Source organism: Zingiber officinale, chromosome 8B (assembly GCF_018446385.1).
Source record: "Zingiber officinale cultivar Zhangliang chromosome 8B, Zo_v1.1, whole genome shotgun sequence".
In the NCBI taxonomy this organism is placed as follows: domain Eukaryota; kingdom Viridiplantae; phylum Streptophyta; class Magnoliopsida; order Zingiberales; family Zingiberaceae; genus Zingiber; species Zingiber officinale.
This window is the reverse complement of record NC_056001.1, coordinates 39,901,193-40,043,245: the sequence shown is the minus strand read 5'-3', so window position 1 is coordinate 40,043,245 and position 142,053 is coordinate 39,901,193. Positions and strand designations below refer to the sequence as shown.

The window sequence follows — 142,053 nt, the reverse complement described above, 5'->3', positions numbered from 1 at the left end:
GAAATCAGCAGAATCAGCACCTACGCATCAATAAAAGAACTTTGGGAAAATTTCTTGGAGCCACACGAAGGAATATATGAAGCAAAGCTCTTCTCCGGAACCAACTTACGAACCTCTGGATAAAAGAAGGAGAATCAGTAGCACAACTACACGCTAAACTGAAGGAGTTGATCACCAGACTCACGAATCTCGGAGAAAAGATAACAAACCGAGATTCACTAAGATACACATTAAATACTTTTCCAATGACACCCGAATGGTCCTCAATTATCGACTTATATTATATTTCTAAAGATTTAGAGGTAACCACATTAGAAAGTTTATTTTTCACTCTAGAACTTCACGAATCTAGATGTGAAAATCAAAAGGAGCTCAGACAAAACATCGCCCTGAAGACAAGAATGGACAATATAAACTCTGAAGCATTAATCAATGAAGATGAAGCAACGTTATTAGTAAGAAAATTTAGTAAGTTTATTAAATCTAATAAATTTAATAAGTCGCAGGTGAAAAAGAACTTTCGGAGTAAAAAAAAGGTTCGATGCTACAACTGACAAGGAGAAGGGCACAACAAAGATGACTGTCCCAAACTGAAAAAGAAGGAGAAGGGCAAGGGCAAAAGATCAACAAGATCGAAGCATAAGATCTTGAAAGCTACATGGGATGAATCATTGTTCTCCGAGTCCGAGATGGAAGTTTACACCGGACTAGCTCTAATGATAGACCACCAAGGAGAAGATGAAAGCGACTTAGAGATGAACATCGATAAAGGGGGAGGATCATCAGAGGGAGAGCATCAGAACATGAAGTAAGTGAGGTATGTGCACTTTCGCCCAAACAGTCTTTCTATTTTTTTTTAAAATGTTTTCAAGGAACTTAATACAATTAAAGAAAAGATAATGCTAGGTTAAAATTAAACTTAGCAAAGTCATGTCCCTAAATTTGTTTGATAATTTAAAATTAGAAAATAAAAAATTAAAAAAACAAATAGAAAAATTTATAGATAACCAACCATGCATGTTATAACTACTTTCAAAAATTAAAGTTTAGAAAGATGGTAGAATTAATTGGTAAATTAGAAATCACCAAGGATAAATTAAAAAAATTTCTAAAAATTATGTACCTCTCAAATTTTTAGTAAATCCAGTAGGCAAAACCTATATTAAGTTCCAAAATCTTTTTTAGATTAAACTCTATTTTTTTTAATTATTAGGATAGAAATTGTCTAAATTAAAAAAAATATTAAAAAATTTTCTGTTGGTATTTCAAGTTGAAAATTTTTTCTATGCTATCTGATGATTTAATTTACAAATATTTTTTTTTCAAATTTTGTTTACTATTGAGTTATTTTTTATAAAATTAACAAAAATTGTATTTTAAAATTTAAATTTATTTTGCATACTTAAATTTTTCTATCGTTTATCAATGTGTCTTATATATCTAGGAAAAATAATAGAATTTTTAGAGTTAAAAAAATATTTTTAAAAATTAGCTTTTGTACTGAAATAATTTATTTCTTTTAAAATACAAAGTATTCCTTTGTGAAAAATTTTCTACTGCTCTAACTTATTCTGTTTAGATTTGACAAATATTTTCAAGATTTTTCAAAATAGAAAAGTAATGTTTATATTATTTGTGTTAAAATAGAACCTTAATTATTAAAAATAGAATATGTTTGAAAATCATTTCTGCAAAATATTAGTCTACTAGTAATGTTTGTATTGTACCCCTAAAAATATTTGTTTAAACACTTTATTGTATTTTTCTCTATTTTTTATGTGATCAAATGGGAAGAATAGGTACAAGTTCAGGGGGAGTTAGAAATTTTTTTTTTTTGGACTTAGAATTTTTACTTATTTTGCAAGTAATTTGTTATCTTCTTTCATGTTATTACATTTTTAACCCTAACTTGAACTTGAGTTGATGCACATCAAAAAGAGGGATATTGTAAGCACACCGGGGTAATTTTGATGTGGTCAACCAAGTTCAATTATGTCCTGTTGTGTTTGATCCTTATGTCTTAAGTGTGCAGGAGCTTAGGAACAAAGAAGTCGAGCGGAAGACACAACTAGTGAGAAGGATGACACGGGAAGGGAGTCGACGGGCTCGGTGCATCCAAAGGATGAGAAGCTGCGGAAGAGTAAACCGGCAGACAAGAAGGACGTGCACGGCGGTCCGAGGGACGAGAAGCCGGGGAGGAAGGCTGCTCGATGAAAAAGACGGAGTTGGGTTCCGGTGAACTCAATTCCCTCGGAAACGCTACGCACCTCCTTCTCGTCCGCCCGCGTACTCTTCCACAACACCTCATATCTCAGACGCACCGAGCCCGTTGATTCTCTCCCGTGTCGTCCTTCTCGCTAGCTACGTCTTTTGCTTGACTCCCTGTGCTCCTAAGCAACTGCACACTTAGACACAAGGTTAAAATACCACAGGACCTAACTTAACTTGTTGATCACATCAAAACAACCTTAGGATTCCAACAATCTCCCTCTTTTTGATGTGAGCAACCCAAGTTAAGCTAGGGTAAATAGACATAAAAGTAAAACAGATATTATTGCAATAAAGTATAAAAAAATAGAAAAATGTAGTCTACCTCCCCCTAGACTTATATTTTTCCTTCTCCCCCTTTGATCACATAAAAAAAAATTGGGGTGCTAAGAAAACTCCAAGGGAATAATTTGTAAAACTTTGAAAAATTATTTCGATATTATTAAAAAAATTCTAAGTAAGAATTCTTTTAAGTAAAAGATAATTCCAAGTTAGAGAATTTTGCAAGTAATTTATTTTTGAAAACAAGTGAAAAATTTAAGAAATACAAATTTCTAAAAAAAAATTCTAACCTTAGTCAATTTTAAAAAATATTTTTGAAAAATTTTCACAATGTTTAAAAACTTTTTAAAGCATTATCTAATTTTAATTTTAATGCTTTATCAGAAAGTTAATTAAATATTTTATTTCAATATTTTGATTTTCAGGCAGTGGCGAAGCACTAGACCTTTTTGGTTATTGGAGCAATAACCACTTTCTTAAACAAAGTCTCATAGAGAAATTAGCTGTTTAATCTTCTTGTTGAAAGCGCTAAGTCTAATTAAAATTTAGATTAAACAAGACTTTGGAACCCAATATAGGTTCCAGCCAACTGGATTAACTAAGAATTTTTTAGGGACATACTTCTTTGAAATATTCCTAATTTGTCCATTGTGAAATCTATAATACCAATTTAGATTGTTGTATTTTCTAGAATTTGTATTTGATGAACAAGTATGATTTTTCAGGTTATTTACTTGTATTTTTAAATTTTCATTTCTAATTTTATTTTGTCTAATTCTTCTAATGAGCAAGATTTAACTAGAATTACTTTTAAAATTTTAATTTCTTTTTTTAATTTACAACAATCCTTAGTTAATAATTTAACAAACTTAAATAATTTATCAGGTGGGAGAGATCGTACCTGACTTACCTTGTCGATCTCGTTATCCGTAGCTCCCCCGGAACTGCTGCTTTCTTCTGACGTAGCTCCCCCTTCATCGATGCTCTCGATGCTCATTTCGGACGAGCTTGAATCGTAGTCCTCGTTTTGATGGCTTGCCATTAATGCAAGTTCGGAGAAGGCCTCGGCGTTCAATTCGGATGATGAATCGTCCCACGTCCTTCAGAGTCTTGTGTTTTTGGACAGACTTCTTTCCTTTGTCTCTGTCCTTGTTCCTTAGCTTGGGGCAGTTGTCCTTGACGTGCCCTTCTTCGTTGCAGTGGTAGCATCGAATCGTCCTTTTCTTTTTACCTTGCGGATGGTTAGTTTTCCTAGATTTACAAAGTTTCTTAAAACGTCTTACCATCATAACCATTTCCTCGTCGTCGAGAGAAGACTCTGACTCAGGTTCGTCTCTCGATGCTTTGAGGACGATGTTGTGCTTGGGCTCCTTCATACCTACACATCTTAATTCATGCACTTCAAATATGGAAAAGAATTCTTCTAAGGAAATAGTTTCTAAGTCCTTAGATATATAAAAAATATCTACTAGTGTTGCCCATTTAGTATTTCTAGGAAAAGAATTGAGTGTGTACCTTAACGAATCTTGGTTACTTACATTTCCTCCGAGATTCGATAGCCCGGCGATAAGCTCCTTAATTCTCAAGTGCAGATGCACAACTATTTCATCTTCATCAAGTCTCAGGTTGGTGAGCTGGTTGCGAAGCAAATCCCGTCTTGCGAGCTTGGCTTCAGACGTTCCCTCGTGTAGCTCCAAGAACTTTTCCCACAGTTCCTTTGCTGAGTCGTAGTTGCCGATCCGGTTGACTTCTTGTGGCGGAAGGATGCTCAACAGATGGAATTCTGTTTGTCGTTTGCCACGTAGTCGACTTGCTCCTTTTTCGTCCACTGATATTTTTCTTTGCCCTCCGGTACTACAAAACCAAATTCCATAATTAAGAGTAACTCAAAATCCGTTTTGAAAAATACTTGCATTCACTTTTTCTAGCTTGCAAACTCCCCCTCGAACTTCGGTGGGTATATGCTTAGTCCGACCATTTGTTAGATGCTTTGATCGGCGGTTAGTCCTCCTGAAGCGTCTTGGCTCTGATACCACTTGTTGGGGACTGTTGGCCAACTAGAAGGGGGGTTGAATAGCCTGCACAAATAAAAACAAATTGCCCTTCACGGACTTTCAAAGTAACACTTGCATAAATTAAATAAACAGAAAATAACAATAGAAGAGGCACTAAATTTGACTTGGTTACAACCGGAGAGGTTGTTAATCCAAGGAAGATGATCGCACTAAATTCTCCTTCAGGCGGAGAAGCAATGTTTACAGCAATGTAAGCACAGAAAGACGAAAGCTAAACAAAACAATAGAACCGCACAAGTGTTGTTACAATTTCTGAATGAATTGAAAAGCTTCTAGACCAAGGCTATATTTATAGCCTTAGTCGGGACGCTTGGAAGGGTTCCAGACGCCTGAGAGGGGATAAAATTTTATTCCCTTCGCAATGGATCACGTTTGACCGCGATCCGATCAAGATTCAATTCCGGGCGCCCAGACCACTAAAGTCAACAAAGTTGACTTTTGGTCCAGACCCTCTGTGTTGGAACCCCAAGGTTATTTTGATGTGATCAACAAGTTAAGTTAAGTCCTGTCATGTTTTTAACCTTGTGTCTAAGTGTGCAGGAGCTTAGGAGCACAGGGAGTCAGGCAAAAGACGCAGCTAGCGAGAAGGACGGCACGGGAGGAAGCTGACGGGCTCGGTGTGTCTGTGGTACGAGGCGCTGCGAAGGAGTACGCGGGCGGACGAGAAGGAGGCGCGCGACATTTCCGAGGAACGAGAAGCCGGAGCGAAAGGTTGCTTGAGAAGATCGAAATTGGGTTCGGGTGAGCCTTATTTCGGTTGGTCGAAATCACCCAAGCGAGTGGAGCTGGAGCGGAAGACCCGGACCGAGGTGAGTAGCATCGGAGCAGAGGGACCGGACCAAAAGTCAACCCTATTGACTTTAGTGTTGGGCGCCCGGAACCATTCCGGGAGCTCGAACCGTTCGGAACCATTCCGGGCGCCCAGACCGTCCGGGTGCTCGGAACCATTCCGAGCGCCCGGACCGTCCGGGTGCTCGGAACCATAGTTTGTAGAATCGCGATCCTACGTAGAATCGATTTAGGGTCAGGATCGGATCGGTCAGGATCGGATCGTAGAATCGTACGATCCTACCAAAAACCCTTAAAATCTTATCATACATGATTAATAATTAGAAAAAATACTTAAAAAATTCATTTACATATAAATAGATAACTAATTTTGCATATATATGCAATCATTTACACTCAACACCTTAGATTACATTACTACATGTACAAATTTAAATTAACTAGTAATTTAACTACTATTCTCACATAGTAATAATATTTATATTTTCATATCATAAAATGAAAGAATATAAAATTTCTATTAACACAATAATAATAACACATTCAACGTCAAAAATATTTCCTTGGTTTATAAGATGATCCAATTTAAAGGCCAATAAAGCACCTAACGTACATAACAAAAGTTATTGGATCCTTTGATTCAAATATGAACGTCGAAAATAATCTTCTAAAGATTGGTTGATGTCACACAATACTGGACAATAGACATCCAAAAATTCATCATTTTGGGGGGAAAATGACAGAATATTATTGATAAAAAACTAACTCAAAAATAATTAAATATATGTTTAAATAATTTAAAACCCTAACAAGATGAAAAAATATAATAATAAAAAATAAAATCTTCTAGGCATCCGAAAAGGATTTAAATAATATTTTTTGGGTTTGAAATAGGGTGGTTAAGGATAAACTTTGAAATTTATTAAAGATCTCTGAATGAGCTTTGATTTGATATATTATAGGCCCCGTGGTTCAATCCGAGTCAAAAGTTATGACCTCTCAAAGCTTCCACCGATCCTGCTCCGATTCTGCTCCGATCCTGTTACGATCCTACCGATCCTGTTCCGATCCTACCGATCCTACCGATCCTGCTGCGATCCTGCTGCAAAACTCGATTCTGCACGATCCTGGATCGATTTTGGGTCTTAGGATCGTAGGATCGTACGATCCTACGATCTGGATCGCGATTTTGCAAACTATGCTCGGAACCATTCTGGACGCTCGGAGTTGAGATTTGACCAGGATTGCATCAAACGTGATCCGTTGCGAAGGGGATAAAAATTTATTCCCACTTAGGCGCCTGAACCCCTTCCAGGTGCCCCGACCAAGGCTATAAATACAGCCTTGGTCCAGAAGCTTCAAATCAACTAAAGTAATTCATTCATTCAACACTTGTGTGCTTCATCTGTAGTTTAGCTTCTTTATTTGTGCGCTTCATTGCTGTAAGAGGCTTCTCTGCCTGAAGGAGATATTCTAGTGTGACACTTTCCTCCCTAGTTGTAACGAAGTAAACATCTTGTGCCTCTTCTTTTCTGTTTATTTTTATGCAAGTGTTAGTTTAAGAATTCGAGAAGGGTTTGCGTTTTATTTTCAGGCTATTCAACCCCTCTTCTAGCTGGCCGCCGTAATCCAACAAGTGGTATCAGGGCCTGGGCACTTCAGGAGGACTAACCTCCGATCGAAGCAAAGACGATGGTCGGACCGAGCATACCTGTCGAAGTTCGAAGGAGAATTCGCTAGCTGGAAAAAGTGAATGCAGGTATTTTTTTAAAACTGACTTTGATTTATTATTAATAATGGAGTTCAGTTTTACAGTACTATAAGGAAAAGAAAAGTACCGATAGACGAAAAAGGAGCAGGCCGACTACGTGGCAAACGACAAGGCAAAATTCCATCTGTTGAACGTTCTCCCGCCACAAGAAGTCAACCGGATCGGCAACTACGACTCAGCAAAGAACAATAGGAAAAGTTCCTTGAGCTGCACGAAGGAACGACCGAAGCTAAACTCGCAAAACAAGATTTACTCTGCAACTAGCTTACCAGCCTGTGACTTGGGGAAGACGAGACAGTTGCGTATCTGCACTGAGAATTAAGGAAATCATCACCGGACTCTCGAATCTCGAAGAAAATGTAAGTAACCAAGATTCATTAAGGTACACACTCAATTCATTTCCTAGAAATACAAAATGGGCATCACTAGCAGATGCATTTTATATTTCGAAAGACTTAGAAAAAAATCTCATTAGAAGAATTATTTTCCAGATTTGAAGTGCATGAATCAAGATGTGCAGGTACGAAGGAGCCTAAGCACAACATTGCCCTCAAAGCATCGAGAGACGAACCTGAGTCAGAATCTTCTCTCGACGACGAGGAAATGGTAATGATGGTAAGACACTTTAAGAAGTTATGTAATTCTAGAAAAACTAACCATCCGTAGGGTAGAAAGAAAAGGGTGATCCGCTGGTACCACTGCAACGAAGAAGGGCACGTCAAGGACAACTGCCCCAAGCTAAAGAATAAGGACAAGGACAAAGGTAAGAAGCATATCCAAAAAGCGCAAGGTCTTAAAGGCAACGTGGGACGATACGTCGTCCGAATCGAAAGTCGAGGTCTTCTCCAGACTTGCACTAATTACGAGTCATCAAGACGACGACTGCGAGTCAAGCTCTTCCGAAATGAGTATCGAGAGCATCAATGAAGGGGGAGCTATGTCGGAAGATAGCAGCAGTTCTGGGGGAGACACGGACAACGAGATCGACAAGGTAAGTCAGGTACAATCTCTTCCTCCCGATAAACTATTTAAGTTTATTAAATTATTAACTAAGGATTGATGTAAATTAGAAAAAGAAATTAAAATTTTAAAAATAATATTAGCTAAATCTTGCCCAATAGAAGAATTCGACAGAATTAAATTAGAAAATGAAAAATAGAAATTAGAAAATGATAATTTAAAAGAACAAGTAAATAACTTGAAAAATTGTGCATGCTCATCTATTACAAATGTTAGAAAATTTAATAACTTAAATTGGTATCTTAGATATCATAAGGGACAGATTAGAAATATTTCAAAGAAATACGTCTCTAAGAAATTTTTAATTAATCCAGTAGGCTGGAACGTATATTGGATTCCAAAGTTCTGTTTAACTTGAACTATAAATTAGATTTAGAGCTTTCAGCGAGAAAATTAGACATTAAATTTCTTTATGAGGCTTTCTCTAAGAAAGTGGTTGTTGCTCCAATAACCAAGAAGACCTAGTGTCTCGCCACTGTCTGGAAGCCAAAATATTGAAATAAAATATTTAATTAACTTTCTGATAAAACATTAAGATTGAAATTTAATAATCCTTTAAAAAGTTTGTCAAACATTTTTTTTTGGAAATCTTTCAAAAATATTTTTATACTTAGAAAAATTTTCTTGCGTAAATTTTTTACTTAGAAAAATTCTCAAAAGTATGTTTGCTTAAGTTAAAATTTCTTCTGAAAATTAGAAATTTTTACTTAAATTTCTTTTTACACAGATTTTTTTTACCTAAAGTTTTTTTTAGAAAATTCTCAAAAAATTTAAGTTGGAAATTCTTTTTTCAAAATTATTTCTTTTGCAAATTATCTAACTTAGATTTTTTTTTTAACTTAGAACCTTTTTAAGAAACTTAGAAACTTTGTTGAAAATTCTAGCAAATGGTTAAGTAAAATCAAAACTATTTTTAAAATTTTCTAAGTTTTTCCCTTAGATTTTTTTCCGAACCCCATTTTTTATATGATCAAAGAGGGAGAAGGAAAAGTATAAGTCTAGGGGGAGGTAGACCAAATTTCTCTATCTTTTTACACTTTATTGCAATATTAGTCATTTCTATTTATGTCTATTTACCCTAGCTTAACTTGGGTTGCTCACATTAAAAAGGAGGAGATTGTTGGAACCCCAAGGTTGTTTTGATGTGATTAACAAGTTAAGTTAGGTCCTGTAGTATTTTTAACCTTGTGTCTAAGTGTGCAGGAGCTTAGGAGCACAGAGAGTCGAGCAAAAGACGCAGCTAGCGAGAAGGACGGCACGGGAGGGAGCCGACGAGCTCTGTGCATCTGAGGTACGAGCCGCTGCGAAAGAGTACGCGGGTGGACGAGAAGGAGGCGCGCGACGTTTCCGAGGGATGAGAAGCAGGAGCGGAAGGTTACTCGAGAAGGTCGAAATTGGGTTCGGGTGAGCCTTATTTCGGTTGGTCGAAATCACCTAAGCGAGCGGAGCCGAAGCGGAAGACCCGGACCGAGGCGAGCAGCACTGGAGCAGAGGGACCGGACCAAAAGTCAACCCTATTGACTTTAGTGGTCTGGGTGCTCGGAACCATTCCGGGCGCCCGAAGTTGAGATTTGACCAGGATCGCATCAAACGCGATCCGTTGCAAAGGGGATAAAAGTTTATCCCCTCCCAGGCGCCTGGACCCCTTCTAGGCGCCTCGACCAAGACTATAAATACAGCCTTGGTCCAGAAGCTTCAAATCAACTAAAGCAATTCATTCATTCAACACTTGTGCACTTCGTCTGTAGTTTAGCTTCTTTATTTGTGCGCTTCATTGCTGTAAGAGGCTTCTCCACCTGAAGGAGATATTCTAGTGCGATTCTTTCCTTGGATTAACAACCTCTCCGGTTGTAACCAAGTAAACATCTTGTGCCTCTTCTTTTCTGTTTATTACTTTCTGTTTATTTTTATGCAAGTGTTAGTTTAAGAAGTCGAGAAGGGTTTGCTTTTTATTTTCAGGCTATTCAACCCCCCCTTCTAGTTGACCACCACGATCCAACACTCTGCTTAGGCGTTGCTCGCCTCGGTCCGGATCTTCCACTCCGACTCCGCTCACTTGGGTGATTTTAGCCAACCGAAATAAGGCTCACCCGAACCCAATTTCGGCCTTCTCGAGCAACCTTCCGCTCCGGCTTCTCTTCCCTCGGAAACGTCGCGTGCTTCCTTCTCGTCCGCTCGCGTACTCTTCCGCAACACCTCGTACCTCAGACGCACCGAACCCGTCGGCTCTCTCCCATGCCGTCCTTCTTGCTAGTTGCGTCTTTTGCTCGACTCTCTGTGCTCCTATGCTCCTGCACACTTAGACACAATGTTAAAATACCACAGAACCTAACTTACTTGTCAATTACATCAAAACAAACTTGGGGTTCCAACAAGCGCCTTCCATGAACAGTCCGAAGACGCCTTTAAAGGCTTGAAGGTGCCTTCAGTGAACAATATCATCCTAAAGTAACCATTTGTAAAATTTTATCCACTTGAAGGCGCCTTGAACCCTTTTGAAGGCGCCTTCCATCTACAGATAGAATTTTTTAGGGGTTATAAAAAGTCTTCTGAAGCTAGAAATATTCAACAACTCTTGTAATCATTTCCTAGCTTATTTCTAAGCATTGAAAGAGTGTAAGAGGCTTCTCTGCCTTCAATGAAGGAGACTTTTTGAGTACTTTCTGTTGGGACCTTGACGTCCGGGGGGGGAGGAGGGTGAATAGCGTCTCACTCAAAACATTGCTTCCTATAATTGTTAGTATGCAGCGGAATACAAAACAACCTAACAAATAGATAGACAAAGTCAATGACATATTGATTTAACGTGGTTCGTAGATAAAGCCCCTACTCCATGGCTATCAGTAAAGTGGACGATCCCGATCTGTCGGTGGATGACTCCTCGGAAAACCTCCGACTAGCTCACGTAGCTCCTTGTGAGTGGAGAAAGCTCACCACAACTCGCACAAGCACGCTTGGAATGCTAGGGCACTTGGAAGACTACTAATAGGGGTTAACCATCTCTATTTCATCAATTTTGCCCAAGCACCCCGAGCTCTATTAAATAGAGCTTGAGAGGAAAACACCAAGCTATTTTTCCTCCACCAGTCGACTGGTCCTAAGTGGAATTCGACCGTTATAGGTCAACGGCTCGATACAAGTCGACTGATGGAAGTATCGATCAACTGCTCCACATAGGTTGAGCGAACAGAGGCATTCTGTTCGCTACCAGTCGACAAATGAAAATATCAGTTGACTGTTACAATAACTGCTACAGTATTGCTGTAGTAATTGCTACAGTAAAACCCTAAATGTAGGATTTTAACCTCCGAATGCATTCACTTAGCACTCGTCCTTGCTCGACCAACCTAGATCTAGCCTCCTCCATCTGCTTTGCATCTTTCGGATGCTTCCTCATCTTTTACGCCTTGCCTTTAAGAGCTTCCTTTGGCTTTGTCATTGTTGTCAGGTCTTCCTTTGTCAAGAGGTCGCACCTTCGGAACTTCAACATTTGTCAAGTCACACTTGGACTTACGTTGCTAAGACTACATACTTGGACTTACACCGCCAAGACTCCTCTTGGACTTTTCTCCTTTGCCAAGATCTCACTTGAACTTTCCTTATTGTACTTATATCCTACACAGTAACAATGCATATCAAAATATAACAATAAATCTAACTTAAACTTTATTCAAATATTAAAACTTATGGTACCTAGATTGCTCAAACACTTTCATTTACCTTGTATTAACAACCAAATAGGTTATCACTAAATAAATTTTTATTCTCTTTTATTTTTAATTGTTTAATTTTTTTTATAATTATGCTATTAATCCAAGTTGAAAGACTAGAAAAGATTAATTTTTATTATGTAAACAATTTACCGTCTTATATCGGTCCCGCTACGTCAATTGTTTCCATATAATTTTATAACATAAATGTATAGACAATTGTTTAATTTAGTAATAAGCGAATTGCATTTAATAAACTTTTTAGAGTGTGAATTTGGATGATAGTAGTAGTATTTTTTTTTTGAAAAAAAACTTCGTTAATTTAGTATTTTTTTTACTAAGATTTAACCTATTAGCATCCCCTTTTCCACGTGATATGTGAAGACGTTTGAAGCCCCAACGGTCGAATTGTTCCATCCATATTCCCACGACCAACGGTCACTACCCCCTCTTAACTCATTCCCTCATCTCCTTGCTCTACTTCGTCGCGGTGCCACCGCCACCTCCAGCGCTATAGCTGCTTCCGTGCCCCAACTTCTCTGCTTCTTCTGAGAGACATGGTGAAGGAGCGGGTGATCACGGTGGAGTACTTGGAGCCGTCCATGTCGCTCGAGCTCCTCGGCAAGTTCCCAGACAACGCTGCCTTGGGCTTCGACTACTCCCAGAGTGGCATTTGGTCTCCCCTGCTCCCCCGCGGACGCCATGCCCCTGCTTCCCTCCTCCGCAGCCAGGTCCGCAAGAAACTCTTATACGGATCTCCGATGACCATCCGGAAAGTGAAGGCAAAGTTTTCTAACAAGAAGAAGAAGCAGAGTGCTAACGGGAAGAACCTGGACTTCACTCAGATTCCTTCCCCTAAACTTGTATGCCCATTCTGGAATTCAGTTTGCTGGAAGAGAGTGCTGAGAGCAGCAGCCAAACGTTTCAAAATTCCTGGGAAATCGCCATTGCAGATGGTGCCGCCTACCTCATGAAGGATTTGAGAAGTATCTTCTTCTTTAATCTAATTTTTACGTCTTATTTGTGTTTTTGTCGATCCAATTCTGCTGGAACATCCATTTGTCTTCACTGTAAGAGCAATATCACCTACCATCTCTGAACAAATTGACAGATTTTCAGTACGATCATACACGTCACACATGAAGAACAATGATGATGTGCCCAAACTGCAATTTGTCTAATTTAGGTGTGAAGGAGAGAAAAGGTTGATCGATGATGATGCTTTTAGGTTCAATATAAAGGAATCAAATGCTTTGTGTTTTAGAAAATGGAAGGAAGAATAAAGTGTGGTGCTACCTGTCGCAAAAGCCGCTTTAGTTTGGATGAATTCTAATCACATTTAACTGGATTTTAGCGTGCTGATGGATGATTATTTAAAACTGTCCCAAGTCAACGACGTCAACCATAAGAAAGATTGTCCATTTTAGTGGATTATGTTCTTGCTTTTCTACTTTTTCTTTATTGGGTGCCATTAGCACTGTTAGCCAACTGTTCGTCTGCAGTGGAAGGATTATTATTTCAACTCAAACTGTAGATTATTATTTGTTTGCTGATTATTTCAAAGTTTCATCAGCAATCTCTATTTATTCTCTAAATATGCATTTGATATATTTGTAGGTTCGGAAAAAATTTATACTACCAAAATTCAAAATGACAATAATGATATTGGGACCGGCTCACCTTTTTCCTATTGTTGATTATACCTTACCTTTTCCTCTTCATGTTAAAGATGTTGAATGTATAGAATTGATCATTCACACTTGAAAGAGTCTCTCCACCAAACCTTTTTTTTACTGAATGACGCATCTACACTTGGTCTTACGAGGGCAAAGTGGATGGTCCTATGTATTTTTAGATGGATGCATATGTTTAAGAGGTATAAATAACATAAATTAATATACACATATTACTGCCATAGTTAGGTTGGAATCGTGAAAACAGACTTTTATAAAAAAGCAATAATATGAACAAAGAAAAATACAAGACAAAATTTACTTACGCATAAATGTTTAAGGATAGACATATAAATTCATCGTCCATCATTTTATTTTTTATAAGCTCCGTCATTTTATACGAGTATTTTTTTGAGATTCTTTACTTACACATATCATTTTTCTTTATAAAATACAAGACAAAATTACATACAATTGATCTGATTTTGAACTTTAGTGTATAAGACTGTCCTTCCCCAGAATCCCAAACTCTCTTATACCCGAGTACTAACTACCGAACAACATACATCCTATATATGGTCTGATACATGTATCCTAACTGATCCTGTCCGGAAACGAGAAGGTGGTTGATGCGCTTACTAATTGTAGACCGCGCTTCGCTCTACAAAACAAGAAACGTCAATGCGGAGGTAGGAAAGGGGTCCTCGACGTTGACCCTCCGAGCTCAAGTCAGTCATCGGAACTGTAGAAGAAAGTAGAGTAACAGTAGCACTAGTGCAAACAGTAAATAACGCGTATCTCCGTTGGTGCTTGGACCCCCTTTATATAAAGTCCTGGTGGGGGATGTGCACGTTTCTCGAGACATGGACACATTCTCCATTGTGTCCTATGAAAAGACCTGTCAGGAAAGTGTCTCTGACACTACCTTAACAGGGGCATGCATATCTCTGACAAGACAGTAGAAGATTCTGTCGTACAATCTGCCTGTTGACCATGCTTCGTGTCAATGACATTATCTCTCAAAAGGATATCGAGAGATATATATAACAATGGTACCCCGCTCGGCCGGGATAGGATAATGATTGTCCTGACCAGTCATTGTAGTCGACCTTCGCTCAGACAATGTAGGCGAGCCTTTTGACACCCTGGCATTGACCGACTTGACTTTGACCTCTACCTCGGCATTTAGCCCGCGTCGGACCCCCTTTATCGCCACATCACAAACTCCCCCTCAAGTCTAGTCGAATGAGGCTGCATGTCCGACTGACTAGACAAGTAGCGTCCTCGATGGCTTCTATGCTCGATCTGATCATCTATGCTCCTGAGTTTCTGATCAGATCACATGTCTTCTTCGTTCGGCTTCCTTTCGCTTGTTTGAGTTTGTAGCTACCGTTCAGATCATACCTTCCAAAGCAGATGGTGAATCGGTCGCTCGGCTGTGTGATAACCCACTCTCTATGTCGATCATGGGTGACAACACTTAGCGAAATTTCTCCTTTCCCTATGCTCTCTCGAATGAGCACCCTTTCATTAATGTCATCCAAATTTTTTGAAAATTGTGCAAATCTCTGATCATTATGGCCGAGCAGATGACCATACCTTTGAAATAAGCCTCATTAATGTCTTTCGATACCTGAATGTCACATGCCCCACTTTTGCCTCCGCACGTTTAACTTGATAAGCGGATATCCGCTAGTGATGTGACAGACGTCTTTTCAAATTCTACAGTCGGATCTTCTCCTAATTCTTCAAACCCTGGATCGGACGACTCAGGGCGATCGACCGCGAGGTTTAAACCTTACTTCGTGTTGTCGTCGTCTTCATTCCTTACGCTTTCGCCTTCGGCTCTTCTCTGCAACACTTCATCTCTTCTTCTTCTCCAGCGATCATTTTCTATAAGTGTTTTCGCTCTTTCCTCATCTGAATCTGTTTGTTGCTCCTTCTTGAATCCTTATATTTCGATGACAAGTTCTTCGCAACCCCCCGTCCCCGTCCACCGAGTCCAGGTTCGATGCGGAGAACATTGAAAATATGAAATCCGTCAACCATTTTCCCTCTAATTACCAAGTTGTCATTTTATCTACTTACGACCGGTCACACGAACCACCAGCGAGTTTTTTGTGTTTTTTTTTAAAGATCAATTCACCACCGTTCATCCCTTTTTTTTTTGCTGTTTGTAAATACTTTCATATTTCCCTTAATCAGCTATTGCCGAACTCCTTTAGACTGCTGTGTCTGGGCCTGCCCGAGTGGGTTCGATCTTTTTTGATAAAATGTCGTCCTCTAATGAGCATTGGAGGGAACACTACTTCTTTCTTCGTTTTCCTGAGCGGCCAGAATTCCCGACCAGTTGACAGATGGAAGTGATGAATCCTCCATCGCTCGAGAAGTACAAAAGTCGATCGAACTTTCTCCAAGCAGTTTCCTGTTTAGCCGGTTAGAAGTATCGTATTCACCAATTGCTGTTGGAGGGCATCCTTTACGTGTTCAGCTTGAGCCTGATCGTGGCTTCCATCCAGCCTAGGTATGCCCTTTCTTTATCTTTGAATCTAACTAATTTTGCCTTCTTTTTTGCAGCCCATATCATGTTGAGGGCACGTCTGGCCAGCAAGAGCAGGCTTGCAGACGCCGAGATCAACGCCGAAGTAGTGGTCGAACCGGAGAGTCGAGGCCTATAGACGGTCGGCTCCCACCAGGATCTACTCGGCAACACCGAAGGAATGCAAGTGCCGGCTAGCGAGGGTGGAAGAAGTCAAACTGCGGCTAGTGATGTAATGACCTCTCAAACAACCCTCGATGCTGTCGATCGTGATGGCTTCTGAGTCGACCACTTCCAGCGAACCCTAGCAATGACACAAGAGGCGCCGCGCGCAAGTGTCCTCCTGCTCTGCCACTTCCGCTCTACAGACTCCAACCCAAGCCGGTTCATGACCATCCTCCGAGTGGGGCAAGACATCCACGCCTGTTCTTCTCGAGCAAGGAGCCGCAACACTCCACATCTCACTGTCATCTGACTGGATACCGTCATTGTCCAGGCTACTGCTAGGGACAATTTATGCACCACCGGTCGCCTTCATGCAACCCCAATTCTTGTCGGCGGCCCAAGTGTCCCACATCCAACCGACCTCAATGCCCCAGTCTACTAGCAGAGCTACCTCGAAATCCTCTGGTCTGAGCGTCAAGAGACAAATAACGACAATTATGCATTTGCTGACCGAGGAGTGGCGCAGTCCGGACAACATTGAATCCCACACCCCCAAGCACCAAATACGGATCCAAGGGCCGCTCGTACAAATATGAGCCGATGTCCGAGCCCGTGCGACGGTCATCTCTCCCGGGGAGCTCGCGAACAACCATACCTAGATGTCCACTGGGGTATGTATGTTGCCTTTGTACTTACTTCTTTTTATCTGCTCGACCCTTTCTATTTTCCAATTGCTGCAGTACTGGGTTGAGAGTCTGGTCATGTGCTAGAGGCTTGCCTTTTTGGAACATGAAGTCCAGTAGCTGTATGCTCCAAGTGGCTAGTCAGCGGCTTCTAAGGCACGCTTGGAGTAGCTGACTAGCGAGGCAGCCCAACTAAAGGCCGATTTGCAAAAGAGTGCCGAGCTACTAGAGGCAGAGAGGGGCAGGAGCACCAAGCAGGCTTCAGAACTGGCAAGACTCAATAATCAGGCTAGCTATTTTGAGGTGAAGATCCTTTTAACCAATATCAAGAAGCTTTGAGCCATTGAGGGCATAGATATCAAGAACAAAGAGGCTCAGATCCTGACTCAAAATTTGAAGGAAGCAGAGACAACTCTGAAGCCGAGCGGGAGAGGCGATCAGCTGAGCAAGCAGCGACACAAGCACAAATCGCCACCAAGGATGCCAAGCTGGCTACTTTGAAGGCAGAGCTGGAGGCTTCCCGAATGGCATTGGAAGTTCATCAAGGCGCCGAGTCAAGCCGGTTCGAGATTCTGAAGCGAGACTACCTCCTCTCTGACCCTTTCAACAACCGTCTCACTAATCGGGTGCTCCGCCTCTTTAACCTCGCCATTGATGGGATGCTCGACCAATTAAAGGGCGGTGGCTATATCCCGACCGCATTGACCAACAAGGTCATCAGTTGGGACAAGCTGACCGAGTCGCTGCCCGATGATGTGTTGGACTACCTTTAGTGAACCGCCCCCTGCGAAGCTCGCCTCCTTTTGTACTGCCCTTTGCTAACTTGTAAAAATTTTCTAAGTTTTAATGCTTGATCACTCGTTCTACGTATCTTTGTTTATTTGATTATGTATTTCATCATGCATTGTCGTTCGACGTCTCTTTGCTTTGTTGGTTGTCACACTTATTCATGCATTCTTCGTCGCTCGGCTCGAGTAGGACTACGAACCACTTACCATGTTACAAAAACTTTCTAAGTGTGGTTCCATGTCGTCCCGATCGTTGATGTAACCAGTTGCTGGGATGTCCGAGCGATCACTTCAATGTTATCGAATATTTTAGTGAAAATTGTTGCTTCTTGGAGCAGCACGTTTTCTGGACAACCTTATTCTTGGCTTATATATTCGTTGATCCTCTTCATTTGTCGTAGACTTGGTTTTAGAGCCATCGATCGACTATTATTCGTTATAGACTTGGGTTTATTGCCACCGCTCGGCTGTTGAAGATGCAGACTTGGGTTTAAAGTTGTCACTCGACTGTTGACGAAGATCGGGGTTTAAAGTCGTAGCTCGACTATTAACGAAGACTGGGATTTAAAGTCGTCGCTCGACTGTTGACGAAGACTGAGGTTTAAAGTCTCCGCTCGACTGTTGACGAAGACTGAGGTTTAAAGTCGCCACTCGACTGTTGACGAAGATCGGGGTTTAAAGTCGCCGCTCGACTGTTAATGAAGATCGGGATTTAAAGTCGCTGCTCGACTGTTGACGAAGATAGGAGTTTAAAGTCGTCGCTCGACTGTTGACGAAGATAGGGGTTTAAAATTGTCGCTCGACTATTGACGAAGATCGGGATTTAAAGTCGCCACTCGATTGTAGACGAAGACAGGGGTTTAAAGTCGTCACTTGATTGTTGACGAAGATCGGGATTTAAAGTCATAGCTTGACTGTTGACGAAGATAAGGGTTTAAAGTCGGCACTCGACCGTTGACGAAGACGGGGGGGGTTTAAAGTCGTCACTCGACTATTGATTGGCGTAGACAAGGGTTTATAGTCGTCGCTCGACTGTTGATTTGCGTAGACAAGGGCTTATAGTCGTCGCTCGACTTTTAATTTGGTCGATTGGCACAAGAGTCTGGAACACTTGAGATTTTTATTCATTCTCTTCCTGCTTCCATAAGACATACACTTATACAAGTACGTCTAGATTTATTTGTTGGTTCAATATCCCTAGGTCAAAGTTCACCTAGTTGAGTAAGATTGAGTTGGCTCAAGCTTGAGTCTTGATGTTTGGGTTTCAATGTTTGACAATACATGAAGATTGCAGATGCAATCGTTTGATTGGGAAGATTATTGATACAATTCTCCTCTGGTCAGGACTGACCAGTTAGATGTGAAGAAGAGTCAAGTAGGTCAAAGGGTTGACCGAATACTTAACTGGGAAGACCCTAACTGGAGGTTAGGCAAAGACAAGTCCTGGTGAGTAAAGCCAGATAGTTGGAAAAATCCTGGTGAGTGAAGCCAGGTGAAAGACCTAGTGAGTGAATCTAGGTAGTTGGGAAATTATGGTGAGTGAAACCAGGTGAAAGACCTAGTGAGTGAAGCTAGGTAGGTGAAAGTCCCGATGAGTGAAGCCGGACAGTGAAAAAATCCTGGTGAGTGAAGCCGGGTGAAAATTCTAGTGAGTGAAGCTAGATGAAAAGTCCAGGTGAGTGAATCCAGGCAAATGGAAAGTCCTGGTGAATGAAGCTAGGTAGATAAAAAGACCTGGTGAGTAAAGTCAGACACCTGGAAATCCAGGTGGTCAAGGTTGACTAGACACCTAGTGTTGGGAAGCCCAAGTAGGTCAAAAGATTGACCGGATACTTGGCACGAGGAAATCTAGATGGGTCAAGGGTGACCAGATATCTGGTGGATGTCTAAGTGGGTCATGGAGGATTAGACACTTGGCATGAGGCGATAAGTCTAAATGGGTCAAGGTTGACCAGACACTTGGCATGAGAAGAAAAGTCCAAGTGGGTCAAAGGGTTGATCGGACACTTGGCGAAGAAGTCCCAGCAGGTCAAGGTTGAGAAGCGAAATCGCGACCATAGAAGCTCTCCCAATCGATCGGTCGATCGATTGGGGGCAAGAAATCACGCGAGTTACGATAAACGTTGAATCGATCGATCAATCGATTCAGGTCTTATTCCAGAGAGCACAGAGGCGCTCTGAATCGATCATTCGATTGATTCAAGCTTCCCCAATCGACTGGTCAATTGATTGAGTTGTGACCGTTGCAAAGGAAGCGTCGGGTTTAAAGTCGTCTTCCTTGCAATGATTATATATCTCTTCCTCTCTACTTCTTGCAATCACTCTCACAGGTTCACGCTAGTTTCTTAAAGCTTCTTGAAGCAAAGTATTGCTGCACTTCCAAGATCAAGAGGCATTCCACACAAGAAGAAGAAGCTAGGGTTTCAGTTGTATGTTGTAAATCTTGTAAGATTTTACTTGTATTTGTTTCCCTTTTTCTTCTTGCTGTATTGTGAGCATTGTACAAGGCTTCTCCACCTCCGTAAGTTACCGTAACATAGTGGATGAGTGAGTGAGGGCCAGATCCTTGGATTAGCCACCTCTTCTTGAGGTGGATACCAAGTAAATCCTAGCGTTAACGTTGCTTGAGTGTTTTCCACTGCATATCATCATCACGAAGCAAGCAAACGACACACGACGAGCTATTCACCTCCCCCCTGTAGCTATAAATCGACCCTAACATTATTCACGCACCTTGCCTCCGACCGGCTGAGGTGGATCTAGATCTCCTCCTTCTCCTTTAGACTAGTGCGGGAGGTTCCTCCTTGATAGCATTCACCTCCAAGTGCGGGTTCTTCCGAGTGGCCCTTACTTCGGACTTGACCATTTCGATGTAGCATTGTCGAGTAGCCAACTAGTCGCCTTTGACTTTGCTCACCTTGTTGTCCATCGAAAACTTAATCTTCTAGTAGAAGGTGGACACCACCTCTCGGAACTCGTTGAGGGTTAGTCGGCCCAGTATGACATTGTAGGCGGATGGTGCGTCCACCACAATGAAGTTCATGGTCCTGGTCCTCCTGAGCGGCTCCTCTATGAGAGAAATGGTCAGCCGTCCCTAGTCGATCGACAACACTTCAGTGCCTGTGAAGTCGTAGAGTGGAGTCGTCATTGACTGTAACTCACTCCAGTCGATTTACAGTTGGTTGAACGCTTTCTTGAATATAATATTCACCGAACTTCCTATATCAACACAGGTTCGGTGAATAGTATAATTAGCGATCATTACTTGGATAATCAGGGCATCATCGTGAGGGATCTCTACTCCCTCTAAGTCTCGGGGGTCGTGTTAGAGTGTATACTAAAAGGCTAGCTTTTGGTATAAACATTTATCTAGAAATAAGAATCACATTGGTCAAATGTCTACATTTATGATAAATGTAGTTGTTCAATTAATTTATATTGTAGATAACATGGTGTGTGGTGTCACACACAGAGGATCATGTTATCAGTACCTTATAAATTATAAACAGTAACTCACGACCATAATGGAAAGGAACAAACCATTGAAAGGTCGTAGTGTAATTAGGTATTAGTTTATCTTAACTATATAATTACACTAGTACACTTAGAGTGTATTGAGTAGGACCATTTGAGGTCGTTCCTTTTATACTGACTTTATGAAGGAACAAAGACCTCAGTTATTATGGAAGTGTGTGCTCTTAATCCTAATATAATAACAAGCACATATATTTGATATTTATTTCTTTAATTTATCAATGGGTGAGATTTAGTTCGATAAATCAATAAACCCGATAAGTTGGGAAATGATATCACTTATAGTGTGTGTTGTTGATTATAGAAGGAAACTGTGTCCTAGTAATCTAGGTTGAGAATGCCCCCAAGAGGAACTCATAAGGATTATCATGTTAAACCCTGCAGGTGGACTTAGTCCGACATGATGATGAAGTTGAGTGGTACTACTCTTGGAGCTAGATATTAATTAAGTGAGTTGTCAGTGACTTACTTAATTAGTGGGCATTTGATATCTTAAACACAGGGAGACTAACATACTCATAATAAGAAGGAGCCCAAAATGTAATTTGGGATTGGTGCGATAGTTCAATAATAGTTCTCTAGTGGAATGAATTATTATTGATAAAATTAAGTTGTGTGTTCGGGGCGAACACGGGATGCTTAATTTTATCGGGAGACCAAAACCAATTCCTCCTCTCGGTCCCTATCGTAGCCTCTTATTTATAGAGTACTATACCCACCTATACCCACCTTCATACCCATGTTATAGGGGTCGGCCAAGCTAGCTTGTGGATCAAGCTAGGGCCGGCCAAACCATTGGTTCATGGGTGGCCGGCCCTAGCTTGAACCCAAGCTTAGGTGGCCGGCCCTATTTAATTTAAAAAGAATTTTAATTTTAAAATTTTCTTATGTGAAAGATATAATTTATTGAAGAGATTAAAAATTAAATTATCTCTTTTATAAGTCTCTACAAAAGATTAAAGAAAGAGATTAAATCTCTTTCCTTATTTGTAGATTGGAAAGGATATTTTATTTCTCTTCTTTATAAATTATTCACATGTTGAAAAATTAAAATTATAGAAATTTCTTTTTATAAACCAATCATAAAAGGGATAAAAATTATTGGAGAAGCCCTTGTTTTATTTTTTAAAACTCTCCTTGTTTTATTTTTTAAAGTGGCCGGCCATTGTTTTTAAAAGAAGAAAAATTATTTTAATTAAAATAATTTTTCTTTACATGGCAAAAGAATTAAGGAAATTTTTTAATTAAATTTCCTTATTTGCCGAGACTAAGGATTATAAAAGAGGGGGTAGAGGTGCCTTTAAGGGAACAACTCTATTCTATTTTTCCTCTCTTTTCTCCTTGGGTGTGGCCGGCCCTTTCTTTCCTCTCCTCTCCTTTGTGTGGCGGAAACCTTCTCATGGTGGAGATAGCTTTGGTGGCCGGATCTAAGAAGGAGAAGAAGGAGAGAAAAGAAGTCTCTTTTCTAGCATCCCTTGGAGCATGGTGGTGGTGGCCGAACCTCTTCATCCTAGGAGAAGTTTTGATGGCCGAAACTTGTAAGGAAGAAGAAGGTGCTTGGTGGTTCTCATCTCGGAAGATCGTTGCCCACACAACGTCCGAGGTTAGAAGAGGAATACGGTAGAAGATCAAGAGGTTTTTCTAAAAGATATAACTAGTAATTTTTCTTTCCGCATCATACTAGTTATTTTTGGAAATAATACCAAATACAAGAGACATATGATTCTAGAGTTTCGAATTTGTTTTCGATATAGTGTTCTTTTATTTTTCTTTTCCTTGTGATTTGATTGTTCTTTTCAGTTAACCTAAAGTTATTTTAGGAAATTAAATATTAGCTTTCTATAAAAGGTTTTGTCTAGTCGGTGGTGGTTGCTCTCATATCCAAGAAGGCCATGTGCCTCGCCACGTCAGTACTGGGAACCAATTATGGAAATTAATATTTAATGGAATTAATAACTTAAGGTGACTTGGGTCGAACATGTTAAGTTCCGCAGGAGATCCAAGTCAAAACCTAAAAGAACAAATAGATTAAGTTTTGGATCAAACGTGTTAAGTTCCGCAGGCGATCCAAAATTTAATTTAAAAGAACACATGGAAGCTAGGAAAAGGTTCAGACCTTTGTACAAAATTTTTGTACAGTGGAACCTCTAGGTTTTCCGAGTAGCAACCAACAATTGGTATCAGAGCTAGGGTTTTGCCTCTGTGTATTTGGTATTAGTTTAATTATGCACATGTCATACATAATTTAGGCAGGTTAATAGTAGGATGTGCTAACTTTGTGGATGCAGGATCCAACTATTATGTGTGTGATTGGACCCTTGGACATGTCAAGGGCATTTTATTGTGTGTGCATGATTGTATTATAAAATACAGCAGGAGCTGTATTTAGTTTTATTAGGATTTTATTTTTGATCTAGTTACATATACATTCCTTTTATGGAATATAGGATCGATGGATGTAAATTTTATTTTATGTTCAATCTAGTTTACATGTACATTCCTTCGAGGAATATAGGATCAAAATGTAAAATTCTATTTATGTCGCGGATCAAATCTTGCAAAGCGTGGAACCTTCTAAGGACCAGAGGCGCAGCGGAACTAGGAGCAAGATGGATGCGACAACTAGACCCGGTGGCGGTGGCCAAATATGGTAGCAGCTTGGGATGACAACACATGGAGGACAACTAGAGATAAAAGCCATAATAGTTGAAAATTAGATTTTCTATTTATTGCTTTTATATTGTGCTGTGTGTGCATGTTAGTATACATGACTAGTAGGCTAGCATAGTTAAAATTCCTCGTTTATAAATAACTAAGTGGGAGAGAGATTTTTAAATAAATCCCATGGTCTCCATTACTGGTTTGTAAGTGATGCAAACAAGTTTTGCTCTCCCTCTTGTGATTGTTTGTGGATCACATCAGCATCTTCTTACACTTTGGATGACGAAGTTAAAGGCGTGTGATCTTCCCCAACGGAAGGGGCATAATCTTATTAATGGACTTAGTGTCAAGTAATGGTATACACTTATACACATCTAATAGTATCCTCCCCATCGGAGTCACTGCTATTATTTGTGTGACCAAATGAAACCAACTATTAATTTGTCATAAAACTAGGTTGACAAGATAATAAAATTAAAGGGTTAAAACCCCTCTTACAAATGATTGATTCTGTATACGTCCACACTAACGTGGCATACAAAATTAACGGTGTTTGAGATAATTTTATTTGTCATAAAGATACGTTGACAAGATAGTTAATGGGTAAAACCCTCCTTTTACAAATGTTGAATTTGTATACGTCCACACTAACGTGGCATGCAAAATTCACGGTGTTTGAGGTGTTGGTGAATTTAAATAATATTGTTTTAGGAATCAATATTTTATTTTAAATTCAAAAAGTTTTGACCAAATATTTAATCAAAGACAGATCAACTATTAATTTTATTCGTCATAAAGTAAAGTTGACGAGATAATAAAATTAATGGATAAAATCTCCTCTTTGATTTTGTATACGTCCACACTATCGTGGCATACAAAATTCATGGGGATTTTAAAGAATTGATCTTGACCAAATATTTTTGTGATTCTTAGGATTTAAAATGTTTGTCAATCCCCTAGTTGTTATACTATAGAAAAGACTTAGTAGTCTCAATTGTAATGATTGGAAATAGGACTTGGACATTAAGGTAGACTGTTTTCTTAGAACTAAGAACAATATAGGTGTATTTAATTCATTAGTTGAAACATGTTTAGTGGTGTTATCTACCAGAACCTGGAGTGTAGATACAGATGCCATCAATCATATCCGCAATTCATTGCAGGGTTCCAGGAAATCCGGCAACTAAATGAAAATTAAAACACCGTCCACATGGGCACTACTGTAAAAATGGTAGCTGTTGCAGTGGGAGATGTTTATCTTTTGATAAGAATAAAACATGGATTTTTTAGTAATTGTCTTTACGCACCAAGTTTAGAAAGAACTAGTTTTCAGTTTCTAAACTATTCAAAGAACTTGATATTCTGCCTCTTTTAATAACAAAATTGTTATTAAGAAAAAGAGGGAAGTTATCTGTTCTGGTACGTTGGTTGACAATTTATAAATCCCTTGGAGCATGGTGGTGGTGGCCGAACCTCTTCATCCTAGGAGAAGTTTTGATGGCCGAAACTTGTAAGGAAGAAGAAGGTGCTTGGTGGTTCTCATCTCGGAAGATCGTTGCCTACACAACGTCCGAGGTTAGAAGAGGAATACGGTAGAAGATCAAGAGGTTTTTCTAAAAGGTATAACTAGTAATTTTTCTTTCCGCATCATACTAGTTATTTTTGGAAATAATACCAAATACAAGAGGCATATGATTCTAGAGTTTCGAATTTGTTTTCGATATAGTGTTCTTTTATTTTTCTTTTCCTTGTGATTTGATTGTTCTTTTCAGTTAACCTAAAGTTATTTTAGGAAATTAAATATTAGCTTTCTATAAAAGGTTTTGTCTAGTCGGTGGTGGTTGCTCCCATATCCAAGAAGGTCATGTGCCTCGCCACGTCAGTACTGGGAACCAATTATGGAAATTAATATTTAATGGAATTAATAACTTAAGGTGACTTGGGTCGAACGTGTTAAGTTCCGCAGGAGATCCAAGTCAAAACCTAAAAGAACAAATAGATTAAGTTTTGGATCAAACGTATTAAGTTCCGCAGGCGATCCAAAATTTAATTTAAAAGAACACATGGAAGCTAGGAAAAGGTTCAGACCTTTGTACAAAATTTTTGTACAGTGGAACCTCTAGGTTTTCCGAGTAGCAACCAACAGGTCGAAGCTTATTTTAGGTCCTTCGGCCTTCTCCTTATTGCCCCCTACAGCGTGGATCTCTAGTCGCCGAGCGTGCAATTTCCTTCTCGGGAATCACCGCCAATCAACCCACCATCAATCATTTGAATTTTTCCCCGAGCGGTGTTACTCCTATTTTCTTCCTCCCGAGCCGAGGGTCTACTCCGCTCAGCAGAAGCTCGGGCGGGACTCGTGTTGTTACTCTACTGGGGCTGATGATGGTGGCGCTCGGACGCCCCTCTTGTTTCCTCCCTCCGACTGGTTAATCGACGTCTATGATGTCGATCGGGTGTGGTGACCGATGACAATATCCTCGAGCAGCTGGTCGGCTTGCAATTGGAGTCAGATCATAGCAGTCGCGTGTGTTGTGCATCGCCGACTGATAGAAGGAGCAGAATAGTGGCGTCCATGCCTTGCCTTTTGTAGCCTTTGGGCGATCGACTGCCACATGTTGCACGGCATGCATCCTGGGTTCGTGGTGTGGCTATGCTCTCCCCGATCGAGGTCCCTTGGGTGGTTGATGACTACTCGATGGTTGCCGCTCGGGCGCTGCAGTGGGCTCGACAGGCGCCTCATTTCTTCTGGCTACTTGGGCTTCTTTCACGTTTATATATTCCGTTGCCCTCCTGAGCAGATGGTCGAAGTCCCTCAAAAGCTTCCGGATGAGTGACCGGAAGAACTCCCCTTCGATGAGACCTTGGGCAAAGGCGTTCACCAATACCTCTGAGGAGACCAATGGAATATCCATGGCCACCTGGTTAAAGTGTTGGATGTAGGCCTTCAGTGCTTCCCTGGGCCCTTACTTTAAGGAGAACAGTTTGACGCTTGTCTTATGGCAGCGGCGACTACTGGCAAAGTGGTGTAAAAACGCCGCTTGGAAATCCTTGAAGCTGTGGATTGATCCGTTCAGTAATCTCTTGAACCAACGTTGTGTTGATCCGGAGAGGGTGGTGAGGAAGACCCGACACTTCACCTCGTCGGTGTACTGATGAAGTGTGACCTCGTTGTCAAACTTGGTTAAGTGGTTATCCGGATCGGTAGTTCCGTTGTATTCTCCGATCGCTAGCGGGGTGCAGTGTCTGGGTAGAGGGTCATCCAGAATCCCCTGTGAGAATTGTTGATTGATTCGCTCAAGCGAAACATCGTCCCTTGGTGCCTTCCCCTTTCGTGCGCCCCGAACGGGTATGCCATCCGAGGAAGATCCCTGGTTCTTGTCTACTTGGCCCTGTTCCTCTGATGTAGTCCGAAATAGTGCTCGATGAAAGGGGATCGACGCATTGGTTGCCTCACCATACTTGTCGATCGACTTCTTGTTCTGTCCCCGAGCGGATGCATGCTCCACTCGGTCTCCATATCCTGCTTGATGCCTTGTCGCTGATGCCGTGGGCTCATGCGCTCGGCTAGCGCTTGTTGTTGTTGTTACTCCACTATCCTTACCACTCGGACTTGTATAAGCATATCGAGCTCCTCCTTTGCCAACGTCACCGTGGTGAGTCGTCTAGCGTTCTCCATCTTCTCGTCTCGGATGTAGGCTACGTTCCTATAGACGACGCCAAAATAATTCTATCCGAAAACGGGAAGGTAGAAAGCTGGAGATGTGGCTGCTGCGCTGATTGGCTATAGACTGCGCTCCGTTCGCTCCGCTCTGCAAAACAAGTAATGTCAGTGCCGAGCTAGGAAAGGGGTTCTCGACGTTGGCCCTCCGACGCTCAAGTCAGTCACTGGAACTGTAGAAGAAAGTGAAGCAACAATAACACTAGCACAAATAGTGAATAACGCGTACCTCCGCCGGTGCTTGGACCTTGTTTATATAGAACCCTGGTAGGCGACATACATGCTCCTTGAGGTGTGGACACATTCTCCAATGTGTCCTATGAAAGGACCTATCAAGAAAGTGTCTTTGACACCATATCTTAACATGATATGCATATCTCTGACAAGAGAGTATAAGCTTTCGCCGTACGATCCATCTATTAACTATGCCTAGTGTTAGTAGCACTATCTCCTAAAAGAATATCGAGAGATATAACAATGGTCATACTGCTTGATCGAGCGAGGTAGCCGTTCGCCAGGACTCCTCCGCACTGTCGGTCTCAGCTGCTCTTCATTGCAGTGACTGGACGTAGTAGCTTGTCCCTCTCGATCGGATAAGCTCTTCGGTCTGCTCAACGTCCTGTCGTTCCGCACTGAGCGTCTAGCTGTCTTACCATCTTATTCCAAGCTAGACGGTTAACCTGCTTGGACAAGTCTCTTGCCGATTGGTCACTGATTGTCTAGACCGACTGTTGTAGCGATCTCCGCTCGGGCACTGTATGTGAGTCTTTTGACACCCTACTGTTGACCATCTTAATTTTGACCTTCACCTTAATATTTAACCCACGTCGAACGGATCTCTTTTTATCACCGCATCACTAACCACGCGAGCCTTTCAATTTCTTAATCATGAATTATTACAAGATATTAGTCTGTTTCTATTTGAATCATCAACCGATTCATGCGACTGCATGGAAAGGACTCATGGCGGGAACGATTTCGATGCTAAATTAAATAATTAGTTAGAACGTGCGGCTGTCAAGGCGCATCGACGCGCTTTCACTCACTTCGCCTCTTTTGTTTTCCCTTTTGGATGCTGACAAAGAATAATCTTTAGAGCAACAATGAAAAAGAAAGCCACTATGAAGCATCGCCAAAAGAGGGGCATCAATGAGTGTGAACTAGTCATGGAAGAATCTTACAGCATAATAGCGTTAAGATTTCCTAGATCTTTAATCGTGCCTTTATAGCTGCTGCTTCTCTTTTCTTAGCTCTATCTAATCTTGTTCGAGCGCACCAGAAATCGCTTGTTTTTGGCTTGGGACCATCGATTATGAGTGGAAATTACTTTGTTCTCTGGTTTTTGACTCTGATCTCGGCGGCGACGTCGCTCTCCTTCGACTTCTCCGGCTTCAGCAAGAACAGCTTGTCGAGCTTGGAGTTCCAGGGCGACGCGTCGCTGCAGGGCGCCGAGATCAACCTCACCAGCTACCCGATGCTTTACAGCGTGGGACGAGCGGTGCACCTGGAGCCGCTCCGGCTGTGGGACGCCAAGACGCGGGCACTGGCCGACTTCACCACCCGATTCTCCTTCGTCATCAACGCCTTCGACCGCTCGCCGGCGGCGCAGCACGGCGACGGCCTCGCGTTCTTCCTCGCGACGCACCCCTCCACCATCCCGGTCTACTCCCGCGGCGCCTTCCTCGGCGTCTTCGGCAACAGCTCGCTCGGCGGGGGCGGGGTGAAGGCGGTCGCCGTGGAGTTCGACACCTTCCGGAACGCGTGGGATCCCTCCGGCGACCACATCGGCATCGACGTCAACTCCATCGTCTCGAAAGCCGTGCTAGAGTGTAACGGCAGCCTCAAGGACGGGCGGAAGGCGCATGCGTGGGTGAGCTACAACTCCACCACCCACAACTTGAGCGTCTTCTTCACTTACGAATCGAACAGAGCCTTCCGCGCCGGCGACTCCAGTCTTAACTTCATCGTCGATCTCAGAAACGAGCTGCCGGAGCTGGTGGAGGTCGGCTTCTCGGCGTCGACGGGCAACTTGACGGAGGCGCACAGCTTGCTGTCGTGGTCCTTCGACTCGAGCTTACGCGTTAAGTCAAACAGATCATGCCAAGTCGCACTCGAGGTCGGGCTGGTGACCGGGGCGGTGGTCTTGACGGCCGCGTCGGGTCTGATTTGGTTCATCTTCTTCCGGAAGAAGGCCATGAGCTCCAAGGGGAAGGAAGTGGACGAGATAGAGAACGACGAGATCATCGACGACGAATTCGAGAGAGCTGAAAGGGGGCCGAAAAGGTACCCGTACGAGGAGCTCGCCGGCGCGACGAGGAACTTCTCCAAGGAAGGCAAACTGGGAGAGGGAGGATTCGGGTCGGTGTACAAAGGCTACCTCAAGGATTTAAAGCTGGACGTCGCCATTAAGAAGATCTCGCGGGGATCGAAGCAGGGGAGAAAGGAGTACGTCTCCGAGGTCAAGATCATCAGCCAGTTGAGGCATCGGAACCTGGTGCAGCTGGTGGGCTGGTGCCACGATCGTCGAGAATTCCTGCTGGTTTACGAGTTCATGCCCAACGGAAGCCTCGATTCTTATCTCTACTCTGAGAGGAAGACGATGGAGTGGCCGGTAAGGCACAAGGTGGCGCTGGGCCTGGCCTCCGCTCTGCTTTATCTCCACGAGGAGTGGGAGCGGTGCGTGGTGCACCGCGACATCAAGCCCAGCAATGTCATGCTGGATTCGGCCTTCAACGCCAAGCTCGGGGACTTCGGTCTCGCCAGGCTCGTCGACCACGACAGCCACTCGCAGACCACGGTGTTGGCCGGCACCATGGGCTACCTGGCGCCGGAGTGCGTCACCACCGGCAAGGCCAGCAAAGAGACCGACGTGTACAGCTTCGGCGTGGTGGCGCTGGAGATCGCGTGCGGAAGGAGGCCGATGGAGCCGGCGGAGGAGAAGGGGAAGGTGAGGCTGGTGGAGTGGGTCTGGGAGCTGTACGGAAGGGCGGCGGTTCTGGAGGCGGCCGACCCGAAACTGCAGGGGAAGTTCGACGCGAGGCAGATGGAGTGCCTGATGGTGGTGGGACTCTGGTGCGCTCATCCGGACTGCAACATCCGGCCGTCGATCAGGCAAGCCATCAACACGCTCAACTTCGAGACTCCGTTGCCGGAGCTTCCGCCGAAGATGCCAGTGCCGATCTACTTCGCGCCGCCGGTGGAGCTGGTGGCGGCGAGCTTCACCCACACCTCGTCGCTCACGGACTCATCGATGTTGAACTCTTACATGACGGATTCTTCCAACTCCATTTTGATGAACGCGGATGCAGTGAAGCCGCAGAAGACTGAAGCGACTCAATAATCGGATTAAAACTACAGCATTGGGCGCGTGTTCTTCCCTGATTAGCTAAGAACAATGTGGTGTGTCTGTATCTGATCATAGTTGAACTTTTATTATAATGCATTTTTTGTACTTCAAATCATATGTTTCTTTGAGACTTACTTCGTTGTATCTTTGAGACCAAGGTTGAAGGCTTTAACATTTTAAGCTCTTGGTAATTTACCTAGTCTTTTTATTTTCGGTGATCCAAGTATCCTGCTTTTCAGATTCGACTAATCCTCAGTTTGTTTATTGAGAAAATAGCTATTAGGGTTAAGCTAGATTAGTGTCAAGGCATTATCCTATTGCAAACCTCAACGTATATAGGCTTATTCGATTGCCTCATTTTAAGGGATGGATTTGCAACAATTACACATTTAACGCGTCGTAGACCCTTGAGTAAGAGCAAAATTCCAAACCTATCTTTCATGTCGGTTAACATTTTAAGTATGTCGGTGACAGAATTTAAGACCGTATATTGACCCGCTCTAGTCAATCATACACAATCCTACACTGTATAGTGGATTACCAAAGTCAGTACAGTTCGCAAAGAACTTTGGATTGACAAGAGAGAATAAGAATGAGAATCCATATTGCTGGGCGTCAGCATTCAATTAAAATCCAACCAATCAAACTGAATAAACTGAAATGGAATAAATAAAAAAAAAATTAACTAAATGAGCTGATCAAATTTAAAAAAAAAATGAAGAAACCAAACTGAAAAAAAACATCAATGAACCGAACTTCTAAATAAAAAAAAATCGATATCTCCTGCTTGCAAAAGGCCATCATTCACACTGTACTCCTTCAGCTGCATTCCTTGGTAATCCATTCTAAAACCCTACAAATCGAGCCGGCATTCCTTCTGTCATGCTATAAATTATAATGACTTGGAGTTTCGGATTGGTAAGGCCATTCAAGAACAAATAGAACGGAGATGTATTCTCATCTTCAAAACTTTCGAGTCCGTAAGAATCCTGTTGTCAATGGTGCATCACATGAAGAATGAAAGATAGAAGAGGCATAAAGAGAATGTCATAACTGCACAAGCTCGTCTTCCAAGGTTCAGATAGCAATCTTTCACATAGACAATGGTGACGGAGAAATTGTGGTGTTATCGGTCGATCATTGGCTGTAGCTTGCGTCAGGACGAGGGGACTCAAAAGACTACTAGCGATAATCTAAATGAGGACAAGGGGACTCAAAGGGTTGCTAGCAACAGGCTCATTGGCTGTAGCTTGCGTGAGGACGAGGGGACTCAAAGGACTACTAGCGATAATCTAAATGAGGACAAGGGGACTCAAAGGGTTGCTAGCAACAGTCTCATCAGCGGCAAGAGCGAGAAGAGGAGAGGAGGCGAGAGCATCGGGCAGCAACAGTCTCACCAGCGGCAATAGCAAGAAGAGGAGAGGAGGCGAGAGCATCGGGAGGAGAGGCAAGAGCAAAAGTCACAAGAGGAGGCCGACGACGCCGAGACGAATGAGATTGAGAATTAGGAATTTTAATTTTTAAACTCACATTCTGATTCAGTTTAATCAGTTTAATTTATTTCGGATTTTTAAAACTAAAACAGAACCGACTAAACCAAACTAATTGATATTTAAAAAAAAATTATGAATTAACCAAACTGAATTTTAAATTTTGATCGGTTAATTCGTTTAACTTACCAGAGAAGCTCCATACCCCGTAAGGATCTAAAAAATCTAACAAATTCTTCTCAATTATGACTTATATAGATTAATAAAAAAAAGGTTAGAGAACCCACCACTCTGTTCTCTGATTATCCTAAACTTGATTTGTTTAAGCAAATGGATAAATCATCAGCCTTTTTCACAGCTGACCAGCTTCTAATTCGACTATGGAAGTGGCCAGTTCGTAAATAGCATTAATATAACCAATTCCTAATCAACTCACAGAAGGAAAACCTCCATACAGTAGATTTTTGTATCTCTATTTTCTTAGGCCTAGATGACCTTAAACATGGGCAATGTGAATCCAAATTGTTCATGCTCACAGTTTACTCAATGAGATGCACATCACCACAAAATAATCTTAGAAAACCATAGTTTTAAATCCCTAACTATTATCAGAGACTTCTAACTCACATCATTCCTAACTTGGTTTCTCGGTCTTGAGCAAAGAAGGGCATGAGAAAGGAAAGTTTCTGATGCACTCTTCCCTGTTGTTTTATGAGAGAGGCAAACTACCTTAACCAGGGAAACCACTAAAAATTTCATTTTGATAATAAAAAAAACTTCATTTGAGCATTAGCACATATTCAGGCTTGCCCAAGATCAAATACAGGAGATGCCTGTCTAAATCATTAGGCATATTCAGATAAAAAGAAAAACTAAAATCTATTTGTAGTCCTAAGTGGAAAGATCAGAAGCAAGTTTCAAGGAACATAGAATCGACATGTATATAACTATATGCATTTTTCTCATCATGTGCATCCTTTAATAGTTCAATCCTTTTTGCATGATTATCTGAGATGCCAAAGTCCAATCAAAACCTACTACACTCCAAGACCACATGCCAACACTGAATTGCAAATGCCATCATGTTTTACACATTGTTTGAACTTTGAACTAAAATTCTATGTTTCAATTGTTATATCCTAGCAAAATTTCATTTCCTGGTTCCATGTAGCGCAATAGAAAGACATGAAGAGTGATAAGGTTGCAGCAGCAATTCCATGAGATCAGCCATATCATGTAGTGACTATGGATGAATGGCTTAGGAGATTGAAGAGAACTCTCACACAAGTTTGCAATTTTAGTTCATGCACACGGCACACCAATAGATTGGAACCATTAATGATAAATGAAAAAAAAGGTATATATCTGCACAACTATACTTCATGCTCAGAATCAATAATGTCTATATTTGCTAAGATGCTCATAGGAAGAAGAAAAGGAAGATACTTGAGGAAAACCTTGGAGGAGGAGAAATCAGCAGATGATAATCAAGATCCAGCATTGGGGAGGGCAGCCATGAAGGCGCTATAAGAGGACTCAAGGTCAAAGTTGAGTTGGCGGGCCTGTTGCTCGGTGAGCTCTTCGGCGGCACCCATCTTCGCGAGTTGCGCGAGCCAGTCGCGGACCTTAGTACGGCCCTCGAAGTCCGGGGGGAGTAGGCCGTTGCCAAGCTTGGCAAGGGAGGTGGACAGATCGGAGAGAAGGGGGTGAACCTGGTCAACGGCGACCATGTTGAGTTTGACGGAGTCCATGGCGGTGATGAAGTGCTGGACGCATTCCGCGACGGCAGCAGTGGAGGCGGAGAGGTTTCCCGAGGAGGCGGCGGCGGCACGGTGCTCGACGGTGGCGGGAACGCCGGAGACGAAGAGGCGGTTGATGGCGGCCGGGGCATCGAGGCGGTAGGCGTCCGCAAAGCGGTCGAGGGAAGGCACGGCGCCGCGGAGGGCGGAGTGGAGGGTGCGGAACTGGGCGATGAGCTTGAGGCACTCAGCCTCGTACTCGGCGGAGGGGACGAGGTCGCGGACGTAGGCCTTCTCCAGCTTCTCGGTGGTCTTGATGATGGCGTACAGGTCCGCGAAGCTGTCGTACATGTCGCGTTCCCGCTTGTCGCGCCATAGCTTCACCTCCTCCATCTCCGGCCGGTGGCTCTCCCCCCTTTCTCCGATCAATTGCCTCTCCGCCCTCTTCAATTCGCTGCAATCGAATCCGATCGAGCGGAAGCCGAACGAGAAAGGGGAAATTTGGGGGACGGGGGTGGACGGGGACCGCGTTAGGCAACGAAGACTTGGGATTCGATCCACGATTAATTTTAACTCGAATCATGCTTGCACTGGATCGCAAATCGTACGGTATCAGATTTTTTGACCGATTCTTTTGTTCTTTTTTTTATTCTCGTCCAAGTGTTTTTATTGTTATTATTTTTGGCCCGCTTAAATTCTCTCTTTTGTAAAATGCTCTCGGGGTCTATTTCTCTCCTCCCCTTCTTTCTTACGGGCTATATAAAATAAAATTTTAATTGAATACATTTAGAATATATTTTTTAATACCTAAATTTAAATTTAAATTTAATTTTTAATCCATTTAATAATTTAATAAATAAATACTGTGTTGAATAGAAATAGATGAGCACTATCATTTGATTGAATATGTATAATGCAAATAATTGAGATAAATGATGTGGTAAATGTGGTATTATTCCAGCCCAGCCTGAGCTTGCTATAAATACGGCCCGTTTAAGAAATGGTCACCAGAGACCCCTCCGCCTGGTTACCGCTTGCGCTGTCCATGAACGCCACGCCGGCCGGTTACTACCACCCACCAACCTCCACCGGATACTACCACTCTCCTCCGACCTCCTCCCGCCACCCGTACTACTCTCTGCCTCCGGTTCAGGCTTCTCCGCCGTCTCACAGAGCTCCTCCACTCCCGTACAGCCGCACGCCGCTACCTCCGCTGCGCCAGTCCCATCACTCCCCACCGTACGCACTTCACCGAACTCCCCCATATGGAGCCGCCTACGCAGCGTCTGGAGAGCTGCCTTCGTTCGACGAGGTCCGGACCCTCTTCGTAGCAGGGCTCCCTGGCGACGTGAAGGTTCGTGAAGTATATAACCTCTTCCGGGAGTTCCCTGGGTACTAGTCGGCACAACTCAAGAGCTCTGGACAGTCCTCTCAGGTGCGCCTATTCGTCATTGCTCTTCTCTTGGTCTTCCCTATTCATATTGTTAGGTTTTGGACCTTGACCTCTGAGTTTAAGGTTTCAAGTTGGAGTTAGATTTTCGCACTGAAAATTTTCACAATTCCATGGTAAAAATTTGATTTTATTCCTTTTCCGAGAATCTGGGAACAGAGTTCTTTGCCTGGGATCTAAATTACAATGTTTCTCTGATGTAAACCTTCTTGTTTCAGCATATTCAATTCGATCGGAAACGCTGACGTCGCTTTTTTTAGTGTTAGCGCAAGAAGCAGAAAGAATGAACTTAGGCTTTAATTTGTGTAATGAACTCAAAACTATGTAATCTTTTCCAGTGGATTCATGTTGATTGTGAAATTAATTTCTTGAAACATAAGATTTTTATGTTATGTTGTTTGACTTTGTAATTCAACCTGAGGCATTTCTGACTACATGTATCCATACTGGAGTGTCAGTACCGTGGAAACTTAGCTTCCTAATGTAATGCATTTATCCCAAGTTGGCCTAGGATGGATTTGAAACTTTTATGGGAACCATGGTAAATCATACATCAGAATGATAAGTTATCAATATTATTTCATTGCCTGTAGATTGTAAATATTCAAAGAGGAAATTATTAAGATCCTTGCATGGAATATTTGGTTCGGTAGCTTACACTAGTGTTTATTAGGGTTATAAAAGGATTAGCAATAGAAGCAAAGCAAGTGTGGTTCTTAGATAGAATGGTTACAGTCGAAGCACCCTTTTGTTAATTTTTTATATTGCAGCTTCAATCCCTTTGCTGGTGATTGTTTATCCTGACTAATTTGTTTTCTCCTTTTTTATGTCACAGGCTTATGTATTTTCTGTCTTTACTGATCAACAATCAGCACTTGCTGCAATGCACTCCCTAAATGTACAAAACGATATGCTTTCCTTCCAATGGATTTCTCAATGATTTTTTTATAGCCCTATTGAGTCGGTATCACAAGAATTGTGTTTCTTCTCAAAACTCAACAATTAAGTATAATTTGTTTATTAATACTTGTTTGAGAAAATGGGCCTATTATATATCAACTCATATATACATTATAAGATTTATGTTCTATATGCTAATTGAGTTAAGTTTACTACTCTTGGAATGCTTTCAGCCACTTTGTTTCAATTGATTTTCTTGACAGTGTTAATCAATTTTGCCATTGGAATATTGTGTAAAATGTGTTTAATGATCCTTAATTTTAATGGTTTAGACTTCATACGATTCTTATATATTATTACTTAACTTTTAAATGGCTGAATGTTCTAGATTTTGCTCCAGTATAATCTACTTATTTGTCAATATTATTAGGTTTCGTCATTGAGTATAATTGTTGAATATAAGCATATGTATTTCCTTTTGCATATATGTATTACTATTGCCTGTCATGCTGCTGTTTCTGGAACATTTATATGTGACTATGCATATCATTTACATTAGGGATGCCCCTTTGATTATTCAAGAAAAATGGGGCAGTGCTTTGATTTCTGCCTATTTTAATCATTCTTTGTGACGGGGAGCCTTGGTGCAACAGTAAAGTTATTGTTTTATGACCTAAAAGGTCACAAGTTCGAATCCTAGAAATAGCCTCTTGCAAAAAGCAAGGTAAGACTGCGTACAATGAATCCTTCCCCGAGACCCCGCATGGCGGGAGCTTCGTGCACTAAGCTGCCCTTTTTAATCATTCTTTGTTTATTGCAATCTCAAAAGATAATTAGCACCATTTCTCTTCTAGTATTGTCTCCTTTTTTCTTTATAGATATCAAAACAATACATATTCTCCTCTCCAATATCTTCTCCACACCTCTAGGCTAATATTATATGTCACTTGATCCCTCTCCCAACATTAACTTTTCATCACAAGGATAGATATTAGAATCATAATCTATCTTGTTTCACTAACAATTTTTTTCTTGGCATTCTCATACTTCCTAAATTGTGAGGACAGAGTGCTAAATTAAGCTCATTATCAACTCTTTTTAAGAAAGGCTAAGTTGTTTCATCGTTACTCTTCTCAATCGTTTCACCAGTATTGGATCTGCATCATCTTTGTCAAGTGCCTTATCAATTTATTTTCTATTTGTCTGACATATTTTCATGTAGAAAGTTAAACATCAAGAGAGTGTGTTAGAAGTAAGAGGTATATGTGGTTGATATAGTTAATTGGTGTATTTTATTTATTGATTGCTGTGACCTTGTTAAAATGCAATAGTATTTTACCTCTCTTAATTGATTTTCTCTATTTTGGTAACCCCGCATGATATACACATTCACCCGGTGCACTAATTTCTTATTCACATCATTTCAAAACTCGAAAGTGTAAACTCAATTTGCTTTCCATGTTTAATACTTTCGTTATTTATCATAATGTTAAAAGATGATTTACAGGGATTGGTGTTTGACATTGAGAGAGAATTGAGTATTCACATGATCTTGCGAAATCAAATTCTAGGTCCAAATGCCCAAGAACAGGTGCATTTCTTCATTCATTTTCTTTTTGTCTAACATATATGCCACCTAATATATCTAATAGTTTCCAGAACCTTAACTTGTGTTTTTGTTGAGTAGATGAAAACATATATTCTTCTGATAGAGGAGTTAGAGGGTCTGCATTCTGCTGCATAGTCAAGAGATATTCGAGATTCCAGTAATAGAAGCCATTCTTTGCTAGCAGTTAAAGATAGTTATTTGGTTCACCATCGCGGTTTGTCTGCATTTTGTAGTATGCATAATGCTACTTGATAATGTAACTGAGACATACCCTACTTGAAGTTGTGGCTTTTGTAACTGACTTGCTTATGGATATTCTTTTTGCAGGCACTAATGTCTGTGATATTGGTTTAAATATTTTAGTGTAATTCTAGATATAGCTGCAATAATTCCTCACATGGGTACACATTCCTCAAAAGCTCACATTTACACGTCACAATCTTCACACTAGCAGGTGCTGGAAGCAACGCTCACATGCTTTGAATGATTTATTCTTCTTACAGTGGTTATCCCTCCACACAAAGGTTTTGCACACAGTTTTTATGCTTAATTTTGCTTATTGAAACTTGCGAAGCACATTGGTAATAATACATAGCTGCACCTAGGCTATGGAAATGATGAGCAAGTATTGAGCATCTTAAAATGATTGTAGTTCAATTGATATTTTCAGGCATGACTGACAACTATCTTGTTCCTTTAACTGCAGCAACAAACAATTGGCTTATGATTCAGAGCACAATAATTTGGTGAGTTTTGGTTCTTTACTTTCATCTCAATTGTCATATTATATACTCTAGTTTCTCTTTACTTGTTAGACAAAACTTAAGCCTTGCACCTTTCTTGGCATAAATAGGGGTTTAAATCAATTTAATTTTGGAAAGCCTGAAGGCAATTAGGATGAATTTTTACTGTTGATGGCATCACAAAAATGCCTTTTCTCCTTTTAATTGTGTTGTAATCTGGTTTATATGATCACTGAAGGAGGTTATGGTTTTTTTTGTTTGTTTTTGTAGATTAAGGTTAGAAGCTTAAACAAAGACCTTGTAGTCCTAGTTTTTTCAAATTAATGTAAATTGTATATCATCAGTTTGCTTCAGAGTTTCCGGTTATCCTTGTGGTGGCATTTGGCTGCGAGATGAACCAATCAAATGACTCTCCTTTAAACAAGAATGTTTCGTCTTAAGGAAAGTTGGTATTTTGTGTTAATCTGTTGTAAACTTCCATGAATTTCTTTGTTACTTATCATATTTACAATGTAATTTCAGAACATGAAGAAGTTTGGTTTAAACAAAATTCTGACATCATCCATGGGCCAAATATCATTTTAGATGCTTGCACACTTGAATTCTATTACTAGTGATTTCTAACTGATATTTATCTTTGTACTGTCCTTTTAGTACTCATGCAGACTTAACATGCTGAAGGATTCCTCCATCTTTCCATTGGTGCACCTGGAATGCCATTATTCAACACTTATGATGCATGATTTCACTGCAGAAGTTAGTTGTCTCAAGTTTTTCAAGGTTTTACAACTCAATGCTAAATTTGTCTACTCTTTAACTCATGATTCTATTTGCTAATTCCAAAAACAATCTTTCTGCAAAAGGTCATATGCTGACTTCGGGCGCCTCCACACGGCCGGCCCCATAGTCATCTGTAGATAGGTAAATCAGAAACCGAGCAAGTCACCACATGGGAGAGTATTTTATCTCTGTTTCGCCGAGAATTGACCCTTGCTCATTTCTATAAATCTACCATGTGATGACCAACTCGGCTTTGCCTAGGGGCAATTCCAAAAGCAATCTTGCTACTATGTGTAGATGCCCAGGTTTCTTAACATTGAAGATGCAGAACAAGAGTATTCCTGTTGCATTTGTTGATTTCGAGGTACTAAGATAAACCCATACACTTTCATTATGGAGTCAATAAATGACTACCTGTATAAGTGTACTTGTTTTGATCCTTATTCTTTTAGTTTCCTTATTTTTTGTGCAAATCCGAGTGAAAGATAGTATATTAGGCAGTTAAAAGCTATAGACACTTCTCATCATTGACTCCAAATATATTGCTTTCAGTAATCAACTGTCAACACATTCTAGTAGTTGTCTTGATAAACCTAGCGTGAAATTGTTTTTGCCACGTTGTATAAGCTATGCTAGTCAGATTCAAGTACAAGTATTCAAAATAGTTATCAATCCGATTGTTTGACATGACTATTTCTAACTTTTTTTTAACATTATTAAAAAAAAGTGTCCACTGGGAGTGTCAAATGTCCTGAGCGTCGGGTGTCCAACACAGGCATAGAAAGGGTAGACGAAGAGCCCAAGTATCATAGGGGTATAGGAGGATTGAAAGGGAGTTTAGCTTCAACAATAACTCTTCCTTTTATATTCTGAAATCAGCATCCTTGAGTCAATTCATCATAAGGCTACAATCTCACTGGAAATTTCATTGGACTGTAATTCCTTGTTGAATGTGGTTTTCTGCAATGAAACCGGTAAGTGTAGCCGAGAAAGTCCTTGCTGGTTTATCAATTATAAGTTTATGCTTCTTGTGGTCGTGAAGCAAAGGTGCTTATTCTCGAGCTTAAAATGCAAACTAAAAGTGTTTCTTCATGTAGTCAATAACCAAGTAGATTTATGCCGAGGTTTATTTTCACTGAGCAAGGTTGTGGTTTTTATCATACCAAGCATATCTGAAGCTTCAACCAATGAAAATATGTTTCTTGCCATTCGTAACATTTCAAACTAGAGTAGCTAGTTAACACATGCTGTAATGCTCATATCAGATCCCATATAGAAGAATCTGCTCTCGTTATCTTCATCAAATCTTTGAGTTGGAATATAACTTTTGCAGGATGTCGGTAGTTCTACCGCTGCTTTAAATCATCTGCAAGGAACCTTTCTTCTCTCATCAGTAAGGAACGGCATGTGGTTGGAGTATCCTTTTCAGTATGATCTTCCTAATTTCTTGCTAGTAGATAAGTGGCACAACAGCTTCTCGTGCATGGCAATTAAATCATGTACTTCAGAAAGCAAGCAAAGTCCTGCTGATGGCCAAGTTGGACTGTGGCAGATCAGGAGCAGCTTGTGAGAGAAGCGTGTGAGGTGGACAGTGACACGGCACCAAACACTGTTCTTCATTGATCCTTCCTTCATCGTGATCGATGGTATAAAAACTTAATAAATGAATTAAATAAAGTTCATCCATCAAATTCCTTTTGGCAGGAGAAATAATGACAGAGACTTCACCTCCTGCCTAAAGCAAACTCAGGAATATTAATTACTTAACTCCTCCACCTCCTCGAGAAGCTAGCAGCCATGGAGCATCATTGGATACATCAGTAGAATCCAGTACTCCTCATGGCCTGGTTTGGCTCCCTCTTCTCTCCTCTCAGGAAGCTTTGGCTCACCTTGCGTTCTGCTCGCAGCAGGAAGAGTAAGGATTGATTATTTTTGGTTAATTTTTAATCGCAGTACTGTGTCTTCATGTTCTCATCGCTTTGTTAATTTCTGGTGCTAAACTAGCAGAGACGAAGGGGATTTCTATCCTGTACGAGGACGTGAAGTCCTGTCAGTGCGAGGATGTGCAGATCTTGTGGTCTATCCTTGTGGAATCATCTCATTCTCCTTCTTCCAGATTGAAGCAGTGATGATCTGCGAATAGAATAACTTATGTATCAGAGGATGATGAGCTTTGTCTGCAATAGTTTCTCTGTAAAAAAGTAGTTTTTAATAATATTTTCTTTAAAAAAATGTTGAATATAATGTCTTCTGTTCTTGTGCTTGCAGAAAAAATGCTTTAATTCATGACAGTTAATAACTCTGTCGGTCGTCATATTATTATTATTATTGTTAATTCGGCTCGTGATTCATCAGGCAGTTTAATTTTAATATATATGTATATATTTTCCTTTTATTTGTTGGTTTTTTTTTTAAATGTTTAGTGGATGGTAGCAAAGATTTAAGATATAGTTAGAAAAGGAAAACAAATCTAACAGATTGTTACCGTTTAGTTTTGTTCTTTCTTGTTTTTTTGGAAACGAGGTGCTTACATCCAAATCTTTTATAGGCAAAAATTAAATCTAAGGTTAAACTGTATTTAGCATTTTGTCTCCATTAAAATCGTTTAGTCTCTTGGTGACTTATTATTTATTTATGTATATTTATTATCTATCATTCATATTAGTAATCAAATTTCACAAATAAGTACTCTTTAAAATCTTTTAAATCACTAATTTATGTTAATATAGGAGTCATTTTTACTCTCAAATGTTAATTCCAAAAAGGTCCGATAATAATTTCGATTAAAATTTATAAACAAACTAAATTTTGAAAAGCGACCTCTTTATTACGGATTATGATGCAATGGTAAACATATCTTAAAAGGTAGATTCGCTACTTTAGCAGTCCCTCTAGTGTCGGTCCCATGGATATGGAGGGAGGTTCATGCAGGTACACAGGTCATAGACACATGGCGGGGAAAATCTCAGGTCGTCAGTTCCTGAAAATCGACCCCTGACCATTACACTAAAGATACCATGCACCCACCATCTACGTTATGCCCTGGGGGCATAAACATATCTTAAAACTCCCATTGAGAATTGTCATTAGAGACACCTGTGATCCCATTAAGTGGTAAAGTTGGATCTTAGAGGAATGCATCTAGGTATTCATAGTAATATTAACACAAGAAAATAAAGTTATAAACAAGTCAATTCGAGCTAAATTTTATATTGTTCAAGCTAATTAAATAAGATAATTGAACTAACTCAAGTCGGACCTTAAGTTTGACTTGGTTTATTTGTTAAGAGTTTAAGTTTAATTCATACTTTGTTTTAGTTTGGTACATTTAGATATTATTTAGTTTTGAATTCAAATTTGTTTGGTTGTTTAAATTTTTTATATTTTTTTAAGTTTGCTTAGTTGGTTAATGAACTTGTTTATTTATTTACCATATTAATAAAAGTTTTATCAATAAACATAATTCATAAATTCTATTCATAAATATTGTTCACAAATAATTCATAATCTATATTCATTTAGTTTAATGGATTATTTAAATTTATTTATTTATTTAATTAATTATATATATTACATAAATATAAATAAATTTTGATCAAGTTGAACATCAACTAAGTTATTTGCATCCAAAATGGTTTAACTACACATAATAATGAGTAAATTTGTGAAATGTAATGGTTTTGAAGAGCAAGATGAAAGTTTTTTTTTCATTCATTTAAGGTTTCTATACATTTGCATTGAAAGAGAAGACTCATATAAATTATTATTATTATTATTTTGATTTTATTTATTTCAAAAGTGAATTTACAATGAAAAATAATTTTGTTAGAGGAAATTGGTGATAAACTAATAATTTATTACGTCACCTTGTGATGCCAATTGGGATTATCCGAATCCGCACCGCTTGTTCCTGCTTCCGCTGCACGATGACGACGGCGGCGACGCCTGCTCGGCGGATTCTCACCGAGGGATGCTCGGCGCTGGGGCCAGCTCCGGCAGGTCGCCCAGTCTCCCTTACGCAGTGGAGCACAGTCAGTGAAGCCCGTCGACGGCGATCCTTGCAGGTCGCAGCAACCTCGCCTCTCCGCCCCGGTTCATCTCTCCCTCCTTACTACATCTAGAGACAGTTCTAGGTCTCAATAAATAGTTGGATCGGGCGAGGTCTTGGCGAAAAATCGACACATTTTGACAAAATATACCGGCGCTTTTAAATTATGACTCGACTCCGATGAATTCCGGGGAGATTTCAGCCACTCAAGTCGATTCTTCAGTAATCGACACATGCTCGAGATCTTGAGCAGTATCGTAGGAATACACTCTTTTGTTTGTATCTGCGTGCGTTTTTGGATGATTTTTTTTTTGGGGGGGCATAGTTCTATAACTATAGCTTAATTAGATGAAAACAAATACACTATGCATAACAAACAAGAAGACAAAAGTTCTGGAAGGGAAAAGAAAAATCATGTCTTTGGTGAGAATACAAGGTAAACCTGTCACTAGGTGCAGAGTAACTGCGAACAAGTTAAGATACATTAGCATCTTTTTGATCTCAGTGGGTCAAAGACAATTTGGAAGCAGATTTTTTTTTCTTGACACGAAATAAAAACACACACGGAGAACTCAAGAGAAAGAATGAGAAAGAAGCACTTCATAAGTGTGGAAGTTCAGTTGGTTAGAGGAAGAGGGGAAACACTATCAATTGCTAGAGCAAGCTCAAACAGTAAAAGTGATCAGGATATTTGTTCTATAGGAATTGAAGCCATCAATAATTGCTCTATGGGTGGGTGAACCATTCGGTGCTGTTATTTTCCCTTTTTTAAATCTCATATCCTTGATAACCTGCTAAGATGAAAAGTATTATTAGCATCTCTGTTTGTGCACTTGAACTACTGATACCATTAATTCTCCTATGTATTTTGCAGCAAAAAGAAGTGGGAAGGTTCTACCTTTGAGGGCTAGCTTTTGGGATTCCATTAAATCTGGGTAACTGAAAATGTACTTTAGCTTTACAATCATAAATTAGCATGTATCTCTCACTTAGTTCTATGCCTTTACTATTTATTTGACGCCTGCACTTGATAATTCTCAAAAGTTGCTGGTCTCTGATGCTTCCTAAATTTTACCATTGTACTAAATTTATTATTTTTACTCATCTTCTTGTTGGTTTTATTTTTCCTTAAGCTAGATATCTGGGAAAAAATAAGTGTGTGATATCTCACGTTAGGAAGTACTTCCTGATAAGGAATTTTGTTTTGAACTATTAAGTTTCTGACTTTCCGGTTGTTTTGCTGGTATTCAAAAGTAATGAGGTTGAATGAATTGATTTTCAATATTTTCAAACCACATCATAATTTTAAGTTATAGAATTTTAAATTAATATTAATATAAAAGTTTAGTTGAATGAGGGATTTTGAATTCAAACTGCCTAGTTGATTGCTTACTGAAACTTATATATATATATCTGCAACTGGAAGGATTTTTAAGGTACCCCAACATGCATACAACAAGACATTCAAGAGGGACAAACAAACTTGAATGAGTTAATCTGACATGAAAATTAGCCCTCTGAATCAACACACACTCACAAAACAAGTTCATTGAATTTTTAAAATTAAATGACCAAAACTTGAACAAAATTATCTGAAAGAAAGTTGTTTAATACCCAACCTAACCAATTTACACCATTAGGCATTGCTAGGGTATGCAAAAAAAAACACTAATTAATTGGCTCAACTTGAATTTGATGTATATTTATTTCAAGTCAAGTAACCTATTTTAATTCTTAAATTTGTGATCTTTGTTTTTATGATTTAAAAAAAAAAAAAAAGATTGACACAAGATCCTGACTTGATCATGCATTAGAGAGAAAACTCTATTGAGTCTATAAGATTTGTGGTCATGTGAAAGAAAATCTTACTTGAAACCAATTATATCTCTGGATTTGGATGATTTCTCCCAATAACTGTCATATTTCACCCAGGTAAGATATTTAATCGTAGGTAATTAAAATGGGTGTATTGTTTTTGCCAATTCAAATGAAAATTGTCCAAATCAATTTGGAAATGTCAATCTCAAAATGCTTCATTTTATAGTTCCTTTTTTATGTCTTCTTATCCTAAGCGCCTTTAAACTGTATGATGGACCATACCTGTCCAGGATACATTGATCAGTAGCTTAGTGTTTAAGTTTTTTCTCCCAGTTTGACTTGTTTCTGGTAGGATCGACTATTTGTTAAGTTTTATCTTGGAAGTTTGCATGCCAAGACGGATTTATAAGTCTACTAGGAAAGATGAAATAAAAAAAATATTCGGTAGCAATCAAGGATAACTATATAGAATATGTCCTGTTATTATTACTTGAGATTTGGAAATAGTCTCTTGCAAAGCAAGGTAAGGCTGCGTACAATAGACCCTTTCCCGGGACCCCGAATTGGCGGGAGTTTTGTACAGTCGGCTGCTCTTTTTTATTATTATTACTTAAGATGGTATGTACATGTTTTTAATTAACTAATATATTATGTAGATAGACAAGTTGAATGAATTAGAAAGGAAAATGTAATAGGTGTTTGACAGATCAAAGAAAATCTAGTCTAGTAATAACAAATAGTTTATTGACATGAATATAACTAGTAGCCTTATGTAAAGCTCGATTGAGGTTACAGACATCCATGTACTCAACCCCAAATAGTTGAGACTTGAGACAAACTGACATTACCAAAATGCAACCAAGATTGACGCTAAGAAAATCTAATGCAGAGAATTTCAAGTGGAAAATTCTTATTAATTGAAAACTAAAGACTAATGGGAACCATGACTTCTACGTTAACCTTAATGAAGATTCTTATTGATGATACCTAGTGTAGACCTGAACTTGGTTTTGACTCCGATACTAATTTATGTAGCACTGGAATCAAACTATGTGTTACATAGAAGAGATCTTACACAAAGGATGAAAGTGGATAATTCTTATTGATTGAAAACCAAGATTACATTAGCGACTATGACATTTATAGATTCAACTCTAATGGGAAATAAGCAACTTGGAAAATGTAATTAGCCATATTAATTGCTCTAAATAAAAAAATGAGAAATTAAAATAGACTAATTACCAAACAATTTGAATTATTGTGAAACAACTCATATTGGAATTTAAAACTCAGCATTTAATTGTTTTTCAATTTGATTATTTTTCTGCATAATAGACACAGTTTGTTGATATGAAGATGAAAAGTTTGGAGGATACATCAATTTTTTTGTGTTTGTTGTTAAATTTACATTACCCTTGCATGCTAATTTATGCTTTCTCCACATTCATTGTAGCTCCGACTAACTATTCTTTGATACTATAGCTTCTTGAACAATAACACCACGCAAGTTGTTGAGCCAGCATCAAACTTTATAGAAGAGGAAGATACCTTGGCACAAGAGATAATTCTTCTAGAAAGCACTCAATCGGATGGAACACTTGAACAGATCATGTTTTCTTCAGCAGGAGATGTGGATGCATACGATGTACAAGCTTTGTGTGATAAGGTACCTTTTGCATGGGAAGAATCTTTACTTTATTTCCCTTTTAATGTACTGTGTTCTTCTATGATATCTGATGTTTTGATTTCGTACATATCTTCTCAACTTTGCCTTTTAACTTTTTGATTTAACTACATTTTTTTATGCTGCAAATATACTTTTCTCAAATAGTTGGGACAAACATGTCTTCATGAAGATGCTGTTAAGAATTGGAAAGCACTTTATATCTTATTAACAGAGACAAATATAACTGTCTTTTCTCTTTAAACTTTGTAGTTGAAATTTTAAAACGAGAGGTAACAGGACCCTTTGGTGGGATGACACAAATTGTACCAAGCCATTAAAATTAGCTAGTTTGGTTGTACTATCTTGTAGCAGATAGCAAACTTGATGTGAATTGAATAGGCTGCTAAATAATTTGAAGCATATTTGTTTCATTCAGGTAGGATGGCCTCGCAGACCACTAACAAAAATAGCAGCATCTTTGAAAAATAGTTATCTGGTGGCTACACTTCATTCAATATGTCGGGCTCCAGGTTTAGGTACTTAAATATTTCTGGCTCCTTGTACATGTTTCTTTATAACTAGCTGACATGTTTCTCTTCTCCTTTTAAATATGAGTTTGTTGTGATTTATTAAACCAAATTTCAATTTTCTTACCATACTCGTCAAAGTTATTTGACAGAGGAAAATGATGAGAAGAAACTTATTGGCATGGCCCGTGCCACCTCTGATCATGCATTCAATGCCACAATATGGGATGTCCTTGTTGATCCATCCTACCAGGTGAGATTCATTTGTATATATCTCATTAATTCTTGTAATAAAAAACTGATTTTTTATGCGAATGTAAATAGAACTTTTGATTTTCACAACTCAAATGATACTTGATGCTTCCAAGAAAACGTGGCAATCTCAATTCGAAAGAACAGTGTGTAACATACACAAGTGTCGAATCCGAGGGATATTTAAAGTCTTTCCTCGACTATAGAGGGAGGATTCTGTCCCTGCTCCGGCAGGTGCTGATGTCATGTCTATCATGGGGAAAAGGTCTAAATCTATCTGATGAGGAACTTGTATCCCCACTCCTGACGGGACCAGGATATGATTTCCTCGGGGACATGGTATTGAACCTTGATTGGGCTTGGTTTGCACAGAAATGAAACTGGCCTCCAAGATATGTCTAGGACGAGCAACGGGCCATCTACCCATTGACCCATTCAAGGTAGCCAAGACCTTTGTAGCCGAGATCCTCATGGCCGAGATCTTTACGACCGAGATCTCTGTGGCCGAGATCTTTACAACTGAGATATCTGTGGTCAAGACCTCTAATAACACTCAGCCCCTACAGGCCAAGTCCCTAAGTGATCACCAGCTTCTAGTTACTGCTCGTTGTCTTCCTTGGGAGCGCATGGATGAATACCTTACGTGTTCCGGATGTTGATCTATGTGACATGACATTATAAAGTGTACTCACATGACTCAACTTGATGCTAACACTAATATGAGCATTAACCAAAATAAAATAATCAAACATCCAAACAATTATATTTCGATTAAAATTAATTTAAAGCATATTGACAATTAAAAAAGAAGTTAAATAGACAATTTGACTACTATGGAAAAAAAGTATAGAGAAAGTGAAAAATAAAAAAGTCAATTAAAAACAATAAACTCCATTTGTCTGTTTGTCTCAAAGCAATGCTAATATCCCAATTTGACTCTCTAAGCACTCACCTTTGGTAACCAGAGTTAGTCATAAGATGTCATTTAAGGAAATAGCTAGCAGGAAGATGTAGTAGTATATAACAATATGATTAGCAAAATAAATGTAAGTAGCAAATCATGAATGTATATAGAAAGCATGAGGTACCATTATCACATTTCATTAACTCTTATTTAACTTTGTATCTTTTATAGCTTGCTCATAGTGGACCTGTGGCTTATTCCCCTTGCACTCTAAAGAGCCAGAGTGGTAAACTGTGCATGCTCAACATAGATACAATCGCTCTAATACAACCACACACATCAATAATCGATGAAATGTGATTAATAGCAATATAATGCTCACGGTTGCAAGCCGTCTCGCTAGCCGAAGTCCTTATAAGCATATTGTGCACAAGCACAATAATTATTAAGCTAATAATGATATGTGATGTAATTAAGCAACTTCTAAAGACATGGAACTTAAGCACATGCATGCATAGTATAGCATGTGGCATAAAAATTTAAGCATAACATAACATATGACATGAAAATTTAAACATAACATATGAACATTTCAGCATACCATAGCTATGAGATGAAAATTTAAGCATAAGATGGGTTAAGTATGACATATACAAAAGATAGCATAAAAATCAAAGCCCAAGAAACAACACAATCAATTTAAGAGTAAAAATGTCAAAGATCTTTGTCCAATTACTTAGGATTTCTTCCAAAGTCCACCCTTGACTATAGCTTTGGGTATAAGCTAAGCTGGCCATCCCTTAGTTATATTAAGGATCCAGTTTCTCATTTTATAGTGTACAGTTGCTAGAATATATAGCTGGTCATTATGGTGCCTGAATGAAAACCATAAGGATGATTTAACACTTTAACTATTACCTTGATATGCTGTTGTCTCAATTGGTACAACAACAATAAGTAGTCATAAAGACTTATTACAAGCTTTAAAATTTAGTCGTAAACTTTTCAACTCATTACCCTAGTCTCTCCCCCTACCACAACACAGACAAGTTTGAAGGTTCCTTGGGGCCCCCTACTGGGAAATTAGGAGCAAAGTTAAGACCTTGATACCTTGCTGTCTGAATTTGGACAGCAGTGATACGTGCTGAACGGCTGAACCTTGCCCTAATAGGTCACTAAAGGTTCCAAATCTCATTGGACAAAGTCGACACACTTACAAGCCATTACCGAGCCCTCTCAGAGGCCAAATGGAAGAATTTAGTTAGACTCTCATTCTAAAATAGCACAACTAAGCAATTTAAATGAAGTTAATTGTTTCCCTACTACCATGGTGTAAACCCTATTATTATTGGAGGAAGGCCCTAACACGAAGGGAAAGGATCCGACCTCACTTGAAATCGACCTTGATGAAATTCAAGAAAGGAGATTAACTAAAGCCTTACTGTCACATACACACCAAGGGAAATTTCACAAATCTGATTATGCGAAGAGCTTGTTGTTCACGCGAATGCTGCAACAAACCATTGTCAAACAAGTTTAAGCTATCTCAATGTCATAAGAAAGAAGGAAATGCAATGCTTGAGGAATGAGGATTACCAACGATCTTGAGAGTGAATGGGTGTGCTGCACACCAGAATGGAGTAGCCGCCAATCTGACCACATCAAACGGGGACGCAGCTGCTTGAGTGCAAGGAATCAAACTGATCGAATGCTACCAGCATTGATTGGTTGCAGTTGTCGCACAAGAAAGATGGGAAAATAGTATGGTTTCTGCCGATTGGGAAGATATGGAAAGGGAAAGAAGAGTCGACTACTGACTGAATCTTCAGCAGCTGGTTGATTCCATGCTGTTGCATGCAATAGAGATTCTGTGAGATCTGGTCGTGGATGAGTTTGGTTGATTCCTCCTCTGTGATACTTGGGCAAAGGCTAGTGTGAGAATGTCAATGAGGATTGAATCAATCTGATTGCTCAAGAGGTGACACAGTGTGCGTCTGAGAGAGCTCAGGCAGGGAAAGAAGAACGTGAGGGGAAGGGGAGAGAATTTAATGAACAACATTGTAAAAAAGCCTCTCCACTAGAGAAATATACAAACTGTTCCAATGTTTTTTTAGGTATTACATGGATGCTTACAGAAAAAAAATGTGTGATCTTTACAGAAGCTTCTGTTCATGATACATTCATAATATTTTCTATGGATGTCTTTATCTGGGATTCGTGAAGCTTGTATGCTTTGATACTTTTCAGGGTCGTGGGCTAGGCAAAGCACTTGTTGAGCAACTAATCCGCACCTTGTTGCAAAGAGATATCGGCAATATAACGTTATTTGCAGATAATAAAGGTATTATTTCTATAGCCACTATCTTTTTTTCCCCTGTACATCTATAAATTGTGAGTAAAGCAACATTTTGGATTTTCAAAATTACAGTAGCACCAAAAATAATTTGTTCCATTCACTATCTCTATAGGAAAAAGAAAAAAAAAACCCAGTTATTAGAAATTTGGTTTAAACAAAATTGGATAAGCATGTTTCCTGTTTTCCAAGGATAGATATAAAATTATTAGTAATCTCAAAACACAGGATTCATATTTGGTTATCATCAATTTGGATGACACATGAGTTTAAGATCTTGTATAGTTTAGGAGAATAGACCAATAAATTTGCTATGGTCGAATGACAAAGCAACACAATCTTGAAAACTAAGATAAGGCAGTGTAACAATTGTCTCAAACTATTACAATGTTGGCAATTAAATAATTTCATTTCTATTTATATTTTTCCTGGAATTTTGAGGGAAGGAAACAACTAGGAAAATAAAGAGAGCAGGGAAGAAAACTAAAGGAAAAAGATTAGACAATATTTTCCTACTTTGAGTTTTCTAGAAGGAAATGAAAGTAAAGAAGTAGATGTTTTCATTTGACCTTTTTCTCGGAGTTGGTGGTAAGGAAAGATGGAGGAAATCTTAAATTTTTAAATTTTATTTGCTAAGAATATGAAAAATATATCTGAAAAGAAAAAAATAATTTTAAAATTTTAAAGTATGAATTTGAGCTCTGCTAGATGGAAAAGTGTAGTTTAGGTTGAAATTAACCGGAACTAATGTAGAGGACATGGGTAAATTTTTTTTAAAGTATTTTCCTTTTTTTTTTTTTGGTTAAAGCAAATGGTAAGAAGTATTGTTTTGTACACTACCACATATTTAGTCAAGGAGAAATAAACAAATATTCCAACATTTGAAACTTGTCAAATCTGCCACCACTTTTATTTGTTCGTTGTTAAGTCGCTAATGTGGCAAAAGCTAACTTACCAAAGTCATCTACATCAATTACCAACTCAATTTGGTATTCGTTTAGACTTTTTTTTTTACAAATACTTGCATTTCATTATTAACACAAAGTGACTAAAAGTTTTCACTTATCATCGTATAATTTGCCATTAATTTGCAAAGATCTTCAAAAGCTTTGTTGTCTTGTATATGACTAATTTTGTGACTACACAGATGAATCATTATGATTCATTTAAAAATCCATGCAAAGTATCTGATATATTTAGAGAGCAACACTAGAAAAAATTGCTATTTGATGTTTAACTATAGATTACATGTATGACCACTTTTTAGCATCTCTTCTCTTGATAGCCCTACTATGCACTTTCTCGGTTTTTATTAACATGTATAAGTGTTAATTGCAGTGGTAGATTTCTACAAAAATTTAGGATTTGAAGCTGATCCCGAAGGCATCAAGGGCATGTTCTGGTACCCAAGATATTAGTGTCCCGAGTTGAGGAATTGTTTTTCTTTACACGTCCCATAGTGTATCTATGCTGTGTACGAGTATGCGATAATGTGAATAGGGATAATTTGATACTTCAAAACTCACTCTTGCTTAAGCTAATTGTCTTCTGATTGTGTAGATCAAATACGACACCTGCTCTCTGCGGCTCATTTATCGTTTGGCATCTTTGCTCACTTCAGAAGTCACTCTCTTGTTTTTTTTTTTTTTGTAATGAAAAAAAATGTCGAACAAGGTAACACCGATCCTTGGATAATTAGTTCTGTTCCTATGTAGAAGTTTTTCATCGGCTATCAAGATAAATGAAATTTTCGCGACGGACGATCTAAAAGTCCAGCATTTTATGATTATACATTCTATTTGAAGGAAAATTTTTTATAAATATATCGTAGCTCAGATCAAACCGTGAGTGTGTTGGTGATAATTTAATGTCTTTTTGTTACACCATAGTCCCGGGGTAGTGAGTGCAGCGTTGGGGGAGATAAGTTCTTCATTTTTTTTTTCCTTGGTCAACTCTAGGGGTATAAATAATTTGTGAAGAAAAATCTAAGGCTCGAATTAATTATATTCGAGTCCGAGCTCGATTCGAATCTTAAAAAATTTAAAATTTTTGCTCAGAGTCGAACATGTTCGTGAGCTATTCAAATTATTACTAAAAATAAGTACTCAAAATATTTAAAATTTATTTATTTAATATATAATTATATTATATCAATAAAATATTAAAGTTAGCAAGTAATTCTCGAATTATCAAATTAAATAATTTAGACTCGAGTTCGACTGAAAAAAAAAATTAAATATATTTGAGTTCGATTCGAATTCGATAATTTCAAATACGAATTAAATATTTATTAAACCGGCTCAAAAAATTGATGAACTGACTCGATTCATTTATACCCTCCGCCAACAAAGTAAACTGGCATCCCTCTCCTCTCCCTTCCATTCTCCCCGCTCCCCTGGTAAACAGAACCTAACCGTGCAAACGTCCCTTAGGAACGCACGACTTTTGCGATACGAGGAGGATATCAGAATGCGCCACATGTCAAACTTGGTCTATAAGGCTGCATGTAATATAGCCTTCGGCCCACACACAAAGATCACGTGCCCTGCACGCGCGCTGAGCGCAGGGTCCAAGGTCAAGGATTCTCCGTGGACAGGGAGTCATAAATAAATAAATAAATAAATAAAGCGAAATCCGACTGTCGGAGCGTCGGATTTGTTTTCTCGCTCTTAGCTCTCCCTCTTTCGCTCGCAGCTGTTCGTTTGCTGTGTTGCACCCTCGAATCGATCTCGATTGCTTTTCCAGGGCGTTGTCGCAATCTCTGCTCCAGGTTTTGTGATCCCTGATCGCTGCAAGTTTTTCCTTTTCCGTCGGCTTCGGGACGTTGGCGCTTGGTATTCTTGGGAAAAATTTTCCCCTTTGTAGTTGTAAATTTTCTTCTTCTGATTTTTAAGTTCATCTCAACCTATCTCGGGGTCATTTTAGTTCAATGTCTGTAATCGGGAAGTCGACGAACATCTTCTGGCAAGAATGCCAGGTCGGGAAGGTCGATCGGGAGAAGCTGCTTAAGCAGAAGGGTTGCGTCGTTTGGATCACTGGGCTTAGCGGCTCAGGTTTGGCTTTATCCCTATATTTTTATTCGTACATCCAGTGGGTGTTTTAATTTTTATCTGCAACTATCTCTTTTGCTTCGTGGAAATTTAAAAACAAAAAAACAGAAGTTCTTGATTGAGTAACGATCTAATCTTAAAGTCGTTTTTTGTAATTTTGATTTAGGGATTCAATATTTTTTTTTCTTGTTCGATTTAGTTCTTAGTTATGTTTGATATTGTAGTATTAGGGCAGGATGTGTATTTTTACAACCTTCAGGTCTAAATGTGAATGCTCGTTTTTTGTATTTTAAATTGACAATGAAAAAAAAATGATCTTGCTCAAGAAATTCATTAAAAATTTGTTCCTTGAGTGACGCTATGGCTACACTGGTTGTCATTTTGAAATATCAATTTACTTCTACTTACGGAGTAAGAACTAAGTCCGCCTATTGCATATTATGCACCATTTTTCCAACTGAAGAGGCTGATCTTCTTACTTCTTAAACAGCTATCCATCATGATTTTCTTGATTCTAATGATGGACCGATATCATGCATAGATAAGTTTTAGTAGACTTTTGATATGTCAACTGAACTTTTGTTTGAAAAGGAAAATATCAACATAAATTTTAACTTAGTGATCTACAATTTGCTTCTTTTTAAAGAGTTCCATGTTCAAATCACAAACATGTAATAATATTATGAATAACTGGAAAACCCATTCGGTTTCACTTAGGGATGGATGTGTGCTGGAATGCCTTATCCGTCTGGTTTCCTTTTCTCTTAGTCTGCTGATATACTTCTCTTTCTCTTGCAGTTAACAAAGTCAGTAATGTGTTAAAAGCAGTTAAGAACTTAGTGATGTGATAAAAACATGAAAAACCTCAGCATCTAATATTGGTCTATGCATGCTAAGTCTCTTCTTTTGGGGGAGAAAGAAAAAGATAAGGCCATCCAATTAACTGATAAAGGTGGGATTTATTTCAGACCTTATAGGAACCTTTTTTTTCTAACTTCTTTTATTTGATTTTTAACATTTCAAAAATAGTGTGGTTGCTATTTTTCTACTTTTGCATGTGTCTGAAACTAGTTAATTTTGACAATGGCATCCATTATTTTGATTTTGAAATGGAATTGCAAAAGTTTACTAAAAGATCTCATCTATTGGGCTGTTGTTTTGCCACTAGATAAAGAAAAAATTGTATTTTGTTCATATTAAAAAAAAGTCAGACGAGCTGTTAGAGCTTTTCAATGTGGAACATAACTTTGATGTTAGAGTAATGCGATTATTTGAATATTTGTCTCTGTTGCTGTTGCCTCATCTAAAATGTAGAACTGCTATAAAATGTTCATGTAAGCATTGCATTTTATTCATATTAAAAATGTTACTTGAGCAATTAGAGATTTTCAACTGTGGAACATAACATTGGCATTTGAGTACTGTGAGTACTTGAACGTTTGTCTCTTGTTGCTGTTGCCTCATCTAAAATGTAGATTCCAAAAGGTTCTTTAAGTTAAGAAGAAATAAGGATGCCAGTTTTGTTCTTGTGATTGTAATCTTATCTAATAATGGTTTTACCTTGAAGTTGTATATTTGTGATCTCCAACAGCTTGGTGCAATCTATTGCTTAATGCATCAGAAATTGTTCCTTTTCCCTATCAAAAATAATGAAAATTTGACTCTAACTTGTTTGTGAAAATATTTACAATGTTAATGATTATGTTCCATGACCATCCATATATCTAGGCCAATTTGTCTGCCTCTACAGGACAACCTCATTTCATCCAACTTTAGTTCTACACTATACCTTGCTTATGACATTACAAAGTGGCAACAGTCAGATGGTTTTTTGTGACAACATTGGTTTCATTTAATTGGTTTCTTGGCCATGGGAAACCTTGAATGAGGTTCCATCTTCTTTGAAAAAGCATAGTGTTTCCTGTTTAAGTTTAATACTTCCAATTTATCCAGGAAAAAGTACTCTAGCATGCACGTTGAGTCGAGAACTGCATTCCAAAGGAAACCTTACATATGTACTTGATGGTGACAACCTTAGGCATGGGTTGAACAAAGATCTTGGCTTTTCAGCAAAAGATCGCACTGAGAATATACGTAGGGTTGGTAAGTTGCCCTTTAGTAATGGCTATTTTTGAGGGAAATTTGTATTAGTTGGAGCCTATTAAAGGCAGAGAGCCGAAATTTTGTTTATGATAATTGGAATGCCTATATATGCAGGTGAAGTGGCAAAGCTCTTTGCTGATTCAGGTTTAGTCTGTATTGCCAGCTTGATATCTCCATATAGGAAAGACAGAGATTTCTGCCGTGCAATTGTTCCTGACTCTAGATTCATTGAAGTCAGCACTTCTCTGTATAATTTTTTTTCCACTAGACACTGAACTTATTTTCAGTTATTTTATGATTTATAGCGAATATCTTATAGGTATTTATGAATATGCCTTTGGAGTTGTGCGAAGCAAGGGACACAAAAGGCCTTTACAAACTTGCTCGAGCAGGAAAGATAAAGGGTATGCTTTTATTTCTGCAGGTTATAGAGTGATTCAAGATTATCCGAGATAACATCTAAATGATGCTTGTTTAATTGATTATTATATACTGCATAAAAGGATATTCTACTTGACAATTCTTAGCATAAATTAAGTTAGCCCTGTGCTTTTCAAAAGTTCTTTTTTTCACTTACCCAGCATATTTGCAAGTGTCTTAGTTATTCAGCATGCAATTCCCACAGTAAATAGCTGTAGTTAATGAATAATTAATGTCCATGTTGGAACTTAGTTTTTTTTTTTTTTTTTTTACCTTAATGTAAAATCTATGAATGGAAAAATAAATCCATGCAAGTAGCTTATGATAACTACTATCTAACAGTTGTCGTCATTCTTAGGGATGAGAACATGCAAGACTGATTGTCTATAAACACTTAAGTATCACTTATAAATATATACATCATGAAGAAATCCCTTAATGAATTAATGATTCTTCTGGACTATTAATGAGAATCTGTTGAAAACCTTGACCATTTAATAATGGCATCCTTATTTTGTGAAAATTTTGTGTAGCCAGATGGTAACAATTTTTGTTATCCTTTATCCTAAAGGTTAATCTCCATTGAATTATGTTGTACTGGAGAATTCCAATATCAGAGCTTAACTTATTACATAAATCGCGGAATACATTGTCTATATATTTTAACTAGATTCCATGATTGAAAATGATCAAAATTGTTAAATATTTCACACCATATATTTGCATTTCAGATAGGGATAGGAAATTGGACAGTGTGTGCGACTATGAGTTTATTTTTCTGCATAATAGTTACTTACAAAAGTTGGATTTTCATGCAGGTTTTACTGGGATAGATGATCCATATGAGCCACCTCTGAATTGTGAGGTACACATGCAATCATTTATAAATATTACCCACTTGGCATTGCCCACTATATTTTGCTTAGACAGTTCATGCAGCTTTAAAATGGAGATTCAACATTGACATGCTAGTTATTTAGTTGCATATATTAACATATACAATCTATTTGTATTTTTAAAGGATTATAATGTATTTTTATGGTTAAGATAAAAAAACCCCTAATATTACTTGAGATTTTGTTGATTCTGATGAATTCTGCATTATCCAAGAAGTTCTTGGTTGTTCATCCAGCTTCCATGTTAAGGGTCCCTTCGTGAAGAAAGCAAGCTTGATTCTGTACTGAAATCAGATACATTTTTTATTTTTGAATACTATATTCATTGTGCTATTTGAGAACCAATCATCAAACCAAATGGTTTGAATTATGCCATAGATATAGTAATTGTGGATCCATTTCAGTCTTGAATTGTGTGATATTATTAAGGTCTGTAATATCTTAAAGTCGTCAAATATGATCTAAAAATATATTGAGAAGAATTCTAGATGTTTCTTTTGGATTATTATCAATTTCATATTTATTAGAGTACCCTAGTTATGCCCAGAATTTACTCATGGTAAGGAAATTGTTAATTGGAAATCATAAATGTCTAAATTGTATGTTCAATTATTCTTGTAGGATATAATGTCACAATGCCTACTTTTCTTAAAGTTAACATATTCTGTGTTACAATGGGAGCAAATTTGAAATGAAACTTGTCAATTTGATTTAGATTATTGGTAGCGGGGTTTTCAAGAGCGGCGAATAGCATGCTACGATTAACGAACGCTGCAGAGCGCTCGCTGATTAGCGATTGTCCCGAATAGCCCACGCTATTCAGGACAAAAGCGTCGATAGCGCACATAGCGGGTGCTATAATTGCTTACAAAATAGCTAGGGCAAAGGTGAGGAGGCAAAGGCGAGTGGAATCGTGATTGTCGAGAAGGTAGGGCAGAGACGACAGGCGACTAGCGACGGGCGAGCGGCGAGCAGTGACTTGTGAGCGGCGAACGGTGACTTGTGAGCGGCGAGCGGTAGCCTGTGAGCGGCGGCGAGGGACAGCGATAGAGGTCAGCTTTCTCCTTCCTTTCATTTTCTTCGTTTAGTTTTTCCTTTTCGTTTTTTGTTTCTTGAAGGAACAAAAGCGATTTCGCGATTTCCAAAAGTCGGGCATGAGGATCTAGATCGATCACTCGATCGATCCAAGGCATCTGGATTGATCATTGGATCGAATCGATCGATCCAGACCCTGGATCGATCACTCTGGATCGATCCAATGATCGATCCAGATGCCCTGGATTGATTCTCATTTTTTTACTTATTTGTTTCTAATTAATTAATTATTTGTTCTGATTTTTTCTTTTGTTTTTCTAGCATTTTGATTGTCTAGTTAGAATTTGCAATGTCTACAAATTTGTCAAAAAAAGATAAAAAAGATATTGGTTGGAAGTATTGTTATCAAAATGAGGGGGGAGGGGGGGGGGGGGGGAATCTGTTCGGTGCAAAATTTTGTCATCATATATCAAATGGAGGGATTACTCACTTGAAGAAACATTTAGCTCAAACTCATAAAGGGGTTGCACATTGTGTTAGTGTTCCGGATGATATTAAGAAAGAAATTAGAGAATCACTTGACAAAATTGGAGCATCTAAAAGCAAACAAACCGAATTGTTACGAGAGATTGGTGAGGGTCCCCAGAGTATAAGTACACAATCATCAAAAGTTGGAAGTATAGGGGGAAATTCAATTGGATGTTCTGGTAGTGGTGAATCAAAAGGTAAAGGTACTCTTCATGGGTTTGTTAGTTCCGAACCTAGACAAACAACCCTAAATTTGGCATACAAAAAAGATTTGCTGGTTGATGTGAAGCGTAGAGTTGGTCATTTTATTTACTACGACTTCCGTTTAATGTTGTGAATGTTCCTTATTAGTTGCCTATGGTTGAGGGTATTGCGGAATATGGAAGAGGGTTCAAACATCCTTCAATGCATGAGTTAAGAACTTGGATACTTAAAGCTGAGGTTGATGACATCAACCTAATATATGAGGAGCATAAAAAGGCATGGAAAAAATATGGATGCACTATTATGTCCGATAGTTGGACGGATGGAAAGAATAGAAGTTTGATCAATTTTTTGGTAAATAGTTGCGCTGACACTTTCTTTTTGAAATCTATTGATGCATTAGCTTCTATTAAAAATGGGGAATTGATCTTTAAATATCTTGATGATGTTGTTGATGAGGTGGGAGAGGAAAATGTGACTCAAATTGTCACGGATAATGCTTCGAATTGCATTAAGGCAGGGAAAAAAATTATGGAGACTAGACACAGAATTTGGTGGGCACCTTGTGCGGCACATTGCATTGATCTAATGTTGGAGGATATTGCAAAGTTGAAGATTTTTTCTGACACAATTGAGCATGCTAAGATAGTTGTGAAGTTTCTTTATGGTCATGGGACTATACTTTCTTTGATGAGAAAGTATACAAACGGTAAAGAAATTCTCCGTCCGGCTGTTACTCGCTTTGCTACTTCATTTCTCACTCTTCAGAGTATGTATAAGGTTAAAAGAGAACAAATGTTTGCTTCCGAAGATTGGGTTAGTTCACCACTATCTCAATCAACTCAGGGGAAGGTCGTGAAGAGAATTGTTGTTAATGATCCCAACTTTTGGCCACATGTTGCATTTTGTGTTAAGAGTGTTGTTCCTCTTGTAAGTGTGTTAAGGGAAGTTGATTTGGAGGAGTGATCGGCCATGAGATATATTTATGAACTTATGGATAAGGCAAAAGAGACAATAAAGTTTAATTGTGGGAGAGTTGATAGAAAATACAAACCCATTTGGAAAAAAAATTGATTCACAATGGACTCGACAACTTCATCATCCTCTGCACGCGATCGAGTACTATTTGAACCCGCAATTGCGTTTTGAAGAAATATTTTCTGATTATGATGAAGTTAGAGATGGATTGTATACATGCATGGATAGGATGTTGTCTTCTGATGATCGTCTTAAAGCGGACATCTAATTGAACTTATATAACAAAGCTGAAGGAGAATTTGGAACTCCAATAGCAAAACGAACAAGAATGTTGCGAACTTTGGGTAAAATTTTCTTCTTGTAAAATTATACTAGCATTCGTATTTTAAAATTATATACATTCTTGTAATTTTTTTTATGTTATTACTTATTAGTCTCGTGGTGGGAACGTTTTGGAAGTAAAACACCCGAGCTTACTACATTTGCAATTCGAGTGTTTGGTTTCACTTGTAGTGCTTCGGGATGTGAAAGAAATTGGAACACTTTTAAATCGATTGAGTATTCTAAGTTTCTAACTCTACTTGAATTTTAATTGTTTTATAATTTTCATATCATTGTTTAATTTTTTATATATGTTTTCTTCTTTGTAATATTAAAATTCATACAAAAAAGAGAAATAGGCTTGAACATGCAAAGTTGAATGCGTTGGTGTTTGTGAAATATAACTTCAAGCTTAGGGAGAGAAGCATTATGAGGAGAGACAAGATTGATCCCATTGTAGTTGATGAAATTAATTCGGATAATGAATGGATAATTGAGAAAGAAGGTCCAGTCCTCCCCGTAACTACTAAATTGCTTAAAGATGATGAATTATTTGAAAGTGATCCTATTGTGAGTGTGTCGTCGGCTACCTTTGAAAATCTTTTCGACTCAAATAAGCGAGTCGAAAATTTTGAGGATATAGTTGAAGTTCCTCCTACAAATTCAAAAAAGAAGAGTTGTTGAAAATTCAAGTAAGCACTAAGCATATGCAAATTATTTACTTATATCTACTTCACCTATAATTGATTCTTAAATGTCATATCTCTTATATAATAGGTGGAAGCAAAGATAAATAAGCAAGGTTGAGTCTTGTTGATGTGGAAGATAATCATCTTGATGCTGAAAATTATGGTGGAATAATTCTAACAACTTTTGATAGTGGAAAATTTCCAACCATAGACACTGATCCGGTGGTAAGGACGGGGGACCCTCGTTGGTGGGAGTTCAACGACACGTGAAGGTCAATGGTCAAGATGGTCAACCCCAAGGTCGTGTCGAGCGGACAGAGGTCGTGCTGAGCGGAGTGGCGGGTCGACCGAGCATCCGGCCGACCGGACATCCGGCCAGGGGTCTCCCGGACCGGACGAAAGACAGCCCGACCAGGGGTCGGGTTTCCGATGCTCAAGGTAAAAGAGTTTATGGGCCGGGCGGATAAGCCGCTCGGCTGAGCCATTAGACAATAAGGCGCAATTTCATCCGAGCACATGAGCAGGGCTTACCTGCCGGGGCCGAGGTATGCGCATTCCCGGAGGCCGAGCGTGGTCCGCTTCGGCCGGGAACAGTAAGAACGCAGGAGACAAAAGGACGGTGGTAACCGTCCTCGAGACACTGCTGCAAATAATAGCGTGGTGGGAGCGAATGTATCGTCGATGGAAGTTTCCACCGTCGCATCCGGATATGCTCGGACGATTGCGGAATGGCGTCAGACATGCTTCTACGCACATCGAGGTATGTTTGGGGAAGCGTGCGCGCATCGAGAAGCGTAGAGAAGCGTGCCCGCGCCTCCCGGGGTCCTATATAAGGACCCCCGACGGAGGTATGCGATTCTCATCACTATAGCCGAGAGCGTTGCCTTGCTCTTCTTCTTCTTCACCGCCGACTTGGCGTCGGAGGGTCGTCGGGAAATCCCTCCGGCTCGGCTTCTGCGAGTTCGGGAGATCCACATCACCGATCGAAGGCAGTGAGTGCCACGTCCCGGTGTCCATCGACTCGGCTCGGGCGGGATCAGGTGGTGTCAAATGCGTGGGCGTTCACGAATCCGGCGTAGGCGATGGAAGAAGCGACGTCAACTCATGGTGACACTCTCTCCGAAGAACTAGGCGCTCGTCAGCGCGCGCCAAGATAGTCGAGCGGCAAAAGGCTCGAGCCGATCGGATAGCGCAACAGCGTCGGTATCAATGATCGGGCGGCACAGACGGCCGGGAGTAGCTCGATATGGGGCGGAACAAAGGCGGCCGGCACTCGGTGGGAGCCCGCCCGATCTGGTTCCGGGGCTTTATTCAAACGCCCTCGGTCGCCCAACCTCGACCGGGGCTCTTCGTCTGATGAGGCGCCCCTTCGCGACGCAAGGAAGGGCAAGGCGCCACGGACAGACTCGTCCCCCGAGCGGATCAATAGACAATTCTCCCGAGGCCATCCTACGCGACCCACTACCAAGGCATTACGCGCCCCCGGCGATCGGGGAATACAACGGGACCACCGACCCAGACGACCATCTGGGTAAGTTTGACAACACAGCCACATTGCATCAATATACAGATGGTGTGAAGTGTCGGGTGTTCCTCACCACCCTTTCTGGATCGGCACAACAATGGTTCCGGAGGTTACCGGACGGATCCATCACGAGCTTCAAAAAGTTCCGCCATCCTCATGACTTTGAGGGGTTTCGACGAGTATATCGTATCCTCACTCCACGGGTATTCGGGAGTCGAGAAATTGAATCAGATCCTCTGCTGGTCGGCAGGTTAGTTTTTTAGCTGTATTTTCTTTCGATCATAGAATTTATCATAGTTTCTCGAGCAAGGACTCCCGTGCCGATCGGCCGGGTTTCCATCATATCCGAGCCACCGGCTCGATGCCAAAGGCCCCCGTGTCGATCGGTCGGGTGTATATTAGCCGAGCCACCGGCTCGATGCCGAAGACCCCGAGCCGATCGGCCAGGTGTATATTAGCCGAGCCACCGGCTCGATGCCGAAGACCCCGTGCTGATCTGCCTGACGTATATTATCCGAGCCACCGGCTCGATGCCGAAGACCCCGTGCTGATCTGCCTGACGTATATTATCCGAGCCACCGACTCGATGTCGAAGACCCCGTGCCGATCGGCCGGGCGTATATTATCCGAGCCATCGGCTCGATGTCGAAGACCCCGTGCCGATCAGCCAGGCGTATATTATCTGAGTTGACGGTGGAATTGTTGAAGACCCGAACCGGTCGGCGAACGATTATCCGAGTCGGATCGATGACTAAAACCCCGTGCCGGTCGGCCGGGCGTATATTATCCGAGTCATCGGCTCGATGATGAAGACCCCGAGCCGATCAGCCGGGAGTATATTATCCGAGCCATCGGCTCGATGACGAAGACCCCAAGCCGATCGGTCGGGCGTATATTATCCGAGTCATGGCTCGATAACGAAGACTCTAGAGTCGGACCGGCGACTATAAACCCCCCGGCCAGAAGACCGTCGAGCGGCGACGTTAAACTCTAGAGTCGGACCAGCGACTATAAACCCCCCGGCCTGAAGACCGTCGAGTAGCGACGTTAAACTCTAGAGTCGAATCGGCGACTATAAACCCGCCGGCCTGAAGATTGTCGAGCGGCGACGTTAAACTCTAGAGTCGGACCAGCGACTATAAACCCCCTAACCAGAAGACCGTCGAACGGCGACATTAAACTCTAGAGTCGAACCGGCGACTATAAACCCCCCGGCTCGAAGACCGTCGAGCGGCGATGTTAAACTCTAAAGTCGAACCAGCGACTATAAACCCCCCGGCTCGAAGACCGTCGAGCGGCGACGTTAAACTCTAAAGTCGAACCCGCGACTATAAACCCCCCGGCTCGTAGACCGTCGAGCGGCGACGTTAAACTTTAGAGTCGAACCAGCGACTATAAACCCCCCAATCGGAAGACCGTCGAGCGGCGACGTTAAACTCTAGAGTCGAACCGGCGACTATAAACCCCCCGGACGGGACAGTGTCGTGCAGATAGACTGAGGCCCAGCATCTAGGGCCGATGATCAACCAGCCTTGATCCTAAGGACAGGGAGAAAACAATGGCGTGCGCTTACCAGCGCCGACTAACGAAAAGCTAACAGAAGTTCCATGCAAAATGAAGGTCGTTTTGACCGAGCGGCGCAATTGAGAAAAGCTCTTCTAACGAAAAACTAACAGGAGTTCCGTGCAGAATGAAGGTCGAGCGGTGTAGTTACAAGAAACACTTCACGGAAGAGCAAAAATTGGCATTCCAAAATTACATTCATAAGTTCGCCGATCTGAAGGATTACAGAAAACACTTCATTCTAGATAATTGAAAACATGCTTCGGAATGGTGGTGAGAAGCGCCGCATGCTCCGTAGCAGGGATGACCACGGACTCGGGGAGCTGACCCTTGGACTTCAGATAGTCCGCCGTGGCGGTGATGGCCAACTCGAAGGTAATAACCATCCGGTCGCAGACCTTCTCAACAAATTCCGCCGAGCGAATGTACGTCTGCCTCAAGGTGGCGACACGGCCTGGCTCCGTCTCCTGGTACTCCTTGAAGGCGGCGCGGGAAGCGTCGAGAGCTTCCTGCAGAGCCTTCAAATCGTCCCTGAGAGTCGCCGCCTCGACCGAACGACCCTTCTTCTCGCGGTCCAGCAGATCCGCAAGCTCCTTCACCCGCTACTCCAGAGCCCTCGCTTCAACATTCTTTTTGTCTAGGTCGGCGATGGCCTGGTTCTTCCGATCGGTGGCCAAGCTCATCTTCCAATCAAAGGTCTTGACCTGCTTCTCGTATTGGGCCAGCATGTAGGCTTGGTCGGCCGTCTTCTTCCGCTCGACCTCCAGCAAGTTCTTGGTCTTTACGAGCTCCTTCTGCAGCTCAGCGTATGAAGGGCCTTGAGAAGAAGACGGGCCGCCCGGACTCTTTAGTCTCTTCAGTTCCTCCTCCACCATGGCCAAGCGGTTGGAGACATCGATCTCTTCCACCCATCTCTGATGTACGTAGAAGTGTTAAAATGCCGACTGGGAAGACTATATAAAGGAGCATAACTGAGGCTTACCCCTGTGGACTGCTGCATGTGACTGTTGGCCAGTTTGTCGAGCGGTATCATGGTGACACGGGCTCGGGCGTCAGCCCACATCTCAGCAAGGGGCCCCTTGATGGTGATCATGTGTTCAGGAGCCGTCGGCTGATCGGACTCGGCCTTAAACGCCTCAGTGGGGAGGTGCAGGGTGGCCTTAATAGTGCGGCGCCGGCCCGGAGTCGTGTGAGCGAACGCCGAGGGATCGGAAGCCGGGCTGGACATCGAGGACAGAATGCCCGAGCGGCGGACTCGGCGGGGTACAGGGGGAAGAGAGCTGACCGACACCGCTTCGATGGGATCCGCAGGAGGATCCAGTTGGGAGGGGGTCCGGTCGGAGGAGAGCGCCTCGACCGATGGCGCTTTGCCCGGGGAGATGAGGTGCCCATCCGCTCGGACGCTTGCACTGCGGAGGTCGCCGAACAAAGCGACATCTCAACTCGCCGTCTCTTCTGGTTGAGGGGGAGTTCGTCGTCCGGCTCAGAGTCATCCTCCCAAACAGAAGGGCCCTTGCTGGAAGTTGCACTACCAGTCGCTTCCTCAGGTGAAGCTCGAGCGGCCGACTCCCCTGCGTTCGCCTCGCTCTCACCCTCGTGAGAGCCGACCGGAGCAATGCCCAACTGCTTCATTTCCTTGGCCGCTGCCGCCTCGAGCGCGGCCGCTTTTCTCTTCAAGATCCCGAGCAGCACAGACTCCATTACGATGTTCGCTGTAAGGAAAAGAGAAGAAAATCAGTTAGAACTCAAGGCAAATGCACAAGTAAATTTCTTACCGAAGCTGCTCAGGAGGGGGGTCCGGCTCGGACTCAAACCGAATATATACATCACTCCTTCAGGTAGGAGCTTGTTGATGTCGAGCTTCAGACCGGCTAGCATATTCGCTGCTTGAAGGTAGTCCGGTCGGGTTTTATACTTCTTCAGCTCAGGGGAGGTGGGCGGTCCGACCTGTCATTTAGTGCGGAAAGGGAGCCGCCCGGGAATACGAAGAAAGAAGAAGTTCTCTTTCCAATGTTTGTTGGAAGAAGACAGTTTATCAAAAAAGACCAAACCAGGCCGAGCCTGAAACAAATAAGTGTCCGGCTCGGACTGCTTGGGATACTAGAAATAATAGAAGACTTCCGGGCGGAGGGGAATGTTGTGTATCTTAAATAATACCACAACTCCGCACAGAAGGCGAAAAGTGTTGGGAACTAACTGGGCGAGCGGAATGCCAAAGAAGTCGTAAACTTCAACGATGAAGGGGTGGAGAGGAAACCGTAGACCGGTTGTGAATTGGTCACGGAAAAGACAAAAAGCGTCGCGCGGTGGTTTGTGCGGCCGAGCGGAAGGCGAAGGTAAAATCAATTCGAAATCGGAAGGGATGTCAAAAGCGTTAATCAGGCTCTCGGCATCACGCCGATTGAACCGCGACTCCATGGTAGTATACCATGGGCCGAGAGCAAGGTCCGCGGGCTAGAAAGAGCTAGCCATCGCCGGAACAGTGGAGGAGGCAGAAATCGGGAGAAAACACAAGGGCTTGAGGGAGATGAACGGAACAGTAACCAAAAGACGAGAACGCGTTAAAGAACGCAAAGAAAACATAGAACCGAAGAGAGAAAGGCAAACAACCTTACAAAAAAGATGAGGATCGAAAGAACAGGGCAAAGGGTCGCTGGAGTGCCGAAGGACGAGGTCACCGGAGCAAGGAGCGCAGGGAAAGCTGCTGAGCACGCGAAGGCGAAAATGCGGCGGAAGAAGGCGACGAGAGCTTTATAAGGATGGGCTCGACCCGCCCCAGCCGTCGGATGCAGGTCACATAACCCGAGGCTCGCATCCAACCGTCCATTTCAAACCGGTGAACGTCGCATCGGGCATAAGGCGGCGGTCGTACGATGACGTCAACAGCGCCACGTGGCACTCAGTCAGAGGAGGGCATTTAATGAGCCCCATCACGAGGCAGAACCCGCGTGCTCAACCATAATGGCGTAGATTTGCACGCGTTCCGAGAAGATCCCGCGGACATCATCACAAGCCAGTTGGACAGCCCTCGGCAGTTAGCCGACCGGCGCTATTCGACTCCATAGTGGTCGAGCGGAGGTACACTTTCGGGAGTGGCAGGATGGCTGTCGCTCGGCCAAACTCATAGTTCAGTCAGTCGGACTCAACGCCTCCTTCGACTAGACTTGAGGGGGAGGCATGTAATCCGGTGGTAAGGACGGGGGATCCTCGTTGGCAGGAGGTCAACGACACGTGGAGGTCAATGGTCAAGAGGGTCAACCCCAAGGTCGTGGCGAGCGGACAGAGGCCGTGCCGAGCGGAGTGGCGGGCCGACCGAGCATCCGGCCGACCGGACATCCGGCAAGGGGTCTCCCGGACCGGACGAAAGACAGCCCGACCAGGGGTCGGATTTCCGATGCTCAAGGTAAAAGAGTCTATGGGTCGGGCGGATAAGCCGCTCGGCCAAGCCACAGGACAATAAGGCGCAATTCCATCCGAGCACATGAGCAGGGCTTCCCCGCCGGGGCCGAGGTATGCGCATTCCCGGAGGCCATAAGCGCCGAGCGACTGTCCGCTCGGCCCGGGAACAGGTAAGAGCGCAAGGAGACAAAAAGGACAGCTGGTAACTTCATCCTCGAGACACCTGCCGCCGACAAACAGCATGGTCGGCGGTCGGAGCGGACAGAGTATCGTACGGTGGAAGTTTCCACCGTCACATCCGGGATATGCTCGGGCGATTGCGGAATGACGTCAGACATGCTTTTCTGACACAACCCTACTGAAGTATGTTTGGGGAAGCGTGCACGCATCGAGAAGCGTGCCCGCGCCTTCCCGGAATTCTATATAAGGACCCCCAGACTTCGACGGAGGTATGCGAGTCTCATCACTGTAGCCATAGTAGCGTTGCCTTGTTCTTCGTCTTCTTCACTGCCTGACTTGAGCGTCGGAGGGTCGTCGCCGGGAAACCCCTCCCGGCTCGGCTTCTTTGCAGGTTCGCCGGAAATCCATATCACCAGTCGAAGACAGCGGAGAGTGCCACGTCCCCAGTATCCATCGACTCAGCGCTCAGACAGGATCAGACACTATTGATGATGATAGTGATATAGAGTTACATGATACTGATTATTTCTAGGTCATGTTGTTTTAATTATAAGACTTTTTAAATTGTTGTTATGAGATATTTTGACATGTAATAAATTATTATGATTAATTTTAGGTTATGCTATTTTTATTTTACTTATATAAGTATATTTTGTTTTTTTTTAAATTTAAACATTGACGTGCACGAAAAGCTTGCGCTATGTGCTTCGTTATTTACGCTACGCGATGACAAGACAAAAACGCTATGAACCAACGCTACGCGATTTAAAACACTGATTGGTAGTAGGACCGATGGCCAATATTCTAGGTACCTGCTCACCTTCTTAGAGAGAAACCATTTAAACTTTTACTGCAAACATAACTCACGACCTAGGAAAGATCACTTCAGCTACCAAAGGGACATTATGATGCATGTGTTTGTAGGTTTCAGGAACTATAATCTTGGCACATTTGGAACCCTGTGGGCTCAATTACATTGGATGGTCTAAGTCATTTGAGAAATTGTGATGGATCTGCTTGTAGGATTTAGAATTAATGAGTGATCTCTTATGTGGTGTATTTGCATGCCCCATCTTTGCATACAGAACCATTGGGTTAAATTAATTTGAATGGCTTAGAAGATAGAGGCACATCAAATATTCTTTTTTCAGACTTAAATATGTGGCTCACGATTTGCTTGACTAGATATTCATAGCTTATATGTTAAATATTCGTCTGCAGATACAAATGTATATACACAAATTGTTGTATAGATTTATATATGATTGTTCTTCTTTGTTATAAACTCAAGAACAGTCAATTGCTATTTGTCATACCTAGATTGTACTCTTAACAGAAATGCAATCTAGCCATAAGATGCTTATTGTTTCTGTTACTTGATATAAACATATTCAATTTCCATAGACATAAATATACTGTCCATCAAGCTCACACCATTGCTCAAGAACCATACATTAATTACTTGCATACTGTTTGGTATCTGATAGCTGTATTCCTTGCTCATGAATATATGCAACAATATGCATTGCTTAATTGACCTCCAAATAATTGGATAAACACGGCTTGATGACTGAATACAATTCATGTATATATTAAGTCTCTAAAAATAACTAGTAGTGGATAGCAATATGCTTATTGTAGCAGCTTGATACAAATTGCAATTCATTGTCGATTATTCCACCTCATCGTGGCCTGGAATTGTAAATGGGTGCCCGTAGATTTATGTATCCTTGTTTCAGGCCTCTTGTTGAAGTATTCCACACCATTTTTTCTATTTCCAGATAGAGATCAAACAAGAAAATGGAATCTGCCCTTCTCCTCTTTCCATGGCCGGACACATTGTCGACTACTTGGAAGAGAAAGGCCTTTTGCAATAATAATAAAGCTTCACGAAGTCTCTTTGTACTCCAATAATATCTCCTTTTTTGCTGCAAGTTGACATCGAGGTCGGCTTCCCATTCTACTTATTTATGACTCAAGTAAACAAAACTTTGTGGGTTCTTCCTTGGTTGATAAACGAATTACGAATGTGGTGGAATGGAATTTCCATTCCGGTTGAAAAATCTCAATTTTCTTGTAGTGTATTATTTACTACACCATTTTGTTTCAACAAGGTTTTCATGGTCACTGCAGAATGTTCATTAGAGATTTGTCTTTTGCAAGAAGCAAGGTGTTGACATACAGCTTATTACATAATAAGTCAGGTATAGATAAAAGTTCAAATTTGATGATATGTCGCGGAAACCCCGAAACCCCCTAGCCATTGGATCCGTGCGAAGAAAACTTTTGAAACTCGTACTTGTATTTTCGAAAGTTTTCTTCGCACGGATCCAATGGCTAGGGGGTTTCGGGGTTTCCGTGACGCGAAAAAGCGATTTTCGCGGCCCGAAAAACCTAACAGAATTTTGGGGCGAAACTTTGCCGTTTTGGAAAATTCTTCTCGGTAGTCGAAGTCTACAAGTGCCGAAACACTTGTGCTTCGCTTCTACGAGAAAAATACCCATAAAAACTCTAAAAATCATAAAATTACAGAATATCACAGAACTGAATTTTTGTCATAAAAACAAAAACTAAATCCGTACAAGCTTCGCACGTGGCTCTGATACCACTGTTAGGGGGTTTCGGGGTTTCCGCGACGTGAAAAAGCGGTTTTCGCGGCCCGAAAAATCTACAATTGGTATCAGAGCCCGGACTGCCAGAAGGTTTAACCGCCGACTGTGCACAAGAGCTATGGTCTGATTGAACCATGTGAGTACAATATTGACCTCGAACAAAGAAAGTGGGGGCTCCTATGTTCGGATCAAGAGGACCAGACATCAGGCAGGAAGTCCTAGTTGCGGCTAGGCAAGGAAGTCCTAGTAGGTCAGGTAGACCGAGGGGCAGGAAGTCCTAGTAGGTCGGGTAGACCGAGGGGCAGGAAGACCTGGTGGATCGAGGATCGAACGTGGGAAGCCCATGGTCCTTTGTTTGAGGGGGGGATTGTTGGGGTTGTAAGGTTGCAAACATAGTCCCATATTGAAAACACATGGAAAAGATCATGGGTTTATAAGAGAAAGATATCTCTATTGACATGAGGCCTTTTGGGTAGAGCCCAAGAGCAAAACCATGAGGGCTTAGGCCCAAAGTGGACAATATCATGTCATTGTGGAGATATCTAAATTCTTTTCGATCCTACAATCGACTTCCACTTCAGGTATATATGTTATAGAAGTCAATCTATCTATTTCTACATCATGGGTATTAGATACTGGATGTGCTTCTCACATTTGTACTGATGTGCAGGCGCTGAGAAATAGCAGGGCATTGACAAAGGGCGAGGTGGACCTACGAGTAGGCAATGGAGCACGGGTTGCTGCTGTTGCTGTAGGGACTTACTGTTTATCTCTGCCCTCTGGGCTTGTACTAGAGTTAGTCGATTGTTGTTATGTGCCTGCATTAACTAAGAACATTATATCAGTTTCTTGTTTGGACAAGAAAGGTTTCTCGTTTATTATAAAGAACAAATGTTGTTCCGTCTACTTAAACGATATCTTCTATTGTAGTGCACCTCTGATAAACGGACTCTATATTCTAGACCTTGAAAGCCCTATCTATAACGTAAATACCAAGAGGTTCAAGTCTAATGACATGAACCAAACCTAACTTTGGCACTGTCGCTTAGGTCATATAAATGACAAGCGCTTATCCCAACTCCATAAGGATGGTTTGTTGGACTCATTTGATTTTGAATCATATGAGATATGCGAGTCATGCCTACGAGGCAAGATGGCCAAGACTCCCTTTAGTGGGCACAGCGAGAGAGCAACTGATTTGTTAGGACTCATACATAGTGATGTATGTGACCCTTTCAATGTTGCTGCTAGAGGCGGTTATAGGTACTTCATCACATTTACTGATGACTTCAGTAGATATTTGATGACACATAAATCTGAATCCTTTGAAAAGTTCAAAGAATTTAAGAATGAAGTACAGAACCAGCTTGGCAAGAGTATTAAGGTACTTTGATCAGATCGAGGTGGTGAATACTTAAGCCATGAGTTTCGTGACTACTTAGCTGAGTGTGAGATTTTATCTCAACTCACTCCTCCTGGAACACCACAGTGGAATGGTGTATCCGAAAGGAGGAATCATACCTTATTAGATATAGTACGATCTATGATAAGTCACAGAGATCTTCCGACATATCTATGGGGATATGCTCTAGACACGGTAGCTTTCATTCTCAACCGAGTTCCATCCAAGGCCGTGATAAAGACATCATATAGGATATGGACTGGGAGAGATGCCCAGGTGTCTTTCATGAGGATTTGGGGTTGTGAGGCTTACGTACGACGTCAAGTCTCAGACAAATTAGGACACAAATCCGACAAGTGCTATTTCATCGGATATCCCAAGGAAACTAAGGGATATTACTTCTACATTCCCAGTCAACACAAGGTAGTTGTGGCAAAGACTGGCGTCTTTCTAGAAAGGGACTTTGTTTCTAGAAAGACTAGTGGGAGCGCGTTCGATCTTGAAGAAGTTCAAGATGCGAACAATAGCACTGATGCCTCGATGGAACTTGAACTGGAACCACAAAGTGTTGTGGATGATGTTGTTCCACAAGGAGTTGAGGAACAACAACCGGTTCAAGTAGACATACCTCTTCGCAGGTCTGATAGGGTACGTCGTCAGCCTGAGAGATATTCATTTCTCTTGTCTGACCATGATGACGTTATGCTCATAGAGGATGAGCCTACCACCTATCAGGAAGCTGTGATGAGACCAGATTTCAAGAAATGGCTAGAGGCCATGAGATCTGAAATGGAATCCATGTACACCAATCAAGTTTGGACTTTGGTTGATCCACCTGAAGGGGTAAAACCCATAGGGTGCAAGTGGGTCTTTAAGAGAAAGACTGACATGGATGGACTTATTTATAAGGGTCGCTTGATAGCTAAAGGTTTCAAGCAGATTCATGGTATTGACTATGATGAGACCTTTTCTCTAGTAGCGATGTTTAAATCCATTCGGATCATGCTTGCTATTGCAGCCTACCATGACTATGAGATATGGCAGATAGATGTCAAAACCGCGTTTCTGAATAGAAACTTGCTCGAGGATGTGTACATGACACAACCTGAGGGTTTTGTAGATCCACAACATACTAGTAGAGTATGCAAGTTGCATAGGTCCATTTATGGACTAAAGCAAGCTTCTCGGAGCTGGAATCTTCGATTCGATGATGCAATCAAACAGTTTGATTTCATCAAAAACGAAGATGAACCTTGTGTCTACAAGAAGGTTGTAGGCGATATAGTTATCTTCCTCATATTGTATGTAGATGACATACTACTCATTGGGAAGGACATCTCTCATTTCAAACTTATTTTTGGTCCTGGAATGCTTATAACATGTATTTATGTTAGTTTAAGTTATTTTTTAATGACAAATATAATGGAAATGAGTTATTGGACGATTTAAACGCATGATGCATTGAACATTTCAGCATCTTTAAAACTTCATATTAAATCCATTGAAACAAAAAAGCATTTGGACCTTAAGCATACACACAAAACCTCAAGCTACTGTACATGATCATCTAATTATGGACTGGTGGAATTAGATAACTTGGTATATGACAATGACAAAAAAGTATCAACACAAAGTAGTAAATATGACTATTCATATTTGGAAAATAAACCCTGCGTTCGTCGCCCACGATAATGCCAATTCTTTGGAAGATGCTAAGCTGATAGCAAATCAACGAAGAAAATAACATATAGAAAAGTATTGCTCGTGATAGGAATCTGAAACCACAATCGACAGGTGTTTCTGCAGCACTAAGCTATACAAAGAGACCAAGTAGTATCACCATGTTTGACAACAACTTATACGAGGGAAGAAATTGTTGCGGCACTCCGTATCAATCCTCATAAGCACTTGAAGCCACGACAAATGGACAAAAATATGATAAGAATCAGTGCGATGACAATGCCCAGAACCATCAGTTTAATCTTCATGTTTTGTAGCCACATCTTCCTCCTCATTGTCGTACCTTGCTGTCGAAAATCCTGCGCCTGCAGTATCAAGCAGCAGAAAATCCAGCAGAGGATGTTAACACTTCAACAAAGATAAAGTGCAACTACATAAATTCATAAAAGACATGGAAGGATAGATGTCTTGCAGACTATAGTTTGCTCACCTGGGACCGAAGGCTTTCGGTTTTATCAACAAGCAACTCAATTTTCTCACCACGGTCAAGAACCTGAATCATGAAAAACGAACAAAAACAGCACCAAAAATATCAGCGTATGTGAAAGATAATCCTGAGCATGAATTGAAGAAGACAAAGCAAGTAAGCACCTTCTCGATATTTTCCATCATTACTCCTTTGACTTCTGAAACCTGAGCTTTCACCTTCGAGAGCTTGTTGATCTCTTCGGGGTGGTCCACACAGTATTGCATGTGCTCTTTAAGCTTGGCCCTGATATGTTAGCAGATGTTTGAGTATGACTTGCCTTCTCCTTAGATATCATGAGAATGACAATCAGTTAGCCAGTTAAGTACCCAAACTCACGGCTGAGGCTATTTGCTGGAGCAGTTGTAGCTTTTCCTCCCCCATATCTTTTGCTGAAGTCGTCCTTCACCCTCTCCAGAAAAGCAATGGGAACTTGCCTACCTAGAGATTCAACAGCGACTACACAATATGCTGCAGTATTCACATTTTCTAGTTAGACACTGAACTAAACAAGAAAATATCAACTCAAAATTCAAAAAATAGTCCACAAGGATATACAAGGGCATCTCTAGGAAAACTGCTAGTCAGTGATAGTAAATTGTAGCAGGCAAAAATTTACTTCAGAATGAAGTAGAAGAATCAATCAGATAATGGTGTATCATAAGAATCGACAAAAAATTGTAAAGGTCACCACAACTTTCAAAATAAATGCCAGAAAATGCACACTATCATTCATATTTGTAAAAATTCAATTATCCAAGCCCACAAATTGCCCTCCAAAATACCATGTGCAGAAGAACCCTACTAAAACATTTGGTATTGCTAAGGTGAATGTCATTTCTCATGCAAAACAGTGTGCATGTTTCAAACATTAAAATGAAAATTGGGGATCCTTTCACTATGCCTAAAGTATCCATGCTGTTTAAGGAGCATCATACCATTTCTTTATAAGAGCTAAAATAACTTGTGCCCTTCAAATCCAAAATTTTTTCTTTCAAAAACCAAAGCTGTGTGCAATGCATTTCAAACATTCCAAGATTGTACTGTTTTTAACCTAGTACAAGATGGAACTGTATCTATTTACCAATAAAAGAAACACATTGATATTTCAAATATCAGTTTTAGAGAAAAAAAATTGAAGTTTATTTCAATTAAAACATTTTTTAGATATTTTGATCTATAAAACACCATAATACTGTAACCTAAAAAGGATGAGCAGATACTCTAATCCTAAAAATTGATTAAAACCACAGCTAAAAACATGTCATTGTTTCCAAAGTGATGTAGGATGGCATTCCCCATAACATATACCATGACTTCATAACTAGGACAGAAGTCTGAAGTCTTGAATGCACAAGATCAAAGAGCCACAACATACAAATAGAACTTAACAACAATTCCAAACTTCTTAAAGGAAGTCATATTTAATTTAAATTGACTAGTAACAAGGCTTTCCATGTTAGGCATGCTAAGAACAAAGTTGTAAATCTCAATCCATGTCAATCAACATAAGCAAACCACACCTTTGCATGTTATGATCATGGATGAACTCGAAAATATCATTCAGTGTAAGTGGCACACGTTAAGAGTCTCACTCCATTTGTGGACCAAAATAAAGATCAGGTCTGCATGAGCAAGCATTACTTGTTTTTGCCTTAGTCTAGATTGCAAATCTTATCACTGTCAGTCAACACAAACAAAAAGAATTGTTCCATTCGAAAGCAAAATCAAAAACAAGATTGGCAAATGCCAATTTTACATGCACATAATGGATAATATAAGCCTTTGTTTTGGCCCATATCGAGAAAGATAAATTTTGATGGCAGCGAAAAAGGATGAATGGGGTAACCATGCATTCACCTTCCTTTTCCCCTATGTGTTGCTCTTCCACTCATATTCCTTTGGTTCGTTCAACCCATTGTTCCTCAATAGTCTCCCTCTAGTTGATTGCTCAACCTCACATAGATCTGAAGGAAGAAAAGGAGAACAGTACCTCACCGTCATTTAACCTTGATCAACAGCATTCTTCCCGTCCAAATTATAGAAAAATAATTTGTTCACAGTTAAACCTAATTCAATTAAAAGATGATTCAAACAAAACTAGGATCCAATATTGAGCCCAATTGAAGCCCAAAAGCAAAGCCAAAGAGGATGAGTGAGCTATCAAGCATTCTTTGTCCTCCGCTTCTCTCTTAATCTTTTTCTCATAATCTTTTACTTGTTCCAGATGTCATCGTGCCTCATTAGTCTCTCTCTCTCTCTCTCTCTCTCACACACACACACACACACAAGTATACCAATACCCTCTCCCTCCCCCGATTTTACCTAGATCAAATTATAAAAAATTAATTTATACATGATTTAACCCAGTTCAATTAAAATGATTCAACCCAAACTAGGTTCCTAGATTAAACCCAAAATTCAAGCACAAAAGCAACCATAATCAATAAAATCGTGATTCCACCAATGAAGCTCAACTTAAATCGATTTGAACCCACTTCAAGCCATTAAACCCAACCCAATCAAATTTAGGCTGAATCCCAAACATTGATTAATTAAAAATGCATTGCGACTAGGCTTAGATATAAGAATAATTATTTATAAATATATAATAGAAGCATGAAGCTATATATATGTATCAGATTAAGTAATAATATACCTTTTCAAATTGTGTTTGTAGATAAATAGGCCAAGTGAGATGAGATTAAAAAAACTTGAAGCTGAGCTAAAACAAGATTGACATAGTTTAACCGATGCCAACCTTCAGTAAGGTAGAAACAGAAATTAGTATAGAAACCTAAATTTCAAACTTGGTAGTTATCAAGAAATTCAAATATTAATATTACTAGGTATTATAGAATTTTGGAAATAAGGTGTCTAGTAGAGGCATCATATCAAAAATATTAATGTTTAAACCAATGTATGTTTTCACAAACATGAAACACTAAAGGTGAACACAAAACAAAAAAAAATTACCACTGAGACTTGGTTACCAACAGGATGAAAAACCATACTTCACCTAAAGCATATCTGAACTTTCTTTAGTTTTAAATTAGACTATCACCTAAAGTATCAAAGATAAAATGGCAGGACCAAAGCCAAGATGACAAAGCATCTCTCAGATCCTATCAACATCATAGAAGGTTCATAATTACAGGCAAGGCAACAGCAAGATATAAAACCTACATGAAGTATAATAGTCTAACTAACTTAAATTTGGAGAAAGGAAAAGCAAGGAATCTCTACTTTCATATGATAAGATTCCTTGATCAAAAAGCTCTGGTATTAGTTCCAAACGTGAGCAAAGATCCAAGCATCAAAAATACCTTTATATCATGAATTTTCAAGGTTAATATAAGGACATTTCATAAAAGAAAATTAGAACTTAAAAGCTAAAGCAATAACAGAATTAAGAAAGGTTTCTGAAAGACAATTATTAAACATACATTTTTAATTCATTAATGAGAGCATAACATAGATGAGGTCTTTCCCAGATCTTTCAATGCTCTGTTGCCCTGGTCTCAAAAAGAATTGTAATGTTTTACAATGAATAAAACAAAATACTGGTCTGTCCTAACTGGCAGTCAAGTTATCAGATCTTGGGATGAAGAATCAGCTTACGGACCAAACACTAGTTTCACTAAAATTAGTTCATCCTTGATAAAATAGCATTTTTCACTCAAAAGTTAATCGAAATTGATCAGAAGCATCAGTTCACTAAAATTCTTCATTTTAAAAATACGCAAATACCTAACCGCGACAAGTTTCAACTTATTACCTTCGAACTATACTATGATCCACCAACGCAACACAACGACGGAAACCTCGACATCTAGAAACCCTAAATTCACCGCACCGAATACTACAAACAACAAAGCTCAGTCAAACTCCCTCATCACCAAAAATATCGAAAATGCATCGAGATTCCATCGAATCAGAGAAAACCCTTACGTCAACAATCAGGAAAGGATTCGAGGGCACTCACTGTATCCATCCTCGACGAGGTAGTTGAAGGTGTGACCGTCGCAGTTGTAGGTGAATTTATTGCTGGTGGCGGGGAGCTTCTGAAGGCACTGGGCAGCGATGCTGTTAAAGTTTCCCGTAAACTCCGTGTACTCGGCCACGATCACCGTCCCCCGCGAAACGAAGCTGTAGATGAGCGACTGCTGGCCCATCTCCTGATCGCACGAAGCCTCCCTAACACTGGACCGTGGCCGCGGCGAGATCAGAGAAACAGAGGCCGATCTAAACGGCTAACGAGCGAGACGAAGCCAAACGAACGCGATAGATACCCTGAGTGGTAAAATTCTGGAACGTTGATGGGTAAATTAAAAAAAAAAATGCTTGCGTCGGTTTCGGAACTTTATACTCAGGACCCTTTTGTTTTAAAAATTCCACGACACCCATTGACTATTGAGGTCGCAATACTTAATGAAGCAAGAATCATGCAAGTTCAAATTCTCATAGCTGAGTAACCACATCAAACGATGAGTGCAGAAGTTGTGATTGGAACAAGGAAACAATTCATACTCAGCGTGCGAACATCGAATGAGAGAAAATAAAAATCATAGTTCGAGTTAAGGTGATCTAGCTCATGCAGCAGTGTCGGTCGGTGGCAGAAGTATGATCTCCACATTGTCATGAACACCCTGAAGCAGAAGCTCGCCGTCGTATTTGACGACCTTTCTCTTCTTTGCAGCACGAAGAGTTCCGACCAGCGCTTCGAATAGGTTAGCACATCTATCATCATTGAACAGGACCCCAAACTTTACCTGCAACATTCAAGAGGAGGTCAATCTTTTGATTGAAGGGAAAGAAGGATTGAAACAAAAACAAAAACAAAAACTTCATACGAAATATCATTGGGAGTTCGATGTAGCCACAACTATTTCAGGCATAACCGTCGACATAATTATAAACATAAATGAGACTTTGACGCACTTTATATTTCATCTAACTCCATAGAATGATTGCAGAGAAGCTCTTTATGACAATTCTGAATGTTCTACATAGAACTGTTTATGGCAAGGTTACTCTATTTCCTTCGCTATCTCATTCTTAAAGAGATCAGGGACCTTCTGAAAAACAAAATCAAGTTTCTATATATATATATATATATATAAAAGCAATGCTCAATAGCCATATATAAGTGCCAATTAAGAATCTAACTGTGGCAAATGATGAATTAAATATTGCGTTGTCATCCTAAGTATTGATGAAATTCACTTTAAAATATGTAAAAACTTATAACTTAAATCATTGACATAAAAATCGATTCTTGCTATGATGACTATTTTATTTGTAGCGTTTATATTGGTCTAAATGTCCTTAATTGATTAAAACAATATACACTTCATAGATAGAGGGAATTTTGAATATTTTAAAATAATTTTAATTGAATTCTATAATGCTTAAATTAAAAAAAAAATCAATAAATTACCCTACAATCCCTAATAGCAAACTCAACTTCCTCCTTAGCCACTCCTTAGTCTCTACATCAGAAAATTTTTATTCACACTCTACATGCAAATTTTTCTTTATTTCAACTCCTTAATGCACACAGATTTACCTAATTGTCCTCATTTTTTAGTTAAAAAAATCTCAAATGAGGTATAATTTCTCCTAAATTCAGCATCATTTAACTAGAATATAATATATTTTCTATTAATTGGGTAGCTCCGATAGATTAGGAATCAATCGGCAATCTATCGATTTGTCGTGAGAAAACAGAAGTCCTCATTATTTTTTATAGGTACAAAAAGTCCAAAATTAAGTGTAGTCCTCCTAAATTCAGTATCATTTAACTAGAATCAAACATATTTTCTATCCAATTGGGCACGATTTTTTTTTCCCACCTGACCAATTGATTGGGAGTTCGTACCAATCGATTAACTTAGGTTGAATCGATTGGCCTAACCCAATCGATTCGGACTCCTAATCAATTGGTCAGGTGGAAAAAGAGTCGTACTCAATTTAATAAAAAATATACTAAATTATAGTTTAAATGTGTTGAATTTAAGAGGAATTATACCTCATTTTAGACTTACCATAAAACAGAGAGGGTAATTAGATAAATCAGTGTGCATTAGGGAATTGAAAGGGAGTTGAAGTGAAAAAAAATTTACATGCGGGGAGTGAGAGGAGGAAGTTGAGTTTGCATGCAGGAATTTAGGGCAATTTGGCCTTAAAAAACACTAATTAAATCAGAATCAATAACTTTAGATGCAGGTCAATTCTGCATCATTAATATTGTATTAATTAGAAAATGAAAATGACAATTATTATTAGGAATCACCAAATCTAATTACCATCAAATTAATGTACTCAACCAATTTCACATATTTTGAGGATAAAAATTTAAAATGGTAATTATACATTTAAGTAATGAAAAAAATTATAAATTTAGTTAATCTCATTGATTAGTCCAGGGTGATCGATCTGACCCTATGGAATTTTTCCATTAACCACTAGGGTAAATCAGGAAACACGCACGATGCGTAGTCTAGAAGTCCAACATCTTTTGATTGTGCGCCCCATTTGGAGAAAAAAATCCTGCAAATATGCTATAACTAGGGATCGAACCACGAATATCTGGATGACAACCTGAATATCCTACCACGACATTATAGCTCCGGGGATGTTTAAATCATGAAACAAGACTTAGATGGAGGACAGAATAATAAAGAATTTCAATGACAGCCCTCTTTCAAGCCATCGGATCAAGATAATTAAATGCAAATTCATATGAAGCATTGATCGATTAGCGGTCCAGATTGATCTATGCTTTGTTTTGAATTCGATGACTTGAAAGGAGACCCGTAGACCCCTTTGTGTAAGCGTTATTCCTTTCTTTTTATCCCTCTATTGTTGCATACTTGCATGGCCTCTTTCCTTCACAGATAATCACTCTTCCTCTGCAAGAAATTTTTTTTTTTGTTTCTCTCTTCCTACCGTTCTATCTTGGCGGAAAACACTAGAAGTGAAAAAGTTTTAAATTTAATAGAGTAAAGACAATATATGAAATTTAAGTTTAGAATATTAGACGTAATAAGACAATTGTTAAGATAGGAGATCACGAATTATGAAAATTTTAAATATGTAAGATCATTTTTACAAAAGGATAGAGAGATTGAGAGAGATGTATATAGAATACAAACGGGATGGTTAAAATGAATGAGAGTGTCATGTATTCTTTGTGATTATAAAGTACCTCTAAGGACTTGAAGAAAAATTTTACAAAACAACGGTTAGACCTATTATATTATATTGAGCTGAATATTGAGCTATGACGCGAGCACGTGAACAAAAGATGAGATTTGTAGAGATGAAATGTTAAGATGAATGTGCAGATACACAAAAATAGATAGGATAAGAAATGAAAATATTAGAGAGAGTCGGGGTTGCATCTATTGAGGGAAAACTTCAGGAGACGTTTAAGATAATACAGACATGTACTTAAACGAACAATAAATGTTCAAGTTAGGTGATGTGAAATTATGACAAATGTCCATATTAAACGAGGAAAACCAAAAAAAATGATTAATAATACTAAAATAAGATAAAATTTATTTAAATAAAAATGATAATATAGTAAGGGATAAAGCCCAATGGCGTAGAAGGATCCATATAGCTGACTCCAACCTAGTGGGATAAGATTTGGCTCTTGTTGTTGTTGCTCTCTTCCTACCGTCCTCTATCCACTGTTTTCAATTATCAAAAATGCATACCCTCTCCCATCATTCTTTTCCAAAAATATATAGGCAAATTTCCTTACTAGCAAACCTAAGGTTAGGGAATTCCCAACAGAAGCACCTAGTTTCATTTATCTAAAATCACACACTTACTTTTACCTTTTCTATTTTACATGCCTATATTACCATTAATTGTCACAATTTTTATTTTTTCCTTTTAATTTGTTTAAAAGTTGAAACTAGATCATTTTAGATGAATAAGGGTACTATATTGAATCTGTAAATAAAGGCCAATCTGATTTGTTTAACAAATTTCTTTTTGAGTTGAAATGAATTACTTGGATCGTCATTTTGATCAACACTTTGCTAGAGCATAAGAACACATTGATCTTACCGCTCTATGTCCATCAAAGTTTGTGGGTGCACCCAGCATATTGCTTGTCTTACCTCAGCCATTTGGCATTCCTAGCTTTATCAAAGCAATTTGACCTACATTACCTTGACGAAATTCTAACCCCAATCAAATTAGAAACAAAAAACTGCTTGCTCACAAACATTTGATTTATTTGTAACCCTAAATAGCCCAAACCCTTTTGAAAAAGACCAAAAATCATTTGCATCTTGTCCCTGTCCAGGCCTTTCGCCAATATCCAAAAACAATCTTATCATCACACTTGTTTCTCCCAAAAAACGTTCCAATCCAGTTTTCCCCTCAAAAAGACTCATTCTTCCATTCAACATACAAAAAAAAAACTTTTTCTGCAATTCACAAACAGAAGATTTGAACAATGACACAGCATACCAGATCGGTGATGATAACAATGACCCTGATATTCCAGGCTTCTCTTAAGTTTTACTTCTCTTCCCTACTAGACAGACCGAGTATTCCTCTTGGCCAGCACCAATGACAAACGTGTTTATTCCGTATCATCAATCCCAACTATTCAACTTCCATATCACCGAGTGTAGCCCAGAAAGGCAGAAACCCCCCAAAATTTATCTAGCATTGAATGCAAAAAAAAAAAAAAAAAAAAACTTGATATCAAAAATCATATCTTCATAATAGCTACGGTGCAGAAAAGTCCAATGAATCTACATGGAAATTGCTCGTCTTTTCGCCCAATTAACAAGCACGGAAGCAAATCCCAGATCCATGAGATTTTAGAGACACAGACAATCGGCAAGGAAGACGCCCAACGACAAATTAATTCCAACTAATCAGAATCGAAATTCGACGAGAGGAAAAAAAAAAAAAAAAAAAATTACCTTGTAGGAGCCATCGTCCTGTGGCTGACCAAGTCGTTGTATCTCTTCCTTGAGCCGCACCACTTCTTCCTCCACATTCAACGCCATTCCCTCCCCTTCTTCTGAAACCTCGGCTAGGGACTCACCCTTCTACTCTTATCATCGACCGCCAGGGATCTGGCTTTCGGATCTACAATCTTGGTCAGACACCGAGTAGGAAATTCTCTCTTTCTATTGATCAGATACAATGCCAAAAATGCTGCATTTCTATTGGTCAATTGGAAATGTTATTTTCATTTTACCCCCTGCATTATTAGCAGAAAAGCCTCTAACAATTCTAATAAGTGCAGCGTAGTAAACTAATAGGGGTCATTAGTTAATATATGGGGTAAAATATAACTTTCCCAAATTTCGGTTCACTCGATTGGCTGCATTCCGAACGAACACTTGTTCCGTTCCCTTTTCCTTCCCTACCTCGACGATGGATCGTCCGATCGAACGCTTGTACCATCCCTTCTCCATCGAGAATGGATCGTCCGATCGATCGCCATGGTCGGAGTTGAGCTGTTTGCGATCGGCATTGCCTCCTCACATTCTTCCGCTTGGATGCGATTCCCCATGGACTCGTTCGCCCGGGCGAAGACGGTGCGGCTTCGGAGCTACCAGGAGAAGTACCTTGCGGCAGAGGATGATGGGGAGCACGTCTCCCAGAAACGCGATAGCTCTGGCCTCTCCTCCCTGTGGGCGGTCGAGCTTGTCGACGACGCCCCTCACGGCATCCGCCTACGAAGCTCCCTGTGCGGCCGCTACCTCACCGCCACCGACGAGTCCCATCTCTTTGGCGTCAACGGAAAGAAGGTCCGCCTAACACTTCCACCCCACCTGGACTCCTCCCTCGAGTGGGAACCCTCCCGCGACGGCGCCCAGATCAAGCTCAAGAACCGCTACGGTAGCTACCTCCGAGGCAATCGCGGCCCCCGGCCCTGGCGCAACTCTGTCACTCACGACGTCCCCCATCTTCACCATGACTGGATTCTGTGGAGCCTAGAGATCGCTGAGCCCCTTCCGACGGAAACCGCGTCCCCGACATCGTCCGACGCCGAGGTAGGTTTGTGAAGCACTACTTTTTATTGCGATTGTCATGATATTTCCGAATCCGTTGTTCGAAATGAGATAAATTTCGATTTCGATTTTGAATATCGATCGATGTGGAGCGCCCTCTTTTTTCTTTTACTTTTCCTTCTATCAAATTGTTGGATTCTTCCGCAATCAGCACGATTTGTGATCTAGCTTCGCTAAAATGATCTCCGCTATGTCATTTGAATAATGGTGTTATTTCCATGACCAAAAGCATTTTCCTTTTCAATTTCTCTTTCCCATTTATGTGAATTATCATAATCTTTCACTTCGGCTAAATGAACATACAGATTAAGCAAAAGACTGGAAAAAGATGGCATTTATTTGGATGCCGATTTGAATACAGAGTATTCATGTTATGTTCTTATCTTTTTTACTGATCAAAAATGAGATTTCTACTTACTTCAGAATTATGTTTAATTGATGAGCTTAATCTTTGAAATCATAGACTTTGCATGTTCTGATATGTGGGATAAATGCTTTATTTTAATGTTAAATTGAAAGTATATGCTAAATTTGTTATAAAATTAAAAAAAACAAAAAACAAAAATATGCACAGATTTATTAAAATTTAAAATTTATGCTAGATTTCTTGAACTATTAAAAGGCTATGCTTGATCTAACAATTAACTATCCGGCATTTAGTTTTATATATTTAGAATCCAAGTATTTTGTTCATGTTTTTTTCAGTTTTGGTTCCAACAAATTTGCTCAACTGTTCTTTCATATTAACTGTTCTAGTTTGTGCGGGGCTGGGAGCTTTGTACAGTGGCATTGCACCATAGTTGAAAATCATTTGTTCGCATTTGAATCTCTCAACGCATGAAATGATTTTTCTTCGCTCGTACAGTCATCTCCTTCACCTTCTGGCTATCTGCACAAGGTTGAAGACCGGAGCATCTTTTATGCCGTCGCGGATGACGAGGGAAATGTGGACGACAGTGTGGAATGGCCTGCCTTCACTTTTAATGGGACGAGCGTACCAGAGTTGACTGAGAAACTGAAAGAGAAAACTCACCTTGCTGATATAGTTGTTTGCGCCAGGAATCCACTGAACCATCAACTGATCCCTCTTCTTCTGCAGTTGCCACCAAACAATGCGACAATGCGTCTTGTGATTGTTGAAGCCCATTCAAGAGGTGAGTTTTTCAATGGTGCTCTTAACTTTTTCACCCGGATAATGATGTAGATCCAGTTGGAGTTTCTGAATTTTTTAGGGGTTTCACTGAATTATCTTTCAGTTCTAGATTGCATTTTGAATCTCTTTCACCTAAATCATTTTGGTCAGAGATTTACTGCATATTGATACTGATTCAACGTTCCCTTTTAACTGTTTCAGCAACAAAAATTCTTTTTGATAGAAATATATTCTGCTATACCTTTTCAGCGGCAAAGAAGTTCGACCTTGAAAAGGAAGGATTTGGATACAGCTGATAATGAGCATCGTTTTCCTGGATCTGCCATTTTAAGTCATCTGCAAAACACAATGAACACAGTTTTCACCTCTTCTTGAGTTGTTATGGATCTTTTTGTACATCTGTTTTCCTAATGGTTCTCAAGTAATGACTGCGCTCAAGCAGTAAGGACTGCACAGGTACTGGATGAGCCATTGACAATGATAACTTCAATTTTGTAGGTTTCATTCTATTATTAATTCTCTTGTTTGTAGTAAATAGAGATTTTTTTTCCTCTAGTTTTTTGTTTTTTTACTAGACTATTTCCTTTGTTTCTTAGGTGCGTTATTTATGGTCCATTCCTGTTGCGTGTTTGAAATGATTTCGTTTCATTGTCAGAGCTGAAATGCAGCATTTAACCACTGTAGAGCACTTAAGTAGTAACAAATTGGATGCCCAAATAAAAAGTTGTGGTAGATTCAATAACAAACATCTTAATTTTTTATAAAAAAAAAAAAGAAAAGAAACCAAAACTAACCCTAAGCAAAATCAAACAATGTAGTCTCTGAAATGTAGCCTAGAAATCAAACAATTCAAACATAACAAGGACAAACATTTCCTAAGAAAATTTCAGTGGGATTAGAAATCATGTTCTGGAGCTTCTTGTTACGAATGGTTGTCTATTGGAACTCTACAAGGCTGTACATGCCTGTGGTTTAACTTGTTTTTCAGATTCAAGACCAGGAAACTGACCGATATCATGTCCCGCAATTGCCTGAAATGTACTGTTCAATCCGATAGCAAATTCATCCGACCGTGTTCCTCCAGTTTTGAAATAATCAGCCATCTGCGAGATTATATAGTTCGTTAATGTGACATTATATGCCAACAATAGCATACTGTCATTTCTATAGTTGACGTACAGCTGAAATTTATATATCTTTGCAAGTCTAGATTATTTAACTATTCAACAAAGTTGTACTGGGCTCATGAACATTATATAAGAACGACCTACCACTCCAACCAAAATTATCATAAGCAATATTGAATTAACAAACAATGAATAGAGATCATACTGACATGATGAGCAAGAGCCATTCCACTTAAGGCTGCAGCTTCCACACTTGAACCGAGTAGCCAGTCACCACAAATTCCTGCACGCCCTCTAGGGTCGAAGATACAAGCAACTGCAGGAGTATTTGTTGGAAGGGCTGCACCCCTATTAGATTGAAAGCAAATATATAGTCACCATCCATTTATTTCGTAAAATTGGAGCAACACTGGTAAAGATAATGCAAACCATAATTGAACTCTAGTGTAAAAGGGCTTCTCGAGTGATCCTTTAGATAATCCAAGGGCTGATTCTACACCTTCAAGCATCTCATTTGCCACTCTCTCTGCTGTTGCATTAGGTATGTTTTCCTGCATGTATATTCAGATAAGCTTACATTGAGTAAACTAGCAACACGATGAACTGTGAAAAAATAAAGAGTATGCCATATTGATTACATAAAGCAATAGGCCTATCAGGAATTTTGCAAGATACAATAGCATGAAAGACTGATTACATAAAGGGAAAAAGAAGGATCATTATCCATAACTAAACAACCTGTGGAACTTTATTTTGCTTCCCATAGGCAGCAGTGCTGAAAAAGGTCCAACAATGAGGCTTGCCACTTTCTAGTGGGAAGAGCTTGCTGGTGTTGTTGCCCATCCATGAAAGGGAATTAACACCTTTTACAAAAGCTCCATCAAAAGATCCAAAAGCCCCAATTGTTGGGATTGGAAGAGGATCATCAAATGCAGCAAGAAGAGCCCAAATGGAACTTAGTTCTAGAGTCTGCAAACATCAAAATAGGCACAAGGGAACAGCAATTTCAAAAATAAATTATCATTGTGACAACTTCAGAACACATGTTCTAAGAAGTTCAGCAGAAACCTTCATCTGTTTAGTAAGCAAAGGTAAGCCTGATGATGAAAGCAAACGATTTGCACATTTTCCTGTTGCAGAAGGACATTGAAGATAATTTTAAAAAAAAGATCAAAGACAGAAAACTTACAGGGAGAGAGAGAGAAAGAGAGAGATCAGCTTCTTTTTCCAGAGAATCACGAGTAGTGTTGGTTGTTAGAGCATGGAAGCTTACAAAAAACATATAAGTCTTGGAACAATCAGGGATACAGAAGAAATAGATAGGACGCTAATCATTAAGAAAGTATATAAATGATCATTTGCTAATTGAATTAATGTTTGAACAAGACTAAACTTATGGCACAAACGTCTGTGTATTCTTGGAGCATTCTTTCCAAGCCTCTAGTTGATCTCAGCTTTTGGAAGGAAGATAGTGAACATGCAAATGGATGTGTACCATGACAATTCAGTTCTTTTAGGAAGTAATCAAATTCTTCATCAAGGAAGAAATAGGTAGGAGAAACTGCTATAAGAATCATCAAATTGTCTGAACAAGGGTGCCCATACATAAAACATGTTCATCAAGATAAGGAATATAATTACCATTATGTGCAATTACAATTGCATCAAACTGGCCATGGTATTCATCTCTCTCAGTCAATCGCCACGTTCCATTAAATGGCTCTAGCTTGCTTACCCAACAAGGCCTCACAATATTGACCAATTTACTCTGCAGTTGGAGTTGAAATGCTACTTAGCAAGAGCAAAGAGCTCGAAGGTATACCAACCTAGCCAAAGAAAAATAAATGATAAACTTATGTTGGCTACACATAGTAGTACTGTATTGCTGTGTATAAAATTATATAGCATATGCTCCTTAAACACTTAATACAAGGTTCCCTAAGAAGACTACTGGTATTGAACTAACAGCACTGGCACTGCAGATTCTTCATATGAGGAAAACAAAAACATACGACTTTTAATTTCCTTTTTCTAAAAAAAATCAGTGTAAAAAAAAAGAGCAATATTTCTAACCCAAACCAATAAATAATGATGTTTCTACAAACAAGTAGTAATTCAAAGTAAATGGAAAGAATCTAACTCTAACCTGACATATGATTGAATCCATCAGTGGACGCATTCCATTAGTTCCTACATATCTTTTAGTTGTATAGGGTACAGGAACACAATGTCCACCAGCTTCAAGTTCTACTAACAGTCCTTTCCATTCCTGAATCAAACCTTTCTCCAACCAACCATCAACTAGTTTCCGGAATCTAGAATCACTTACAGTAAAGAATTGAGCTGCATGATCAAAAACCAATGGCTTGGGACTGATAATCCTTGTTGCCATCCTTCCACCTAACCCATGCACCCCCTACAAAGAACATAGACATAAACATAGGATAGTCATTTCAAGGTATGTGGATTGCCACTGGGAACAAAGACGATCCTAGGAGATTATTGTTTAAATGCATATCCTTTGTTTATGTCAACAAATAATTTAAAATGCATTATTTTTTAGAACAAGTTTGAGTCAAATAGCAATTATCTAAAGCAAGGTTTAAAATTTCGACCCGTGTCAAGGTTTCGATCTTAGACCGAAACGATACAGTTTCGGTATCGTACCGTGCTGTGTCGATACGGTTTCGGTATTTTTTTTATTTATATATAATAATTATAAGACAAATATGTTTATAGTGTATATAAAAATAAATTGTATATTGATTTTGTATAAGTTCTCAATTATTGAATAATTTAATATTGTTAAAAAAATAATTAAATATAGTTTTTTAAATAAAATTGATTTATCAATAACTAAAATTAAAATTGATCTATTTATAATAATATGTATATAAATTAATACAAAGATATATAATAATTATATAAATTAACTATTTATTCATTTAATTAATTATTAATTAAATAATATATATTTTAAATAATAAAATATATAAAAAATATCAGAATATAAATCTAATTTATTAGGTTTTTTTTAAAAAACTTTAGAATTTTTTTAAAAATTTTCTTTTTTATTTTTAAAAAAAAAATTAAAAAATTTAAATGAAATTTAAAGTAATATAAAATAATAAAAAAATATTAGAATATAAATCAGAATTATTAAATTTTCAAAATAGTAATTAATAAAATTTATTAAATTTATTTTAATTGTAAATATATTTTTTAGATATTTTATTAAAATAATTTAATTAGGGTTTATAAAAGTCTGTTCGAAATATCACACATACCTTAGGAATTGTCTAAATTAATTAAATAGAAAATTTAATTTTCTCAGAAAAAAAAACACCGCGAGGCGTCCCACGATGCATTTGGCGCCGCTGGAGGCGTCCCGATGCTTCCGGCACAGCCAGAGTAATCCTGTGACTTCTCCGGCACCACCTGCGACATGTCAAGATAAGGACGCCTCTGGTGCCGATTTCACCAGCCCAGCGGAACGGTAAAAACCATCCGTGCCAAGCAGCACAGAACGACATGTCATTCCATGATTCAAAGTACTTTTTTACATATACACTAGTTTAGAAAACTAACAACTTGACCAAATATAGGGTTTCTAGTTCTAGCAAGAACAGGAGAGAAATGGATACTCAATTTAAAGTGAGTAACCATGATTCCATACTCAATTTAAAGTAACATACAGAATCTTGTGGAAAGCTGTATCCAATAAGTCATATATGGCATAACGGAAAATCTTTCATATCTTTAGAGATCCACCTACAATACAGAATCAGGATAACAAAATTTTTAGCCCTCATAAAAAGAAAATTGATTCGTATACATCTTTAATGCCCATGTCACATCGATAGTACAAAAAGAAATGCAAAATTTTATTCAATTTATCGTAACCAAACTAACTAACCAAATTCTGAAACGTGTAAAACAAAAATTTTGCTTACTAAATTTTCTGTTAAGCCATGAAAAAGTTCTTAAAAAGACAAAAACAAATCCACTATCTGTTCATGTCAAAGCAATATTTAGAGTAAAAGCAAATGTATATGTATAGGCAGATCAACTCGTCAAGTTTTTACAAAACTACACAAGAAAAAACATTTTTCAATCATTGGTTATTAGGGGCATTCCAGACACATCTGGGTCAAAACATGACTATCAAATTTTGTATATATGCTTTAGAAAGTATAATGAGAATGGTTCACAAAGTCACCATCATGATTAGCTAAATCCTATTAGCAAATAGAATTGTGCTAAATGAATACTTCATAAAGCTGCAACTTTCAATTTTAATCTGTCAATGTTTCAATCACTCAGAGATAATTGTTTTGAAAATAAGGCCAGATCATTAAATGTCCAATTGATGCTTAGAGAAGAAGACAAATTTTCAGCCTTGTACCTGGGTTTGAAAATTTTAACTTAAAGTTTAAGTACACAAAGATTAAGCATAAGAAAAGTATCCACATTCGTTTAGAATCAAATTTGTCTGAGAAGATGGTGTGAAACAATGCAAAACAATTAGTACACACCTTCACATATCGTCCTTCACATATCGTCATGCTTGAGCAAACTATTCTTCCCAACGAAAATCAAAGACAGGTTCAAATGGTATGGGATCCACACGACTACAGATTTCAAGAACTCACGTGGAAAATATTTGATATTTATTCAGCAGTCACAAATTGGTGCATCTGAAATAATTACTACAACTCTATTCTAGTAGTTAATTGTCAAATCAACAATAGTTCTTGAAAGTCATGCATCAATGCTCTCTTTTGGCATTCTAGCACATTTAGAAAGAAAAAAAAAAAAAGTTAAATGTGGGCTAAAAGTAAACCTTTTCAGGTTAATACAAATGTAATCATTTCTGTATGAAGAGATGGCATTACAGGTTTAAATAAGGTTATCAATATTAAGGAAAACATGCAACTTCAGGTAGAATCACATGTTTTTTTCTTAAAAGAAGAAACCATTTATGGCTAACACCAGCATAAGGGATGTTCTAAATCCTTATATTCTAGATTTCACTTACATGCATGAAAGCAATTGTTAGTAGATTGTAAACTAAATCAATAAGAGAGACCGAGCCCAAAATATCTCCATTTGCCACTATATTATTGTGGTTACTCATTCAAGCAAATCATTTATCTGCATACAAGAGCAAGCAAAGAATCACCTTCCTCCCAATGAGAGGAAAGCAGCACTAGTGGCATCGACGATGGATAGTAGCAAACCGTATCGAAGACCGTCGATCTAATCCCTCTCTCCTCAAGCGTCAAGGCGCAGACGAGCCCCGAGACCCCGCCGCCGATGATGGCCACAACGGGATCCTCCGCCACGGGCGTCGTGAACACGACTTGCTCCTGCGCGAGGCTCTTCTTGATGGAGGACCTCCTCGAGGTCCGATACGAGTGCCTTCTCGCACCTCTCCCCCCAGGTGCCCCTGCGCCTCTGTCCATAGGGGGATTCGCTCTCCCTCTGCCACTGCCACTGCCACTTCCGCTGCTCCTCCTTGGCGGTTCCGGTTCCGCCAAGCAGAGCGGTATGCTTGGCCGCGCTAGGGTAGGGCATCGTAGGAGGAAGGGTTTGAAAGGTCTAATCGGTTGGAAAACCAGAGAGGAGCTCAAGAAACCAGCTGAGTACATTCGCAAGCCTTTGGAAGGAAGAAGATTGGATTGAGGAGTGAGAAATCGGTGGAACCGAACTTCGAAAGCTACCGTCGAGAACGATATGATGGGAAAAAAAACATGGGTAATTTTGCATCCCTATTGGCAAACAAATCTTTACATGCAGTTCCCATCCATGAAAATCTTTATTTTCACTCCTCAGTCAAACATCTTTACCTAATTGCCCATGATATTTTTAGGTACAAAAAGTCTAAAAATCAGTATAAATCTTCTTAAATTGAGTATATTAACTTAGAATCTAGTATATTTTCTATCAAATTGAGTACGATTATTTTTTCACCTCAAAATATACTCGATTTTAATTTAATGTACTGAATTTAATAAGAATTATATTTATTTTTAGACTATTTGTACCAAAAAATATGAGGGTTAATTTCGATAGAAAATATACTCGATCCTAGTATAGAGTACTAGATTATAGTGTAAAGTACTGAATTTAACATGAATTATACTTATTTTTAGACTTTTTATACCTAAAAAATAAGACGGGCAATTTTGATATAAAATATACTCGATTTTTAATATAAAGTACTGACTTTAAGAAGAATTATACTCATTTTTGGACTTTTTGTTCTCAATTTTGGAATTTTTGTACCTAAAAAATTTGAGGGGCAATTTAGGTATCAATATTTGCATGAGGGAGTTTAAACTAGTAACACTTTGCATGCAGGGAGTGGAAACAAAGTTTTTTGGACATGGGGATTGCATGCAAAGTTAATATTATGATTGGAGATTTTTCTCTAATTTACCGAAAAAACATCGACGGATAAAAAAAAAAAAAAATTAAAATAGCCAAATTATGTATTGAAAAATATCATTTTTTCACTTTTTTTATAAAAAATTTAAAAAACATTTATATTTTTATTAACTATTAAATATTTTTTTAAAACAAATATTCCAAACAAAACAAAAGATGACGTTTGGTTTAGAGGTCTGGGAATGAAGGAATTGATTTATTCCCAAATTTTATTTTTGGTTGATGGGAATAGAATCAAGATTTTAGAATGAAATCCAAAAACTTGGGTATAGATGAAACTCACCCTTCCCTTGGGTTTTGATAGAATGGGAATGAGAATTAAGTTTTGGACGAAAATATCCTTAATATATTTGTTCAATTTTTCTTTCATTTCACTCTATCTCTCTCCTTGTTTCTCTCATTATAATTTCTTTCTTCTCATTCTATCATCACACTTTTTCTCTCAACATATTTTCTCTCTCCTTATTCTCACTCGTCGCACATTCTCTATCAGTTTCTCTCTGTATTCTCTCTCATCACACACTCTCTCTCATTATTTTCTCTCTCTTCATTCTTTCCTCATTTTTTCATCATACTTTCCCTCTCATCATATTTTCTCTCTTCTCAATCTCTCTTACCATACTCTCTCTCCATATTTTCTCTCATTACACTTCTCTCTCTTCATTCTCTTCCATCACACTCTCTCTCCTCATTTTCTCTCATCACACTTTCACTCTCTTCATTTTTCCCATCACACTTTTTCTCTCATCATACTTTTTCTCCTCAATCTCTCATTTTCTCTCATCACACTTTCTCTCTCTTCATTTTTTTCTCATCACACTTTCTCTCTCATCATACTTTTTCTCTTCTCAATCTCTCCTATTAGGCTCTCTCTCCTCATTTTCTTTCATCACACATTCTCTCTTTATTTTCCCCATCACACTTTCTCTCTCATCATATGTTTCTCTCACATTCAACTTTCTCTTCCATCTAATTTTTTCTCTTATTTTCCTCTAAGGGTAAAAAAGGAAATTTAGGTTTATTCTGATTGAAAATATTCAACTAACCAAACATTATTTTTAAGAATGATACTCAAACTCATACTCATTCTACAATACTATGATACTTATTCTCATTCTGATTCTTAGGAGAGAACCAAATAGGGATGTAAATGAACCAAACGGTTTGCGAGTTATTCGGAGCTCGGTTTGATAAAAAGCTCGTTCGAGTTCGTTCGTTTATCTTATTGAGCCGAGCTCGAGCTCGAGTTTGAGTTCGACAGTTTTATCGAGCCGAGCTCGAGCTTAAGGATATTCGGCTCGTGAGCTCGCAAACATGTTCGTTTGTAGGCTCACGAGCCTTAAAACGAACATTAAATCGAGCAAAAAAAACGTACTCTAAAACGAGTCAAAAAAATAAGTTCTAAAATGAGCCCGAGCTCGCTTAAGGAATTAGGCTCGTTAACTATGAAAATCAAGTTAATAACGAGCCGAGCTCGACCCTTGTAATAAAAGTTCGATTCGAGCTCAAGTCCGAATATAACTTAAACGAGCCGAACTCGAGCATAATACTGTTCGACTTGGTTTGACTCGTTTACATCCCTAGAACCAAACGCCACCACTAGACATCCTTATTAGGATTCGAACTTGATTCTCTCTTGTTTATTCCTCTAAATACTTTACCAAAGGCAACAAACAACCGAAGTTTGATCTTATAGATTGCTTCTTGCTTTAATATAACTCCCTACTCATAGAATACTTGTTTTATCTATGATCCTATTTTCCTAATTGGGCAAAAGAAATTAACATAAGAGCAAACCAACTCATCTTACTTGACTTGCACTTGATTTAAATCTACATATTTAAGTTGAATTTCACAGTTAATGAGGTAGTAATTACGCTAAAATACCATACAAATCATTACAATTTGTAGATTGTTCTTTGAACATGATAGAATTATGATATAAAGGCTTCAGCATGACAAATGCTGGCTTATTTCAAAATCAATGGTCCCAACAGACGCTTGTTAAGTGTACAAGTTCTTTGATCCAAATGGCTGTGATAAGAGTATCAGTCCAGGGATAGCTTGGCTAGAGTGAGAGCTAGTACTTTTACTCCATTTGCAATGTCCTCAATTGATGCATACTCTTCAGGCTTATGGCTGTAACCTGCAATGCCAGCATCAAGGAGGATTAGATCCAAATCAAAGATCCAATGATGCATTAATCCAAGAACAAAGTTGAAAATAAGTTCATTTGCGGTTAGGCATCAACACAATAGCAGAGGAAAATCCAGACGATCAACAATTTTAAAGAAGAAGATGATCACGAGAAGGGAAAGAAACAAGCAATTTTATATATTTTTTCCCCCTTTAGTTAACCGATTTAAACTGGTTTAATAGGAGTAGAAGGGGTAGAGAGGAATAAAGGCAACTTTTGAGCTGTTATTACATCGACTTCACGATCATACTAGGAATCATCTTTTCCATTGCAATAGGGAACAATAGATATCAAAGAACAAGCTGTGTTTAATAGAGCGAACCTTTGTAGCAAGGAATGAATATCATGCCCATTGGAGATACTCTGCATTTATTATAGTAGGAAACTGTTAGCATATGCCATGTGTAATACTCTAAAGCAACAGAATAAGAGAAAATACATGTACCTGGCCATGAAGAGTGAGTCATGGTAAGCTCTACTGATCATCAACCTATGACTCAGGTTCAAATGTTGCGATGCAGCTTTCATTGCACTGATTATCGATCCATCACAAAGAGCAGGTGGATCTTGATTAACAATTTCGAACTGTGACAATTCAACTCCACGCTCCTTTGCAATCCTAATAGCAGATTGTTGAATTTTCTCAATCACAATGTTCCTTCTCTCCATGTCGATGTCTCGTGTGTCTGTAAGAATGTTGAGAAATTAGTTTTAAAGGACGTAACAAAGCTAGACATGCTCATCATACGTAGTCTCAACTGTAAATAATTCCATGAACTGATTTCTCACCTATTTTACTTGTAATCCTATCTTCAATTGACAGCTTAAACATAGCATTGCCAAAAGAAGGTAGGATTTACTAGTAAAATGGGGTTATAATTATAGGCTTACCTTTTTGTGAGTTAATGACTTCTTAACTATTTTTCACTAACTACTGTGTGTTTGAATGTCCTACAAACACACAATGGTAAGAAGATAAGAATGTAGCAAATACAAATCAGATGGTACAATAGCCTTCTGTCATTCTGGGAAAATGAAACTGAAATTTTGTACTTCAAGTTTCAAAAATGAAATAGCATGCAAACATAAGGGACTTTTATTTGTGGAGTCCTCGAATATGAAACTCTTTTTCCTTCCAGGGCATTCCAAAGTTTCTTCTCCTTCACATGACGCCTAGTAGGTCCCCGTGGTCTGACATTGAATTGAGGACATGACCACAACACATTGAGTCATCGATCTCCAAGTTGCTTCATGATTGAGCCGACACCAATGTTTCTCCCTTGCCAGACTTTAGAATGTTAAGGACTTAGACCACCTTTAATAGCAAGGAGGTGCCTTATTTATTGTCACCATTTAAAATTTGAGCTGTCAAACATCTCCAATTGGATGACCTCTCCTATATCCTTAATTGTCAAAAGAACCATCTCCGCAGAGCAAAAAATTAATCCTCAAGATTGTCGTAGAAATTATTTATGGCCGCTGGATTAAAATGATTACTTGTTGGTTTCACATGTAATCTCTTTCCTTAAAGATTAATTTGTCACCATCAATGGTGTCTACCAGGATCCCAAAAATTTATAAGATCGTCTTCTCCTCTGTAACTTGCACTACTGAGGAAGAACCCACAGTCCACCCAACTTGGAAACAAGTTGCTGGAATTCAATCACTGAAGTGCGCAAATCCAGTGGTAGAAGCTTTGTATGCACTGAGGGAGAAGTTTACTGCTTTAAATGGAAAAGGGAAATTACTTAAATTCGACGTGAGTTTGACCAATTCACTTGAGTTCTTATATAGACTAGTCCACACCCTTTGGTTGTGTTTCTTGGGCTGCACATTTTCAAGTTTATCCCAAATCATTGGATAGCTTGAACAATCGAAATTGAACCAGTTTAAAGCACATATGAGTATGACCCAAATTTGTCATGAGCGAAATACATATCTCCACTAAGTCCACCTTTTAGCAAAGCATAACTTTATGCATGAATCTATATTTAAATATCTCGATCTCACTCCAAATTTAAATGTGGACCTAAAGTTCTTTGTGAGTTCCAGGAGCTTTCCTGTTCTTCATTTCTGTGTTTGAAAACCTTCTAGAAAACAATGCTTATTTTAAAAAATTCAACAGAAAACTAGGTCAAGTTCCAACAAATAATCAGCTGTTTTCTAGCAAAGCATTTTAAGCAATTAAAAAGCCTAGTGAGCCGGCATCAGTTCATGAAGGTATCTGGTTGTTGCCAGTTCCAGTAAATTTCTAGTGCAATACAATAATAGTGAATTGAAAGCTAATCTAAAAAAAAAAAAAATCAGTGTATGGTAACCTAGTGATATCATGCTAGCCCTAGAAATTAACAAGTTTTCAAAGATTCTATTTTATAAGTAATCTTTCCAAGCATCTCACAAGAGTGGCATACCAATCTCCAAATGTGATTTACTTGGAATGCTATTGATAGCTCCTGGATGAACCTCCAGAATTCCTAGAAGAAATTCAAAGTTTGTGATGTCAGAACGTCATATATCAGATAACATGATGATGATAAACACGGGAGGAATGGTAAATGAATAAGGCCAAAGGCTTATACCTACGGTACCAACAGTATCAATGGATCCAGATTCAAGCACATGTTTTTCAACAGCCAGCGCCAACTCTGCTGCTGCCAATCCTGCATCATTTCTGTTAAATAATTGCAATTATAGTTATTGTAACCATATAATTAAAGTTTGAAATAATAAAAAAAAAATTAGGGAAACAACATAAAATATTTTTCATCCAAAAATAACATATGTCCATTTTTAGCAAGAAATTAATCAACATATGCTGGATCTTATCAACAAAGAGTTCCCCATATAAGCAAAAGTCCTTTGGTCTAGTGGTAAACAAATTAGATCCAGAGGACTTTTTTGCTAGAGGTCGGAGTTGCAAATCCGCACAACAACTATTGAGAGGGGTTTTACTTCATCACTCCTGCTCTAAACGAGAAATTGTTACATCCAAGATGGTACGGGGACACCTCGTCAAGGATCAAAATCATAAGAGCTTTCCATATAGTAGAAGATAAAATGGGTTTTCATTGAAAAGTAATGAAATAACAGATACAGCTTTGTAAGATTGGAAAAGGGAATTGAGGACGTAAAGGAAAAAAAGGCAAAACCAAATTGAAGGTAACTTATGTGCAAAGACAGTTTATATTTGTGAATGAACACAAAATAAGGAGACAACCACGCAGATTAAAATCAAACTAGAGTACAAGGCTTCACTAAATCCTGACAGTGAAAAGTATGAAAGGAGAAGATAACATGGAACAATCATCCCTCCTAAAATATGGATGCCATCAATGCATTCCCAAGAAATCAAGGCATGCATATCATAAAATATTTAATGCTCAACTCTAGTGATAAGACAATATGAGAAAAAGAAGCAAGACAGTCCCATGACTATGGATTATGATGACTGGCTAAAAGTCACAAATTCCAGCGGCATGCATCCATAACAACTCAAAGTTAAATAAAATGCTTTATTATACATTATCACTCAATAAAGGAAGTTAGTTATAACATATTGTTGTTATAGTTATTACCAGCTAAATGTTGCCACTGGGAAAACATAGCATCCAACTGGATGAAGTGGGAGAAACAAAATGCTTTCTGCAGCAGATGAAGTCCTAAAGTGAAGAGATTAATAAATGAACTACTTAAGGACACAATATAGGCATGGTTATGACTGAATAACAAAAGGCATATCATGATGAATTTGGCAAAATGTATAGTCTTCCCAGAAAAATTGAGAAAATGTATTGTCTTCCCTGATTTAGGTTACGCCATATGGTAAAAGTATTAAACCTGTATCAAAATATTTTAATGCTTGGCTTAGTTCCTCTTTATCAGTTAGTCATGGATGAAATTCTTTGACAAATTAGTAACTAGATTTAAGTACAAGAAATATCATATTGTCAACTGGTATCACACAACAGAATTATCAAATTTATACCACGAGTAAAAGCAATTCGAGTATCTGCATTAGACAAACCTTGCAGGCATTAGGACGGCTCCAGCATGACCTCCATTTCCTTCAAAGTCTACTTTAATGCTTGCAGGGGCAGCAATTGCAGTAACAATGCCAATGGAAACACCTGCAACATTGAGAAATCATTTAACTGACCTCATCAGATCATGTGTAAGCAAACTTGTCAAGTGCACAACCTTCTTCCTCCAGAATTGGCCCTTGCTCAATATGCAATTCCACAAAAGAAGAATAGCTAGTTTTTGTCAAAAACACATTTGGTAAATCTTCTTGGCGTACATCATAGCCAGCACCTCTTGCAGCATCAAAGAAGGGAATATTTTGGCTATCAACTGCCTTATTAAGTGCATTTGCAAGTGGATGGATCCCTGCCAATAAGCGGCTGCAAATTTGAAAGAAAAATATGAGATGAAGCTACTAAGGTTCAGCATGCTCAAATTCGTAGCTCAACATATGCATGCAGGTCAAAGAAGGAAAAGAAGAATAGCTATGTCACGCACTCAGAGGAATCTAGATGCTATTTCTAACTCCAATAAAGATGAAGTATACTAATATAGACCTTCCTAAGCAGCTGATTCCAAACCGTGTGGGTTCCTCAGAAGTAAACATGATAACCTCCAGAGATTTCCTCGGTTGGAAGCCAATTCTGCAAACAAAATCATCAAAGCAGAGTAAGCACAGAAACGAGCATTCTAGAACACTACAGCCTGGCATTTTTGCACCTTTTCAAGATTCGTATTGCCTCTAGTGCACCCAATACACCAACTACCCCATCATATTTTCCAGAATATGGAATTGCATCTATGTGAGAACCAGTAGCAACTGCTCCAACACCTGAATCAGAGCCATTCCTGTGAAATTGGATCGTTGGTCATGATCAGTAAACAATTTACATTCAGGTTTTAGATTGAAGATCAAGCATGAATATACATCTACCAGCATTTTTAATCCTTGAACTAGTTAGGAACAGTCATTAAACTGCAAAAGGAAGTTTTCTCAAGGTATGCCAGAATTAATATACAATCTGATATCTAATTGTCAACCATATCACACAAGTCAGCCCAAACAAATATCTGGCACATATGAATTTGGAATTTGCTTGTTAGCTTGGATAGTTAATTGAATGATTTCAGAGCCTTAAAAGTCTTATGTGTGATCTAGCCTTGCTTTTGGGACCAGATACAAATTGTAGATACAGCAAACTTAAATATATTATGATTGCAAATCCTACATGTTAAACATAGATACAAGACGGGGAGGGAAACAAATGTAAATAAAAAACAAAGAAAACAAGTAAACTAGCATTATTCGAATTATATATATACCAAAATGAAAAGGATGTTATGAAGGAGATTAGAAGAGGAACAAGATCATCATCAAAACTACTAAGTTCATGTAGTACAAACTGTTGGTGCAATGATGATCCCACGTGGGAGTAGGTTATTTTGATATATTTGGCATTGGATTTAAGTTAAATTTATTATGTATTTTTGATATGTGCATCAAGTGTGCAAGGAAATGGCAAAGTGCACATTAAGCTCTCGAAGCGTGTTGAGTCGATGGGGTAGAGCCGGTTTGATGTGATTGTGAGATCGTTTATGTTTAATGACTTAGAAATTCGTAATGGCGTGAACTAGGAGGCAAGGCAAAGAATGGCACTGAGCGACCTCTAGGAGCTTGGTGAATCTGAGAGAGAGATTGGAGGCCTATAAAGGTGAATCTAAGACAAGGAGCAGGAATGGCCCATAATGAGGTGAACTTGGAGGCCAAGTGAAGGATGACATGGAGCGAGTTTGAAAAGCCTAGTGCATCCGAGGGACGAAAGATATGATAATGTGAACTCTAGGGTGGCCTGTAACAAAGTGAATTTGAAGGTAAAGAGGTGAGGGATAGCAAAGAGAAAGCTCATGGAGCTTGGTGCATTAGAGGAATTGAAGACCTCTAGCAAGGTGAAATATAAGGCGAGAAGCATCGAGAACATTAAAGACATGGACCATGGGAGGCTACATAAGGGGACATGTAATGTTAGGCATTGTACGATTTTGTATACTATTATATTTCCACTACATATTCTTGACACAAACAATACATCAGTACACACGCAATTAACAACGATTTGTTTGTGTTTGTGCAAGGAATTTCAATTTGGGTGAACCTGCTATTAACCCCCTGTAGTCTAGCAATAAATAACTATCCTATCAATGACCAAAATCAACCTGTTTCCATGATTTTTCATCCCAAAATAACGTGAACTCAATGTATGTCCCTAAATTAAAGCAATAAACATGCAAGTCATTAGAGAAAAGAGTTTTAAAATTTAAACAGCTTTGCTAGGACATTAAGAACTCCACCCATGACGAAGGAGGAGGGTTGCTTAGGTTGCCACCCGCGTTAAAATTATAGCAATATACAATGAATAGATCTATTAAACTATTGTGCTAATGCTAGGTTATTCCCCGGAAGGAACGCGTTGTAGGGTCCGACAATAACATCTCGGCAAGGACCGCTACATCTCCAGAACTTGGATGTAGTACTAAATATATAAAAGTTCACGTTATACGGTCCAACTGTAACGTATCAGCAAGGACCGCTACATTTCCATGAGAACTTGGGTGTAGTGTTAAATAGGCAAAAGTTCCCACACCATAGGTTGGATAAGAACAAATATGATAGTAAAACTAATAATTGGAACATGAAACATAGGAACTCTCATTGGTAAATCAATGGAGGTAGTAGATACGATGATTAGGAGAAGAGTTAGTATTTTGTGTGTACAAGAGACAAAATGGGTAGGCGAGAAGTCAAAGATGATAGAGAACTCTGGTTATAAGTTATGGTACATTGGAAAGAGTAAAACAAGAAATGGAGTGGATATTATTATAGATAGTTCGTTAAAAGATAAAGTTGTAGAAGTAGTTAAAAAAGGAGATAGAATTATAACTCTTAAGATAATAGTGGCGAAAGAAACTATGCACATAATTAGCATATATGCACCGCAAGTAGAATTAGATGAAGCAACCAAATCAAGTTTTTGGAACGACTTGAAATATTACAAAATATTCTACCAAATGAAATAATTTTAATAGGAGGTGATCTAAATGGACATGTCGGAGTGAAAAAAGAGAAATATGAGAAGGTACATGAGAGTTATGGGTTTAGAACAAGAAATGAGAAAGGGAAAATTATATTAGATTTTACAATAATATATGACTTTATTAGCTAATACGTTTTTTAAGAAAAAAGAAGAACACTTAGTCACGTTCAAAAGTGGGAATAATAAATCGCAAATTGACTTTCTTATGGTTAGAAAGAAGAATAGAAAAATTTATAAAGATTACAAAATTATCCCTGGAGAAAGTTTAACTACCCAATATAGGTTAGAACATAGTATTAATAGAAAGAAAATATAGACGACTCCTAGAATTAAGTGGTGGAAGTTAAAGGATGAGAAGAAAAATATATTTAAGGAGAAGGTAGTGTGGGATCGAGACGTGCTAGAGGGGGTGAATAGCACTCGTGGTTTTTTCAATTTTTTAGAAAACACAGAATAACGTAGCAGAAATAAAAAGCAAGACAAAGAACAAGGACACCAAAGATTTACTTAGTTCAGAGCACGTGACGACTCCTACTCCAAGGCTTGCGATCGTTGATCGTTTTTGTTAGGCAATTACTATAGTTTCAGAAAATCTTTACAAATAGAGAATTACAAGTGTAGAACTTAATTACAGTAATTTAAAATTATATCGACAACATGGAATTCTGAAAGTAGAGTTTTTAGTTGTCAGAGCAACGTTACAGCTTCGTCAGATCGTCTTTGGAGCAACGCGCAGGAGAAAGATCGTGAAGATGAGTTGTGTTCTTGCATTTGCTCGAACTAGCCTTTTATGGACTGCTAAAAGCGCCTTCAACCCCATGGAAGGTGTGAAACTTATCTCCTCAGCTTCGGTCTAGATAACTTCCACTTTTTGCGAAGTTTATCCCTTTGAAGGCACCTTCAAGCTCATGGAAGGCGCCTTCTATCCAATCTCCAAGGCGCCTTCAGACGCTTCAAAGGTGCCTTGGACACTGTTCATCCGAGCCTTTTGTGTGCTTTTCACTCCCTGCAAGATATATTAATCCAAAATATCAAACATATCCTGCAACACAAAGTTAGTACGATAAAATATAATTAATAGAACTATTTAACAATCTTCGAACTGTCCGGTTCTGACTTTCGAATTTCCCAAAAACCCTAAGTCGAACCGACGCCTACGAGGAACGTGTCATCACCTACTCCTTTCAGAAGAGTTTACCTTTTGTTAGATCAGTCCTCCAAACCGTCTGGACTTTTGCTCAACGTCTGAGACATTAGGACTTCATATTGAACGTCCGATCCCTACCAGTCCATTCTTCCACCTAGTGTCCACGACCCCTAGGATTTTCACTTAGTGTCCTCGACACAAAGATTTCACCCAACGTCCTCAACCCACCAAGGCTTTGCCCAGTACCCCGAACCATGACTTTGATGTCTAACTGCAGTTAGGACTTTCCACCTGCCTAGAATCTACTAAGACTTTTGCCTAAGATAATTTAGGACTTTCCTGCAAGCTCAGTCGCACTTGTTAGACAACAAGACAACTTAACTTTAAACCTTTTGCCCTTATCAAAACACAGGTTTGATCGTTTGGTGCTCCCTAGACTAACAAGTAGAAGTACAAGCATTAGGTGAAATATATGATAACTCTAATATAACATAGGATAAGATGGTATCAAAGTTAAATAGTAGCTAAGAGTATACTCGGTGAGTCAAAGGGATATGCACTAAGGAATATTGGTAGTAGAATGAGAAAGTACAAGAGAAAGTGAAGGAAAAACGAATAGCTTATAAAAAATTATATATTTGTAAGAACAAGGAAAAATTAAAAAAATATACAATAGCCAAGAAAGAAGCTAAAAAAATAGTGAATGAAGCAAAAAATGAAACTTTTGAACGATTATATCAAAAATTGGATATAAAAGAAGGAGAAAGAGACATTTATAGAATAGCAAAAGTGAGAGAAAGGAAAATAAGAGATCTTATCCAAATAAAATATATTAAAGATGAATGTAATAGAATATTATTAAACGATGGAGAAATAAAAGAGCGGTGGAAGAGGTATTTTCATCAACATTTTAATAAAGGTTTAGGTGACTAACTTAACTTAGGTAATTTAAGTAGGTCAAATGAGTATAGAAATTTTAATTTTTATCGTAGAATTCAAACTTTAGAAGTAGAATAAACTTTAAATGGGATGCCGTTGGAGCAAATGATATTCCGATAAAGGTATGAAAGTGCTTAGGAAACAAGGCATTGAATGACTTATAAAATTATTTAGCATGATATTGAAAACGAAAAAAATGTCTGATCAATGGGGGATAAGTACTCTAGTTCCCTTATATAAGAACAAGGAGACGTACAAAATTATGCAAACTATAGTTGTATTAAATTAATTAGTCATCCCATGAAACTTTGGGAAAAGGTAATATTAAAAATTAAGGAAGGAGACCAAAGTAACCGCAAATCAATTTAGGTTCATGCCTGGAAGGTCGATAATAGAAGTTATACATCTTCTTAGACAGTTAATTGAAAAATATCGAAATAAAAACAAGATCTACACATGCGATTTATTAACTTAGAAAAAAGTTTATGATAGAGTGTCAAGAGAAATTATATGGAGAATTCTAGAAAAGAGAGGTGTTAGCGTAACATATATTGAACTAATTAAGGATACGTATGAGGATGTAATAACCAGAGTAAAGACTTCATGTGGAGTAATTGAAGCATTCCCAATAAAGATAGGGTTACATCAAGGATCAGCTCTAAGTTCCTATCTTTTTACACTAATTATGGATGAACTCACTACGCACATTCAAGACAATACCGTGGTACATGATGCTTGCAGATGATATTATTTTGGTAAATGAAATACGTGAAGAAGTAAATGCTAAACTAGAATCTTAGCGGGAAACACTAAAAGGAAAAGGTTTTAGGCTTAGTAGATTAAAAACAGAATATATGGAATTTAAGTTTAGCAATATTATAAGTAATGAGACAATTGTTAAGATAGGAGAGGACGAATTGTCCGGAAATGAGAGCTTTAAATATTTAGGATCATTTTTATAAAACGATAGAGGGATTGAAAGAGATGTCTTACATAGAATACAAGCAAGATGGTTGAAATGGAGGGGAGCGTCGAAGTACCTCTAAAACTTAAAGGAAAGTTTTATAAAACCGCAGTTAGACCTGCTATATTATATGGAGTTAAATGTTGGGTTATGACTCGAATACATGAGCAGAAGATGAGAGTTACAGAGATGAGGATGTTAAGGTGAATGTGTAGACATACGAGGATGGGCAAAATAAGAAATGAGAGCATTAGAAAGAAAGTTGGAATTACATCTATTGAGGGAAAACTCCGGGAGACATGTTTGAGATTGTACGAGCATGTACTTAGACGATCAATAAATGCTCCAGTTAGGCGATGTGAAACTATGACAAACACGCATATCAAACGAGGAAGAGGAAGATCAAAAAAGACTTGGTTAGTAACAATAAAATAAGATAAAATTTATTTAAGTATAGATGATAATAAAGTAGGAGATAGAGCTCAATGGCGTAAAATGGCCAGTTAGGCGATATGAAACTATGACAAACACACATATCAAACGAGGAAGAGGAAGATCAAAAAAGACTTGGTTAGTAACAATAAAATAAGATAAAATTTATTTAAGTATAGATGATGATAAAGTAGGAGATAGAGCTCAATGGCGTAAAATGATTCATATAACCGACCCCACCTAATGGGCTAAACCTTGGTTGTTGTTGGTGGTGTTGCTAGAACATTAAACTATTTTTGACTAGACCGCATGCGCCACTTCTGGAAAATGTTTTCTAGGCCCTGAAAACAAGAAGTCTAGGCAGATAATTAGAAGAGTAAATAACGTAGTTGTCCATATATATTTTAGTAACAAAAATTAGGACGTTTCTTACAAATTTCATTGATTAAAAGCCACGACATATCAACCAAATAGTCCTTAGTACAAGCTAACTATATGGTTAAATAAACTCAAGAAAATTTAAAATTGATTAGTTAAGTTGACTACATAACCAAATCATATGTTCCCTGATTCACTTATCCAAACTATTTGACCACTTGGTGTCTATGTTACTACAAAATGTTACATGCACATATACAAAGTCAATTAATGTTTCAGTGCATCATTACTTCAAGGATAATTGGATTGATGACTAGCAAAAAAAAATGATACTCAACAGAATTTGACTACAACATCTAATCTACATTTCATTATAGATTAAACAGTTATTAGTTTAAATTTCTTACAGATACCCTTTTTAAGAGCACAAAAACACATGAGAAATTACTAAACCACAACTGTTTTAGCATTTACAAGGTAATACCACAACATGGCCGGAGAAAGATAAAATGAAGAGAGCGCGTATGAGAGGAAAGAATAAAACAAGAAAAAAAAGAAGAGTACAGGCTATGGAGAAGCAAAGTTGCACTAAAAACATAGAGATAGGGAGTAACACGATACTTTGAAAACCTCCACAGACCAATGCTTTAGAAAATTAGTTCATATTACAAAATTGATTCTTCACAAGCAGTATCAATTGTCCAAAATATTCAGAAAGAAAAATTCAATTCTTTGAAATATCACCTACAGTAAGGAAAATTAGGTCATTGACAGATACTACACAATTAGCAAGCTGATGGAAATATGAAATTGTAAAAGTTTCTCCATCCAAAATGGGCGAATCAAAGAATAGAAACTTGACTTCACAGAAATGAATACTTAAACTTATAAGTCCAAAACCTTGTGCACAAATATGTTAGTTAAAGGAAGTTTATCAACATACCATCTGCCAAATATGTTTCCCACATGATCTTCACGGACAGATAGGCCAGCTTCTTTCATCAGGCTTTTTATGTAGCTGAACCACAAAATCAAGAGTGATTTGCAAAGACAATCAGCATTAAAAGAAGAAACATTCATTTGAAGACGATCAGCATTAAAAGAAGAAGCATTCTTACAAGCATGGGAGCAATAGGCTATCGTAGGAGTAATTGTTATGTGAAAACCAAGATAAGGATTTCCAGAAGATAAAAGAGGAAAGGAATTTGATTTTTCCAATACATTAAACAACATCCATCGCTCATGGCTCTCAATTTTTAAATATATTGCAAGATTTTTTTTTAAGGAACTAAAAGCAATGCTATGGATCTAAGATCCAATATGTTGGTCAAAGTTCAAAAATGTTTGCAAAAAGATGTTTAAGAAGGTATAGCAAGTAGGAAAGACATCACCTGCAAAAGAGGTGTAACTTATGCAAATCCTCCTCCGGCTGATTGGTGTAGCACCAAAAATTAACATATGGAAAATATAGAGGCAACAAGTTAATTTTTAAATGTTCTTGTCCTGAAACTGTCTTACATGGCATTATCTTAATTAAAATTCTCATTTCCAATGAGCTCTCACACAACATAATTGGAATTCCATAACTTCATTGGTGTTGAATGCTTGAGAGTAAAGACTGTGGATGTGGGACTGGGATCTTTTTAAGTAATGTACATGTGGACATTAAAAATAAGAAGACACAAAAGTATGCCTTAGCCAATGAAACCTGTAAGAATAAGAAAGGATGTCAAATCATAAATGCACCCCCGAGAGCATACAAAGAACCAGATGACCCAAAGGACATAGTCAAGTTCATTTTCTTATAGAACATTATCCTACAGCTTCAGAGAAACATCGTACCAAAAATATTAGGATATCTTATGAGGGTCTGTCACAAGGCAAACAGTTCAGTCATCTTTCTGGTATGGTGTAACTTACATGGTTTTTCTTTCTCCTTTCTCCTTTCTTCCTTGAAAGACACAACTCTATACTAACCACCATTAATTAAGGTACATAAGTTTGCTTCAGATCAATAATATATCTCAAATAATTAAGTCAACAACTCTATTAGGTCAGATAGAAGTGCTAGAGAGAGGAGCAAGAATCTAACTTTCTTCCAAAAACTATGTTACATCATTTCCGACATGAATTTACTTGCAAAACTCTGGCATGATCTTCACAAAAGCCCATAAAGCAGAATCAACTTACCGTAGTGTAACTATATAGTATTTTTGTCTGATGTATTTTTGAAGCAGTTGTTTTTTTAAGCAGTATATAAACAGTATCACACAAGGACCTCATATACCATCAATGAGTTCACTTTACAATTTACAAGGCTACCAATTTCAAAACACCATGCAATTGCTAGTTCCAGAAATACCTTCTGGCCAGAACATCCTTCTCACTGTACAGAATGCGAGTCACCGATGGTGCAGGAGTATCTGAAAAGGCTGCCAGCTCATCTATCTGCAGTATTGCAGAATGCCAAGAAAATGAGTATCATGCTCCAACATTCCCAGGTGTTTCAATTTGAAATTTGGCTGAAATGGGAAGCACTGATCTAACAACATATGAAGGGAAGAAAGAAAGAGATTATTTTTCAATGTGAGGCAGAGTAATCTGTTTATAATTTATAAAATTTTTAAAGTTTTGCTTAACTTTTTATGTTGCTTAAGTGTGGGCCATAATGCTAAAAGGTGTTTATTCCTTCGTCTTGATCACGATCACAGGAGAAAGAACTTCCTCAGTGGTATCACAGAGGTACAGCTATCCCACACAACGGGAAAGATCTACCTTGGGAGAATATCTGTTCTATTCCAACTCTTTCCCTCTTCCTTTTTTGTTTTTTTTTACATTAAGCTTGGCATATTTGATTGAATCCAGTTAATCTGTACTCTTCTTTAACCCTCAGTTTGGATGGAGTAATCTCACTTGTTCAAAAGTATACTAAATGGAAGAACAGAAAAGAAAATACAAGGGAAAACATAACTCCAGCGAAAACAAACAAAATGAAAACGCCGGTGAGACAGAAGGAAGATAAATGAAACACTATACATATGTCAAACAAGGAAGGGAAAGGGAAACTTTTTCCAATTTCTATTTTGCCTGTCAAGGGCCATCCTACTAGCTATAAAAACTCGCCTAGTAAGAGCACAAAGGTAATTCTTGGTATCTGATCATCCAATGATGGGTGACTTTCTCGCCGTTCAGAAGATACTATTACCCTAAAGTAAATAGTTAATTCGCCACTTGAAACATGTACCAGCAAAAAGGTTGTCCCTACCAATGGCCACGATCTGCTATCTAAAGTGAGCTCACCTGCCTAGTTTCCTGAACTCTATGATATCGACTTGCACAGTGAGTTTACCTGCCTCAGCAATCCCGCCTCGTCGACAGAGAGGGAGGATGGTGAGAGGGAAAGCACGGAAGGGTGAGCGGCAGTCGGGTACCCGGAGAAGTCCTCCATGGTCCGCCTCGTCGATTCTTCATCATGGGTCGCTTTGGAGATCAAAGAGAGGGATGGGAAGAGGAAGAGGAAGAGGAAGAGGAGAGGGTTCCTTGCAAACATGGTCGGAGAGGAAATGGGACTCATGGGCCGTGATCGCGGAGAGAGGACAAGATGGACAGGGCAGTGCGCATTGGTTCGGACGACGTGTCACACAACAAAAAGGTTAGAGATTGTTAATCCAAACAATCTTATAATATTTCCATTGCAAATTAACAAAAGAGAATATTGAACATATAAAGAACGCCCCTTAAAAAAAATGGAAAAGGACATTTCATTTTTTTTAAAATATATGCTGTTGTAATTAGCTGTTAACATAATCTTATTATATTAATTATAATTGTTATAATAATTAATATAATATTATTATGGTATTTAAGCTTATTGCTGGTAACAATTAACTTACTTAATGATTTTTAAGTACTTTTAATTAATTTAAATTAAATTGATAAAAAAAATATTTTGATATAATAATATTGATTTAGGATTTACTTTTTTAATTTAAACTTTTACCGTGACTATTTGGTAACTTCCATAAGAATTTTAAAATAATTTAATAAAATTTAATAATTTTAGCTAAGTTAATAAAGAATTTTAATATAATAATATTTTAGATAGTAATAATAATTAAAATAAAATAATTAATTTTTTATAGTTAGTTGATTATAATTGATGTCATCCGGAAGCTGAGTCGGATGGGAAGACCAGTGACAAGGGCAAAAGAGTTAACGACGAGAAGACTAGGGTCTGGGACCTAAAGATACGTCGTAGACTTTTGGCCTTCAAGTGGAGCAAGGGAAGACGGTGGAAGATGAACGCCAATAGTCTGCGCACACCATAAATAGATCGCACAGGAGCGTTAGGGCCAAAATCAAAGAAAAGGGTCCTGGCGCAAGACCTCTAACACTCAAGTCAGAACCGGGACAGAGCCAAAAAGTGTAGGAAGTGTAGGGACCTTTATGCCCGCTAGAGGGAGGGGTGAATAGCGGTTCGTCGCGCGTTCGTCAGTTGCGTCTTGATGATGTGCAGCGGAATACAAAGACAAAAACAATCACAACGTTAACACTCGGATTTACTTGGTATCCACCTCAAGAATAGGTGACTAATCCAAGGATCCACACACTCGAGCACTCTCCACTAGTAAACAACTCCTTCTCGGTCGCAGCCGGAGGCGGAGAAGCCTCGTACAAACACACACAACACTACAACACTCGCACAAGAAGAAGATACAAAAATACAACTGAAATACACCCTTCTTCTTGCTTACTTATTGATTGTTGTTGCATCTTGAACCTTGGGGATGCACCCCAAGAGCCTTCAAGAACTGGCGGAGAAACTCGAAGAAGATCGCTGAAAAATTGCTGTGAGCTCGCAGGAAAAGATCGCAAAGATCTATGAAGAAAATGTTCCGCCAATGCTTTAAACAGTGCTCCCAATCGATCCAATTCATCTCCAATCGACTGCCACGTCAGCACCGCTCCATCGCAACCGTCCATCACCTGCGTCCTGCCCAACGATCGAATCTCAATCGATCGGACGATCGATTGGGACAGTCTAAATCAATCGGTGGATCGATTCAGATGCTTTCTGTGTTCTTACGATCGCGTGAGAACTTCCCTGCCCAATCAATCGGCTGATCGATTGGCAGCTCCCAATCGATCGCCCGATCGATTGGGAAAGCCTATGTGCTTGCGAATTATGATCCCAATCGATCGACCAATCGATTGGGTCATTCCTTTCTTCGCAGCACACTCTAATCGATCCATTGATCGATTGGACCCTGGTTCATTCGATCGCCCGATCAATTGACCAGCCTGAACTTGACTCAAACTCAAGTCCAAAGTCTCTAACCCAACTCCCAGTCAACCGTGACCTGTTGGGTCTCCATGCCTAGTATTTGGCCACATTCGACCAACCTCGAACTAGCCTTCTAGCCTCCTCCATCAGCCTTGCGTCCCTCGGATATCTCCCTATCCTTCACGTCTTGCCTTCAAGAGCTTCCTTCGGCCTCATCCTAGTTGTCGAGTTCTCCTTGCCAAGTCACACTAGGACTTACCTTGCCAAGACCACATGCTTGGACTTACAACCTTTGCCAAGATCACACTTGGACTTTCCAATTATCTGGCTCCTCATCAAGACTTTCTCCTTTGCCAAGATCACACTTGGACTTTCCAATTGCCTGGCTCCTCACCAGGACTTTCTCCTTTGCCAAGATCACACTTGGACTTTCCAATTGCCTGGCTTCTCACCAGGACTTTCTCCTGCCTAGCTCCTCACTAGGAATCTCCCGTTGCCTGGCTCCTCACCAGGACTTTCCACTGCCTAGCTCCTCACTAGGACTTTACCACTACCTAACCTCCAGTTAGGACTTCCAGACGCCTAACCTCGAGTTAGGACTTACCCAGTTAAGTCTCCTGTTATCCCTGACCTACTTGACTTGTCTTCTTATCAACTTGGTCAACCCTTTGACCATCTCCATAACCGGACGATTGCTCCAGCAATCTCCTTATATTGTCAAACATCAAAACTCAAATCCTGACTCGAGCTTGACTCAACTCAAGCTTAGTCAAACTGGTCAACTTTGATCTAGGGAAATTGCCCCAACAATCTCCCCCTTTTTGATGTTTGACAATACCTCTTAGTTAGGCTAAATCTCATAGCCTTAATCTTTTCCTGACAAGGCATGAATGAAGGTTTCCTTCATTCTCTCCCTTTCCTAGAGGACAAACTCCCCCTGCTTGGGATGAAGGTCTAACTTAACCTTCAATTCTCCCCCTTTGTCACACATCAAACCAGAAAATAAACTCTTCTCCATAAGAGTTAACTCTTCGTTGTTTACAACCTCATATGTTGTTAACAACCCCATAATGAAGATCTCATACTCTTCATTACCGCCAAAGCTCCCCCTTGAGCTCTATTTCACTTCAAAATGCTCATCCCAGAGCATGCATTAACTTCCCAATGAAAATCTCATTCATTGTATGCAATACTCCCCTTTGGGCAGTAATCTTCTTCTCAATACTCATCCAAGTGAAAATCTCATTTTTCACTTTACCAATGAAGGTCTGATCCTCTTCATTAATTCAATGCTCCCCCTTGAGTAGTAACCTACTCCACAATGCTCATCCGAGAGCATTTATCATCCTAGCAATGAAGATAATCAATCTTCCATTGCTCCCCAATACTCGACCCTGAGTATTAATTCATCAGGAAGGTTTAACCCCCTTCCAAGGTCTTTGAAAAGATTTTTATGTTTTCAAAGAGTAACTCCCCTTAAAAACACGGTCAAACTTCTATCATCATACCAACAATGACTTAGGGTTCCTAAATAATTAGGAAAACCAAAACTTGAAGTTTTAAGGTTCAAAATTCAATAATGAAACTAAACCTCAAGCTAAACTTCACCTAAGTCGACATTAACCAAATCATGCTTGTTTTCATCATAAAAACTCCCCCTAAGTGTATGCAAATATATTCCAAAGGGTTATGAATGGTTAATGACCCTTGAAAACTAAAACTTGAAGTTTTAAGGTTTCAAAATTCAGAATTGAAACTAAACCTTATCCTAAACTTCACTTTGGTTTCTCTTAACCAATCCATATTTGTTTTCATCATGAAAAACTCCCCCTAAATGTATACAAATATATTCCAAGGGGTTTGGAGTGGTTAACGGGACTCGAAGTGACTTGAAATGCTGAAATCAGACTTTTCAGGCCAAAATCAGACTTCTCAATCGATTGAAGTTGGGACTCAATCAATTGAAATCACTTCAATCGATCCATTGATCGATTCCTCAAGTTACTGCTCGCAGAAATTCCCTCTGAATCGATCGACTGATCGATCCAGACTAGGTCAATCGATCGGCTGATCGATTCACTACCCTTCTGTTCGCGGGAATTGGCTTCCCAATCGATCGACTGATTCATCGAAACCAGCCCAATCGATCGACTGATCGATTTGGTTTCTGATTTCCTGAAATTCAATTTCAGCGAAATTTAGAAACTCCCCAAAAATTTTACACAACTCTAAAAATCATGAAACTTCATGTAGACATTATTTAGAATATACTTTATCAAGGGAAAATAATTTTCTATGAAAATACTACCTATTTTCAAAGATTGACACAAACTTGAAAAGTCTTGAAAACTTCAATGTTTTCTCCTAGTTTATGTCATACTTTCCAATGATGATTACTATCAAAAGATAGTCTTCACTAAGGTTTTCAAAAAGCATTTTAAAATGATTTTCAAAACCAATATCCAACCATGTTTTTTGGGCTCAATGCACATGACTTGTACATTAGCTTTCCCAATAATTGGAAGACACATAATTATGTGTTTTGATGAACCTAAAACTCAACAAGATGCACTAAATTAACATATTGAGTTTTGTTCACCATCCTAACATCTCACTTGTATCTAATGTGTACCAAAACACATATAAGTCACCTTATGGTTCTTTGTGAGATATATATTTGGTTTTGCCCTAAACTAAGTAGTCTTTCAAAAGAAAATTTTCTATAACTACATGATGTATGTATGACATGACATGATATTTTTATATTTTTCATAATAATCATGAATGCAACGCATGATGTCATAACATAGGATAGGCAATCAATCATGGCATTTTAGCATAAACAAAATACACCTAGATAATCTATTTAAGTATGCTTAAACCTTAGCTAAAACCTTAAAATTAAGTCTAGATTGCTTATCTCTTGAAAGAATGCCAAAACCCAACTTGATATTTCTTTTACCCCCTTTTTATTTGTGCCAATTGAAATTAAGAATTCAATTCTCAAATATTTGTTTGGCACATATTACTCTCTTTAAGGATCAAACATTTAGATTGAGACTTAATTTTGCTCTTAATCCCTTAAGAACATACTAATATCTCAACTAAACATTTCTTATCCTTTCTCCAAGTGTGCCAACTTACCTTTGATGTGATTCCTCAAGATTCGGCACAACTTACTCTTCCAAAGAGTAATTAATTTGATTAAGGTTTAAATTTTCCCTTAACCCCTCAATAAAATACCAAATTTCCAACTTGGTATTTCTTTTTGCATTTGTGTCATTTTAAATTAAACAAATTCCTCAAAGTATGATACATTTTACTCTTTCAAGGAGAAAATGAAATTAAATTAAGGCTTAGATTCGCCTTTAATCTTCTAAGAAAATGTCAAAACCCCCAACTTGGCATTTTTATCCTTTTCTAAATGTGTCAATTTAAATTAAGTCCAAATCCTCAAAGTTTGACACCTTTTACTCTTCCCAAGAATAAACATCTTACATTATGACTTAGATTTTCTTTTAATTACCCTAAGAAAACACCAAACCCCAATTTGGTATTTCTTATGTTTTCTCAATTGCGCCAAGTTAAATTTGATTCAACTCCTCAAATTTTGACACATTTTACTCTTTCCAAGAGTAACACTTTAGATTAACACTTAGATTTCCCTTAAAACACTAAGAAGATACCAAAATCCCAACTTGGTATTTCTTATAGTTTCCTTAGGTGTACCAATTTTAGATTAATTTCAATTCCTCAACACTTGGCACCTTTTTGCCCTTCAAGGCTTAATCTCATTTGATTAAAGCCTGGGTTTTCTCTTAATTCCTTAAGAAAGTATCAAAATTCTAACTTGATTTTTCTTATACTTTTCTTAAGTGTGTCAATTTAGATTAAGTTCAACTCTTCAAATTTTGGCACATATATTACTCTTGTTAGGATATATACTAAAAGCCTAGTTTTTGGTATGAACATTTATCTAGAAATAAGAATCACATTGGTCAAATGTCTACATTTATGATAAATGTAGTTGTTCAATTAATTTATATTGTAGATAACATGGTGTGTGGTGTCACACACAGAGGATCATGTTATCAGCACCTTATAAATTATAAACAGTAGCTCACGACCAAGATGGAAAGGAACAAACCATTGGAAGGTCGTAGTGTAATTAGGTATTAGGTTATCTTAACTATATAATTACACTAGTACGCTTAGAGTGTATTGAGTAGGACCATTAGAGGTCGTTTCTTTTTATACTGTCTTTATAAAGGAACAAAGATCTCAGTTATTATGGAAGTGTGTGCTCTTAATCCTAATATAATAACAAGCACATATATTTGATATTTATTTCTTTAATTTATCAATGGGTGAGATTTAGTTCGATAAATCAATAAGCCCGATAAGTTGGGAAATAATATTACTTATAGTATGTGTTGCTGATTATAGAAGGAAACTGTGTCCTATTAAGCTAGGTTGAGAATGACCCCAAGAGGAGCTCATAAGGATTGTCATGTTAAACCCTGCAGGTGGACTTAGTCCGACATGACGATAAGGTTGAGTGGTACTACTCTTGGACTAAGATATTAATTAAGTGAGTTGTCAGTAACTTATTTAATTAATGGTCATTTGACATCTTAAACACAGGGAGACTAACACACTCATAATAAGAAGGAGCCCAAAATGTAATTTGGGATTGGTACGGTAGTTCAATAATAGTTCTTTAGTGGAATGAATTATTATTGATGAAATTAAGTTGTGTGTTCGGGGCGAACACGGAAAGCTTAATTTCATCGGGAGACTAAAACCAATTCCTCCTCTCGGTCCCTATCGTAGCCTCTTGTATATAGAGATTTATACCCACCACATACCCACCTTCTTACCCACTCTTTGGTGGTCGGCCAAGCTAGCTTGGAACCCAAGCTAGGGCCGGCCAAGACCCAAAGGTTGAGCCAAGTTGGTGGCCGGCCAATGCTTGGAGTTCAAGCATGATGTGGCCGGCCACATCATATTAAAAATGATTTTATTTATAAATTTTTTCTTATGTGGATTCCATGGTTTTAAAAGAGAGTTTAAAATTTAAATCTTTCCTTTTATAGCTTTCTACAAAAGATTAAGAAAAGATTTGAAATCTTTCCTTATTTGTAGATTAAAAGGTGGATTTTAATTTTAAGAAAACTTTCCTTTTTAACCATGTTCATGATTTAAAAGAGAGTTTAAAAATTAAATATTCTCTTTTATAAGTTTCTACAAAAGATTAAGAAAAGATTTGATATCTTTCCTTATTTGTAGATTGAAAGATATTTTAATTTTTTAGAGATAACTTTCTTTTTATCCACATGTTTAAAAGAAAGATTTTAATTTATAAAATTTTATTTTTATAATCCACCATGAAGGGAAAAATTATTAGAGAAATTTTTTATAAATTTTCGGAAACAAATTAGGAAGTTTTAATTCTTGTGTGAATTAAACTCTCCTTGTTTTGTGGAAAAAAGTGGACGACCATTATATTGAGAAAAGAAAATTGTTTTTAATTAAAATAATTTTTCTTATTCATGGCAAAGGAATTAAGGAAGTTTTTATTAAAATTTCCTTATTTGTCAAGACCAAGGAATATAAAAGAGGGAGTAGAGGTGTCTTCATGGCATATGACTCTATTCTTTTCCTCCCCTCTCTTCCTTGGTGTGGCCGGCCATCATCCTCTTCTCTTTTATCTTCTCTCCATCATGTGGCCGAACCTCATCTCATCCTTGGAGTCCTTGTGGTGGCCAGATCTTGCTTGGAGAAGAATGAGAGAAAAGGAGGCAATATTTCTAGCATCCCTTGGAGCTTGGTGGTGGCCGAATATCTTCATCCTTGGAGGAGCTTTTGGTGGCCGAAACTAGGAAGGAAGAAGAAGGGCTTGGGTGGTTCTCATCTCGGTAGATCGTTGCCTACACAACATCTGAGGTTAGAAGAGGAATACGGTAGAAGATCAAGAGGCCATTAAAGTTTACAAAGGAAGGTATAATTAGTAATTAATTTCCGCATCATACTAGTTGTATTTCTTTTGTAAGAATTCCAAACGCAAGAGGCAATTAGATCTAGTATTTCGAATTATTTTTTCGAATTTGTGTTTTCTTTGTTTTCGAATTTGTGATTCGATTGATCTTTTTGGTTAACCTAGAGTTATTTAAGGTAATTAAATATTAGCTTTCCTTAAAAGGCTTTGTCTAGGCGATGGTGGTTGCTCTCATATCTAAGAAGGTCATGTGCCTCGCCATGTAGTCCTGGAAGCTAATTTTGGAAATTAATATTTAATGAAATTAATAACATAGGTGGATTTGAATCAATAGTGTTAAGTTCCGCTTGCAATTCAAATATAAACCATTAAGAACATATAAGTTAAATTTGGAATCAATGATGTTAAGTTCCGTCTGTGATTCCTAATTTAACTTCTAAAGAACAATAGGTTATTTAAGGAAAGGTTCGACACTTGTACAAAAATTTTTGTACAGTGGAGCCGGTATGATTTTCCTAGGACTAACCAACAACTCTTTCAAAGAGTAACTCCATAATTCTTTTCATTTTCAAAGGTTAACAATAACCTTTAAAATGCTCTCAAGTGTCAACTTTAATAAAGTTGGGTTAACTACCCTTCCAATTTGAGTTGACACTCTCTAAACCCATCTAGGGTGTAGAGAATATGCTCCTAGGAACCCAAAACCTATTGGTGCTCCTTGGATGCTCTAGGTATTCACTAGAGATGACTTCCTTAGATACCTTCCTAAGGACCTTTCTAGGCTTCTTAGAAGCCTTGGTCACTTATACTAGGTCACTTCTAGGAATAACTTCCCTTGTAATCTTCTTTGTGACTTTGTTTGGCCTTTTTGGAGCCTTAGTCACCTTTACTAGATCAACTTTAGGGATAGTCTCCCTTGTGACCTTCTTTGTGACTTTGTTAGATTTCTTAGAAGTCTTAGTCACATTGGTCTTGCCAAAAGTACTTTTAGGGATTCCTTCCCTAGTATCTTTGGCTTGACCTCTACACCTAAGGTTGGTCTCATAGCTATATGGAACCCTATGAAAGATAGTCACATCCTTCTTAGCTTTAGGTTTGTATCCCAAACCTCTATAGCCATTGGATGACTCTTGTCTAGCTTTTCCTAAGTTTTGCTCATTTTGACCCTTAAGAATATTTTCCATTCTTGCTAGGGTCCTTTCTAAGTTATCAAGTCTTGACCTCAAGACTTGGTTTTCGGTCATTAAATCCATAGATTTGGATTTTTCTTGACCCCTATGAGCATTTCTATATCTAGCCATATATCTATAATCCTAGAGTTATTGCCTAAATTGTTGTCTACCTTCCTAACCTTAGGTGTGGTAGTTCTAGCATGAGGAGGAATGTATTTTCCCTTAGTGTCATAATGTTTCCTACTTTCATGATAATTAGCATTAAAATGATAGGAATTATTTCTAATATGCATTTTGTCATGACTAAGAGGAATTGCACTATTAAAGTTTACCTTGGGTTTGCTTTTAAAAGTGTTAGGATGTATACTAAAAGTCTAGCTTTTGGTATAAACATTTATCTAGAAATAAGAATCACATTGGTGAAATGTCTACATTTATGATAAATGTAGTTGTTCAATTAATTTATATTGTAGATAACATGGTGTGTGGTGTCACACACAGAGGATCATGTTATCAGTATCTTATAAATTATAAACAGTAACTCACGACCAAAATGGAAAGAAACAAACCATTGGAAGGTCGTAGTGTAATTAGGTATTAGTTTATCTTAACTATATAATTGCACTAGTACACTTAGAGTGTATTGAATAGGACCATTAGAGGTCGTTTCTTTTATACTGACTTTATAAAGGAACAAAGACCTCAGTTATTATGGAAGTGTGTACTCTTAATCCTAATATAATAACAAGCACATATATTTGATATTTATTTCTTTAATTTATCAATGGGTGAGATTTAGTTCGATAAATCAATAAGCCTGATAAGTTGGGAAATGATATCACTTATAGTGTGTATTGTTGATTATAGAAGGAAACTGTGTCCTAGTAATCTTGGTTGAGAATGTCCCCAAGAGGAGCTCATAAGGATTGTCATGTTAAACCCTGCAGGTGGACTTAGTCCGACAGGACGATAAGGTTAAGTGGTACTACTCTTGGAATAAGATATTAATTAAATGAGTTGTCAGTAACTCACTTAATTAGTGGACATTCGACATCTTAAACACAGGGAGACTAACACACTCATAATAAGAAGGAGCCCAAAATATAATTTGGGATTGGTGCGGTAGTTCAATAGTAGTTCTCTAGTGGAATGAATTATTATTGATAAAATTAAGTTGTGTGTTCGGGGTGAACACGGGATGCTTAATTTTATCGGAAGACCAAAACCAATTCCTCCTCTCGGTCCCTATCGTAGTCTCTTAATTATAAAGTACTATACCCACCTATACTCACCTTCTTACCCATCCCATAGGGGCCGGCCAAAGTTTGGTTCATGGGTGCTTCAAGGTGGCCGGCCCTAGCTTGGGTTCAAGCTTGGCGTGGCCGGCCCAAATTAAAATAAAAGGATTTTTATTTTTTAAAATTTTCTTATGTGGATAACATGATTTAAAAGAGAGTTTAAAAATGTAAATCTTTCCTTTTATAAGATTCTACATCTCTTTCCTTATTTGTAGATTAAAAATGTTGATTTTAATTTTGGTAAAAACTTTCCTTTTAACCATGTTCATGATTTAAAAGTTTAAAAATTAATAATTCTCTTTTATTAGTTTCTACAAAAGATTAAGAAAAGATTTGATATCTTTCCTTATTTGTAGATTGAAAGGAGATTTTAATTTTTAGAGATAACTTTCCAGAAATTATCCACATGTTTAAAGAAAGATTTAATTTATAAAATTTCCTTTTAACCAATCATGAAGGGATACAAATTATTTGAGAAATTTTTATAAAATTTCCGGAAGCAAATAACGAAGTTTTAATTTGTGTTTAAAATTTTTATTTGCTTGGAGATTTGGTTTGGCCGGCCATTATAATAATGAGAAGAAAAATTATTTTTAATTAAATAAATTTTTCCTTTTCATGGCAAAAGAATTAAGGAAGTTTTTATTAAAATTTCCTTATTTGCCAAGACCAAGGATTACAAAAGAGGAGGTGGAGGAGCCTTCATGGGTGAACAACCTTTATTCTTTTCCTCCCTCTCTTCCTTGGTTTTGGTGGCCGACCCTATTTCTCTCCTCTCCTCTTGTTGGCCGAAACCCATCTTCTTGGTGGAGCTCTTGTTTGTGGCCGGATCAAGGAAGGAGAAGAAGGAGAGAAAGCAAGCCTCGGCTCTAGCATCCCTTGGAGCATTGGTGGTGGCCGAAATTCTTCATCCTTGAAGAAATTTATTGTGGCCGAAATCTAGAAGAAAGAAGGAAGGTGGAAAGGTAGTTCTCATCTCGGAAGATCGTTGCCCACACAATGTCCGAGGTTAGAAGAGGAATATGGTAGAAGATCAAGAGGTTTTTGTCTTCAAAAGAAAGGTATAACTAGTAATATTTTTCCGCATCATGCTAGTTTTATTTCTTTGTAAAAATACCAAATACAAAAGGCATGCAATTCTAGTATTTTGAATTAGTTTTCGATGTTGTGTTCTTTTGTTTTCTTTTCGAACTTGTGCTTCGATTGCTCTTTTTGATTGACCTAGAGTTATTTAAGGAAATTAAATATTAGCTTTCCTTAAAAGGCTTTGTCTAGTCGGTGGTGGTTGTTCCCATATCCAAGAAGGTCATGTGCCTCGTCACGTCAGTACTGGAAGCCAATTTTAGAAATAGATATTTAATTGTCTTCGTAACCTAGGTGATTTGGATCAAACGTGTTAAGTTCCGCAGGAGATCCAAGTCTAAACCTAAAAGAACAAATAAGTTAAACTTAGGATCAAACGTGTTAAGTTCCGCAGGCGATCCAAGTTTAATTTAAAAGAACACATGGTAGCTAGGAAAAGGTTCAGACCTTTGTGCAAAATTTTTGTACAGTGGAACCGTTAGGCTTCCCGAGTAGCAACCAACAAAAAGCTCCCCCTAGACTTGTGCTTCCTCCTCTAACTTTGATTGGCTTCTTCCCTTTAGGGCATTGATTCCGGTAATGCCCATTTTGATTGCATGAGAAGCATATAATGTGCTCCTTACTCTTGCGTTCCGTGGGACCAATCTCCTTGGGCTTCTCCTCGCCCTTGTGTACTACTTGACCCTTCTTCTTGGCCAATTTGGGACACTTACTGTTGTAGTGCCCATGCTCCCTACACTCAAAGCAAATGATATAATTTTTATTATTTTCAATTAAAGTTCCTATACCTTTGCTTGTAGGGATGATGCTTGATTCTCCATTTGATGTAGCTTGCATTGTGGAGGTTGCATCATCATCTTCTTCTCCTCTTGAGAGTGTGGGTGCTTCCACCTCTTCAACTCTTGAGGATGTGGATGCTTCCACCTCTCACACTCTTGAAGATGTAGAGGATCTCTCATCTTCTTCCTTCTCCTCCTCTTCCTTTTCCTCCTCGAATGTTGACCTTGTGTCAACATTTGATTGGTCCTTCTCTTCTTGGACCAATAAGCCTTTCTCCTTGGGCTCCTCCACTCCTTGGATTTATGTAGGGTTCTCATGATAGGAAATGATCTTTTTCCAAAGATCACATGCACTAGTGTATTCACCTACACTCAAAAGGATATTAGATGGTAATAAATTTAACAAAATTTTCGTTACCTCCTTATCGGCCTCCGCTTGTTCCTTTTATTCCTCGGTCCAATGTCGAGGTCGGAGGCGTTTACCCTTCTTATCCGTTGGAGCTTCAAATGAGTCCTCCAAGACCATCCATTGGTTCCAATCCATTTGGAACCAAGTCTTCAATCGATTCCTCTAAAAATTGAAGTCCTCTTTGTCATATGGAGGTGGAATCCGGATATCCCATCCGAGCGGTCCTTCGGACTCCATCTTCTTCTTCCTCTAGTTTCTTGCTCTCTTGGCGGTTAATCCGTAGAAGAGCGACCTCGCTCTGATACCAATTGTAGGGACCTTTGTGCCCGCTAGAGGGGGGGTGAATAGCGGCTCGTCGTGCGTTCGTCGGTTACGTCTTGATGATATGCAGCGGAATAAAAAGACAAAAACAACCACAACGCTAACACTCGGATTTACTTGGTATCCACCTCAAGAAGAGGTGACTAATCCAAGGATCCACACACTCGATCACTCTCTACTAGTAAACAACTCCTTCTCGGTCGCAGCCGGAGGCGGAGAAGCCTCGTATAAACGCACACAACACTACAACACTCACACAAGAAGAAGATACAAAAATATAACTGAAATACACCCTTCTTCTTGCTTACTTGTTGATTGTTGTTGCCTCTTGAAGTTTGGGGATGCACCCCAAGAGCCTTCAAGAACTGGCGGAGAAGCTCGGAGAAGATCGCTGAAAATTCGTTGTGAGCTCGTAGGAAAAGATCGCAATGATCTACGGAGAAAATGCTCCGCTAAGGCTTTAAACAATGCTCTCAATCGATCCAATCCATCCCCAATCGATTGTCACTTCAGCACCGCTCCATCGCAGCCGTCCATCACCTGCATCCTGCCCAACGGTTGAATCCCAATCGATCGGACGATCGATTGGGGCAGTCTGAATCAATCGGTGGATAGATTCAGACGCTTTCTGTGTTCTCGCGATCACGCGAGAACTTCCCTGCCCAATCGATTGGTTGATCGATCGGCAGCTCCCAATCGATCTCTCGATCGATTGGGAAAGCCTCTGTGCTCGCGAATTATGGTCCCAATCGATCGACCAATCGATTGGGTCATTCCTTTCTTCGCAGCACACTCCAATCGATCCATTGATCGATTGGACCCTGGTTCAATCGATCGCTTGATCGATTAACTAGCCTGAACTTGACTCAAACTCAAGTCGAAAGTCTCTAACCCAACTCCCAGTCAACCGTGACCTGTTGGGTCTCCATGCCTAGTATTTGGCCACATTCGACCAACCTCGAACTAGCCTTCTAGCCTCCTCCATCAGCCTTGCGTCCCTCGGATATCTCCCTATCCTTCACGCCTTGCCTTCAAGAGCTTCCTTCAGCCTCATCCTAGTTGTCGAGTTCTCTTTGCCAAGTCACACTAGGACTTACCTTGCCAAGACCACATGCTTGGACTTACAACCTTTGCCAAGATCACACTTGGACTTTCCAATTGTCTGGCTCCTCATCAGGACTTTCTCCTTTGCCAAGATGACACTTGGACTTTCCAATTGCTGGCTCCTCACCAGGACTTTCTCCTTTGCCAAGATGACACTTGGACTTTCCAATTGCTGGCTCCTCACCAGGACTTTCTCCTTTGCCAAGATTACACTTGGACTTTCTAATTGTCTGGCTCCTCACCAGGACTTTCTCCTTTGCCAAGATTACACTTGAACTTTCCAATTGCTTGGCTCTTCACCAGGACTTTTTCCTACCTAGATCCTCACTAGGACTCTCCCGTTGCCTGGCTCCTCACCAGGACTTTCCACTGCCTAGCTCCTCACCAGGACTTTCCACTGCCTAGCTCCTCACTAGGACTTTACCACTACCTAACCTCCAGTTAGGACTTCCAGACGCCTAACCTCCAGTTAGGACTTACCTAGTCAAGTCTCCTATCATCCCTGACTTACTTGACTTGTCTTCTTATCAACCTGGTCAACCCTTTGACCATTTCCATAACCGGACGATTGCTCCAGCAATCTCCTTATATTGTCAAACTCCTTATATTGTCAAAGATCAAAACTGAAATCCTGACTCAAGCTTGACTCAACTCAAGATTAGTCAAATTGGTCAACCTTGACCTAGGGAAATTGCCCCAACAAGAAGTAGATGAATAGTAGTACTGCAGTATATGAGTGTGTGCAAGCACATACCTGGCTAACGAAGCTAACCTCTTTTTATACTACTTTCCCATAATAGTCGTCATAATAAGATATCAGAAAATGTCTTGTGTTGAGGTATATCGGGTAACGGAGGATGTATGACGGACTTCCATTAAGTAGAGGAAGGTTCTGTGGCATACATATAGCAGAGTATCGAAATATTCCCTGACAAGTAACCGTTATTCTCTAATAGACGATTGTAATTCTCTGACAAGGTTGTTCCCTGGCAATGGTTCGACCGACGAGGAGGCCGACCGGAAGTGGACTTGAAGCAATGCCCATGAGAAATGAGAATTGGGGTGCTGAACCCTGGGTGTCCGACCGGCACTGGGACCGACCAAGAATAAACTCGGAGACATGCTTATGAGAAATGAGAATTGGGAACTAAGCCTTAGGTATCTGACCGGCACTGGTACTGACCGAGAGTAGACTGGGAGTCATGCCCATGAGAAATGAGAATTAGAGAGCTAAGACCTAGGTGTCCGATCGACACTGGGACTGATCGAGAGTAGACTAAGAGTCATGCCCATGAGAAATGAGAACTGAGGAGCTGAGCCCTGGGTGTCCGATCGGCATTTGGACCTGCTGTGAGTAAACTGGGAGTCATGCCCATGAGAAATGAGAACTGAGGGGCTGAGCCCTAGATGTTCAACCGGCACTAGAACTGGCCGTGAGTAAACTTGGGGTAATGCCTATGAGAAATGAGAACTTGGGAGCTGAGCCTTGGGCGTTTGATCAACACTAGAATTGACCGGGAGCAGACTAGGAGTCATGCATATAAGAAAATGAGAACTGAGACGCTAAGCCCTAGATGTCCGATTAACACTGGGACCAATCGGGAGTAGACTAGAAGTTTACCTTAGAGGTGGTTCGTTTAGTCATGTGTATTCTAACTCGAACCACTCCTCATCTTAACTTTAATTGTCACCTTATTGCCCCCAGGGCGTAGCACAGACGGTGAGCGCATGGTATCTCTGGCGTAATGGCCAGGGGTCGATTCTCAGGAACTGACGACCTGGGGTTTACCCCGCCATGCGCCTATGGCCTGTGTACCTGCATGAACCTCCCTCCATATCCGTGGGGCCGGCACTAGGGGGGCCGCTAAGGTAGCGGATCTACCTTTTTTTAATTGTCACCTTATCACCCCCGAGGGCATAGCATAACTGGTGGCCGCATGACATCTCTAACGTAATGGTCAGGAGTCGATTATCAGAAACTGACGACCTGAGCTTTATCCCACCATGTATCTGACGCATGTATATCTACATGTACTTCCCTCCATTTCCATAAGACCGGTACTAAAAGAGCCGTCAATATAGCGAATCTACACATTTTTTTTTTAATTTTTATTATCACCTCATCTTAACCCTTTATTCTATATCATTTTGGGGACCATTCATAACATAATAATAATAATATGAAATTAAAGATAATCTTTCAACTTATATATTTTTTTAACAGAAAAAGAATGTTATTTGATAAATCTCTGCTCAAATATAAAAGGCATTTTAAAAATATATAAATAAAATAAAAATGGGTAGACAGAAATTTTTATTCTAATTAATAAATTGGGATAGGAAATGTATAAAATAACAGCTGTAAAATAGCCACCACAGGCTGTAGGTCCAATTAATTAATTGGCTCTCGCATAATTAAAATTTTCCTTTTTTTTCCCTCTCAACTCCCAAAAATTTGAGCTGCTGGATCCCTGTGGAGCAGAGGGGCGGCTGAGCCGGCTGTACGATCGACGACGAGATGGACGGATCCAACCTCGATCAGATCTTGCAGGACGCTGACGCCATCGAGGAGGAGCTACGGGAGGTGGAGCGGCTCCACCAGCGCCTGCGCGAGTCCAACGAAGCCGGCAAGGCCCTGCTGGATGCCTCGGCGGTGCGCGCCCTCCGCCTCCGCATGGACGCCGACACCACCATCGCCCTCAAAAAAGCCAGCCTCATCAAGCTCCGCCTCCAATCGTTAGAGCGCACCGATGCCACCGGCGGCTCCGCCGACCGTTCCCGCGCCACCGTCGTCGCCGGCCTCCGGCACAAGCTGCGCGCTTCCGTGGCAGCTTTCGCGGAGCTCCGCCGCGCGGTCTCCGTCGAGTACCGGGAGATCCTGGCGCGGCGGTACTTCACCTTGACGGGGGAGGCGGCGGACGAGGCGACGGTGGAGGAGCTGGTGGCAGCAGGCGAGGGCGAACGGCTTCTGCAGCAGGCCATCGAGGAGGGACGCGGACAGGGACTGGAGGCCGACGTGGTGGCGGAGATCCAGGAGCGGCGCGGCGCCGCGGAGGAGCTGGAGCGCAACCTGGTGGAGCTGCAGCGGCTATTCGTAGACATGGCGGTGTCGGTAGGGGCCCAGGGTCTGCAGATGGACGACATCGAGGCAAACGTCGGCCGCGCCAACTCCTTTGTCCGCCATGGCGCGGAGGAGCTCGGCGCCGCCCAGCAGCAGAGGAGGAGCACCCGCAATTGGGCTTGCATCGCCGCCGTGATCCTCGCCATCGTCATCCTCGTCGCAATCCTCGCCGTCGTGCTGACTCTCGCCGCGAATAATAGGAAAATCTTGAGCTTCTCACTCTTCTCTCTCTCTGCTACTCTTTTTTAACCTTGGCTGCTTCTTTGTTGTAAAAAGGCGGGTCCCGTCGCCCAGCGGCCCCCTCACCCCTGCCCCACGAGTATGAGAGGGAGTAAATCACGGTGAATACGGGCCCGACGATGACATGGCGGTCGAAGGTGTTTAGCACGGACAGATATTGATGTTATCGCAATTGCTGCCGCAGACCTTCGACCTCCCGATCTATGTTGTAAGAATACCATATCATAACCGGTTGATCCCGCCCGTGGGGGCACCTTGGCTGCTTCTTTGATTGATCCCACACTTGTTCTTCGTTTTCTTCTACTTTGTATTTTTTTTTTATCTGTTATAAATGGTTCCAATTTAATTAAAATGATTCTCGTTTTCAATATTATTAAAATTTCTACGATAGTTTTACTTACTCAACTAATCAACCACTTAACTCGAACCAACCAATCCTAACCGGTGAGACAGGCTGGGTCCATCCCATTAAATCTACCTCACCAGTTAGATTTAAATAAACTTAACGTTCATGATTAATTTAACATTTGACTTACGAAAAAATTTAAGAACATCTTCATAAATAACATTAAGAAATAATATTCGTAAATTCATCAATCAATTTTTATCAATATTTTAAATAAATAAAAAAACTTTCAAAATCAATAAATAAATTTATATTATTAAAATTAATAATCAATCCAAAAAATTTATATTATAAAACTTTTAAATAATCATCAATCAATCAATTTAGAATTAAATAACATCTAAAATGAACTAAGCTCAAATTAAATTTAAATCAAACAAAAGTTCATAAAAATAAAATTAAATCAAATTTAAATAATTATTTTAACGGCTTGATTCATTTTAGGTTTGGTATAACTTGATTATCTTATCAAATTACACTATAAAATTTGATTCAATTTGACTCATTTCCAGCTCTATCATCGCTTATAAGCGACCCAGTTGCTCTAACCAACTAAGCAGCTAAATCATAGCATTAGAGGAATTAATTAAAGATAAATTGGACCTATAACTATAAATCTAATAGGAAAAAGAAATGAATACCTCTCAGTTACAAAAATCGAACATGAAGGAAACCTAACCATGAGTTTAAGAATTCTGTTGTGCGTTCCCAACCAAAGAGTGCAATCCAAAGAAGAGATGACTTCTTGCCCATGCGAGGCAACCGGAGGCCCCGTAACCTTCAGAAGAGGGAATATTAACAAAGCATCGCCCTGGAAGCCAAACAACCACTATCCGGTGGTACCTATATATAAGAGGCGACCATATCTCCCGTCTCTATCTACCGACAGTTTATTCAAGCTCACACAGGAAACCATTAGATTCACCATGTCAACAACCCCATCCGCTCTTCAAGCTTCCGAGAATTTTGAGCCATCTTCGGAATGGGTTCATGAAGAAGCCTTCAGAACACTTCTCATTTATCTCCCAGGTAAACCCCCTACAATTATGCTTTCCTTCATCCACTTGGTATAATTAAGAAGCTGACATACTAGCATGCTTTGATGGATATCATAGGATTCAAGAGGGAACATATCAAGGTACAAATATCTAACAACGGTTACATTAACATAAGCGGCGAACGGCCGCTAGACGGTCAACGTCGGAGCAAGTTCACAAAGCAATATCCATTGCCAGAGCACTGCAAGGTGGCACAAACCCGGGCAAAGTTTGAGAACGAAACACTGCAAGTTAGGTTCTCCATTGCTCAAGATGTGGTCACTCTTCCTCTGGTGCCAACGCCCATAATGCACAAACCACCATCGTCGCCGATGGAGAGAACTACAACTCAGCAAGGGGAGAAGGCACAGGAAAGAAATGGTAAGAGTCAGAAAGCAGTACCTGAAGAGGAAGAGCTACGAAGGAAGAAGCAGTCTGAAGCCAAAGAAGAAATTGGTCGTAAGGAACAGCCGAAGGCAACTGGTATTCAGGAGAAAAAGCAAGAGAAGTTGCAAGACAAGGGTAAATCTGAAGAAGGCAGATCAAATAGTGACATGAAACAGGACTACAGGATGAGTCCTGCACTTAAAACTGAAGGCAGATCAAAGAGTGATGTGAAACAGGGCCAGCAGATCAGTCCATCTCTTAAACCAGAAGAAGGCAGATCAAAGAGTGATGTGAAACAGGGACAGCGGATGAGTCCTGCACTTAAAACAGAGGATACATCTAGCCTGGAAAAGAAACAGGAGCTACACGAGAGCTCAAGTTTTCCCAGTTCCAACGGCAAAGGCACCGTGACGACAGCAAAGTACAGTATCGACAGCCTTTTCATGGGGCTCCCTCCAGCTAAGAAGACACTGTTGGTGAATGTGGTTGTCGCCGGTTTAGTGTGTCTTGGAATTGGATTGTATTTGAGGTACAAATAAGGAGACAACTAGACTTGGTTGATGTCTACAGTGAAGAACACCTCAGTTTGCATATATGTAATGCAGTAAAATTAATAAGAAATGGATGAATTAAAACCAAGCTAAACATGCCTAGCATTTGAACTGATTTCTATCTTGATCTTCAATGTAGAGTTGCTTGTCTTTCCAGGTCACCAGTCAACATGGCGGAGCACCCTGCTGAAAACTTTAAAAATTCCCCATCATCCAAGTGGAGCAAGCCAGTGCACAAATTTAAAGTTGACAGTATATGTAAAACCATTCCATATTGATTGAGAATATTGCAAAGTGAAGTTACGTATTGATTAAGCTTTACCCAAACAGATTTGCGCTGCCAAAAGATAGTAAACTATGTTCTGCACGTAGCCAAACCAACAAGAAGCTTGGTTTCCCTTATCTACAGAAAAAGTCTACCAACACTCAGGATTAAGATAAATTTTCGTAAGTTCTCATGCAAAGATACAATAACATTTGAATTCAACAATTACACGTAGACAAAAGCATACGAAATCCATTCTACTGCAGCCTGTGGCTAGTGGGTGAGCAAATCTTAGGCATAATGTCCTCATTGCATAAACAAGTTCCGTCATCAATCCATCAGTGTCCCTGTCATTTTCCTCTGGCCTTCTCTAGATCAGGTAGATCTGCAACCAGACAAACATGGTTCACCATCTCAAGCTGAGGTAGAAAGAACGCACTCAGACCAATTAAAAGCCATTTGCTAATGCTTGTGACTATGATCCAGTAAGCAGAAGAGAAAAACAAGAATCATTAGATAACTGATGCATAAATGTCTAAATGATACACCAACAGAGTCCTGAACCAAGTTCCAAAGTGGAACTTGTAGCTAAGCAACTAACAGAAACCTGATTGTTTGCATCTACAAATTGAACTTTCCGTAACCATTCAGAGTTCGTATGCCTCAGCTCAAACTATATAAAATCAATCGACTACTATTTTATGGTCTCATGAATCCTTACCCCCCTGTTCCCTAGAAGTACAGATAAATAATCATTAACTAGATCAAACTGTAATAATGTAAATGAAAAAAAGGTTGAAATTAGTAATGGGCGACCCAACAAGCCACAGAAAAAAGGTAACTCCAGTCTCCCACTTTAAATGTGTTACTCAACCAAGATATCTCAAATAGAATAAAAATTTGACAAACTTAATGTGGAAAAGTAGTTCCATAATTGTTCTTTCAAATTGGACATTCTTTGCAGGGAGAGAAACATAAAATTAAAAGGGAAAAAACTCTGGAGATTCTTACAGAGCAACCCATCATCGTCAGTGTCATCGTCATCCACGCCCTGGGCAATGACAGCAAGAATAAGAAGTTATATACACTGCAATCCATTTGGAAATAATTTAAGTGTACAAAAGAGTGACTCACCCCATTGTTTTCATCGTCAGATGCAAACGAATCAGCTGTAAAGAGATGGAAATCAGACTTGATGTATCAAAAAAAGAAGACCTTGACACTCTTCTAAGAGATCAAGATCAATGGCATATTAGATTCATCTGATAAAGTCATCTACATCTAGATGCTAATGATCAGTTTACAGGTTAGGAGCCAAGGAGAAGAATTTCACTGTAAGAGCATAATAAATATTATATAATTCACATCACTTAGCCTTCAAATTAATTAACCAGCTGGATAATTTATGATTCACATAACCCAACAAAAGACAGTTTGAGTATTCTAGAGATATTAATATCAATTATACTTATCTATTAAATATCCGTGGTACATATTATTTGGAGACGTGTTATGCTTATTGAAGAGAATGATAACTTGAAATTAAAATTATGGAGCAAAATTCTAAAATTCGCTAGGTGCTAGTGCCTAGGCCGCCTAGGCAGGGACTAGGTGCTACTAGATGGATTTCAAGATATCAACATAAATTACATAATAAATCACATTCTATAACTCCAACACAGTAACATCAAATTTAAAATGAGTTCAAAATTACACAACTAATAAAATATCACAAATTTATTCTACTTCTTCTTCTCTATAATTTTCAATAACTTGTTCATCATCAGATACAAACTCAATATCATCATTGTGATCCTCTTCTTCTTCTTCAGATGCAAAATCATCCTCGTGAAGTTCTCACACTCTAGAGCTTCTTCGTTGTAGATTTTCATCCAATTGCTTCATCAACCATTTGACAAGTGATCCTAACTTCAGTATCTTCCCCACCATCCACAATCCAACCTTGCGCATTTGAAACATCTTTTGCAAGAAGCATCGATATTCCTTTCTTTCTCTCTTTTTTGTTTGTTCAACAATCTAGTATTAAATTGGATAAATACTAGATTGTTCAAGCTGTTGATATCCAACCTATTTCTTTTTGTAGTATGAATCTTAAAAAAAAGAGTAAATATTATAGTTAGTAACATGAATATAAACTTTAAAAATTAGTATTTTACTTTAATTAAAGACTTAAAGTTTAAGCTTACTCCTTCAAATGTACTTCAATTTCTTTCACACCCAAATAAACTTATAGTTAACGAAAGTATTCTCAAAGCTACTCTTAGCAAGTTGGGTGTGTGAGCACCGTAGGTACTCCACCATGCACATGGATCAGATGTATCATCATTTTTTTCACATTCTTTTGTGGCCAATATTTTCCCAAATAACTCAGTCTTGTCTTTATATTTTGCATATTCCTTATTAATAATTATATCTTGTAGATCAAACTTATCGGCATGCAAAATTTCCATGCATTCAAAAATCCTCATCACGGCCTCCTCAAAAATAGAGATTTCAACAAAAAAAAGGTAGTGGTATGTAATGATGTATCAAGTCTATCCTTTATATTTGACTCAATAATCACTATGACAAGCTGATAATTTGATTTCACGTTGTTTAGAGCCACCTTGATATCTTCTATAGCTTGAAGAAACTCCCCATATAGAAATCCCATGGATAGCTTTTTATCTCCATCTACCAATCGAAGAACTCTTACCAAAGGAGCAAGTATTTTCAAACAAAATGTCATATCATTATAACAACTCATGCTCATCACAGTAAGTCAATTTCCCTTTATTTTTAACCATTTACATTTCTTCCACATATCACTTGTAAACATGACCCTTAAACTAGATTTTTTTTAATCAAATTGTGCAATGTGGCCGACCTATGTCTCTCTTCTTTGTGAAACTTCTCATCAATGACAAAGTCTTTCGGTGAGCATAAATGAAAATGGTAAAAGACTTGACTTGCTCAATAAACTTTTTATATCGTGGAAGTTTGCCAATACTTTCAAGTATAAGATTAACAATATGAGTTGCACAAGAACTCCCAAAGATCTCAATCCGCTTTTCTCTCATCAATTTAGTTGCAATCATATTGTTGGTGGCATTGTCTGTTACAATCTACACAATATTCTGATCTCCTACTTGTTCAACACATTTGTCAACATACTCAAAAATAAGTTCAGCTATATGTGTCTCGTCTACTACTTAGATGGTAAAAATGTAGTATCCTCCTTGCAATTAACACACAAATTTAGTATGTTGTTTCTTTTTCTATCACTCCATGCATTTGTGCACCCATTCTTTGCCCATTCTTCTTCATGTTTCTTCAGCAGTTATTTTGTTCTTTCAACTTCAACTTTCAAAAGTAGCTCCTAAGTTGATATTGAGTTGGATGCTTGAATCTTGGTCCAAATTGACTCACTGTCTCCATTAGTTGCTTGAAGCTATCATTATCAACAACATTGAATGGGATCCCATTTTCATAAACCTATCTCCCAATATACTATTGAACTTGTTAAGTTCTTTCTTTGAAAAGAGCCTCATTTATATTTTTTTGGTGAAGTATTTTATTCCCACTTGAACCTACAATTTATGGAGAAATCATCAATGCATATCTATCCATGGGGCCAAGTGGAAGAGGTTTTTTAAATCCATCTATCCCTTTCAATTTCATTACCTTCTTCATCTAGAGGAATATTCACCTCTTGCTCTACCACTCTCTTCTTCCATTCTTTTGTTCTTCTTTCGGTTTCTTCCATCTAAAATAACCTGTTTGCACTTATTGCAATCTTCTTAAGATGTTTTTTTTTTGACAACCAGATACATTTTCATGTATATTTCCAATGTGCTCATTGATCCTATAAACTCCATCCGACATTATTTTCCCACATAATTTGCCTTTAACTTTGTCGAGGTTCTTAGGATCATTCAAAATCCTAAACTCCCATCCGATGAGATTTGACTTTCTCCAAAGCATCTCAAATTCGGGCTAAGTGATGAATGTCATCAAAGATGGATTACTTGACATTGTTACCTATTGTTAATCACTTCAATAGTTAATTGTAATAACCCAAAACGAGATTTAAGAATAAAATTTGCAACTTTAGAAACTATGTGATTTAATCGGATGATTCATCTTATCCACCATTTTTCTCACAATGTTATTAAACCTTCGATATTTATCAAGTAAAAGACCACTGCTCCAACTCTAATTGAATTCATAAATCACTTTGAAATTTATTTTTGTCTCAAGCTTCAATATTATCAGCCAAACAAAATATCAGAACAAGATGCTTATGCAGAAACATATTTTCTTTTCATTAAGAAAAAAAAATAGAAATGGCAAACTCATGTAGAAATCGAGTGGAGAAATCAAAGTTAAAACAATTTTTTTTTTCAATTTGCAAGTATCAAAATTAAAACAAATTACCATTCAACTTTAATGAATATTACGAGTGTATGATGAAATGACGTTTCTAAAGGATAAGACTTTAGCTAACCTTTAATTCAATCCCTTCCAAGTTGCCTAGCTGAGAAAAGATCAAACCATGGTTTAAAGTGTCATGCTGAAACAGTTGAAATGGGCGAAACATCTCGTTCCGCCCGGCGACCGACACGACCCGGGCACCAAACCCACGACAGCTACGACATGTTGCGCAACCCCGTGGCCACAACGAAGAGGTTGCTCGAACCCGCAATAGCGGCGGAGGGGCCGCATAACCCTTCTGCTGCCGCTGCGGATACGTCGCGTGACCCTGCGACCGCTGCAAAGGGATTGCACGACCACCACGGTCGTGCCGAAGAAGTCACGCGAGCCTCGCGACCATGGCTGAGGGTCACACAACCCCACGACAACCCCAAGTCGCATGATTTCGCAAGTGGTATCAGATTTCGGATTTTTTTAATTAACTCCCAACTATAATGGAAATAATCTAAAGAGGTTTTATTAAACCCTAATAAAATTATCTAATTAATTTTATATTTCATTTATTTTAATTTAAAAATTATAATAAATTTTTTATTTATTTATTTATTTATCTATTTTCATATCTTTTCCTTTTTTTAAAGATTATTTTTTAGATTGTTTATTTTGTTTATTTTTAAAATATTTATGTTAATTTTTTTAATTAATATATTTTATATTCAAAAAATATCGAAATTATATCGACACGACACGATACCAAAACCGTATAGTTCCGGTCCAGGACCGAAATCTCGGCACGGATTGAACTTTTAAACCTTGGATCAAACAATAATTTTTTCTTCAAATCAATTTCTGTCTCCTTTTAACTCTGTGATTTCTCCAAAATGTGAGCACTCTGATTTGATTTCAATACGATGAAAATGAAGTTTGGTTCTAACCACTAAGGCAAGCCAACAAATTGATTTTCTTATTGGACCAAAGTTTAGGGCTTAAAAAACTTAAGCCCAACACAAAATAAAAGGTTAGATTTCGATTTTTTTGTTAATTGAATTTTAAATTTAAAAGCCCAAACTAAAAAAAACATGAAAACCTATACATTATTTCTACGGCGCCTAAATTAGTCGGCACCTAGGGCCGCCTAATCCCACCTAGGCGCTATGATGGTTGACTAGCATGTTTTCGGTGCGACGCCTAGCACTTGGAGGCGGTCACCTAAGCCGATTTTTAGAACATTATTATGGAGAAACATTTTAGAAACTTAAGTATGATTTGAAATAATATAGGAAATATAATTTCCATAATAAAAACAAAGAATAAGATGAATAGTTTGAATACATATGAAATATCTATAATCAATTATTCAACAAAGAGATACTACAAATGATATCATTATAGAAACTTAGTTAAAGCCCGCGGATGCAATATCCGCATTTCACCTCATGCTAAAAATTTCCTTTTGCAAAGTTTAACCTAGGTTGTTTTAAAATTATCAATTCCATTTTCAAAACTTTTGTTTTCGGCTTAAATATTCCAATTTACACTTTGCACCATCAAAGGTTTCCATTCATTCCATACCCCTTTTTTCAAATCTTTTAACACCTAAACCCTTACTGAAAAGTAGCTGTAACAACAACCCTTTTCCAGTGGAACAAGATCTATTAAGCACAAAATACAAAGTTTCTAAAGTCTAATCTACGATCATGTTGTTTCTAGAAGCATAAACATGATAATGTTGTAATCAACAGAAATCTCAAACTCTAATGAAGAATGCAATTCGGTAAAGCCAGCTAATTAATTGCAAAACAGAAATAAGTACACATTTTTCCAACTTTATGCATTAACTAAAAAGTTTATGCAGAGATAAACCACAAGATTGATTTAATGAAAATAAAGTGAATACTTAAATGTCAAAATCATATGAAAGTTAGTGAATTACTGACAGATGTCAGATTCACAATTAGTCATTGTTCTAAGATATTAAGTGTTAAAACCATGAACACATGAAGCTAGACATGAAAGAGGTCTAACATACAGTTTGTTTACTCATTTTGACATTTTTCATGGAATAAAACAATTGAAGGTTAATGCAAAGCATACTTTTACTCTAGATGCATACTTACAAATGTCAGACTGCTCATCTTCATCACACCATTTATTCCAATCAACTTTAATATAAGGAGCAGGTTTTTCCTCTGACTTCAGCAGCCGCTTCCACCATGCCTTTTTCTCTTTCTTGATTGAACATATTATGTTCCTCATCCCAATTTTTGTTTTACTAGCCTGAAACAATTAAAAAGAGAGAGAGAGAGAGAAACAAATGAACTCCACAAAATGATATCTTAATCTGATACCTCCATGCATCAAAATCTTTGACACTAAAAGTAAGTTGGTGTCTAACTCGTGGAAATTTTGCCATAGTCAATACAAGTATATAACACCAAAAACATTCATCCCTATGTTTAAGATCAACAAAAAGAGCATATGAATTCACAGTTACTCCAGGTGAGCTACAAGCCACAGAAAAAATCATTGTAAAGTTAAGCATAATACCAAAATATATATCTTCCATGCCCCACTCTTTTATGTTCTGTCAAAGACGCCTGGTGCCTAAATATGTTTTTGATTGTCTCATGTCCAACGCAGTCATTTTTCTCACACACATGAATCGTGGATAACATAAGTAAGAAAAACCTTCATTACACATATCAGGTTGATCAGCGAGGTACTTCGAGCGTAAAGAAACATTAGTTCTGGATTAACAATAATTTTAGTCAAATAGATCAGTCCTTCAGAAAAGGAGCCAAATTCACTAAATATTAGTTAGCAACAAGGAAATGTACACACCTTTTCCATTTATAAAGAAAGAAACTAAGGAATCTTACCTCAGGAACTGTGGTGTCATACAACTCGAGGTTGAAGTCAAAGAGCTCACCTTGAGCCCCAACAGCCGAGAACTGAAACACTCCCTGGGGCTGACTCTGCACCAAAACATCTCTTGCATCGGGCAGAGAAACAGTCAAATAGATCTTATCCGAGCGCTGTGCCCACAGAACTTCGGGCTGGCGACTGTATAATCAAAAATCCACATAATATAACCAAAAATAATCTTGGTCAAAATCTGTAACACTAACAATCACAGAATGCCTCGACGTAGACACGAAGGTCTAGGAAAAAACAAATTTACTACGGAGTGAAATCACTTTGATCGATAACTGAAATCATCGGGAAAAAAAATATGCGGTACCAGAGGAACGTACTTGCTTCTATTTGACGAAATCGCTGAATCATGAATCATTTAAACCTCAACGAGACGAGAAACAAACCGAATGAGGAGAAATTGAAGGCGAGTTGATAGGAGTCAAGAAGATAAGATCCTGGCTCACCCCATGGATGGAGACGACGACGGAAAACACAGCGAAGATGAGAAAAGTGTTGGCGAAGAAACCCTAGAATTTGGAACAGGGAGCTCTGAATGCTTCGACGGCTCGCAGCGTAACGTACGAGGAGAGAGAGCGCAAGTAGAATAAATAAAAGTAGGGAAGAAGAAGAACAAACTTATATATTAAAATTTAAATAAGTCATAAATTTTAATATTACACATTAAAAATATTATAATTTAATTAGATGTTAAAATATATTATATGAAAAAATATATCAGAATTTTAAATAATCGTAAATGCACGTTTAAAATTTTTTTCACTTAACTATTTTGTATTTTATTTTAGAACTCAAATGCAACGAACAATAAATCTCTATTCTATTATATTAAGTGGGGGGTACATGATTATCCTAAGATCTCCTATATTATTATTTATTTTTAATTAATATTATCTCATTTTATCTTTATTAATCAAGTCTTTTTTATTTTATTTATTTGTCATATCACTCAAATAGCTTAATTGAAATATTCATTAAATGTCTAAAAAGTATCTATCAAAATTTTCCCTCGAGGGAAATAATGAAACTAAATATTTTATAAATTTTATTATTGGTATGTCGGTTTTCACAAAGAATTCATTTTAGAATCTATCCATTTCATAGCATTCTCCTAAGCCCCAAATTTAATATTTACATATACCTTAAAAATACTTGTCAATAAATACCATCAAGTATCTTTAGTTTTCATTCTTCCCTAAAGGAAGTGCAGCAGTTAAGCATGCCACAAAGGACTTCACATGCCTCAATCCTTCTTCTCTGGAGTTTGCTTCGCCTAACAGTTTGACGATGGCGCTACCGACAATCACGCCATCAGCTCCCCATGATGAAATCTGCAGAGCAGAGTTGATTGGTGTCCTACAAATACAATGGATGAGTTCATCAAGTGCAATTCATTAGAGTCACTGTGACCTGCTTGACGTGCTGTGGTTTTGATACTCCAAACCCCACTGCAACAGGTTTCCGAGATGTCTGTGAAAAAGGTTACAACTTCATGTAGCATATATTCTACAAAATTACTAATTAGCAGAAGGCATTATTCTTTTCGATGATCGATCGGAGACTCACCTCTTTAACTTCCTTGAGGAGAAACTGTACCTTAGTGTTCACAATATCGCGGGCGCCAGTTACCCCAGCAGAGCTTACCTGTGAGGCCAGAGAGGAAGAAAACTTGGTTATGAATGTTGCTCCATCAATTCAATCAGTATCTTATTGATCGACCGATCAGCTTTGTATGAATGCTCACAAGGTACACAAATCCTTCAGAAGCATCAACAATAGCCTTCATTTTCTTCTTTGGAGTGGCAGGTGTAGTTAGCAGAACCTTTTACACATTTAATTAGACTTCAATCAATCAGATGCATGAGCTTGAGGGCATTTGAGATGAGAACCTACCATATCGATATTTTTCTCAGCAGCTTCTCTCCTTAAAGTTGCACCATCTTCAAAGGGAAGGTCTGGCACAATAAGCCCTGTAGGACAACGTACAATTTTCTTTTTCTGTATAACACAAAGCTTCAAATTTAAGGAGTGTATAAATGATCATGGCCTTTGCATCACCTTGTGCACCAGCATCTTCTAGTGCAGACAGGAACCACTGGCTTCTGGAGCTTGAAATCAGATTATAATAGGAGAACATCACAACTGGGCAAGAGATCTGTGGGACGACCTGCAGAAGATTTCTAGCTTAAAAGCTTTGCGAAATGAGATGGCTTCCTGAATTTCCTGAAACACTAGTCTGCATTACCTCCTTCAGCATGGAGATGACTGCCTTTAGATTTGTCTTGCTAGCCAGAGCTCTCTTGTGGGAAGCCTCCACAAATCAAAGCATTTAGTCGATAAAAAAGTTTCCAGAATCAATGATCTATTTGAGAAAGGATTAACTAAGAACCTGAATGACAGGTCCATCCAACACAGGGGCATTGCATGGCAACCCCAGCTCAATTATATCAGCCCCACAGCAGCTCAGCATCTTCAAAGCCTTTGCTGTTGTTGAAAGATCAGGATCTCCAGCAGTAATGTAGGGAATAAATGCAACCCAAACATCATTAAAATTGCCATTAAAACTCGTCTAGCTCACTCAATCCCTAGTAGCCCAATCGATCAACTCGACTAGCCAAACCTACTTGCACCACCCAACTTAGATCCGCCCAATCCATCCAAACTGACCAACCCAAACAAAAGGAAGAAAAATTTTCAGAGCCAACCTATAATTGAGAGGGCTTAATTACTTACCCTTTTCTGTCTTCTCAGAGAGGAGAAGGTTTCAGAAATGCTGAATGCTTGAACTCTGAGTATGAAGTCTTGTCTCTCTGCCATGGAGTATACACAATCTGTTGAAGAAATTTTCAATCTGTTGCTAGCCACGGCCACACTTGCAGAAGCCATTATCATCTCCCTCTTGTTACTAATTCTCTTCCTCTGAAATTGGATTATAGTTTCTCCAGGCTATTTATAGATTTATACTCTGAAATGAGCTTGTGCTTCACATATATTATAAAATATACGCCCAAATTAGCAATAGCTTGCTCAAGCAAATAGAGGCAAACTGACGCTTCTGCCATTGAAAAAAAAAAGTCAGGCATCTAGAATTTTTATCAAGATTTTCCGCCAAATGTGAGGACAGAATTTTAGTTTAATTTTGATTGGTTACTTGCAAATCAAATCGATCTATAAAATAAATCTTTTTCAATATATAAATTATCTTAATTTTAGAATAGATTTATGGTTCCATCTTAATTAAGTTTGATTGACAATTTAAATTGGATGTGTCGGATTGACCGATCCCATCAAATAATTAAAATTAGTTGGCTTGAAATATTATTAACTTATTTAAAAATAAATTTGCGGGTTGCAAGGCCAAGCAAATCGGCCTGTTGTCGGCTTGAATTGGCCCATAGGTTCAGATGATTTTTTTTTTTGAAAATTTAAAATTAAAGTGGAAACTTAATTAGTTCGTGGGTGACCCGTCTAATCCATAAGCCAAATTTATTTTTTTTTTATTATTTTTTTACTTTTTTTAGTAGGTTTGTGAGTGGCTCGTCTAATCCGCAACCCACTTCAGATTAAGTTGAATTAAGGATTTCCCAACTCGGCTCGTCATGAGTCATTAGAGGATGAATTTTTGGTAGGTCGGCCCATTTGATAATTCTATTAAAATATATATTTTTATTGGTATTATTTTGAATTTATTAAAGCGATGATAGATTTGTCTAAATTATATATATATATATATATATATATATATATATATATATATATATATATATATATATATAAAACTATTATATTAGAGCGCGTGTTCTTGGGAGATTTTATATATTTTATATAAAATAATACTTTTATTGATATTTATTCTGAATAATTTATAATGTAATATATTATATTTTTAATATAATCTTTGCTCAAATACGTGATGTTTTGTTGAAAATTCTATTGAAATCATACTAAATCAAACAAAATATATTACTTTACACCTACTCATAAATCTGAATTAAAAAAAATTGATCCAGCCACATAAAAATTTTTCACCGAAAAATAAATTAGTAAACGTTCACATTCCTATAAATATTTTTGATTCGGTGATAAGACGGGTCCACCCCATCGAAGGTCATTATGGGATCAAAGTCAAGACGATCAACAACCTTAGGCCATCATTTGAGTGGACAACCCACTTGCCCCATTGGAATAAGGAGCATCCGTCATAGCTCGGTCGCACACCGAGCTTCTGATGCTCAGAGAACCAAAGTATCGGCATAGCATACGCCGAGCGGATAGCCCACTCAGACCTACATCCGGTCTCGGAACCAACAATGTGGAGACACGACCGAGCGGACGATATTCAAGCATGGCACCCCGCTCGGCATCACAACGGAGCTCGGACAGTGGAAGGTTGGCCGAGCGGCAATCCCGCTCGCCCCAAAGACATTACGGCAACTGCGTGGATATAGGATGGCTGAGCGGCCCTTCCGCTTGGCCTAATAGCAGATAAAGGGAGGATATGGAGATATCCTCTTGGGAATCCGTGCCACCGACAAATGGCATGACTAGCGGCATAGTCAGACAGAGGATCGTACGACCGAAACTTCCACTGTTTTGTTAGAGATATGCTCAGACCGTTAAGGTATGGTGTCAGGGACGCTTTCCTGACATGTCTTTTCAGGGAAAGATTTGAGGAGTGTGCATGCCTCGAGAAGCGTACACGTGCACTCCCGGAAGCTCTATATAAAGGGTCTTAAGCTTCGACGGAGGTATGCGATTTCTACTATAGCTACTGTTATTCTGCTGCGTTCGCTACTTTGCTTCCCTGCTTCCACATCGCCGATGACTGACTTGAGCGTCGGAGGGCCAACGCCAGGGACCC

At 38.9% G+C, this 142,053-nt stretch overlaps 14 protein-coding genes and 1 pseudogene across 14 annotated transcripts; 8 read left to right on the top strand and 7 right to left on the bottom strand.

The window, feature by feature from the left end:
- The first annotated feature begins 12,359 nt into the window (after positions 1-12,359).
- On the top strand, positions 12,360-13,582 carry LOC122016343. The gene is made up of 2 exons (XM_042573607.1): positions 12,360-12,901; positions 13,027-13,582. The coding sequence occupies exon 1, from the start codon at positions 12,473-12,475 to the stop codon at positions 12,887-12,889; it is 417 nt and encodes a 138-aa protein (XP_042429541.1). The 5' UTR covers positions 12,360-12,472; the 3' UTR covers positions 12,890-12,901; positions 13,027-13,582.
- Positions 13,583-28,828: 15,246 nt separating this feature from the next.
- LOC122015606 (L-type lectin-domain containing receptor kinase IX.1-like) lies at positions 28,829-31,217 on the top strand. Its single transcript, XM_042572591.1, has one exon. The coding sequence runs from the start codon at positions 28,989-28,991 to the stop codon at positions 31,014-31,016; it is 2,028 nt and encodes a 675-aa protein (XP_042428525.1). The 5' UTR covers positions 28,829-28,988; the 3' UTR covers positions 31,017-31,217.
- A 2,619-nt stretch (positions 31,218-33,836) lies between these two features.
- Positions 33,837-34,764, bottom strand: LOC122017779 (vacuolar protein sorting-associated protein 28 homolog 1-like). The gene has a single exon (XM_042575469.1). The coding sequence runs from the start codon at positions 34,642-34,644 to the stop codon at positions 34,000-34,002; it is 645 nt and encodes a 214-aa protein (XP_042431403.1). The 5' UTR covers positions 34,645-34,764; the 3' UTR covers positions 33,837-33,999.
- Positions 34,765-35,251: 487 nt separating this feature from the next.
- LOC122013711 lies at positions 35,252-42,017 on the top strand (annotated as a pseudogene).
- Positions 42,018-43,605: 1,588 nt separating this feature from the next.
- On the top strand, positions 43,606-52,837 carry LOC122014621 (histone acetyltransferase TAP1-like). The gene is made up of 7 exons (XM_042570947.1): positions 43,606-43,825; positions 44,656-44,716; positions 47,082-47,265; positions 47,702-47,801; positions 47,945-48,045; positions 51,196-51,289; positions 52,640-52,837. The coding sequence occupies exons 1-7, from the start codon at positions 43,606-43,608 to the stop codon at positions 52,717-52,719; spliced, it is 840 nt and encodes a 279-aa protein (XP_042426881.1). The 3' UTR covers positions 52,720-52,837.
- A 1,097-nt stretch (positions 52,838-53,934) lies between these two features.
- On the top strand, positions 53,935-70,255 carry LOC122014622 (adenylyl-sulfate kinase 3-like). Its single transcript, XM_042570948.1, has 7 exons — positions 53,935-54,135; positions 54,227-54,354; positions 56,305-56,454; positions 56,569-56,687; positions 56,774-56,858; positions 57,693-57,739; positions 69,974-70,255. The coding sequence occupies exons 2-7, from the start codon at positions 54,231-54,233 to the stop codon at positions 70,067-70,069; spliced, it is 621 nt and encodes a 206-aa protein (XP_042426882.1). The 5' UTR covers positions 53,935-54,135; positions 54,227-54,230; the 3' UTR covers positions 70,070-70,255.
- A 3,669-nt stretch (positions 70,256-73,924) lies between these two features.
- Positions 73,925-78,732, bottom strand: LOC122017006 (vesicle-associated membrane protein 721-like). Its single transcript, XM_042574458.1, has 5 exons — positions 78,398-78,732; positions 74,742-74,883; positions 74,538-74,658; positions 74,377-74,439; positions 73,925-74,251 (listed from the first exon to the last, which is right to left on the bottom strand). Exons 1-5 carry the CDS (start codon positions 78,585-78,587, stop codon positions 74,105-74,107), a joined length of 663 nt encoding a protein of 220 aa, XP_042430392.1. The 5' UTR covers positions 78,588-78,732; the 3' UTR covers positions 73,925-74,104.
- A 112-nt stretch (positions 78,733-78,844) lies between these two features.
- Positions 78,845-83,605, bottom strand: LOC122017007 (costars family protein-like). Its single transcript, XM_042574459.1, has 2 exons — positions 83,370-83,605; positions 78,845-79,184 (listed from the first exon to the last, which is right to left on the bottom strand). The coding sequence occupies exons 1-2, from the start codon at positions 83,454-83,456 to the stop codon at positions 79,005-79,007; spliced, it is 267 nt and encodes an 88-aa protein (XP_042430393.1). The 5' UTR covers positions 83,457-83,605; the 3' UTR covers positions 78,845-79,004.
- Positions 83,606-83,897: 292 nt separating this feature from the next.
- On the top strand, positions 83,898-85,674 carry LOC122013709. Its single transcript, XM_042569943.1, has 2 exons — positions 83,898-84,452; positions 85,336-85,674. Exons 1-2 carry the CDS (start codon positions 83,898-83,900, stop codon positions 85,672-85,674), a joined length of 894 nt encoding a protein of 297 aa, XP_042425877.1.
- Positions 85,658-92,481, bottom strand: LOC122017005 (renalase-like). Its single transcript, XM_042574457.1, has 10 exons — positions 91,991-92,481; positions 88,897-89,166; positions 88,392-88,518; positions 87,819-87,880; positions 87,489-87,719; positions 87,180-87,301; positions 86,960-87,098; positions 86,633-86,726; positions 85,865-85,959; positions 85,658-85,755 (listed from the first exon to the last, which is right to left on the bottom strand). Exons 1-10 carry the CDS (start codon positions 92,399-92,401, stop codon positions 85,729-85,731), a joined length of 1,578 nt encoding a protein of 525 aa, XP_042430391.1. The 5' UTR covers positions 92,402-92,481; the 3' UTR covers positions 85,658-85,728.
- A 2,558-nt stretch (positions 92,482-95,039) lies between these two features.
- LOC122016230 (ureidoglycolate hydrolase-like) lies at positions 95,040-110,029 on the bottom strand. The gene is made up of 12 exons (XM_042573463.1): positions 109,719-110,029; positions 108,732-108,817; positions 107,313-107,387; positions 100,138-100,266; positions 99,975-100,061; positions 99,595-99,797; positions 99,422-99,524; positions 97,977-98,068; positions 97,809-97,871; positions 95,843-96,083; positions 95,720-95,760; positions 95,040-95,346 (listed from the first exon to the last, which is right to left on the bottom strand). The coding sequence occupies exons 1-12, from the start codon at positions 109,941-109,943 to the stop codon at positions 95,249-95,251; spliced, it is 1,443 nt and encodes a 480-aa protein (XP_042429397.1). The 5' UTR covers positions 109,944-110,029; the 3' UTR covers positions 95,040-95,248.
- Positions 110,030-126,235: 16,206 nt separating this feature from the next.
- LOC122016796 (syntaxin-121-like) lies at positions 126,236-127,471 on the top strand. The gene has a single exon (XM_042574195.1). It carries the CDS (start codon positions 126,336-126,338, stop codon positions 127,185-127,187), a length of 852 nt encoding a protein of 283 aa, XP_042430129.1. The 5' UTR covers positions 126,236-126,335; the 3' UTR covers positions 127,188-127,471.
- A 970-nt stretch (positions 127,472-128,441) lies between these two features.
- Positions 128,442-129,647, top strand: LOC122015835 (protein RESTRICTED TEV MOVEMENT 2-like). The gene is made up of 2 exons (XM_042572894.1): positions 128,442-128,613; positions 128,700-129,647. Exons 1-2 carry the CDS (start codon positions 128,511-128,513, stop codon positions 129,545-129,547), a joined length of 951 nt encoding a protein of 316 aa, XP_042428828.1. The 5' UTR covers positions 128,442-128,510; the 3' UTR covers positions 129,548-129,647.
- Positions 129,648-129,963: 316 nt separating this feature from the next.
- Positions 129,964-137,784, bottom strand: LOC122015836 (co-chaperone protein p23-2-like). Its single transcript, XM_042572895.1, has 6 exons — positions 137,639-137,784; positions 137,138-137,321; positions 136,376-136,535; positions 130,959-130,993; positions 130,836-130,875; positions 129,964-130,209 (listed from the first exon to the last, which is right to left on the bottom strand). The coding sequence occupies exons 1-6, from the start codon at positions 137,641-137,643 to the stop codon at positions 130,175-130,177; spliced, it is 459 nt and encodes a 152-aa protein (XP_042428829.1). The 5' UTR covers positions 137,644-137,784; the 3' UTR covers positions 129,964-130,174.
- Positions 137,785-138,259: 475 nt separating this feature from the next.
- LOC122016566 (tryptophan synthase alpha chain-like) lies at positions 138,260-139,723 on the bottom strand. Its single transcript, XM_042573912.1, has 7 exons — positions 139,438-139,723; positions 139,251-139,359; positions 139,086-139,162; positions 138,937-139,014; positions 138,759-138,836; positions 138,603-138,662; positions 138,260-138,523 (listed from the first exon to the last, which is right to left on the bottom strand). Exons 1-7 carry the CDS (start codon positions 139,447-139,449, stop codon positions 138,371-138,373), a joined length of 567 nt encoding a protein of 188 aa, XP_042429846.1. The 5' UTR covers positions 139,450-139,723; the 3' UTR covers positions 138,260-138,370.
- Positions 139,724-142,053: the final 2,330 nt, after the last annotated feature.

Bases quoted from the DNA above. Each gene is read 5' to 3' on its own strand.
- LOC122016343 (XM_042573607.1), top strand. From the start codon at position 12,473: ATGGTGAAGGAGCGGGTGATCACGGTGGAGTACTTGGAGCCGTCCATG.
- LOC122015606 (XM_042572591.1), top strand. From the start codon at position 28,989: ATGAGTGGAAATTACTTTGTTCTCTGGTTTTTGACTCTGATCTCGGCG.
- LOC122017779 (XM_042575469.1), bottom strand. From the start codon at position 34,644: ATGGAGGAGGTGAAGCTATGGCGCGACAAGCGGGAACGCGACATGTAC.
- LOC122014621 (XM_042570947.1), top strand. From the start codon at position 43,606: ATGCCAATTGGGATTATCCGAATCCGCACCGCTTGTTCCTGCTTCCGC. The intron at 44,717-47,081 runs GTAACTGAAAAT...TTGATACTATAG, and splicing joins TGGGATTCCATTAAATCTGG to CTTCTTGAACAATAACACCA. The intron at 47,802-47,944 runs GTACTTAAATAT...GTTATTTGACAG, and splicing joins ATGTCGGGCTCCAGGTTTAG to AGGAAAATGATGAGAAGAAA.
- LOC122014622 (XM_042570948.1), top strand. From the start codon at position 54,231: ATGTCTGTAATCGGGAAGTCGACGAACATCTTCTGGCAAGAATGCCAG. The intron at 54,355-56,304 runs GTTTGGCTTTAT...CAATTTATCCAG, and splicing joins CACTGGGCTTAGCGGCTCAG to GAAAAAGTACTCTAGCATGC. The intron at 56,688-56,773 runs GTCAGCACTTCT...AATATCTTATAG, and splicing joins CTGACTCTAGATTCATTGAA to GTATTTATGAATATGCCTTT.
- LOC122017006 (XM_042574458.1), bottom strand. From the start codon at position 78,587: ATGGGCCAGCAGTCGCTCATCTACAGCTTCGTTTCGCGGGGGACGGTG. The intron at 74,440-74,537 runs GTGCTTACTTGC...TTCATGATTCAG, and splicing joins TGATGGAAAATATCGAGAAG to GTTCTTGACCGTGGTGAGAA. The intron at 74,252-74,376 runs GTGAGCAAACTA...TTGATACTGCAG, and splicing joins CCGAAAGCCTTCGGTCCCAG to GCGCAGGATTTTCGACAGCA.
- LOC122017007 (XM_042574459.1), bottom strand. From the start codon at position 83,456: ATGGCGTTGAATGTGGAGGAAGAAGTGGTGCGGCTCAAGGAAGAGATA. The intron at 79,185-83,369 runs GTAATTTTTTTT...TGAATGTTGCAG, and splicing joins AGGACGATGGCTCCTACAAG to GTAAAGTTTGGGGTCCTGTT.
- LOC122013709 (XM_042569943.1), top strand. From the start codon at position 83,898: ATGGTCGGAGTTGAGCTGTTTGCGATCGGCATTGCCTCCTCACATTCT. The intron at 84,453-85,335 runs GTAGGTTTGTGA...TCGCTCGTACAG, and splicing joins CGACATCGTCCGACGCCGAG to TCATCTCCTTCACCTTCTGG.
- LOC122017005 (XM_042574457.1), bottom strand. From the start codon at position 92,401: ATGTACTCAGCTGGTTTCTTGAGCTCCTCTCTGGTTTTCCAACCGATT. The intron at 87,720-87,818 runs GTTTCTGCTGAA...TGATGTTTGCAG, and splicing joins TGCTTACTAAACAGATGAAG to ACTCTAGAACTAAGTTCCAT. The intron at 85,960-86,632 runs GTCAGTTTCCTG...TGTGTTTTGCAG, and splicing joins AATTGCGGGACATGATATCG to ATGACTTAAAATGGCAGATC.
- LOC122016230 (XM_042573463.1), bottom strand. From the start codon at position 109,943: ATGAGTCCCATTTCCTCTCCGACCATGTTTGCAAGGAACCCTCTCCTC. The intron at 100,062-100,137 runs GTGCAAAAATGC...TTTTGTTTGCAG, and splicing joins GCAATACGAATCTTGAAAAG to AATTGGCTTCCAACCGAGGA. The intron at 95,761-95,842 runs GTACATGTATTT...TAATAAATGCAG, and splicing joins GACTCACTCTTCATGGCCAG to AGTATCTCCAATGGGCATGA.
- LOC122016796 (XM_042574195.1), top strand. From the start codon at position 126,336: ATGGACGGATCCAACCTCGATCAGATCTTGCAGGACGCTGACGCCATC.
- LOC122015835 (XM_042572894.1), top strand. From the start codon at position 128,511: ATGTCAACAACCCCATCCGCTCTTCAAGCTTCCGAGAATTTTGAGCCA. The intron at 128,614-128,699 runs GTAAACCCCCTA...TGGATATCATAG, and splicing joins ACTTCTCATTTATCTCCCAG to GATTCAAGAGGGAACATATC.
- LOC122015836 (XM_042572895.1), bottom strand. The intron at 136,536-137,137 runs GTAAGATTCCTT...TAATTGTTTCAG, and splicing joins ATGACACCACAGTTCCTGAG to GCTAGTAAAACAAAAATTGG. The intron at 130,210-130,835 runs GTAAGAATCTCC...GTCTGGTTGCAG, and splicing joins TGACGATGATGGGTTGCTCT to ATCTACCTGATCTAGAGAAG.
- LOC122016566 (XM_042573912.1), bottom strand. The intron at 139,163-139,250 runs GTGATGCAAAGG...GTTGTCCTACAG, and splicing joins AGAAGATGCTGGTGCACAAG to GGCTTATTGTGCCAGACCTT. The intron at 139,015-139,085 runs GTAGGTTCTCAT...AATGTGTAAAAG, and splicing joins CTGAGAAAAATATCGATATG to GTTCTGCTAACTACACCTGC.